The following is a 126,458-nucleotide window of genomic DNA, read 5'->3' on the forward strand; positions in this document are numbered from 1 at the left end:
AAGTATTATAAGTGGTGTGCATTCGTTGTAAAAAGCTTTTCCCACAGCTTTTACTTATTGCTACAACGTTTCTTCCTTCTAAACATTAAAGTTTCGATTTTTCTTAAAATTTAATTGTCGGTTTTTCTCTAAAATCTGAAAAATATTTCCTAAGGCCGCCATATTGTTAATTAAAAAAAAAAAAAAAAACTTCGATCAGGCACAAGATTATCTATTAAAAAACTGATTTCTGTTGTCCGATTGATTTTAGATGAATCTCCAATGACTTGTCACCGCAATTATTAATTTTTATTTTTTTTTATTTTGCTAAAATCCAGTGAAACATGATGTATTAATCCTATGTTTTTACTTTTGTAAAATAAAGCAATTGACTAGCAAAAACTGTTATTGAAAATCATAATTTTCGGGCCTCTGATTACCCCTAACCCCTTACTTCACATTCCGGCTATTAAAAAATAAACAAAAAGTTAGATATTTTTGAACAGCTAAATTCATTACATAGTATCTGTTTTGTTATTTTTATGCTGTCTCTCGAGCTCGGGAATTCGAAGGCTTTAAGTACCCGTTAAAGATACCTCTACCAGGAACATGCATCGTACACAAAATAAAAATAATGCGAACCAAAAACAATAAAAAACGAAAACATTAATAAAAATACTAGAAATATGTAGCGTGAAAACAATTTACCGACATCGAAGCACTAACAAACTCAAAACTCAAACTAAAATTCCACTTTGTAAAAGTATAGCACACGTTTCCCGAACCAAGCAGCTTAAATAGCTTGATCTCCCACATCAGTTTCCTGATTTTTCGACCGTCTGCCCGATTAGCTTCTGTTCCTGTTGTAAGCCTCTGTGTCTTCCATACTTATATGTACCTCGCTGACCACATCAATAAGTATTTTTCATTATACAAGGATTTGAAAGCGATGTTTTATAGTTGCGCAGAATGGAAATATGTAGGTATGATATTCGATTACGTGCACAGATAATAGCTAATGGCGTTCAAATGTAAAGGCAGTACCAAATTTGCGCTTTACCCGCCCACACATTAGCAATACCAGTGAAGCCCAAAAGATGATTGTTGTATTATAAAAAAGTGAGATATGGCATATTAAAGAAATAGCAGCAGTAGAGAAAAAACGAGTGTTTTCTTTTTGCTTTTGCTATTTATTATTTATTAATAATTTAAATATTTACATTTTTTTCTGAAACAATTTTTGGTCAGGGCATATTTTGCAAACGAATGGAAAGAAAGAGAAAGAGTGTTCGTTGAATCGACGAATATTGCCCATTAAGAGCTAAAAGTGCCAGCCTTACACCATTCTTTTTTTGTTCCTGATCGATGAACAAGCAGATCTCGACTTTTGGTATATAGGCTGGAAGTGCTCTTGCAAACGTTTTGGTGCCTTGAATACACCCTAATAGTCCTTTGTGGACATTGTAGTAGGTTGTGTACAGTTTGAAGACTTTTCCGATCCCATCACAAGCCCTTTTGTCATGTCCTTAACCAGAAAATATGACTAAGTTTATCAGTAAGATGAACTTAACCCTAGAGTACTAACACCATCCCACTTGGTTAACATAGTTTTTGTTTCGTGGCACACTTTTTTCTCACTTTGACGTACTAATCTCAGTTGCAGATATTATTTCGTTGTCAGTAGTCATAGCATTGCATAAAATGTTGTTTTGATATTTGTTTTGATGTATGCATATAAATACGTAATTGTGAAGACATTTTTTTAGTATTAGTGTTGAGCTGTCAAAATATTTTGACGGGTTGGATGTGTTGGAATTTAAGCATTATACCATTTAATGAACAACCGTTAGCTAAATAAGGAAATTTTGAGAGATGCATGTAAATGCACAACGTTAAAAACATGTCAGCATTTTTATTTTGATCCTCCATTAGTATTATACTGGATGATGCAATAGTACGTCCTATGGAAACAATAAATATCTAAAAACCGGTAAAATTGGTGTGTGCGTGTAATAACTGCAGTGTTTGATTAAAAAGCTTGGAATTACACACAGGAAGATATATATTTGCTTTCGCATACCTTATCTGTGTGCCATATACACAAACGTGATATACCGTTACATACCAACTGACTTAAATTAAAAGAAATCATAGGAGTTATATTAATAAGGCGTTTTTCAATAGGTGCGCTTCAACTTTTTTCTGATAGGAAGGGCGAACGACGCGATATTTTTTATTTTTCGCTTGTCATTTGTAAACTTCATTAGTATACATTTCATCATGGAACGCTACACACTTGAGCAACGATTGCAAATCGTGCAAATTTTTTATGAAAATAATCGTTCTGTTGCTGCTACTTTAATCCAGATTTTTTCCAAAAAATCATCTTCAGTGATGAAGCTCACTTTTGGCTCAATGGCTTTGTCAACAAGCAAAATATGCGTTACTGGGCAGAAAGCAATCCACACCTGATTCATGAGGCACCGTTGCATCCCGAAAAAATCACTGTTTGGTGCGGTTTACATGCCGACGGCGTAATGGGCCCATATTTTTTCGTTGACGAGAACGATCGCCACGTTACTGTGAATGGAAATCGATACCGCGACATGATAAAGGATTATTTTTGGCCGCAATTGAATAGTATGGACTTAGACGACATGTGGTTTCAACAGGACGGGGCCACAAGCCACACAGCACGCGCTACAATTGATTTGTTGAAGAGTAAGTTCGATGAGCGCATTATTTCCAGAAATGGACCGGTCGAATGGCCGCCGCGCTCGTGTGATTTGACGCCTCTAGACTATTTTCTTTGGGGTTATGTGAAGTCATTGGTCTCCAGTAACAAGCCGACGACGATTTGTGAGCTCAGAGCCAATATTGAACGCGAAATTGTTGGAATTTCGGCCGATTTATGCCAAAGAGTGGTCGAAAATTGGGTTCAACGATTGGACTTCGTAAAACGTGCACGCGGTGGTCATACAAAAGAAATCGAATTTCATACTTAAATGTATATAATAATGAAGTAAAACACGTCTTCTTCTGTCAAAGAACTTTATTTCACTCTGCTTTTTACAAAAACTCTTCTTAACTTAAAGCTTAACTAATATTTAACATTTAACCCTAGAAGGGTACGGTTAAATTGTAGGCGCTTATAGGTACCGATGAGTAAATTTTACTCACTTCAGAATTTTGTCGTTATTATCTAATTTATTTTGTAAAATAGTAGTTTTAAATGAAAAAAATTTAAAGCCAGCATATAATATAAATGTAATTTTTTATTATAATATGTAAAATAAGCAAAAATAATACTTTATTATTGATTTTTGACCATTATGAATACATAAAAATTGTTTTTCAAGCACATTCAGGACACTTTTTTTGTGCATGTTCACCGCAAATAGCTAAGCCTCTTGGCTTGCGCCTACAATATTCTGAATGGATTTTTTCAACGCGAGGTTCATGTTTGTATTAGTTGCTAATCTTTTATTTTGAAATTCTTCCGTTAACTCCTTGTGTAGAGATAACATAAAATTATAGTCGGGATTCTGGGGTTTTCCCACGGCTACACATGTTGTGCGCGTAAATGATGTATGCGTTTATTGCAGCTATGTTCATCATATTTTGGAAAAATGCTAGAGGCCACCTTCTGGTTTTCCTGACATGGTTAATGTTTTGGCACATCTGGTCAAAACTGTCAACTCCTCCTTTTGTTGAGTTGTACACATGCACTATTTCTGGTTTTCCAGTGGTCTCATGAATACTACCCGTACTGTGCATACTAGACGCCAATAATACAAGTTTATTATTATTGGGCTTGTATGATACAACTGTCAAATCCTCATGAAATATAAACAATGAAGTGGATGCGGCTCGTTTTTTGAAACTTTATATCTGTAGCTTCAATAGGCAATTGTGGTATATTTTTTTTTATTGTGCCAACAGTTGCTGTTTTGTATTCATGGCGGAGACGTTGAATGAAAGGTACACTCGTAAACCAATTGTCTATCGTGACATTTCGATTGGTGCCCTTTACATTTTTCAGCAGTTCAAGAACATAATATTCACCAGCAGCCATTGCAGGTGGAACACTTCCTTTTCCAAGGTAAACAATGGCATCCAACATATACTTTGTTCCGCTATCACAAGACATGACAATTTTGATGCCATACTTGTTGGGTTTAGAGGGAATATACAGCCTAAATGGGCATTTGCCTCTAAATCCAACTAGTTGCTCATCAATGGTTATATAGCTTCCAGCCTTATAGTTCGCTCTGCAAACTGGAGCTAGTTTGGTCATTTCTCTTCTATCAGTTCTTGTTTCTTTGTCATCGAACCTTAGACAATATAGGATAAATTTGAACCTTCTCTCAGGCATGGTTGCCTTGTACCTTTCCCCACAGTAGGTAGTGTCAAACATTATATGTGTTGCCAAGTGATTATCTTTGAGAGCAGCGGACAAGACTAACAAACCAAGAAATGCTTCAAGTTCGTCCATTTCCAAATTTGACAAAACCGCGTGAGATTTATCGTATAGTTCTCCCTTTGAATGTTTATTTCTTTATTTGTATAAACCAAAATCTCTTCCAATATGTCTGCGGTAAAAAACAGTTTGAAGCAGCTGGCAGGACACAACGAATTTTTAGCATTTGCTGTTGGGCCAGGGCGAATGTGAACAATATTTTTTGAGGGAGTTTTTTGACCTAGCGCAGCAACAGGTTCCTTACTCCAACTAAAATTTCCATCTTTTCCGATCAGATTGTTGTTACTAGGTGTAATAATTGTAATTACCTCTTCTGTTACACGAAATTCTTGGGCAGCTGATCTTTCATTTCTTCTCCCCTCAATAAGTTTCTGTTTTTTACGTTTGCTGCTTCCAGGTGTTTCCTCCCTTTCTTCCTTTTCAGCTTCTTCTGCATTTATGATTTCGTGTATCAAATTTTCTTCGACATCATTTAATTCTTCCGGTTCTGGTTGATATTCCGGATCTGCAACACTGTCTCAAGAATCCTCATCAAAGTTACAAAGCTCCAACTCCAAATTGTCTTCTTCCTCAGATTCTAGTTCAAGTATTGCATCCAAAATATTTTGTTCTGATAGCCCGCGACCTGCCATTTGTATGTAATAAATTTTACGTATTCGCTTATTATTTCAAAAATACGAAAATAGTACAAATTTAATTGGTTTAATGTCGAGGTGAGAAATGTGTTGTGTTTTGAGGTGAAAGATGTGTGGTGTTTCTAATTTTTGTGTGGGCAAAAGTCAGTGAGGTGTCTATAAACTCGGTGTGCTAAATGACCTTATTACAAATCTTTCAGATCTCAATTGTACTAAAAAAAGCTTACAGTAACATTTGCACCTTCTCATTGCATTAACATTCTCTGATACAACGATTCTCTTGCCAAAGCTTTTGCTCTGTAGAAATGAAATTCTTTTGTCACAAGTCAACTCAGCTCTGCTTACGTCAGAAAAAAAAAACAATAAGCCTTCCGCCATTCAACGCTGCGTTGAATTATACCAGCAATTGAGTATAATTTCAAAACCGAGGTTGATACCAATTCCAGCCTTTCCTCCTTTCCTTTAGTATGTATGTATAGTATATAGATACTTAAGTTTATATTATCATAAGCCGAAGGCCCTGGCAGCCAGCGCTTACTACTTACGTGTGACAGTTATTAAAAAAAAGAAATAACTCATTGAAGAAAATAAGATAAAAATGAATTAAAAATCTTTATTTTTAGATATAGTTTGTTTATTGCTGTCTGGGAACTTCTGTCGATAGTCAGTTACAACTTGGAGCACGTACTGCATTTGTCGCTCGTTTTTTGTATATAACTTATTAAAATCCTCTACTAGTTTAACACCTCTCTCCGCCGTATCATTTGTTACTTTAAGTTTATTAACTACTTTTAAAGCTTGGACGAAATCTTCATGTTTGTACCACCGGGCAGGATCTGTGCATAGGAATTCGTCATTTATGTTAAATCTTGCAAAGAATCGTTTTGTTTTGGTGGAGACAAATTGTTGAAGTCCTTGGATTAATAATTCAGGAACTTGGCTTGTTTCTTCGGTTATCCTTTTAATACTTTTTTCACATTCAGCATCAGTTTTACGATTCAACGCCTTTACCATTTTAATTTTTGATTCTGCCGTCACATTTGGGTCAAAGAAGGCCAAGGCGATGGATTCAGGTGATAAATAATATACCACAACTGGTTTTTGATTTTTTGTAAAGCCACACGAGAGATGTCTTCGTCAACTGTCCTGTATTTATAAATTTTGGAAAGAACACTGAAATCCAAAAATGGTGCTTTGGCTGCAGAAGTTGCACAAAACCACGCTTCGATATATATACTGATAAGGAAAATGCAAATATCACAAATTGCATTTTCCTCACGCGGTGATAATTTAAATTTATCGCGAAACATGAATATCTTAAAGCAATAAATAGCCTTAGCCATCCACCTTGCATGATGGATAGTTCCTGGAGCACGGAAGAATACTCCACGAGAGGGTATTTCGCCAAGAAAAATAGCAACCAATTGTAAAAATTCTCGATAATCCCCTCTCGGTTGTTGTTTTTTCAACGTGCTTCGTATAAAATCAAGAACTCGGGAAACATCGACCGGATCCAAATGTTTTCTGATCTTCTTATTCACGATTCCGGTTTTAAAATTATTTACATTTATTTTAGGCCAAGCAGTTTGGAACTTTTTTAAGATTGGTACGGTTGGGCCGGTAGTTTTACCCATCTTCTCCTTGAAAACGGCTTTTAAAATGATTTCGTATATGTGATGGCGGCAAGGCAAATATAAGAGATCTTTTTCTAGAAAGCTTTCAATCAAAACACACGCACCATTAAAAGCGCCCGTATTAAAGGCCGTAGTGTCAAAAACTAATGCTTTTACGTAGTCCTGAAGGCCCCATTCCGCAAGGGTTTCGCAAACAGCTGTTGCCTGTTCTTTTCCACTCCCTGATTGCAATGCAGGTACACCAAGAAGTTGATCAGCACCGCAATTTGAAAGAATAACAGGAAGTCGGTCTACTGTCTCTTTACCTGTTAGTGATGGCAGTAATTTACTATCCCAATGTATCGTAGCGGCAAGCAATTCCTTATCCTTAAAGATATTTTTGATTTCGGTAGCTTTCTTTTCGCTGAGTTTCTCACGAGAATTGTTAATAGACCACCTGTTGATCGCAAAAGTCTCCACATCTTGACCAAGGGCTTCAAGTGTAGCTATAAGAATATGAACTGCATTCCTGTCACTGATCTTGCACTTATCCAAAGCAGCAGCAAGCTTGGGAGTTATTATTATTTGTCGTCCTCTTTTTTGTTTTGCTGGTACAGACAAATGTTTTGAGCATTGCGGAATTTCCTCTGAAGCACGCGATTCTAAATCTTCTCCGCTGCTTGAACTCGACGTCATCAGTATATCAGATTGAGCTAGAAATAGTACTAACAATACACGATAAATACTTACTCAATTGAAGAACTTCATTATTGCTTCGTTCTTTTCTCTTCTCCTCTCGTAATTTTGGCTCAGAAACTCGAGTCTCTTTCCCACTTAGCTGGTAATCAATTCCATACATAAGCCCCGGGCGTCCTTTCATCCGCTGATTGTTTAAGAACTGCTTATCTTCTTCAATGGATATGATATTCAATGCATTGGCGTGTGCAATATCGAAGAGATCCTCGAGTTTTTCAACGAAATCTTTTTCTTTTTACTTATGATCCATCGACGTTCTTGCAGCATGCTTTTGAAGTTGCCGCCACTGCCGATAGAGACCTTCTAACAGTTCTTTAGTTCTTGCGTAGGAATTCGGGCTTTCTCCCAATATATCATCAGTTCCCGCACAGCTAGTGAAGCACTGCCTCATATTGTTAACTTATAAACCCGTAAATTGAAAAAAAAAACTTGTAACGTTTGTTTTACAGATGGAAGTTTGTTTCCAAAAATTTCATTTGAAAAATACCCGAGCAGATAAACTTTTTCTCGTAATAGAGGTCACTTCAAATGTTGTACGCAACTAATAATTTTTTTAAAAAACTTTAATACAAAACTTTTTTAGCCATAAAAATTTGAATTACCGTTGTTATAAATGTGATCAGTTGATAAGTTATCTCACATATTTTAACTTCCGTTTTGGTTTTGTAATTCAGAAATTGAAGAAAAATGAAAAATTTTTGACAGAGTTGTCAAAAAGCAAGGGTCGAACGACTTGGTAGATTCTGCATTGAATATATTTTTTTAAACGTAATAATTTGAATTATCATTGTAATGTGATAAACTAAGTGCTCGGCTACTTTACTTACTACTAGTACTTATACTACGAATTTTCGGGTTTTTTGAAACTTTGAAGGCCCAGGGGCACACTTTCCACTTACCAGATTTACTTCAAACTTTTTTTCCACCATTTTTATATATAAAGGAACCAATCTGGGGGGTAGCACCAATAAAAAAATTATCTTGTAAAATAACTGCCACCCTACTGCACAGTTTAAAAATATTTTTTTGTAGGGCCGTCGATTGGGAAAGTAATTTATTTAGAAGAACAAGAAATATGCCGCCTAGTTAAATTATATGTATATATAATGGGTGGAATGGAGGCTGAAACATTAAAAAGTAAGTTTGATTTTAGTAGGTAATTTGGATTTGAACTTAAGCTCGTTATAAGAAAGATGACACCAATGAGCCCCTAAATTAAATAAGGAAAAATATATATTTGATGCAAATAATAATAAGAAATTAAAATAAATACTTTTCGAGAGAAATGGTCCGTTCAGGAGGTGCCCAAATAGTACAAAATTAAAATTACCTTTACGTATGAGTTTTTAAAAAAAATTGAAGTAGTATTTAGTTAGTCAAGAAACTATTAATACTAAAATAACTATGATGCTATTAAGTCCTTATTTTACATTTCTTACTTTTCCTAAATTAAATAAGGAAAAAAATATATTTGATACAAATAATAATAAGAAATTAAAATAAATACTTTTCGAGAGAAATGGTCCGTTGAGGAGGTGCCCAAATAGTACAAAATTAAAATTACTTTTACGTATGAGTTTTTAATAAAAATTGAAGTAGTATTTAGTTAGTCAAGAAACTATTAATACTAAAACAACTATGATGCTATTAAGTCCTTATTTTACATTTCTTACTTGGGAGTTATTTATAAAATAAAGTTAGTTGTTTTCGTGTTGCAAGTTCGTAGCATTATTTTGGCAATCCTGTGGGAGATCAAGGCTTTCCATATAGACTATTCTTCCAGAGTTAGTTCCACGTCTAGTTTCGTCTTCAAAACTGAGGTTGAGAGATTTATGTTCGTCGTACTCATCCTAGGCAAGACGGTGCCTGCCTTAGCAATCTCGTTTTATTTATTTAAAAAAATCTTAAATTGCAATTTTCAAACTGCTCCGAAATGTGAAAACAATTAATGTCATTGCGAACGGGCTAGGCAAACTAGCATGGCATCCAGTCTTTCTTGCTCTTTTCTTTAAAAGTTTCATTATTTTTTATTCACAATAGTTATTAATTGTCATTTTTCGGAAATGTTGCCATCGAAAATTATGAAAATGAAGTCTAGTTGTCAATCCGCATTAGTTGCACTTAATTCCTGAGATAATTCCAAATTAAGTCGTTAATGTCGATTACCGCCTACGTCTGTCTGGGCCATTACCGTGTTATCTGTTACCCTCTTGCGCTATTTGGACGTGCTATACACGTCCAACGAAAGAATTATGTGCATTTCGCACACGCGATCTGCCTAAAGCTTTAACAGAAATTATTCCAAGTTGCACGGTTGGAAACATGTCTAGCTTGTAATGGAGGTAATGTCAAATACACCCTGGATTACCTTCTGTGTTACTGTCCAGCTTGTCAGACGGAATTGTCAAATATTGACCATCCAACTTTACAGATTTTACATATGTATGTAAAAGGTAATGTCGTACATACACAGGTAATGTCGTAATTATTGTTGGCATTCGGAAAGAGAATTTCCACATACTATTCGGGTTGCCTAACGAATTTAGCTTTTTTCGAGCGACATAATATCTTCACTTTCTCCCTACGACTGCAAATCTTTTCGGTTTTGATCCAAGTCCCAAAGCCTTGAACATTTTTTTTTACGAATGAGTTTATTAAATCATATTACATCTTATACTGTATGTACTTATTTTATTTTTTGTTAAATGCAGTGTAAAGAGTTTGACCATGCTTTTGTTACTATATTTTTTGATATTTATTGTATTGACATTTTTAGTGACCGTTCTAGTTATAGTTCATATAAGCATAAGCATTAAGATAAAATAAATATTAAGGATATTTGTTGCGACACACCTGTAAGTCGTACACCACCGGATATTAACGAAATTTTATGGTTTTATTAACACAAGGAAACGCGCATAATATCACCGAGCAAGCATTTTTTAATGCATATCAGTGTGCATGCCAAGGTGGCATTATAACCCCGTAACTACAGTTTTTAATCACTACAACAATTAAAATAGCTGGAAACTTACCTGCATGATAGCTCAATAATTATCAGCCGTACCATTGCATTGGTTCACCACCCGACCAACCAATTGACACCATGACACGAACCACAATTATTTAACATTTCATATTCTCTTCCCTTATATGTACATATTATGCTTGTTTGTAATTTGACCTCCCTTTTTTTAATCCTCTAAAGTATGTAGAAAACAACCGAATATCCAGACACTAGGCCACATTAAATTCCAAGCTGGTGCAGGTTTTTCGTAGTGTGAGGTACATTTAGGAAATTAGCAGAACATTAAATTACGTGATCAACCGTCCGATAGCGGCTGTTTGCATATGTACATACGTAAGTGGCACAACGATAAATTTATGGCAGTCGTTTTAATGGAGGTAGATATCTGCACGAACACATGCATAGGTAGGTGTGCCATGCTATAATACTACTAAATGAAAAACTCGTACACTGAATTCTGCTCATTGTCCTACTAAGTGGACATTCGAGGATAGATTTACTTACAAACGTGCATATCTATATCTTGAATGACTTTATATATACATATATATTTATTTATTTACAAGAAATATATATATATATATTATATATATAATTGGCGCGTACACCCTTTTTGGATGTTCGGCCGAGCTTCTCCTCCTATTTGTGGCGTGCACCTTGATGTTGTTCCACAAATGGAGAAACCTACAGTTTCAAGCCGACTCCGAACGGCAGATATTTTTTATCAGGAGCTTTTTCATGGCAAAAATACACTCGGAGTCGACCGCTATTAGAAAAATGTTTTTCTTAATTTTGGTGTTTCACCGAGATTCGAACCTACGTTCTTTCTGTGAATTCGGAATGGTAACTAGTCAAACACCAACCCATTCGGCTACGGCAGCCGCGAACAAGAAATACAATTACACAGGCCTGCGAAATCTCGCTTTTTTACAGTTTCTACAACCGCTATGGGTGTTTCTTGAAGGTTTTTTTATGCTGAAAACGAATATGACCTTGAAAATGCTCCAGCACGTCAGTATTTTTGGCAATTTGAGTTTAAATAGTCAAAAAATGCAGATTTTGGCCATTTTTTTAATTTTTTTTTTGAGCAAGGTAAAGTTTTTTTTTTAATTTTCCACAAAGGCATCGCAAAGTACTACTCTTTAGCTTTAAGGTCCTTTTTTTAAATATTTTTACGATTAATAAAAATTATTCTATTTTGAATTGGAGACTTTTAGATATGCAAATTCAACCTTTCTAACTCTTTAACGCCCCTGTAAAGGGCGAATTCAAAATAGTATAACTTTTTTTATATTAATCGCAAAAATATTTTTAAAAATGGATTTTAAAGCTGAAAACTAGTACTTTGCGATGCCGTTGTGGAAAATTAAAAAAAACTTTACCTTGCTCAAAAAAATTAAAAAAATGGCCAAAATCTCCATTTTTTGACTATTGTATTTAATCTCAAATTGCCAAAATTCCTGACGTGGGGGAGCATTTTCAAGGCCATATTCGTTTTCAGCATAAAAAAACCTTCAAGAAATACCCATAGCCGTTTTAGAAACTGTACCCCGCAGGACTGTGAAATATATCCGATACATTTTGGTACATAAACTTTATTTTTACTTAATTGTAAAATGTGAAAAATTGATGGGTGATATAACTTTTTAATAATTTTTTCGTAATTAGGACACCAAATTACAAAGTAATTAGTTAAAATTATCGAAAAAGTTTTTTGGTTGTTGGCCTGTGTTATTAATAACTACTTTACAGAACGTTATTAAACACAAATAAAGCCAACAAAAATTCAAACCATCTTCTCTGGATTTTGTAGGCTCTCCAATACAAAAAGAGCTAAGAGAGAATAATACAGGGTCCAACCAACTTCAGACTGCTTGTAACCAACTGTTGACCGCTTTGCCTTCGGAGTGCGTCCCTCAAAGAAGGTTTATACATAAATATGGAGATATTTGAAAAATTATTTCCATGTATTTAGGCAATAAATTCATTCTCAGTGGCTTCATCTGCGCACTGGCTTCACAACTATCTTTCGTGGTAATTGAACGTGAAACTCCACGCAATTCTGCACTTCTTATAATGTTGCAAGATTTTCGGATACCTGACGTATGTTTTGTGTATACAGATATGCAAGGGTCCAGAACTCGAAGTGTAACCAATTAAAAAGGCCATTCATTTAGTTTGGAAAATTACTTTTATTCAACTCAAAGTAAAAAATTTGTGAAAATAATACAAAATTAATCAATTTACTTTTGCTCGATATGACTATTGCCTTGAAGGCGGTCCAACAGCGAATCGCAAGCTTCCCGAATGTGGCTTGCAGGTATTCTGGCCCACTCACGGACAATGGCTTCCTTCAGCGCCTCGATACTGGTGAATCTTTTAGTCCGGACCTTGACCTACAAAATTCCCCAAAGAGAATAAACCATCGAATTCGCGTCTGGTAAATTTGAGAGCCATTGTGTGGACGTTTTGTCTGCCCACGGCTTCCATTACTGATTTTATTTTTTCGCCTTTACCCTCGGCAAAATGCTTCCCCGCGCTTGTAAACAATACTCTGGACTATCATTTAGCCAGCTATCAGACAGCTGACGCACGGGTTTTTATGTATAAACCTTCTTTGAGGGACGCACTCCGAAGGCAAATGTCTTTAGTGTATACTCTATCGAAAAGCAAAGTAGATCTTTTTCATATATTACATCACATGAAATATGTTAAATCTCTTGCTAGCAAATATTTTATTTAGAACTCGGAAAAATATCATTTCACATTTGCGCATTCTCATTTCCATTAACTCTATCTCATTTAGGAGTCTATAAGCTTCAAATAAACTTCCCCATTATACATACATATGTACATATCTAAGATCATAGGAAAGGAAAATAGTAGAGAACAGATTTTTCTTAAACTTTTTAGTTTGGTAGGGCTTAGAGTGTTAAATAACTGTACCAAACAGTGTTGCAAATTTGTTACCCTATCAAAGATTTTACAAACAATCTCTGGGGCACTGTGGTATATTAAAAATGGGGTAATTCACAAAGGCCTGCAAATTTCAACAGTGAAAGCAGAAATAGTGCGGCCAACGTCAAGATATGAAACTAAACTATCTACATACCCTAATCAACAGCAGAATCCTAAACAAATAAAAGCATCTACTAAGTAAATGCTGAGTAAGTATAACTAGATTGAGACTTGAAAAAGTATTGCTTTTCTCTAAATATAAAAAATATAAAAAATACTAGCTTTAACCCGCGGCCCCGCTCGCGTAGGAGTAGTTTTGAGAGATTTAGGATATGTATGTATGTATATAAAAGAATTACAAACAATAATTCCATAGAAAATAATTTTTTATTAATAACCATAATATGACAATACCCGGCATCCGTTGCTATGCCTCGTTGAATAAAATCAAAACAACCAATCAGAAAAATATCAAGCAAAATTAGTTTTATTAATTTTCTATCTCAAACCGTTTTTGAACTTTGCATTTGGGTCATAGTTGAACAGCTTATGCGGATTATGAAGTCTAGAGTGTGCTATAAATAGTGGGAAATAGGAAAAACTAAGATTTTTTAGATTAAATTTAAGCAAATATTCGATTATTAGTGACGAATGAGAGTGGTGGCGCGGCCTGGGGCTGTGGGAAGGGAGTTCCATCATAAAAACATGCCTATAATCTTCATTGGGTGAAAATATGAATGTATACAAATTTTTACGTCATTTGGTGTTGTCGTTTCGTAGTGATGCGCGGACAACGTACAGACATTTACCTTTATAGTATAGATGTTAATAAAAAAACAAGCAAAAGGAATAATAATATACAATAATGAAAATGTACTGCAATTGATTTTTGCGTTGTAAGACCTTCACATATATGTAAGTAGATGATCTACTTTTTCGTGCTCAAGCGCGATTTCCCATACAAAATTTCTCTCCCATAATCGGAGATTATAAAATAGTCCTAGATAATAACCATACTTTTTGACAAAGAGCCCTGTGTTTTCTGTGTAATAGATCATTATTTTTACGCGTGTAAAGAAAAACGTCGAAGTAAAAACTAAATAAATGGATGCCGGCAAAGAAAACAGGAACAAGACATAATTCTAATACAATGTTTGTTAGGTATTATTAACTATGCATTCATATAACAGAAAAAAAGCGTGTGTCCATAAACGTGTATCCTCTTATTACTTATTATAAAACGTAATATCGAATTTCGAAACGTTCAGTAAACGTCGTTTACGGATATCCTCCAACTGTTCATTATTAGTAGCCAATTGCGCAATTGTAATTAAACTAACATAAAACACCGAAATATAGCACCAAAATAATTTTTATGAAGAAAAAATTTCACAGCAATACAGCTGATTGTTAATTTTCCAGGTAATCTGCCATATGTGAACGGGTAGATTAATTTTGTGGATTTATTGGTAACACGGTGCTACAAAATAAAAAAAATCGAAAGAACTCTTCTAGTGATATAGTGCACGTTTTAGGTCAAGACCAGTACAACACAAAACTGTGTTTAGAAAATTCAAAACACCCTAAAATTTTTTATTTATTGTTAAAAAACCGATTTATGGTGTTTTTGATGAAGTAAAAATACATAACTAGCCCATTTTTCAACCGATTTTTTATTTCAATATGGTCTTGGGTGGGGGAGTGTATGTGCGCTATGAATGTATGTATATAATTCTAAGATTAAACGATTGACGTTTAAAAGAAATTTTCCACTTTTTTTTTTAATGTGATGCAATTTTTTGGCCACTATTCTCCAACGGGCACCACAAATATTATATATACATATTGTATTTTTAAACTCCAATAAAATATGCTCGAAATAAGTCATTTTTCATCTTCCTACATTGAAAACTGTAAAAGTTACGATTTAAAAAAAAAAAGCTTTTTTCCACATTTTAAAAATCCAGCTGAACCGAGACTGCGAGAGAATACCGCATGACCGATAGTGCTTTACTGCTCATTGTGGCTAATTTTGAAAGACAGCAATAAGTTTACATAACTATGAATGCATCTAACATATCAAAACTCATTATAACCCAAGCTTACCTAATCCAAACTGACCAACCGAAGCTTGCATGACACAGCAGAACCATTTGCAATTTGCTGGTAAGCATGTATAATTTAATGAAACGTAAAGCAATGAAATTAAGTGTGTTTCAGTGCCGAACGAAAATATGCAAATAAATTCACAGAGCTTGTAAATCTAGTCTATACAAACCAAACAAAAGATAACCTAACCTTATAGAGCCTTACCCTGGCAACAGCTTCCCGAAGGCGAAGCGTTCGGCGAGCATTCGGGACGTTCGCAGAGACTTCTCAGATACACCTACACTGGTGGTCACTCGTATGTGAAACAAATGATACGTCTTACAAACGTAGAAGATCAAGTGAACATTGAGATTGTAATTTAAGTTTTTGAATTAAAAAAGTAACTTTTAATAAAACATTTAATTCAAAAATGTTTAATTTTTTAAGAGTTTTTATGTTCAAATTAGCCACTCACTACACATAGAAGGGCAATGCAATCGGTTCAATTGTGTTACGTAGGGTTCTATTTAGTGAAGTGAGATTAGGATAAGTTATTCAAAGTTACGTCGAGTTTGGATAGGTTGGCATTGCAAACTAATCAAAATGACTTCCTTTTGCAATGCAGAAAAGCAGCACAATGGGTTCGATTGTCTCACATTGTGTACGGTTGGATTGATTTCGATAACGTTAGGTTAGCTGAGGTTTAGTTAGGTAATACTACGTCCGAGTAAGTCAGAAAATTGCAGAAGTAAGTCAGCAAATTGCGTTACTTTTTGCATTATTTTTTTTTCACGTTATAATATTTTTCTACGGTCTCTGTTCAACTCGAGAATGTTCTGTTTTTGTTTTATTTCTATAAAAACGTTCTTGACTTCGAAAATTTATTATCATCTTGATGAAATAATGCTTTCTAGATTCGGAATGGATATTATGAGTAAATATATTTAATTATACACGTATTTCGCGAATAATAACGAAGCACCGCATTAAATTTGCAAATATGAAAGTAGTGAACAAAACTTTCAGTTTACTGATTTTTTTTGTTTTACAAAAAACCCGATTTTCGACACATTTCGATCGATTTTTGAAATTAAAGGCTTTTAAAATTCGGAATAGACACAGCTATAAGACTTTCTACTAATAAATAAACCTTTCATTTCAATATTATCGACAACATCTCGTTAAACTCTCAAAAATGGGAAAAATTGAGTGCAATTTAAGTTTTGTCAATGGTTATTTTTGCTTAGCGTGAAAAATAGAAGACATACGTCAGAGGGACTAACATTTACCTCAACAAAACTGTTTCAAGATTGGAAATCGGATAAAATGCAGACGAGCTACGATTTTTTAAGTGTCGGAAAACACCCAAAATCGGTTTATTAACGATAAATAAAAAATTTTAGGGTGTTAAAAATTTATTGAACACGGTTCTGCGTCGTGCTCATCATGTTACTTTAAAAGTTCTGATTCACTGTAGCACCGTGTAATTAATGCGTATGTGAACGTACATTTATACATATATTTTATACACATTAAAACCATTTCAAAATGCATGATGTAAGGTTGTTTATAAATGAAAGTTTAGCAACCACAACGGAAGTTTTAAAATGCCGACATTTCAAAAATTGGAGCCAATCTATTCAAACGGAGGACGCCATCGACTTTATAGAAGGCATCAGTTAAGTAAGATAACCTTTGCCCAAATTACCTATCAAACCTTTGCCTAAATTTTTAACTTACACAGTGTTATTTAGGAATGGGATAATTTTAAACGAATAAGTAAATAGTTTCAAATAGTCAGTTAAATGGTATAATGAATTTATTCACATTTTGTAGTTCATTCGCCTTTTCTTTTATATTATTTTGGCATGCGCAGATGAGAACCTTAAATTGTTTAATGACGATGGCGATAACGATATCGCTTTATAGTCCTGTAGCGGTAACCATCAGATGCTAGACTGTGCGCTGGTGCTGAGGCAGCAACGTCATAGCTCAGATCGTTGTTTTGGACAGGAGAAGAGTAAACAGATGACGGGGCGGAATAAGCACCCACATTTTCGTAAGACGCTGGCGCCGAATAAGTTGGCTCAGGGGCAGAGGCTTGAGGAGGTAGGTAGCCACTTGCAAGTTCGCTAACATCGCGACGACGGCGTTGGCGAAGACGGTAACGTTTGACAGTTTTGTACCGATATCCATCAGCGGCGACGATGTGTGCTGGTTCTGACGCAGCAGAATCGTAGCTGGCATCATAAACTGGAGTTGGGGCTGTATAAACTGGATTTGGTGCCGAGTAAGCTCCTGAGTTTTCGTAAGACACTGGCGCCGAATATGTTGGCTCAGGGGCAGAGGCTTGAGGAGGTAGGTAGCCACTTGCAAGTTCGCTAACATCGCGACGACGGCGTTGGCGAAGACGGTAACGTTTGACAGTTTTGTACCGATATCCATCAGCGGCGACGATGTGTGCTGGTTCTGACGCAGCAGAATCGTAGCTGGCATCATAAACTGGAGTTGGGGCTGTATAAATTGGATTTGGTGCCGAGTAAGCTCCTGAGTTTTCGTAAAACACTGGTGCCGAATATGTTGGCTCAGGGGCAGAGGCTTGAGGAGGTAGGTAGCCACTTGCAAGTTCGCTAACATCGCGACGACGGCGTTGGCGAAGACGGTACCTTTTCACAGTTTTGTACCGATATCCATCAGCGGCGACGATGTGTGCTGGTTCTGACGCAGCAGCATCGTAGGTGGCATCATAAACTGGAGTTGGGGCTGTATAAATTGGATTTGGTGCCGAGTAAGCTCCTGAGTTTTCGTAAGACACTGGTGCGGAATATGTTGGTTCAGGAGCAGAGGCTTGAGGAGGTAGGTAGCCACTTGCAAGTTCGCTAACATCGCGACGACGGCGTTGGCGAAGACGGTAACGTTTCACAGTTTTGTACCGATATCCATCAGCAGCGACGATGTGCGCTGGTTCTGACGCAGCAGCAGCGTAGCTGGCATCATAAACTGTACTTGGCGCGGTATAAACTGGAGCTTGCACAGAGTAAGCTCCTGAGTTGTCATAAGGTGATGAAACAGAATATGCTGGTTCGGGCGCGGAAGCTTGAGGTGGCAAGTAGCCACTCGACAATTCATTAACATCTCGGCGGTGTCGCAATCGGAAACGTCGTACAGTCCTATAACGATAACCGTCGTCAGCTAAAGTATTGTACGGTTCACTGTCCAAGAAATTATTCTCGATGACATTGCTTGCAGAACCGCTATAATCTGCTCCTGGGGGGAGGTATTCTGCAGAAGGAGCTTGCGCGCAGACGCAAGCAAGAATGCTCAAGCCAATGCATATAAGTTTCTGAAATTTTAGCGTCTATAAATATTTATTGCTTTCAATGTCTATAGTATAGTTTTTAAATCTTGGACTTACCATCTTCGCAAAAGTATGATGGTCTAGTGGAGTGAAGCGAATGATACTTCCGATTGGATGGATACGATATTTATACTACTTTCTAATCCATATTTAAATTCAATTGGGTAAAAGTGAACGTTCTCATATCGAGTTATGCAAGTTAAGTTTGCAAGTTTTGTCATATTTTTGCATCCCATTCTTAGCAGTTGGTGAATTTTAGAATGAAAATAAGCAAAGCAATCACTTTAAGGCATAGACATACATATACATATGTACGTATGTATGGGTTTTTGTCATTTAGTAAAAGAGAACGTATTTGTGCCTGCAGTCCCCTTTTCGCGTTAGTTATTATGTAAATTGACGATAACAAAAACGAAATATGTATACTTATGTATCATGTAGAGACGTTGGCCCACTATTGGCGACGTATGGACTGGTTAGAGCAAGTGACACACGAAAATAATAACTAAGACTAGCACGTTTAAACATCCATCGCCTACCATGGCGGAAGAGTTTAATTTGTAGTTAATTTATTGTGCTTATATATTGGAGGCAACGGTCATGCCAAAAGAAAATGCACTCTCATTTTTAGAAGTTATTCATGTGATTCATTTCGCACGATCTCATGAACAGTGACGGAAAAGAACATTGACGGAAGATACACTTGTACATACATGGAAGCAATTCATCTACGATAAATGTTTGACTAAATACATTTATGTTATAAGCCTTTCGATTATATTGCAAGAAACACTTTCAGTAATTTATAGTGTTTTATTTTCTAAATAAAAAAAAATGTTCTAATAAAAAAGTGCCCTCATTATACGGCAACGATATGAAAATGTTGCCACACGCCCTTCGAAAATGTTGCATATTTCATATGCGAAAAGAACAAGAAAAATTCAACCTTTCCACAAATTATAAATATATACAGTCATACGCACCTTATTTGGTACAGATGCGATTTTTTTGGAAAGTGTTCTATATTATATAATAGTTCATAAATCAAAACCAAGCTCCAGGCTCCGAGAATATACAAACAAAAGGAATAACAATAGAAACTACCAAATAAAAGAAATTACATTGTACATACACACACACACACATTTTCTTGCCACGCGTCATCCGCATAAAAACGCAAAAAAGTGCCTTTGTTGGCTTTATTATTCATTTGTGCCTTCACAATTTAACACCCAGCACTTCGTTTTCATTAGTTACCAAGCCATCCACTAAATTTTTACAAAAATCTGATTTCTTCTCCTTTTGTTTGTTTTATATTGGAATGGTGCCTGGCGTCAGATTTGTCAAAATCGCGAAAAAGTAACTGTTTTGGGAAGAGTATTCAATTAGCCTTGGTATGTATATACAATTTGCCAATAATTAATAGCACTCTTTATTTATCTTTGACTACTTTTTGTACTGATTCATATTTATTCACAGGATTTAAAGGGAATTAATAAAAAAAACTATAAATTCGCTGGAAATAAAACTACAACGACACTGTCAATAAACTATTTTGACATTTGGCTTTTTCAATTTCTTTAGAAAGTTTTGCGCGATTAACTTTGATTTTTTTATTAATTCCCTTTAAATGAATCAGTACAAAAAAAGAAGACAAAGATAAATAAAGATATTTTTTACTAATGAAGTCAAAAAACTGAATTTATTTTCCATGTCAAACTGTATATAATATTCGCTCCTTCATTTTAGTTTTCGGAAGTTTTCCGAATATGAATATGTGGCCGCACTTTTAAAATATGCAAATTTGTTGGGACCGAATTTATTTATATGTACGAATATATATGCAAATAAATCGTATATGCTAATAAATCCGGATATGCGCGTGGCTCTTATCAGTTTTTTTTTATTTTTCTAAAGCAGAAATAAGATTTTAGTGACTTCAATACATATACACATGCATATATGTATGTATGTACATATGTATGTATGCACATGTTTGGGGTTGCAATCAAAATATTAATATCTAAAAAGTTATGTTCCTATTTGTATTTATTGAGTATAGCTTGAGCATTTAACAGGTCGCGTGATTAAGTGATGACTGACTTGTCCGCAACCATCTATTGAAATTGTTGAGAGGTCGTAGTTATAGACTTTATTTTAAAATATCATTGGTTCAAGTGAATTTTACAATAAATCTTAACAGCCATAATATTTGCATATATGTGTATGTATGTATCTGTATATCTGTATGTATACATATCTAGATATAGCAAAATATATTTTCCATAAAAAATTTAGATGTTTACAAATGTGGTAACAAGAATGACAAACAAAGGAATTATGCAAAACAGGCATCATCTTTATTCGAATATAAATTTTGGCGGATTTGTTATAGATTTTTTGTTCCGACAGTTTGCACATAAAGTCTTGTGTGCACTAGAGGATCTACGGAAGGGGCTTACGAGCATGAGGGTGCAAAATTCGTTCATCAATATTGAATACTTTAAAATTTAAAAGATTACTACCTATTATAGAATAATCAGGACCTTTTTGAAAGTACGACAACACTACTGTCTAGCGATTTTCACCAAAAGCTACCAGAAATTCAAAGATCAACAGCTTCTGATGAAAATTCGACTTGCTTGAGGTCATCGAATTTGATAAGATATGATAATCATGTTGCCCATCCTGAACCAGTCAAAACGGTGCATACGCAAAAGGCTTACTATTAAGAACCTAATGAACAACGTGATTGAAGCAAGGATAGTAGGAAAGCATAAAGGTGAGCATATTTTGATTCCGAGAATACCACTGCTTCCAACCAATTTGGCGTTTCAATTCAAACGTATTAAATTTTCGGTTCGCCTAGCATTCGTAATGACGATTATTAAGTAGCGAAGACAATCTTTAGAAGAGTGTGGATCAAATCTAGAGATATTAGTAAGCCATCGGCGATTTATGAATTCTCTCCTGATAGAAATACCCGAAATATATTATAGTTTAACACCATTACATTTTGAAAATAATTAAATTTGAATGAAATAATTTTAATTAAATCAAAATCGCACTGAAATAATGAAAACGAAACAGATACCCCCTGATTCCCATGTATGTATATAGACGTGAACGATGACAAACAGTTTTAGAGATATGAATTAAAAGTCAATCATGTCAGGGTCGTAGGAAATTCAGGTTGAAAACCATGTTTGTCGTCTGTACCTAAGCCGCCAAAAATGTGCAACTATCCTTTAAAAAAAAGTATCTCAATGTTATGCGCATGGGAACTTTTCACATCAACATTGCATTCACAACACAACATTGCTGTCAAAAAAGAAGTCGGGCATTTGGCATTATTGAGATTGTTAGGCACTTTAAAACGTGGAATCCCACAATTAATGTGCTCTCGGTAGAACAGCGCAAATAAAGAACCAAGCGTAATAAATTAAAATAAAATTCGTGTTTTGTTGAATAAAAGTCCAAATTATAAGCATGAATAGATAACGTGATAACTGTTTTCGGATGTAGATGTGCAACAAATTAAGAAAAAATCCAAGAACGCTCCTAAGCTCGCAACAAAAGTCGCCCAACACCTTTATACTAACTGCAACTCCAAAAGTATGCGTATAGTGTTGCGAAAGAATTATTATAGTGGAAGAGTTGCACGAAAAAACCTTTAATCAACACCTAACAATTCTGAAAGAAAATTTGGTCCAAAGGGCTAAAAAGTTGGGAATTAAGGAGAATTTCCAGTACTATCAATACAACGATCCCAAGCATAAGGCACTTGACACAGTCATAAACTACTTGAAACACCCCCACAATCTCCAGACATCAATGTAATTGAACATCTGTGCGCTCATTTGGAAAACTAACTGAAAAACCTTGTTATTGGAAACAAGAAAGATCTAGAAGATGCTATTAAAAAAGAGTGGGGGAAAATAGATCCATTAAGATGTAAGAAGCTGATCGAATCCATGCCAAGAAAATTGAATGCTGTGAGAAAAAATAAAGGCTTGACAGCTAAATATTAATTACATATATTGTTTTTTCTCTAATATTATTTGCCTAACTCTACTTTATATAAATGTTCGAGTTCTTGTTTCGTGTTTGTCATGTATTTTGTTAAGTTTTTATGTTAGTATTTTCTATGTACGAATGAGTTGTTTTTAGTAGTTTTGAAAAATAGGCTTGAAGAATGAAAATAAATGTGACACATAAACGCATTAGATTTGTATATATTTTAATATATTTTTTTTTAATGACACCCATATAACTTGAGTGTCTGAGTTCTTTATTGAGGTATATACACTGTACACTGTATATAAGATTCTTTTTGATTTTCATCCAACCGTTGATTTTTCGAAGACAATGCCCACGCACTGCCATGCCGACATATAAGTACTCCAATCGGTAATTGGTATACATTCCAACAATTCCGCTAATCTGGCAATGTAGCAAGGGCGTCATCTAGTGCTCAGTAGCTGGAACAAAAGAACTTTTTAAGAATGAGTTAGCAAAAATGATACATGGAGACATACATGTATTTCACTTTTCGGCAATTCATTATTTTTTTAAATTGCTTTATTTAACTCAATATCAGTTTGGATCTTTTATTTATTTTAATGTGATACTCTGATGTAAGTTTACGTGTTAACCGACATTTAATTTTATAATTTTCTATAGAGAACATTGATTTACCCTAGCATTTCTTCGTCGCTTTTAAATGTCTCGGTTACCATTAGGGGAGAAAACCCATAATAGAGATTTTCAGTTCAGTTAAAAACAATCCCGCAATAATGTCCATTTCGAATTTGCATCTTCTAATTTTTTAAGATCTTTACCTCACTTGCTTTTGATCAAATCTGGTAACTCACGGCTGTGGAAACCGGCTTAGTTGTGATAAGTGTTGTTTTACCACAAGTATTTCACGGTCTAAACAATCAAAGAGTGGATACTTTAGTTGTTTATTTAATACACTTAGTTTTCAAAAGTTTACCAACTTATATAAATTCCATAAATGTATTTCATTACGTATATAGACATTTATTTACGGAAAACACAAAATGATCTTTCAAAGTGGCGGAATGTGTACATAAACTCACTGTGTTATTAAGAAAACGTCATCAGCGGTGCTCCGTGGTACAGAGCAAGTACAGAGAAAGAAATTGAGAAAGCAACATAAAATTTAGAAGAAGGTACAAATTTAGTTCGCTGTGGCTGCTTTTGCAAACAACTCGGTGATAAATAATACGCGGAGATTCGAACAAGTCTTGCCAAGTTCAGTGAATAAATAAATAGTACATACAAATTCAAGTATATTAATTATATATTTTTTATAATATTTAACTCAGTGATAACACTTCTAATGTAAAACCTACTCAATAAAGATTCTACAAACGTAGTTCAAAGAAAGATAAAAGAGCGCTGGAGGAAATAAAAGCCAATAACCAATAACTCGAAGTGAGACAGAACACACTGGCGGCTGAAAATTGAACTGAACGCACTACCCCGAGCATTTGCCATTGACCTTTATTTGACATTTATAAAAACGGCAGCAGAACGTTTTGTAGAAAAGCAAGTCTGTGAGCCGCCTGTGGCCATCCATTTGTTCATTGTGGTGTATACACAGAGCTAAAAGCAGTCAAATTGCAACTTTCGGCCAGGTAAGTGTACACTAGAATAAGACCAAATTATTTCGAAAGAAAATGTGTTCGCCGAAATACAGATGCTAATTAATATTGTTTCTATTAAAAATACAAAGTTTAAACGTTGGTGATTGGGTTGTTACACCGTGTCATTGGGCCGAGTGGGTACATTTGTATCTTCCATATGTATGTATGTATCAACGCTTGTGTATATAAAATACTGCCTCTTAAAGTGTAAAAGAGCAATTTTTTTAAAGTACAGAGTAAATTAATTGCTTTGTTCGCGTATTTTTATAGCAAAATATAATCGGGAATGAAATTCCTGTAAATTCGGTCCCAAAAGAGAATATCGAAAATAGTACAACAATGTACAAATTTCAGTACCTTCACATTTCTATAACAGTTGCCTTTTCGCCATTGGCATTTTACATACAAATACTCCAAATCGTTTAAAAATACATACATATAATTAATTGTCCTGTATGATATACCCCCTAACACTAGTTATATTTGATTAATTGAATTGTAATTGATATTTTGTAACTTTTGATGCAAGTTATCTTTTAAAAGGTAATACTAAAAATGATTAGAATTCCGCTATTCGAGCCTTATTCTCCAAAGAAGTTGATTTGCACACACTCTAGTCAGCTGTTCATTCGCTACCATGTTTGCGCATAAATAAAAAGCACTGTGATAAGTAATTATATTACTCATTTAAAATACCAGTTTGTACAAATATGTTTATGTACCTATATTAGATTGTGCTTCCTAATCGAGCTCTGGGTGGTTTGGTTCGAGAACGACCTTAGAGTTCTGTAGATAAAGGAATGAATATTGGTCATCGACGTCAGAGGAATGTTTTGAGAATATTTCGTGTCTACCATCAAATTTAGCATACATATATATAGAATGTATGTATGTACCATGACGTACTTATGTAGATTAGAGTAGGTGATTTAAAACAATTTTTTTTGTTTGCTGAATCGTGTGATAAGGCTAAGAAAAACTGTAAAAGAAACCATTGGTTTGGAAATGAGTTTAAGCCTGTGCACTTCTAATTAAAAATATTTCCTTTTCACAAAATTAATTTATTTCTATTCCTTACCTGATTTACTACGTGTAATCTTTTGCATAGATTCTGAAATTTATTTTAAATAAACATTCCATTTGTATTTTTTGCAAAGAAGTGTATATGTTTAGGTTAAGTGCCAATGCGAGGAGTTTTATTTTACAACCTATGAAAAAATTTAAGCACTTATGAAAAAAACTAAAAAAAACATTGACTGTTTATATCAAACATTTTGCGTTCCAATGTATTTTATGTGAAATATTTTGATAGAAACTTGAGATATACGAGATATCATAAAATAACGCATTTTTTTACGTTTAATCTGTAAAAATTTTTAGCTTTTTATTGCTCAAAATTTTTGATAGTTGCTTTGATACAAAAGAAGAGCAACGGGCTAAGCAATTAAAAAATGCAGCAATTTTTTAAAAAAATATTTTTCTAGAAATGAAATCTATGTATTTTTTGGACGTGTTAGGAATGATATTAGAACAAAAAAAATATCTTTTAAAATCCACTTCCTGAAAACAGGGTATTTTTACAAAAGAGCCCCACTCGTGCCGAAAACAATTGCTCAGGGGCTTATCTAAACTTTAGTGTCCAATGATTTCATTGTACATAACCATGAAACTTAGTTGCATTTAACGCTGCACCATGCAGAGCAGCATAAATAAAGTTGGCAGTATCGTTGTTTTTCCACATCACAGCATGTGTCATTCGCAGATACTACCTTTTGGGGCGGGATTGATACAATCCATCGGAAATGGTAGAATTTATCGGCATTGCTAATGGTTTGTTTAACTTGTTCAATACAAAGTTTTCAAATTATCAATATATTCCCTCCAAAAAACATTTTGGACAAGATTTGTGTCAGTCAGTGTTGATGTTTTGTTTTTAACCATTTTAAATAAATGCCTTGTGAAATAAAAACAAATCAATCAAAGCAAAGCAATAATGGCCAAAACTTTCAGAACTAAAGCTGAAGTCCAGCAGGGTGAGGAGCCCACATTAATGTTAATCTGCTCTCAGCGATTTTAAAATTATTAACTGGTTTGGTGACGTAACAGGAGAAAAAATTAACGCAGCGATCGCTCATGTTACTTTTTTGCCGTCTGAACAACGACTGATTGGAAAAGCATAAGTATACCTGTAAATGAGCGGTCACAATTTTGCTGCCGAATCCCCTGTGACGTAGCAGCCGAAGTTACTCTCATAACTTTGATTCAGATGGCCAAACCTTTTAATTTGTAATCCTTGCAGGTTAAGTCAAAGTGAATTAAAGGCGGTATCCCAGGCGAAATGAATACTGGGTAAGGGACCGGGCGTCAGACTTGTCAAAATCCAGTCCAGTATTTAATTCACCTTGATGCAAATAAGCTTTTTTCATCAGGATGACGTAAATGATGTAGTATTTGATTCTAAAATATGTATGTACACGCGAAACAGGAATTTGCTTATACATACATACATATATGAATGTTTGTGTACATAATCGTTCAAATACTTAATTGTTCATACTAGATTCCTATTTGACCCAGTTATAAAAAATAACTTCAAAAATATATCCACATACATAAGCATATAAAAGGATGTGCAAAATTTTACGAACTGGTTAGCCATTACCATGAAATGAAATATAATAATTATAGAACCTTAGGATAAAAATAATAATAATAAATAAAAGCGCTAGGTTATGGGCGCATACTAGCTTGAAAAACTTATGGTTACAAAAAATTAAATGAGTGTCAACTGACTAAGATTTCAATGCTAAAGCATCCGCAGCATTCTGTATCACAATAAACTTGTTAAATTTGCAACTTGCATTTTATTCATGCTGTTACCATATAACTTCTCTGTCATTGGAATTCAGTATATACATATGTATGTGCATACATTTTTTTATGTTGATAATGTCATGGGAGTTTCAAAGAAATAAATTAAAGAAATAACCATTTCTTATTCTTAGGCTAAATTTAAAGTCTTAGGTTTAATTTAGGCTTACTGCTGGTGGAACGCAGAAATAGCATTTTCCACTAATTTAAATGTAATTGTGACTTTTCTAATATCTTATGTAACTCTTGTTTTGGCGAAGCGCTCATTTCAAAGGGAAATGAGTAACAATGCAAAAGTGCAAGTGCTTCTAAATATAGTGCCTATGTACATATGTATGCACAAGTACAAATATACACATGGTTTCAATTTATATTTGTGAAGGTAGCCGTGCAGCACATTCTTTATAGAAATGCGTACATAAAATCAAGTTATCACACAATTTTAAGAGAGGAAATATATACGGAAATACATTGATCTGATTTTTTTTTATTTAGCTTATAATGTATTCAACATCAGTCAGCATATACAGCTATTGGCAGAGAAATAGCGCACAGAATAACAAATAATGATGAATATTTTTTGCTGAATGACATAGTGAAACAGATATTTTTGCACAAATCTATTATTTTATATCTTAATAAACTTATAAATCTATATATATAAAAATGAAATGATGTTCGTTTGTACGCATTTTTTTGGGCCGATACGAGGCCAATTTTATTCGTTCTTTTTTCATATTATAGGGATCCACTAGGGGAAGGTTTTTAGCAAAACAAAATTTCTTTTAAATATTTTCTTCATATAAAAAAAAGAAAAAATCAAAATATTGTACAAAACAAAACTTGCTCGATTCTTAGATTAAAGTAAGTTTCGAATCGACATTCATTTTATGTGTACAACTTTTTTTGAATTTTTCGTTATTGTATACAGAAATTTCAAATGATTCGAATGAAATTTTTTTTTTTTTTTATTTCTTCCATAAAATATTACACCTGTCGTTAGACAATAAGTAATTTGATTTACAAAAAGATGGAATGAGAGTGATATTGAAAGGCCAATGCTCCCAAGCTCATTTAGAAGAAATATGTATATACATATTATTTAAAAACAAGTGGTTAACAAACAATGGCATATACGATTAGTTGACAATTGATTACAAGGATTTTGCAAGATCTGTTGGTGTTTGACGGTTAAGCCGACTTTGGGTAGATTTTTCTTTATTTGGTAGTCTTCTCATCATAGGATTTGTATGCGTTAATAGTCTATTTATGTGTCTTCTGCTAGCGCTTTGTATTGTTTCATCAATAGTATCAATGTCAAGGTCGCGATGAATATCTGCGTTAGGTATGTACCAAGGTGCATTAGTTAAGGTCCTAAGTATTTATGAAAATAATGTTTCAATTCAATTGAGCAATGCTTTCTTTGACCAATTCTATTATATATGGAAATGAATGCGTTTGCAAACGATGTTTTCGGCTATGAACAAATGTTGGAATCGAATGAAAAAGGAAAGAAACGCGAAATGATAAAAAAAATTCTTGGAAAATTTAAAATGAATGGTGCTTCATAGGAAAAATTCAAAGGTAATAAGAACATACACAAGATAAAGTTAGAATTCGAATTTTTAGATTTATTTTGTTTATTTCTCATTTTTTCAGAAGTACACCACACAACAACTCATTCCAACTCTGATTTTGAATTGGAATTGGTGATCGATAATTTTGTCACTATAATGGTCAATGGAAATTTGCGTGTATCAGACCCTGCATATTATTTACCATATCAACTTTTTATGGAACATATGGACCAAATGAACACAAAAAAATAATTTAGTTTTGTTTTGATTTTTTGCAACATTTTGGTTTTCAGTTAATACAATAAAAACAATACTGTTTTTTCGTGAACACAAAATTGTAAATTTATTACGTTGTTTGTTTAGAATTTTTTTAGAAAAAAAGTAAATTTTTTGGTTTTGAGGAAATTTGTTTATTGTTGCTATTTGTGAAAGCGTAGATATTTGTAAGTATTTGACTATAATCCTAAAAGTTAATGGAATACCACTATGACACATAGAAAACATTTTTTCAAAGGGGTGTTTTTCGAAAATTATAAAAAAAATTGCTTTCAAAAATTTTGAAGAAATAAAGTAAAATAAAAAAATTTCGAAAGCATGAAATTTTTTCAAAACCAACTTTTCCTCAAAAAGATAAAAGAAATTTCTTCGAAGAGGTGTTTTTCTAAAATTACAAAAAAAAAAATTTCAAAAATTTTAAACAAATAAAATAAAATAAAACTTTTTCAAGGGTATGAAATTTTTTCAAAACAAAATTTTCTGAAAACCAAACAAAATTAAAAAAAAAATGGTGTTTTCAAAGCATTTCATATTCCACTATTAATAAAGAATACATTTTTTCGAGGGGGTGTTTTTCAAAGCGGAAAAAAATCTTTTTTAACAAATCAATTTAAACTTTTACAAAAGTATGAAATTTTTTCAAGAACAAAATTTTCTCAAAAACGTTAAATTAAAAAAAATAGTTTTTTCAAAATATTTACAATAATTTTCAGCAATTAACTGAGAAGAAATTTGTTAGAGCGAAGTGTTTTTCAAAACTTCAAAAAACACTTTTTAACCAAAAAAAATTAACCTTTTTTCAAAAACAACAGGAATGATAACATTGCCTTACAATTTCTGCACTTTTGCATAGTCTAAAGAGGCATTGATACAGAGTGTATTTCCAAACATAGTTCAACATTACAAAAAACATGATTGACTCAGCGAAAGAGCAATTTTAGCTGGGAAAAATAAGGACGTCAATGATATAAATTCAGCTATTTTAGATCAAATACCTGGTGACATAGTTGCGTATAAGTCAATGGACACTATTACTGATCAAGATGAGGTCGTAAATTATCCAACTGAATTCTTAAACTCACTCGATTTGCCAGGCTTACCACCTCATAATTTACGATTAAAAATTGGAGCACCGATTATTATGCTGCGCAATAGTAATGTGCCCCGACTTTGCAACGGTACCAGACTCGCTGTGAAGAAGCTAATGGGTAACGTTATCGAAGCAACAATTTTGAAAGGTAAGTACAAAGGAGAAGACATTTTGATACCCTGAATTCCATTGATTCCGGCGGATTTACCATTCGATTTCAAACGTTTGCAGTTCCCTATTCGCCTTGCCTTCGCTATGAGAATTAATAAGGCGCAAGGACAGTCTCTACAAATGTGCGGTATTAATTTAGAATACCCAATTTTTTCTCATGGACAATTGTATGTAACTTGCTCACGAGTTGGCAAACCATCGTCATTATTCACGCGAAAGATGAAAAAACCAAAAACGTTGTCTACCAAAAAGTGTTACAATAAAGTTCGAATGAAATTGTATCAAAGAATTTGCTTATTTTCGTATTAATTTTATTCTCTTTCAGCAAATCATTGAATTTATCGTCTAGCGAAGCGGGCGAGGGTACGCTAGTATATGTATAGATACGTAACAATTCAATGTATACAATTGAAAAGAGTTCGAAAAATCGGAATTTACTTCTCATTACTATTATTTTTATTAAGTATTATTTTCCAGAATTTTACGTATTTGCTTCTATTGACATTTGCGAAATCCAAACGTACCTTGTTAGTTTTTTCGACAGTAGCGGTTTTTTCTGCACGTGCCCCTATAATTTATTTTGATTGAGGTGTCTTAGCACAAGTCTGTTTGATATGTTCAGGCTATATTCCTTATTTATTTCCGGCGTTATCGGTCGAGAGGACTTAAGAGAGGCACGCTTATTTTTCTCAACAATGGCCTTGTCCTGCGGAATTGTAGTGTTTCGCTTTCGCGCAGGCGTGCTTCGCACATTCTTTCTCTTCAGCATATTTCTGTCTGTACTAATCCATTTGATTGTAAACCATTTTACGTGAACAACTCATTATTTCCGCAGTTTTTGTTTGTTTTGAACCTTTTTCGAAAATGTCCTAAATAATGTTTTCCTTTTCAAGTGAGCAGTTAGATCCTCTTCCCAATAACGACTTTAAAGGTTACAATTGTATTCTTTTTGCAATTATGACAAATACGAATTACGAAATACGAAAATTAACTTGATTATCTTAACTAATAATTTAAATGTTACATTCCTACGCTATTTCGTTTTCCGACGCTATAATATAAATTTCAAAAGGTCGTAGCAAAAAGAAACATTAAAAAAGTTAACGGGACTTATTACCCGATATTAGAGAGAAGTGACTCACAGCATAAATTTTGCATAAAAATTTATACAAATATCAGTTAATCTTCTAAGAAATAACAATTCGTACGGAGAACACCATAAGTGCGCTATTTCTATGTCCATCATTGTACATATTTTAAGATAAGACAGAAAAAAATTCTTTCTGCTGTGCTAACTGGTTGGTCAATTAATTACCGAGGTTTTAAAAGATTGGGGTATTCGGGCCGAGTTCAGCAACAGCCGAAACTGATATTCCCTACCGAGAAAATTTCGCAAAATTTCCCATATTCTCAAATACTAATTGTAACTATATACCCCATGCAAATAAGTTGTATTAAGTATTAGGCTACGTCCCCCTGTACAGCCTTGCAAACGTTTGCCCTTTTAATGAACTTCATCATTCACCACGGGACGAGCACATTAAGCGTAGATGCAGTACATATGTAATAATCTGTTATGCTATGCGATCCCCATATACCAGGGTTTGCATTGCTGACTGTCAAATAGCAACAGCAATAGTAATTTGACTATTTCATTTTCAATGCATAGTCGTTTTTTGTGCAATAACCGTGACTATCGCTTTAGCTATGAAATAGCTGCATGTTAAATGGAAATGAAACATGCAAACACTCAAATGAACCGAACTGCTTAACTGACGACTATGAACGACGAATAAGTGTAAGCCGACAGCCACAGTTCTTCGTGTAACAGTTAACTATAACTATAACTATAACAGTTAACTAAAAGAACTATAGTTGTTTGAATGCATCATTGTAATAACTGCGACAATTGCTTATGCTGAAAACAGTGAAGCCAGCACGGAATTTCCTTACCGCATGCCCTTACCGTGCACAAAACTGAGCAAAACTATTTCCCGTAGATAACAGCTGTTTTAGTTGGTTACATACATACAAACAATATTTACAAAATACATCGGTGACAAAATGGATGAAGAAGACATCGAAATTTGCGACTTATTTCTTAATTTATTTCAACTATATATTTTATATAAAAAATACAAGGACCAAAAAAAGTGCAGAAGGTATAAAGTTCGGCTATTAAATAGGAGTTGGGGCACAAGTTGTTATCAAATCCAAGTGTTCCGCCGAATGAAAACATTGGAGCCTGATAAATTGTTTTCACACACAAGGATGTCCCCGCCTGTGTATGAGCTGCTTTTAAAATTAGTGAGCAGTTCCTTGAGGAAGCCAAAATAGCGGATTGGTCCTGAGGAAACACTATTTTTAGTTTTGCTGTATGCATATTGAGAAAGCGAGGCTTCAAGTCGATTAATATTTATTTCTTATTGGTTGTTTAGATATTTGTCACAAGATGTAGTAGTTCTTTTATTATTGCAAAATTCAGGTACAATATACATATACATATTTAAAAAACCACAGTATTCTCGTATACGCATAATTACAAAGTTTACATACTCAAAAAACCCAGCATTCAGGTATACGCATATGTACATATATTAACTAAATATGGGATATGTATCGATCATCGCTATCCAAGCTATTGTCGCAGTTATTACAATGATGCATTCAAACAACTATAGTTCTTTTAGTTAACTGTTATAGTTATAGTTATAGTTAACTGTTACACGAAGAACTGTGGCTGTCGGCTTACACTTATTCGTCGTTCATAGTCGTCAGTTAAGCAGTTCGGTTCATTTGAGTGTTTGCATGTTTCATTTCCATTTAACATGCAGCTATTTCATAGCTAAAGCGATAGTCACAGTTATTGCGCAAAAAACGACTATGCATTGAAAATGCCATAGTTGAAGTTCAGTCAGCAATTCGAACCCTGCCATATACACATGTACATATGTATATGCATTTATATATATTCAGATCTAGAATTAAACATAAACGCAATCAGTAAGTGATAGCGACCTCAAAAATGTCTATCGGCCCACATTCCGGCTGCCTTCGTGATAACGTTTTGAAAATCTCTGTTGCTGGCTTGGTGATTAGAAGAATTCATTTGGCATTCATTAGTATTGTAAATCGGAGCAAAATGTTACGAAGACAATTCTCCTTCCGTATAGAAGACCAGGAAAGTTTCTAGAGAGCTACAATTCCCATTCAAATTAGACCTCCAAAATATTTTTTAAAATTTGTATTTAAAAGGATTGATAATTTATTCTAGCTTTCTATTACAGATGAATAGGCGAATTTCTCGGGTTGAGTCCGGTGCGGACTTAAAGGATTATTTTGACCGCGGTGACGTTGCGTCGCGCGAGAATCGTTGGAACTTTGAAATAGCATGGGAGGTAGCTAACAAAGTTGGAGGTATCTATACGGTAATACGTTCGAAAGCGTATGTTTCCACTGAAGAGATGGGTGAGCAGCTTTGCTTAATGGGTCCTTACAAAGAGCACTGCGCACGCACGGAAATGGAGGAAATGGAGTTTCCTCGCGGTAATCCACTTCTGGAAGCAGTTAATACTATGCGATCGCGCGGTTACAAAATCCACACAGGACGTTGGTTGGTCGACGGTAACCCACAACTCATACTATTCGACATTGGATCTGGTGCATGGAAACTAGACCAATTCAAATCGGAATTGTGGGAGAAATGTCATATCGGTAAGAGAATTTCAGCATTTTCATGAATTATTGCATCAATATTTCATAAATTTCAATTAATTTTGTAGGCGTACCACATTTAGATGTTGAAACGAACGATGCAATCATATTAGGCTTTATGATTGCTGAATTTCTTGAAGAGGTTTGTTTATATCTATAAGCCTTAAAATGTATTTGAATACCTCCTTTTCAATACCCTTTTTTTATAGTTTCGAAACCGTGCTTTGGATTACTCCAGTGCCCATGACTTGCAGACCCCACGCATTGTGGCTCACTTTCACGAATGGCAGGCGGGTGTTGGTTTGATCGCTCTACGAACGAAACACATAGAAGTCGCCACAGTTTTCACTACCCACGCGACACTTTTGGGTCGTTACCTCTGTGCTGGCAAAACTGACTTCTATAATAACCTGGGCAAGTTTGCTGTAGATGAAGAAGCTGGAAAAAGACAAATTTACCACCGGTATTGTATTGAAAGAGCTGCCACTCATTTGTCTCATGTGTTCACAACAGTATCTGAGATTACGGGCTATGAAGCGGAGCATTTGCTAAAGCGAAAGCCTGATATCATTACACCTAATGGTCTTAATGTGAAAAAGTTTTCTGCCATACATGAATTCCAAAACCTGCACGCAGTTGCAAAGGAAAAGATTAACGAATTCGTTCGAGGACATTTTTATGGGTTAGTTAAATAACTTATCTCAGTTTAATAAAAAAAATTTTAATCATTTATAATTGAATAGACATATGGACTTCGATTTGGATAAGACACTTTACTTTTTTATTGCTGGTCGCTATGAATTTGGAAATAAAGGTGCTGATATCTTCATAGAATCATTGGCTCGGCTGAATGCAATGTTAAAACACGAAAAACCTGATACGACTGTTGTTGCATTCCTCATTTTTCCTACTAAAGTCAACAATTTTAATGTGGACTCGCTACGTGGGCACGCTGTTATTAAGCAGTTGCGCGATACCATCAATAATGTTCAAAATTCTATGGGAAAACGTATGTTTGACTCGTGTGTGAAAGGCCATATTCCAGGTCCGGACGAATTACTAACAAAGGAGGATTTAGTCAAAATTAAGCGGTGTATGTTTGCTATGCAAAGAGATTCAATGCCGCCAGTAACGACACACAATATTGTGAGACTTTGCTTAAACTTATTATTCCTGCTAATATTGTTTTGTGCATGTTTTTTTCGATTTCGTTAATTTAGGTTGACGACTGGAATGATCCTGTTTTAGGCTCTATTCGCCGGTGTAATCTATTCAACTCAGTGCATGATAGAGTGAAAATGGTTTTCCATCCAGAGTTTTTGACATCCACAAATCCGCTATTTGGTATTGATTATGAAGAATTCGTGCGTGGTTGCCATTTAGGAGTATTTCCTTCATATTACGAACCTTGGGGATACACTCCAGCGGAATGTACTGTTATGGGTATTCCCAGTATAACTACAAACTTGTCTGGTTTTGGTTGTTTTATGAACGAACATATATGTGACCCGAAGTCATATGGTATCTATATCGTGGACCGTCGATATATTGGCTTAGAGAACAGTGTCCAGCAGCTTTCTGGCTTTATGATGGAGTTTGCAAGGTTAAACCGACGACAACGTATAATTCAGAGGAACCGAACAGAGCGCCTCAGTGATCTTTTGGATTGGAGAACATTGGGAATTGTAAGTATATACAATATTTTGCTAAATGTAGAAACATAATTGTTCCTCTTTTGAAAGTATTACCGCCAAGCTAGAGTTAAGGCACTTCAGGCAGTATATCCAGACTATGTAGACGAGGGGTCTCTTTACAGCTCAAGAAGCACATTGAACTTTTCTAGGCCTTTCAGTGAACCGCCAAGCCCTACGTCTTCCAGTAAGTGTATAATCTATAAGTGCGTATTCAATTATTTTGATAAATAAAATGATTTTCTCAGGACACACAACACCCGCTCCATCAGTCCATGGTTCTGACGACGAAGATTCTGTAGACGATGAGAAAGAGTTGAAGGAATTAGGAATTAAGTAATGGCGTAAAAATGTTCCTGATAGAGAAATATTGCATTGTTTCAGACAGTAGAATTATAATTTACTCACATATTACTACTGCATACATTGCTAACTAACATTCATTTTTAGTAAGATTTTTAAAAGCAGTTATATGGTTAAATGTTATGTAGCAATTAGAGATCTAAATTATTTTATAAATGTTAAATTATTGTAACAATCTGTAATACAACAATACATAGCTGGATAAACTCAATCTCCAACGCATGTGAAAACATACAATTAAATTATTGTAATGGAAGAAAGAAGACTAGGAACAATCTGTAATACAAAAATAGCTGCAAGGAACACAATCTAGAACCTACGTACAAACACAATTGTAAAATTCAACTAACTACTTAGAAAACTTGTATATGAAATATAAACCGAAGCAATATACAATAATAATCAAATATTTACTCTTACACTTATCGTAAGCAAAACTGTTTGGCAGGGCATATTTGAAAAATATATAATATTTGGCAAATTTCTAATTAAAATTGAATGCATTGATTTAATTTAATAAGTTATGGAAGAGTATCATAACATTGAACATTTGAACAAATGCACAAACAAACAAATTGTTGTGTGTTTGATGCTGCTGAAGGGGCATCCTTTGACCAGAAATAAATCCTGGTAGGACCGATTATCGTGGGAAAGAGAACAATATGCTATATATATTTGTTCACATAAATATTGTTTGTAGCAGCTTACAAGTCTCGAGGTAAATGCGGAAATATACAACTGTAAATACCCTCAACACAACTGTTGATAGGAATCGAAACAACGTTTACAAGATAACTCTAGTGAAAGTTTAAGTCTCAATGAATTTTAAAAAATGTTAATGTTGGCAAAGAGTAGATTTTTATTCAGAATGGGCGAAATCAGTAAATAACAAACTGATGAAAAATGAAAAGAAAGAAACATCTCTCACAAGACGCGTCTATACCTTTTCAACTTCAAATTGGGACTAAACACATTCAAATTGGGACTAAACAATTTCAAATTGGGAATAAACACATTCAAATTGGGACTAAACACATTCAAATTGGGACTAAACAATTTCAAATTGGGACTAAACACATTCAAATTGGGACTAAACACATTCAAATTGGGACTAAACAATTTCAAATTGGGAATAAACAATTTCAACTTTAATAATAAGAATTTTAAGTTGGAATTTAGCATTTTAAGTAGAAATTAAGCATTTTTAAATTGATGCAAATTTGAAGTTATTTATTGTAACATACTAAACATTATAAATCATCATAACAAATAACACAACTAATAATTGAAAAGGTATATATATATAATAACACAACAAATTAAACATATTATTTTATTAACATATTTGGCACAAGTAGTTACATTTAATTTGGCGATGTTCGGTTGTATTATATTTTCTAGCCGTTGCAGGCGATACTCAGTTTGAGTCATATCTACTCTATTTTCGCCAGCCAAAATTTGTGGCAGTTCAATTGCCAGCTCACGTTTTACACCAGCTTTCAGGGTTGACCAGGCAAGCTCAATTGGGTTGAGCATTGGGCTGTATGGACTTAATCTCAGCAGGCGGTGATCAACAAATTCGTTTTCTGCAAAGACATCCTCAATGGAAGTATGGCAAGGTGCATTATCTATTACCAATATTACTGGTGATTGGTAAATATTTCGAGCATTACGAAGACAACGACGAATAAACTCATTATCTTCTGCTTTTTTAAATGCACCTCTTCTTACTTCATGATGAATTAAACCCAGATTTCCTATACATCCAATTAGGTGAATATTAGCTCCACGACTTCCAGCTGAAATAAACGTACAACGGCTTCCTTTTTTGGACCGGCCTCGTTTTCTGGATATAAATAAGTTAAAATTGGATTCATCCATATAAATAATAGGTTTATTCTCCGATTGATATTCTAAAAGTTTCTGAACATACACACATCTTTTTCTTTTATTTTCTTCATTATTTGCTCTTTCATGTTCGTTTAGAATCTCTTTCAATGTATAGATTAAATTATCTAAATGTTTGCGGAAACATTCTGTAGAGGCATTAACGTGATGATGGTGCTGGAATTTTTCTTTAAGTTGTTTTAGTGTTATTTTGGATTGGTTTTATGCACAGCATTCTTTATTTATTTAATTACAATCCTTATGACTCAAGTTTAAAAGACATTCAAATTGTTTATTCCCAATTTGAATGCGTTTATTCCCAATTTGAATGTGTTTATTCCCAATTTGAAATTGTTTATTCTTAATTTGAAGTTGTTTAGTCCCAATTTGAAGTTGTTTAGTCCCAATTTGAATGTGTTTAGTCCCAATTTGAAGTTGAAAAGGTATAGATGTTGTTTTTAAATAAAACATGAAAAAACTTATCTTCTTTCATGTTTCACTGTTTTTATTGAAAATATACGTGAAAAATGACATTATTTAAATGCCCAGCATGAGTACGTCTATAGGATGTCATAAATTAATGAATGTCTATTTGTTGTGGAACGGCGAGATGTCGATGTTGAAGGTTATTCAGCAATACCTTGCGCTACAGCAGAAATATTCTCAACAGAACATAATTTTTTGGTCTGCCAGTCCTTTCCCTGTCTTTGATAGTCTTTGTTTCTCCGCACATTCCCAAAAAAATGATGTACGCTAACAATGTTATTTAAAATGTTATTGAAAACATGAACATATTGACTTCTGCATATGGGAATATACAGATATGAATATTAAGGGACCAAAGAATTGCTTTTATTAAAACTTTGGTTTATTCCGATGGCTATAAGATGAACGATAAAATACTGGACGGTTGTGACGACGACGCCTCTCCATGCCATTATAATTTAAATTGTTATCCTCTATATCTTCAGTATTGGGGGTGATTATGCCAGAATCATTTTCATCGCCAAAACGTTGGGGCTCATTTTCTGAAGGCACATCATCCTTCAAGCAATCAACTATGGAACCATCAAACAAGCGACACTTCTTTTTCGTAATGCGCCAATCATTTTCGAGCCCATTGGGGCCAAATTCGTCGAAATTCGTGTTGGTAACATATCCATACATATTGCGGTCCAAACTGGCATAGGTATCGGGCTTTTGGAAGCACGGAATGCATTGGGGAGGAATTCCGTTATACAAAATGTAGCCGTACGGTAAGCGGAGGCATCGCAGACATACATCAAATGGTGTTTTGTAGCTACAGGATACAAAAGGCCAAGTTGGTTGATAGTGACAACGCGATGTTTGGTGATTGTCTGAGGGCTCGTAGTTAATACCTGTGAAGCAGTTGGTTCGTTTTCCATTATTACAGTGTCTCTTCAGCTTGGCATGCATTATTCGCGCCTTACATTGCTTCCCACAAACACGCATTCGTTTATGACGACAGGAAGCGACCGAAGAAGGCTGGCAGCGTTGCGTTGGCCGCATAACAATGCAACAAGCACCATTCTGATTGTAGCCCAGCCCGAATCTGCCACCGGTTGTGGAAGCATTGCTGCTGTCTATGTGAATGTTGTTTTCGTTTATGGCTGTTATATTGCTCATGTTTGTTTCGATAACGTTTCGAATTTCGTTAGTAAGCTTTATAACATTTGTGGAGTTGAGAGGAAAATGAGACTGCAGGCGATAATCGGTATCGTTTACACCTTGCACCACAATGTCGTGGTTAAGTAGCAAAGGACATACGGGACACTCTGTTATACACAAATGCGGAGCAACTGTCGTCTCACACACTTTGAGGCACTGGTCGCGGTTCGCATGGCACTGTTGGTACTCCTGCAATGTTGGCTGCTCATAAATCTTTTGTTGCGTATGTATCACGATAGGCTGTTCCTTAATTTTCTGCTCACTTGTCAAGGTTTCACGTTCTGCTGACAGCACTTTTTGTGTGACTAGTACCAAGATGTAAGCCAAGAGTATTACCTACGAAAAAGACTATTTTGGTATAATTGGAATATAATAGAACTTGATTAGGCTAGAAAATCCGCATTTTTTCATCACCACATGTTCGGTCACCGGTACAAATTTTTGCTCATTGTCTATTACCTTACTGGATAGCATTTCAGATTAATTTGGCCTCGCAATCGTTATTAGAAAATATGTGTTGTGTACACTGCACTGAACGAAAAAATAGCTAACAGTGTCTTCACTCGACTCCCCAATGAATACAAAATAACTTTATAGTATTAATCTTATCATACCTAGATTACAAGTTGGTCTGTTATTTTTTTATTCGGCGAAGTAATACCCACATCACCACTTGGCGCTTTCGCAATAACATTATGTTAAATTTATTTTAATTCCAAATAACAATTAGTAGATTTTGAGTTCCGCAGAGCACCAATAGTCGAGACATCCATCCTCTGCCTGGCATCCAGGTCCTCCTGAGGCAATTGAGCAAAACTCTTGTTGGTCGTAGAAAGAGCACGCACGTGCTTAACACGTTGTACGGTAGCAATAAGAAGAGCATGTTTTTTGGTATCCGGCAGAGCATCCCGAACAATCATAGGGGTCTATAAGATCCAGAGCATTAGACATTTAATTTTGAATAACTCGAAAATAACCATGCATCCAAGTCACTCGCCTGCACTATCACTGCAGTTTTTTAGCTGACGACAATATTCGAAGCCATTTCCTGGTGGCATTACCAGGTACGTATCACCCTGGCGCGGTCGCGATGGCTTTAAGTAAATTGTCGGCGCTATGCAAAATGCTCCGCAGCGTACGTAGCGCCGACTATAGCATTTCCAACGACCTCTAATATTGTCCTTTCGACAAATTCGCGGTGTGAATACATTGCAGCATTTGGCTGTCGCAGGCACAGTATTGTTACTACAGTTGGATATATCATCACATGAGGGAGTCAGTAAGTTATCTGCGGATGTTAACTGAAAAGCGTTGTTGAATGTAAAGTTGTTAACATTGTTAATTATAACGCCGTTATCTGAGTGGTTAAGATACACATGCACCGAGTTATGGAACTCCAAGGAATGAGTTACTGGTTCTGGAGGTTCACATTTTATGCCGGTCCAGACAGTGCCTGCAGGACACACCATTTGTATGCATCGTTTGTTTTGAAAAATTCCCTTGCCACAATACATGAGGCGACAAACTCCACCAACTTCAATGGTACCAGCTGGACAATTTTTAAGATGGGAGGGTGGTAATATATTCTCTTTTGGGGGTGTTGATGGTGTGGTATCTGTTTGAGGTTGTGGGGTATGATTGGATAATTGTGTTGTCGTGGACCCTGTTGACACGTTTGTAGAGGCTGGATAGCATGGCGGGATGGTGGGTACAATGGCGAAACTAGGATATAGAGGTAAAAATTTCATCTGGGGTGCGCATATCATCGGAGGACAGCATGCCACCTTGGCTTCTTCTAGTATCTTTGGAACAATCGTCAGCGAGACCTTACAACAATCACACGGTAGCCAACCTACACAACTTTCGATGCAATGACGAGTACAACATTTTCCATTTGCTAAAATTTCCCCTGTAAACTCAATCACTATGAATTCACTTAACTTTAAAGACTTTCACACTTTTACCTTCACCACATGAACCTTGAACATTTGGAAAGCACATCCCATTCATGAGAATAAAATTTTCCGGACATGACGTCACCTGAGGTACGCAAGACCCATTGAAGTCGTTAAACCCTTGAGGACAGATCTGTAGTTAATGAAAAACTTATAAGATTTCCCAGTTCTAACAAACTGGACCCAAATTAAAAACTCTTACAACTGAAACGACGCCAAGAATATGTCCAAACACGATTGAAATAATTACGGAAATCCTTAGTGATTGAGAAGTTGACATAGTGCTGGTCAGAACTTATGGCACAAACATTCAATTTGGAACTGGCACGCTTCCTTAGTACCCTATAATACGGATCTGTGATCGGCGTATAATCGCATCGAGTTGAGAGGCCTTGAACCTCAAGCTCTGATTGAGAGCCAGAAAATTTTGTATCTCCATAATTATATACATATGTAAAGGGTGATCAGATTGGAGGTACTTTTGCCAATAGAGATTTTTGGGCAGATTACGTGTGACTACTGTCAAACAAAGACTTACGCCTCAACAACGTTTACGAATCGTACGATTGTATTACGAAAATCGTTTCGGTGAACGATTTATCTCTCGTCTCGGACCAGCGAGTCATTCAAAAGTGGTGATTACGAAAAGCCGTATCACGACGCAGTTGCGGCCAACATTTAAAAGGGATGGTCTTTAAAAAATAAATGTCATTAATGGTTCTACACAAAAACATTAAAGATTACTCAATCAATTTGCATTTTCATTGTTTTATTTCAATTTAAAATCCGATACCTCTAAACTGATCACGCTTTACATACGAACTTCTACACATACATAGTATAGTTTAGGCGCTGTACCAACAAATATACGCATACTATTAAAAAGCGATCGACCAATCACAATACTCGTACATTCACACATATTGCAGTTATCAAAAACTATCAGCTTCGCGAACACAACTTATACATATTAATAGGGACATAACAACATTTTAATGTAAATAAAACACAGAATAACTGTGATATTTTTTCCAATTTAAAAATGTAATTCGATATCGTTCTCAGGCAAACGCGAGCACGTTTGCACTAGTTGAACCATTGGAGTTAATTTTCCATACATATCGGCCGATATCACATGCCTTATTGTTCCTGAGCTCCTTTAATCTTGTTGGCGTGTTGGCGTGAACCAATGGCTTAAGATAACTCATAAAAAGAAATCCAAGAGGTTACCATTCAACTAAGCCATTGTCGAGATTAAGCGATTGGCAAACTTCCTTTCAGTAAATCAATTGCTTGATAAACTATGTGGTGTGGGGCAAACCGCATAACATTGGTGTCACATCCAATTGTGGTCAAATATATTTTTTCAATATGGCGCGAAACCAACTTCATTGACCACTTACAGGTGCTATATTTCAGTACTTCTCGAATATCGATTTAATTATAGTTTCTATCGCCGACTCGTTTGTGAACTATTTTAATCTCATATTTTATTTTTGACCTGTTTTTGTAAATAGTCTTTACGAATATTGTTCATTGGCCAAACAATAAATAAATAAAATAAAAAGCTTAAGGGCTCATTTGTATATAAAGTAAATACGAAATGTTTATGCCCCTATTGAAAGCCCCATAATATACTCGTACAATCAGTTAGATTTCGTCTGAGCTTTAGTTGCCGTTTCTATTCTCAATATTCTCGAGTTTCGATGATAACCAAATGTCCCACTTTAAAGCAATAAATACTGGTACAGTTTGTATAATATTTCAGATAGTGACAGAACGTGCCAGTTAGAATTCAAAAACACTTGAATACATAGGATCCGGACAATTCATAGTGAGAAAGAGTTTTGTACAGACTTTTGGAAATCCTAACAAGGAACTTTATAAAGAAATGACTTTGAGGAATCGAACCGTAGTCCTTTTATACCTGTTGGTTGTGCACTCCGGCAACAAAGTGGGCCATGCCAATAATAATCACACATTGGTATGTGAACAACAAAAGAATAGAATTTAAACTCTTTTAGTAAAAATGGAGGGGCAGATAAGCAGTATCCGTTTTTTGTTGTACATAAACAGCAAACATTTTTTTGTTGTACATAAGACAAGGTAGTACTTGTGTGTACGTACAAGAGATTAAAAAGTGGGGTAACTTAACTGAAATAAACAAACAAACATATTTAAAGTGGCATCATTATTTGTATCGTCCTATATAGCCACTTCATGTCTGAAGTGGAATATTTTTGTTGTTCCTATTTGACCAAATATTAAATATTATGTACTGTTGCTTGTTTTTCGGTCCCTAAAGTTCGATTAGCCATGTTTTGCATAGTTTGACTGCGATTATATAATGTGCCCTTCAAGTAAGTTCTTTTAATTAAAATATGTGAATTATATTAGCATTATTGCTATTTTTTATACTGAAGCAATTGGATATTCTATAGAAGGCTATGTGCAGTGTGGATTTTCTGATTGAAGCTCCTAAAATATAACCGCAATACATCTTATTAGGATCAATTAATTTCTTAATTAATGTCTTTAACCTGCTTCTTCAATATCAATTTCACATATGCGGATAAATGTTCACGGACAAGTGTTCGCAATGTGTAGCCTGTACCGGGAAAAAGTACTTTCCGACATTTTCCCAGTTTGACAAGTTTGCTGGAAGCGCTTTATTTGTAAAACTTAGCTTCACCAACTGCTGCGATTTTATTACACTGTACATCTTGAATCTGCCCATAAATCTGCAACTGGCGGTATTTATACTTTTACCACACGATATGATTTGTCACGACTTCCTTAGCAAAGTTCCATATATTAATGTTGATTTTCTTCAATAAACAAAACACCCTCGTTTTTATAGTATTCTCAGATAAATGTTTATGGACGCAGTGTGGTGTACGTTAATGGTCAGTGCCGCAACACATGCGAAGGAGGATATATAGATGAGAACAACACGTGTGTGCCGTACGTTCTTCCACATTGTCCTGCTGGATATTTTTTAATGAATGGACTATGTTATATTCAAAATTCAAACAACTGTTTAACAGGTTTTTCAAACTAAGAAATGCTTTGATGTTTTCACTGAACTTGTCATTTTAGGGTATTATTTTTCTAGTGGGATTTGCTACCCCACAGTACCGCCACCATGCGAGCATTTCAGGATGGATCCTTCATTTGAGATAGAGCTTCAACCAAAACCAACAACGGAGAGATCGGACCCAACTCCAAATCCAATAACACGTTGTCCCTTAGGCTCAGTATTGACAGACAATGAATGTCGCAAAATACTATGTCCGATGGGTGAATACTACCAAGGTCAATGCTTGCAACCTGTATGTCCTGAAGGAACAGTTTGGCACAAACAGCGTTGCCAAGAGCCGGGTTATATTACCACGATTCTTGATATCGAAAATGTATTCATCAATGAAGCTCATGATAGGCCTGGCATAATAGCTCAGGAGAATATAAACAGCTATGTTACACAAAAGCCAGCAATTTCTGTCTCAACGACTACGTCTAAAATCATTAAACAGATTACAACAACACCACCACCGCAATCAAAGAATTCTCCGCAAGGTATTTGTTGCACGATTCTTACACCACGTATTTGTAAGTTATACGGCAAAAGGTGGGTTTGCTTCAACCACCAATTAAAGCGATGCGATGCGAAGTTATGTTCACACCCCAAGATCTATCTCCGGGTGCTGGAGCCAATATATGATCCACCAATTTTAGTAATGCCACCAAATCCACCACTGAAGGTCTGCTCAACATTCGAATGCGATAATACAAGTAAATATTCTTGAATGCACAGTATAGTGACATTTTGTAGGCAAACAAATCATTTTTTCGTATGCACACATTACATGCATTCATAAATATTTTTCGCATTTGTAGGTATACTCGACTGCTCTGGATGCAAAAGTAACCGCCGCGAAAAATGTTCCCCTTACTGCTATCGTTACCAGTGTCCCAACAGCCAATGTACTTTCGTGGACCTAAAGGAATACTGTATAAAGTATCCTCGTGAATTTGGATGTGTCAGAAGTGATGGATGCCTATGGGATTGGTGTACGCAAGAAATAGTTCAAAATAAGTTTGATTTTTTTAACTAATTAATTTAGTGTGGTTACTTTTAATTTCAAGTTTCTACAGTAGATAAGAACACAACCCAACAATTTGGTACAGCCCCAAAAAAGCTTAAGCTTAAGCAAAAGAGCTTTTTATTGTAGAAACTATCCAGCAACGAAGTTCATGAATAAAGCTGGCAACATCATGCGCTCTTCAATCTATCTCCATACGTACGTTACATACACACATGCAACCATTATACCGAAAGTTAGTGCTTATTTTTGTGGAGAGGTCTCCATTCTAGCGCAAACTTTGGAGCTGCTCGGCAATGCTGAATACTTGCGAGCTTGTGGGCATCAGAAACAGTTCAAACGCGAGAGTGGTTTGGTAAAGACATGGGCCTCAACAATCGGCGGATAATTTAGAAGAAATCAAGTAAATAAAAAATTAAAAAAAAAAAACAGAAAAGTGTATACAAATAAAACTGAATCTTTGTGTATTTGGGTGTGGGTCTGTGTGTGCGTGTATTTGTGGTCGTTCGGGCAATACATGTTTAAGGTGTACCCACTAAATACGGATACTTGACGCGCTCTCGTCCCCCTCCAGCAAACGTAACTCAACGAACTCGGTTAAAAATCGCAAAATACACTGCACCTATATATTCAAGATACGTATGTATGCATATGTGTGTAGATTGTCGGGAAGAGTGTGCGATGCAGTCGACTGCGGAACCTTTGATTGTGTAGCACGAGGTGAATGGGGCAGACGAGTGTAAATAAACGATAAAGCGGCAGCAAACCATTATTAAATGCTTATTCCTGCTATTTGTTTATGCAATTTGATTTAATTCCATTGTAGAAGTAAAAAAGACTCGGAGTATAACGATGACGGAACCGATGTGATACACAATGATGGAACGGTAGCGTCGTTGGTCACATCTGCGACGAATATGATGAATGTTAAAGTGTTGTGGCGGGCGCGGTTAAGATTTTGTGTTCATCGCTTTCGATTAGTGGTGTCTCATTCATGTCATGAATGAAACTATCTTAAGTGCAATAGTGTAATCGTTAACAATCCAGCAACCAAGTTACATACGTTGACGCTGCACGAAAGCATATTGTAGTCTTGTGTGTCCTCATACGAGTATTCATATATAGATCTGAATTGTTGAATACGCCCTGATTGTGCTTTGTTTTGATGTATACAGTGGCTGATATGTGCACATATGTATGTACATGTGTATGCATACTTCTAGGGGAGCAACAGCTAACTGCTGATAGGAGGTAGTTCTATTTCGGGTTGTATTGGGATTATCGATGTTGCTAGAATTTATAAACTCGAATGGGATTCAAATCTCGTACCTAAAGTTTAAGGAAGTTTGTAACGCCACAAAAGAAAACAAAAAACAATACTATATTCGTCCAATTTTACGTGTATGGCTTAACATAATGGAACTCAGATTTTTTAATTATACTCGTACAAGTATTTCTTTATGCTAGGCTCTTTGGGCAAGGCAATTTAGTGCCGCTGTATAACTCATAAGTTCAGGCATAAAAATAATACCAAATAATACGCAAACTTATGAATAGTACGATTGAGAAACCAAGTCATCCACTGAGAGGATTATATCCAGGAAACATCGAAACATCGTAAAAAGATTGTCTGGCATAATTATTGAATTGAAACTCGGATGTTCGTAAGCTCAATACAAAAGAAATTGGCATATGGTAATTTCGGCACGACGATACACCAACTCTTTGGTCAAGAGCTGTGAGTGCATTTCTGACAAAAAATACTAAATTATTTCGTTGCGGCGTTCTCACCCAATTTGGCACCTTGCGACTATTATCTGTGCTCGAAACTCTATTCGGCGATGAGAGGAAAACGATATGAGCCGCTTAAAGCCATTCAAGCTACTGTGACCACCATCGTAAACAACATTCCTAAAAAGACAACTAGTTTTGTTAGATAACTTGGAAAGGCGTGCAAAATTTTGTATTGAAGCAGTACCTTATCGGTTAATAAAAATTATAAATTAATTTTTAAATCTTCTTTTATGCCAAACCACGTTTATGCTACGGTCAAGCATATAATCGGTGCGTTTTTATATTAAAAATTATGAAAACTACATGTACAAAAACTTCTGTGAATTAGATCTGCCAAAAATACTTTTTATTTCACACCAATATTATATTTATTATTTCATTTTAATTTTACACATTTTGAAAATGGTGGAAACCCTTAAACGAGTAATTTCTGCAAGAAACTTAAGAAGAAGAACACTATCTTAACCAAGGTAATTTCATACAAGGTGATGTTCCTAACGTAGCTGATTTGTTTTTTTGCAACAACAAGCGGACATTCACTCAACAAGTGGACGCCTCCCATAGTCGGATATAAATATGAATTTTGTTTTTGTACTACAGCAATCACCTTATAAGAATTCTGGGGTTTCTGGTGTTTCCGTGGCGCCGCAATCTTATGGCAGATTCTTATAGAACTCGACAAAAGAAAACGAAATGAAGGAGTAAAATTTTTTGATTCTCGCTTTGGAGATATTGAATAAAAAAAAAGGCTGGAACTTAGAATAATGTATATTGAGCAATTTTTGGCAAACTATTATGTCTTTATTAATGAAACTTGATGGAGATGTTAGTGAGGTGTTAAGGAACGCTCTTTATAACTCCAAACTATTCGGGAAATAATAATTTCATAATTATTTGCCTTCAAAATGCCCTTTGGAACTTCACTATAATTTGGCACATTACACTATATATTTTTTAACACTTCACTAAAATTCACGAAATATACACTCCCACGCGTGTTTTTACTTATTTTTATCCTTATATTCGAATTATTTTTATTAAAATAAAATGCAAATGCATTTGTCCATACAGTCACTTTCCAATTTTTAACGCGAATAAGAAGAAGATTGGAATGACAACAGTATGGTGTTGCCGGATGCCTGCAAATGAAACAAAAATTAAGTATTTAAGTTTAGTGTTAATGTTGGGGATGGGGGTTATTGTTCCTCCTTACTACATACACGCATATGATGTTTTAATTTTGGGTTCAATGGTTTTAACACGGAAAGGAGTTGTACGCAAAAATACGGTGGATTGCGTAGCCGGAGTTGGACTGATGAGGGCTATTTTTTTGAAGCGCGGTCGAAAGCTAAACGAGATATCGAAAAATTTTACTCCTATATTTTGTCTTATCTCGGCGATTTCTACCGAAACTGAAGAAAAAATTATTATTACTAGTATGTAACCCCCGAAAATCGGGTGGGCTTTTTTCCCACGGAAAGTTAGCAGCATATGTGACACTTTTATATATTAAATCAGTAATTTTTTTTTTTTTTAATTACTTCATTATTAACTACATTCAACGTCAAGTTTTCGTTATTGCCCATTTGAACTCGTATATTTTCCCAGGATCTAACGCGGCTTAACGCAACATAAAGTTGGCCGTGGGCAAAGCAATCCTCCTTTAAATGAATCCCCACCCTTGATAATGTTTGCCCCTGGGCCTTATTTATTGTTATGGCGAAGGCTATTATAATGGGAAATTGGCGGCGCTTCAACGTAAAAGGAAGTGTGATTTCGCTCGGCTGCAAATTTATACGAGGCAATAGAAATCGCCTTCCCTGAGCCTCTCCGCATAACACTTCCGCGTGCAAACAATTCGGATGCATTTATTTTATGATAAGTCGTGTGCCATTCACCAATCCTTCTGCTGAGCTTAAATTGCGAATCAACATTATCACTGTTCCAATTTTCAATTGAAGCTTATGCGGCGGAGTTCCACTAAAATTGAGGGAGTGTAAAAATTCCTCAGGGAATCTTACCTGATCTTGTGAAACAATCGTATCAGCGCTGAGATATGTGCCCTCTTGACCAGGTAGCATATCGACTATACTCGAGTTTATGATGGCACATTGATCATTATTTGGACATAATATGGCTCGGTCTTTTAAATTATCGATTTCTAATATATTATTCCATTATTTGGTTGGAAACCCCAGTCAATGAGGTTTCCGTTTCCGCCGTGCCCTATTCGCAAAAGAAAATTACAATAGTCGGGTTCTTGACTACGCATATTGATTGTGAGCTTAAATGATTTAAAAAATTTCCACAAAGAGCAACGCTTTAAACAATTACCAACTATGCCAACTCGCGTGACGTTTCAAACATTTATCACTTACTTACCTGCTCTATTCCTCCACTTAAAGTAGGAACTCTTCTACGAACTTTTCTTGGTAGTCCTCTAGGCATATTTTAAAATTAAATATGGATGTACTTTTTTCTTAAAATAAATTCTATTTTGCCTCTGTCCAAAACTCTTTCTAATTTGCACTGTTACCGTTGTTTTAAGCGAATTGACAAATTTCAAGTCAATTGTCAATTCATACCAATTATTGCCATCACAACAAAATTTTGAAAAAAATTCGCAGCACCCGTTGGGACTATGTTCATGAATACATATTTATTAGTAAAGAGAACAAAACAAAACAATTATTGAGAATCCAAATCAGTGCTGTCCATCCCATACATCAATTGATCACACGTATTCTTACTCTCCATCGTTCAGTCGTTAGCAAATAGAGCTGGGAATCCATCGATGGTTGCTCCACTCGATATTTTTTCCATCGATGGAAAAAACCATCGATACTATCGATGGTTCCATCGAAAATTTAAACGAGTTATTCAACATATATATTTTGGTGTCGTTTTTCAATATTACAAAGTTTCAAATATTCAAAAAGGGTCAACCAAAAGTATCAGAACTCATGACCTTGTCTATAATCATCGATACGAATTATCTAGCGTATAATTTAACTACTATAAGTTAGCCCTTTATAAATTAATTCCATCGAAAATATATTAAAATGATTTTAGCTTGTAATTTGTGAATGTTCTTTAATATAAAAACAAAATTTATAGTTTCAAGTTAAACTTGAAGATAAAAAAAGGGTGACTTCTCGTCCTAAGTCCAAAAAACGAAAACAAAAATCTCTCTAAGCAAAAACAAAACAAAAGGCGATTTCCAAACTTAATGCTAATGAGAGGTCCTTATTTTACTATGCAGCGGATAGCTGCTACTCTTAAATACTACAAAACAAAAGGTGATTTCCAAACTTAATGCTAATGAGAGGTTCTTATTTAAAAAAAAAAAACAATTCGTTCCAATATCACAGTTATTTTAAAGTAGCCATTGATTTTTGTTAATAAAAGCCAATGCGTTCACTCCGTTCCGTCACAATAGCTCCTGTTTTACTAAATGTGCGCTCTGATTCAGCTGAACATGCTGGTATACACAAGAATTTTATTGCGCATTGTCCAAGTGCAAATAAATGTTCCTTGTTAATCTGTATTGTAGAAAGTACAATTATGAAAGTTGTTAAAAAAAACTACACTTAACTTACCTGCCAATATTGGAGCGGATCGCTGTCACGAAGAGCATTGCGCTGCTCCATATATTGGCAAATGGTAATAATTGAGTCCGCCCGTGAACTTTTGTTTTTTTCTTTTATTTTTCCTGCCATGCATTTAAATAAAAATGGAGTCTCCTCATTCCTTGGCAGTTCCTCTGTGGAATTTTTGGATCTCACGTCCTGTATTATATTATGAACCTCTCCCTCCAACATCAACATGGCCTGCTGGGCATTTGACGGATTTTGGAAACCCTCCTTTTTGAAGCGTGGGTCAAGAAGAGTTCCAAGGCGTGGTGCTGATCTATTCTCATATGAGAAGAGCCTTTTTTTACGTTGCTCTGTAAAAACTCGCAAGTTTCTCTCCCTACAGTTGTTAACATCTGCTCATGGAGCTCTTCCAAACTTTGCGATAAGGCGAAAATTGCAGGAGCAATTAATGAAATTGTAACGCCCTTTGCAGCAGACGCATGTTTTGTGGCTTTTTCGAACGGTTCCAAAAGCGAGCACAAGTCCTTCAAAATCCGAAATTGATCCTCTGACAGTGGAATCGGAGCATTATGGCATCTTAAAAGGGTGCCAGTTAGGGGCTCTCTTGTCCGCAACACTCTCTGAATCATTTGTAATGCGCTGTTCCAGCGAGTAGGGACCTCTTGCAATAGAGAGCAAGGATTTTCGGTGCCTTGGGCATCTTTGAACTTTGCATAAGCAATAGCGCTACTCTTAAAATAGGACACTATTCTTTTTGTGATTTTTAAAACGTTTTGCACATTTTCCAGATTTAAAGCATCTTGCACAACAAGATTAAGAGTGTGCGTAAAACACGGTAAGTGTTTCTTTTTCAATAATTCGCACGCTTTAATCATAGATGCTGCGTTGTCGGTCACAATGGTGTGCAGTTTGTCGAACACTTTCCACTCATCGCATATTTCACGCAATGTGTTGGCAATATTTAGACTTGAATGGTTTGTCTCATCCATTAGTGGCTTTGTAGATAGCACTGCCGTCTTAAGCTCGAAATTTAAAATAAAGTGACACGTTACAGTTAGATAACTAACATTTGCACGAGATGTCCATGCATCTGTTGTGATATCGCACGAGTCAACGGAGTCAAGAATGCCCTTCAATTTCTCCGTCATACTCTCGTTCATATTTTTAATATGCGTGCCCCGCAGAGTTTTCGACAGGGCATGACGTATCTAGGGTCCACCACCCTCATCAAGTTTCTAAGTCCAATATCTTCGACAACGCTAAATGGTTGCAAATCCGTTGCGACCATTGCAGCAATGGCTTTGTCAATTGCTTCCTTTTTGGAAGATGTTGGACCGTAAACGTCTGTCCGTGTAAAATATCGCTCTAACTGAGAAGACGTAGTTTCGTTATTAACTTGCTGGGCAAGAGGGTGGGCCCGTTTTAAGTGCTCTAACAAGTTGGACGTGTTTCCGCTTGTCTTATATTCTTTGCCACAATAATGACATTTTGCAAGTTGTTTGGTTTGCAATTTGTCAAAATGTGTCCACACTGCGGAAATACACTTTTTGCGCTTAGGCTCCGGTTCAGATTTTGAACAAGATGGTTCATTTGATGATGTTGGAGAGGTATCATGATCTTTTTCTAAAAAAAAAAAAATTCTTAAAAATTGTCCTGTAATTGTTTCTTTTTAAAATGCTTACGGGATGAGGTCAAAAACTTGTCCATTTTACCAGAGGAACTGCCAGGGTACTCTAATAGAATAAAAGTAGATCTCTATGTAAAGAAAGGCAGAAAAAATTAATAATAACAAAATCTTACTATATATTGCAATTTACTTACACACGTGTTGGAACCAAAAAGAAATTCGATATATCGACATCGAAAAATGTCCATCGATTTATCGCACTCCATCGGTTCCATCGATAATATCGATGGTGCCATCGATGGTTTTCCCAGCTCTATTAGCAAACCAGCAACGAATAAACACTGCGATTGTCTGCGACGCTTAATGTATGCAATACAATGCCCTGTGAAAACTTTTTTATGCTAGAAAATGCCTTTGGCGACTTGCAATGCCTTTTATGTTACAAGTCGTTCAAAGGAGGCTATAAATGTAATATCAAAAGGCATTTCGATTCCTCCCACAAAAATTTTCTACTCCAATCCAATATTTATTTATTTTGGTTTAAATTTCCTACTGGGCTGCTCCCATTCTCTCGTTCTCACTTATACACTCACATTTTTCATTCTGGACAGCACTGATCCAAATGTATACAATGCTGTGTTCATTAGAAAGAGAACTAAACAAAGCAAACGTACTCATATATGTATATGCGTATATTTGTGTGTCATCCCGCTTTGCATAGACATCGCTGTTATCAATATGAAAATTTTGATAACTTTACACGCAAATATTTCATGAACAAATTAACCAATTTTAATTTTTATAATTTTCCGGAAATATGCTCATGAAAACCTTACTTTTGATGTTTATTTCATATCTGTACATATTGTCGTTTAGTCAGAATAAGCGCCATGTTTTAAAATAATACTATAGAAGATTATTATTATAATTTTTTTTTAATATCTCGAAAACTAAGCGAGATATCAAAAAATTTTACTCGATCATTTCGTTTTCTTTTGTCGAGTTCTATAAGAATCCGCCATTAAATTGCGGCGCCACGGAAACAGCAGTATTGCCAGAATTCTCCTTGATCTTAACATAAAAATTTATCTTCATATGAAACATTCGAAACTAACGTTTCCGAGCAACCAATGAATATGTATATCTATATATGCTATAAATAAATACATACGAAAGAAAACTGGTGAACAAATAAACAATGTCTATCAAACTATATTAAGAAAAAAACAGAAATACGTAAACATCAGAAATTTATAAATACAACTAATTCTCTTTATTGAACGAATTTTTCACAAGAATTTGATTTAGTACGAAAAAAATTATTTTTTACACGAATTGTTTTTTTAACACGATTTTCAATATTTTATGGGTCTTGAATATAATAAAGCAAATATATGTATGTAGTGAGATTTGTCGACACATGTACGAAGCGTTTAAATTAGTCCCAGGAAAAGCCTCTTATACTCCTAAGATTTTGCTCTCGCCATTTAATAAATTATTTCTTAAAATAATATATATTTAATAAATCAAAATGTGCAGCACGAAATAAATTCTGAAAGGAACCCGAAAAAGACTTTTTTATTATTGTTCTCACCTACATAATTCTCTTTTTCCACTTTTAGAATAAATTTTTGTAACACTTTACTATATGTTATTCTACATACATCTGTGTTATTCAAACCGTGTGTGTTTCGCGTTTGTATTTGCTTTTCATTCAGAGTTGGTGCCAACAGAACTTCATTCTAGAGAGATTTTGGAACATATTCAGGCACGCTAATAACGACCATTGTAAAAATCCCGCGCATTAACATTATGTTTCTGGTATTTATGAATTCTCATGAAATCTGACGTGCCAATTTTGAAAGGGCATAATTTACTCAAATTTCTATCAGGCCTCTTTAAAATGTTCCACTTGTTGTTCTTTGTAACGTAGTTATAGACTTAAAAGCTGGAAATGATACCATGCTTTCGTTTTGCACAAAAACGTTTTCCAACAATTTTTTTAAAAACGTGTTTAAGTCCTAAAAATTGCTGTTGTCATTGTGAGCACATTGGTATATATACATATGTTCATATGTAGGTACATACGATGTCTACGTCTATGTAGAATTTGTTACGGCCAAAGTAAAGAATACCATAATGCGTTAGTGTGCACGGGTACACAATTCAAATAAAGTATAAAGTAACTCGATAATTTTAAGGAATTTTAATATACGAGTAAGCATTGCGTTTTTAGAAATTACTCAGTAAATTCTCTGCCGTCAAACCAACGTATTCTGAACTATGTTAGTTTAGGTTAGGTTGTCCACTATGGGGCACACTAAGGGTCATAGAGCATTGTGATGCAGCGTGCCGAACCTTCTTACTACCAATAGTAACAGGCGGCCGCCGTAGCTGAATGGGTTGGTGCGTGATTACCATTCAGGATTCAGAGAGAACGTAGGTTCGAATCTCGGTGAAACAACAAAATGAAGAAACGTTTTTTCTAATAACGAACGCCCCAATGGCCCCCAATAGCGAACGCAATGGCAAACCTCCGAATGTATTTCTGCCATGACAAAGCCCTTCATAAAAAATATCTGCCGTTTGGAGCCGGCTTTAAACTGTAGGCCCCTCCATTTGTGGAACAACATCAAGATGCACACCACAAATAGGGGATGGAGCTATATAACAGTTTGCTTTGCAGTTGAAGTACAAATGTGGGTTTTTTAACATAGCGATGTCAATTGTCGGCCTATACATCAGCATCTTACCATTTAACGAACTAGTCAACTCAAGAGAAACCAGAGTTATATTGTATAATCCTCATTTCATCCTAATTAGTCTGTTTGCAATTTTAGTTACTTAGTTCGAGAGTGAGTGAGTATGGCTTCTTCCATCAAATACCTGCTCACGAAATATCTCCAGAATGTTTGCCGAGTAGTTAGCTTTTTACTTCAGGATACTCTAGTAAAAGGCAGTGGTGGGAATATAAGCATTTATATATTTGTGCATACTAATGTATGTAATATCTGCAATACGCGGTTCTGAATTCCAATAAAACTAATGTGTTAATAAGCATCGCAGCCAATCGACGTCAATAACGAAATAACGATACCATTGTCACAAGAATAATTGAATTCAGCCCAGTGACGGTGCCGAGTAACAACTTGTGAGTTAAATACACATAAGTATTGTGCATACATATGTAATTATATTATATGTGTATAGGTATGAATGTGGGCACACTCTGTAGCAAAGTATTTGAGTTGAATGGTTATTAACACACTTTTATTAGGACGGGTTGTATGTATGTATGTATGTACATATGTATGTAACGGAATCTTTGAGCTTAATTTTCACTGGCTTCTAAACATCTGATCGACTTGAAATTTTGCACACCTATCAAGGACCGATGACAATGCAATAATTTGATAAAAAATGTCCATTATCCCTATTGGGATTGCCAGGATTAATATTTTCTTTTTTTACCTGTGGGCAAAAATTAAGGTGAATTTGGTTGTAAAATGAAAAATCGTAATTTATTCTTGCATTTTGCTTCACTTTCATAACCCTCTGTACATAGGTAGTTGCCAATAGAATGATTGTAATATTTACTATATCAAGCATCCCACGCTTTTAACTCTAATTTGAATTACTCTATTTGTATCTTAATTTTTGTTATAATTCTGTTCTGAGGTAGTTGACTATGACTGATCCTTCGATTTGCTATTACTTCATTATAGGTCCCTTTGTCATTAAAATTTATTTTCTACTTTTTAGTTCGATTAGCAATAAAAGCGTGTTTTTTTAGTTTTTTTAAGCTATATTTTATTTTTATTGATTGAATCTTAAGCCGCCTGGGCGACAAAAATTAAGAAGATGCCGCACCCGGTCTTGAACGATTCGTGAAAACGTCATATAACGCTAAGGGAGTTAGTTGAATTTTATAAAGTCCACCGCATGACTACTCGCCGAACTGATATGGCCAGCTTTACCATATATTCAAAAATAGCCAAAAAATAAATCGCCGCCTAGCTATCAAAATAATTAAGGTCCTACTTAAAGGATCCCTTGCCATAAATTCTGTGACAAATTTTTCAATGCATACGATGGGAACAAATTCGCAGAAAAAAGTTCTGGTATTTTTTCTTTTGTTCGTATGCATTGTCTACTCATAAATTATACTCAGTTTCGTGGCAAATTTCGCTTGTTAACAATGGAGTGAGAAGCTAAGGAAAATCGCATTGAAATGATTGCATTACATAAGTGTGGTAAAAGTGCAAGTGAGATTTCGCGGAAGTCCCCTTAGAAAGTAGGAAATCATGTCCTGTGAAATGAATGTATCGACCAGATCCATGCCGAGACTAATTAGAGATGATCTCTACATCTAGCACTCAACTGGTCATCTTTTGACAACACGCTTGAACAAAATTAGATTCGACAGATGCAAGCAGCTTATTCTTTTCACAGATGAGAAAATTTTCGCTGTTGAATAAGTTTTTAATAGACGGAACGACAAAATCTATGCTAAAACTTCTAAAGACGTAAAATATATTGTGCCAAGGCTTCAGCGAGGGCACTCCCAGCCTCCATAATGGTTTGGTGCGGAGTGTCTTGTGAAGGCGTCACATCTTTTCATTTTTGCGAAAAAGGGATTAAGACCGGGGCAAAAGTGTACCAGAGGGATGTCTTAGAAGGCGTAGTGAAGTAGTAGATTCCGCTCCAGCCCATAAGAGAAAACCACTCGGAAGTGGCTAAAAAACAATATTTCTGGGCTCATAGCCGCAGAAGATTGACCGTCTGGAAGTCCAGATCTGAGTCCATCGAAGACCTCAGAATTTTGGATAGTCTCAAACAATCTTTGGCTCGAGCTCGTGTGTGCTGCAATAGCTGAATAGCCTAATCGTTAGAAGGTTTGTGTAAAAGCAAATGACGACCATATCGAATGAAAATTAAATTTTTGTTCTTTGATATTTACATGATTAAATAAAACTAAGTTCATTAAAAAAGTATTATTTTGAATTGAATTTGAAGAGGTCGAGCCAAGGAGCACCAGGAGATTTGATGGCTCCTAAAACACTCAGGCTAAAAAGCCCATTGTATTTAAAGCTCTGGAAAGGGGGTAGATAGTCAAGGAGGGAGGGAGAAAAGTATCAGAGAAAGCGATAGGAAAGAATAGAGACAGAGATAGAGATAGTTAGTCCTGTGAGAATTTTCCAGATTCTTTGGCAAATCTGTAAATATCCTCCAGTTTTAGAGAACGAATATTACCCATTCCCATGACATCGGAACCCAATACCCGTAGTCGCGCTCTAGCAAAGGCAGGACACTCACAGAGAAAGTGCTCAGTGCTATCCGCCTCCTCCAAGCATGACAGGCATACCGGGTCCTCGATGATTCCAATGGTGGTCATATGCTGACCCCATGGGTTGTGTCCTGTAATGATGCCGACCATCAACCGAATGTCTTTCCTTCTAAGTTTTAGTAGAAAGTTTGACAGTTTTCTGTTCGGACTTATCACAAAACACTTTGCAGTTCTGCAGCGTTCTAGACCGGACCATCGCTCTTTATGTAGATTGCCTACATAATCGTTGATCCAATTCTTGATTCCTGCGGGACTGATTCCGATTATTGGTTCTGGCCCCTGTGGGGGCACCGCTGATCCACGGTTGGCCAATTCGTCGGCAATTTCGTTTCCTTGAACACCGGAGTGTCCCGGAACCCATATAAGTACAAGCCTGTTTTGTCTTGCGACAGAATTAAGCTTCTTCTTACATTCTTGAACAATCTTCGAGGTTTGCTTCGCGTTCTCCAGGGCCTTCAATGCAGCCTGACTGTCACTGAAGACTCCAGTCTGTTTCCCGCTCCATCTCCTCTCGATTATCCATTCGGCCACTTTTAGGATGGCAAAAACTTCTGTTTGGAAAACAGTTGCCATTCCCCCCATAGCATAGTGATACTTATTACTATCGTTTAAGTACCATCCGGCTCCAGACCCTATTTGAGTCTTGGACCCATCGGTAAAGAAAATATCCGTCAAACCTCCCTGCATGCATTCTGGATTGCTCCATTGCTCACGCAATGGAAATCTGACATTAAATTTCCTTCCGAATGAAACTGTGGGTATCAGGTCATCTTTAGGTGCCAAAAACAGTGGATACTGCTCCGACAGCAACTTAAAGATTTCTCTGTGTCCCGAAGTTCCATCTTCGTGCCAGAAACCATATTTATGGAGTCTACACATTGCTTTTATTGCTTCCTGTTGTATCTTAAGATCCACATAAACATACACTTCTTTGCAGCCTGTATAGTTCCCGGATTGTGGACTTAACCATGCTCCGTCGCCAGCAGACCACAGAAGCGTAAGTGATGATTGGTCTGATAAGTGCCGTGTATATCCATAGGACCACAGCAGGTTCCAGACCCCAAGTTTTGCCAAAGGCTCTACGGCATTGCTGAAAAATCTTCAATGCACGATTCACCTTCAGTGAAACGTGTGTCTCCCAGGTCAGCTTCTTATCCAAGATTACTCCAAGTGTCACACCTTTCAGTGTTGGTAGACTGAGTCCATCCAATTTCCGTTTTCTCGTAAACAAGACTATGGTTGTTTTGTTCGGATTAACGGAAAGACCTTGTCTCATGCACCAATCATCGATTTTGTCAAGAATCCTCTGCACTTTCGTGCAAAGCCTCCTTAAGGATTTATCCGATGCTAGCGCACAGACGTCGTCCGCATATGCTTGGACGTGAAAGCCGAGTTCCTGCATCTCCGCTAATAGGGAGTCGACGACGAAGCACCACAGCAGCGGAGAAAGAACACCCCCTTGGGGTCATCCTTGCTTGGCCCTGACTGCGATTTGCTCGTCGCCGCTCCCACCAGCGGTTAACAGCCTCTCAGAGAGCATGGAGTATATCCATTTTATAATGGCTTGATTAACTCCGTGTCGTTCGGCAGAAGAACATATCGAGCCGAAAGTGGCATTATCAAAAGCCCCCTCAATGTACACGAACACGCCCATTGTGTATTCGTCAGCTTCCAGCCCAGCTTCAATCTTGCTAACAAGATCGTGTAAGGCTGATTCACATGATTTTCCACTCTGGTAAGCGTGTTGATTTCTACTGAGTGGACTCCTCGGCAATACCCCCACTCGAATATGTTTCTCCACAACTCGTTCCTGACTTTTCAACATGAACGATGTCAAACTGATTGGTCTAAAACTTTTTGCTAGGGAATAGTCATCTTTTCCTGGTTTTGGAATAAATACTACTCTTACGCGTCGCCATTGGGATGGTATATAACCAAATGCAAGACAGACTGTGAAGATCCTTTTCAGGGCCTCGATCAGCCTGTCTCCTCCTTTTTTAAGCATTACTGGATATATTCCGTCAGGTCCAGGGGACTTAAAGTTCTCAAAGGAAGATAAGGAAAACCTTATCGATTCCCTTGTCACTATCCGACTATCAATATACCAGCTGTACCTAGAGGTTCCACCGTTGCCACCGTCATTGTTCATGCCACTCTCAGCTTCAGAGAGAGTTCTACTACCCGGAAAATGGGTTTCGAGTAGAGCATTAAACGTTTCCGATTTGGAAATGGTGTATGAACCATCAGGTTTTCGAATGGAATCCAGCCTTACTGAGCGGTCTAAATGAAGGACCTTACAGAGTCTCGCTGTTTCCCTCATTTCTTCGACGTTACTGCAGAAATTTCTATAGGATTCAAGTTTGGCTTGCCGTACTTTTTTCTTATATTCTCTCTGTGTAAGTCGATGATTGGCCCAGTCCTCTTCTGGTCTTCAAGGCCTTATTAAGAAGTGTCCTGGACCGTACACGAAGCTTCGACAGTTCAGGGTTCCACCAAGGAACCGCTTTCCCCTGTCTGCTTTGCCTGAGTGGACACAGTTCCTCAAAGCAATTGATTAAAGTACCTTCTAATTTCTTAGTAGCGTCTTCAATCATTTCTGCTGATTTGAGTTTTTTCAGGTTTGGTAATCGCTCTGTTACAAGCTCACCATACCTGTCCCAGTCCATATTTCGAGGATTCCTACCGGAAGGTATTGATATTGTGTCAATTCCCAGTCGGAATTCGATAAGACGATGATCAGAAAGAGAGTCCTCTTCCAAAACTCGCCATCGGTTGATTTTATTTCCAACTGACCTATTGGTAAGTGTTAAATCAATCACCTCTTGTCTCCTTCTGGTCACAAAAGTTGGTTTGTTACCAGTGTTTTGGATGACCAAATCGGATGACAGGATAAAATCCAGTAACTTGAGACCTCTGGGGTTGCATTTGCTGCTTCCCCACACAATGTTCTGTGAATTTGCGTCACAGCCCACTATTAGCCCCAGATTATTGGATTCTGCGTACTTGAACACTTCTCTTAGCTCCCTCGAAGGAGGTGGCTGTAAAGAGTCGTAGGGTAGGTAGGCCGAAACTATGATAGCTTCGACACTGTTCCCACTTTTCAAGTACTTTATTTTTGCAGCAACGATATCTCCGGAGCATAGCTCTTTTAACATCGTGTTTTCGATCAACCTCGGCATGATAATGCATGCTCGCGGTCTCACATTCCCTTCACAATGAAGTATTTGTCCCCACGACATAGCACTTAGACCACAGATACGCTTGTGACATACACATGGTTCTTGTATAAGTATTATGTGTGGGTTTGTTTGCAGTTTTGCATGCCTACGGCACAAGAGAGCCGTAGACGCTTTGCTATGCTGCAGATTAATCTGTGTAAATATTACTTCAGTCATGAGACTGAGTATATTTACGCTTTGTCCTCCACCTTGTCCTGGACACGGAACTGGATCCGCCCCAGATGTAGGTGAGGACGGCACCCGTACTTCGAGGGGCCCAAGATCGATGCCCAGTACCAGGTGGGAACCCGCCTCCGAAGTGGTAGCGGATTTCTGCCTGGTGCACGAGTATACTCTCCAGAGAGTCGTGTCAAGATCCTTATTCTGAACACGGATGCGTTTGAGGAGTTCTGCTGAATTACAGGAAGGACCCGGAATCCAGACACTCGCTCATACCAGCCTTTCTTTGCTACTCTCAACAAGAATAAACTTGCTGTTTTCGCAGGCTGGAATCTTTGCTATCGCTTTTTCTAGCCATTCTCGGGAAAAAGCATTGGAACAGTGCACCTTTACGATGCCGTCCACCACGCTTTTCCCCTCGAACGTCGGCGCGTCTTTCGACTCACCGATAGCTTTCCAAAGGTAGCTGTCAAGATAGTCTTGTTGCCCTTTGGACAGTAGACCATCTTGTTTGTCGGTATGTATCTCCACCGTCATTGCCTTTGCTGCCATTCTCGCGAATGATTCGCCAGACGTTGACGGAAGATTGTCATTCGACATTTGAGGTCCCTTAGCCTCTGCCTTGTCAGGCAAAGGTTTGTCTACCTTGGATTGGGTCGAGGATGCAGGCATTTCCGAATTCCAAAAACAAAAAAAGTATTATAGTTTCATATCTCGAACGGACTTAACTTGTAGCAGAACCTATGGAAGGGCTAAGTATATACATATATATATATATATATATATATATATATATATATATACTAGCAAACCCGGCCCCTTCGCTGGGCACACTAAAATAGAATAGATATGGTTTAGAACAGAAAATATATGGTTTTCATATTATTTATTTCTTTATTCTTTATTCAAGCGCTTTGGCATAAACAATATTTTTTGTTTTTCTTTTTGTTTTTGAGTAAATATAAAATATATATAAAATATAAATTGAAAATCAGGAAAAAAGAAGATTGTTTTTAAATTTCAAATCAACGCAATAACTAAGAAACAATCGTATTTTTTCCTGATCATCCATGAATTTTTCGTTTCAATTTATATGTTTTATTAAGCATTGGAGCTTTTTTAACCATTATCCATTTATATTTTTCAAAAAAAAAACGAAAAAAATTTCATTCACACATAATTTCATTAGGATTTCACATTAAATTCTCAAATTTCGTAAGAAGTTATTCATTGTTCCAAAATCCACTCCAAAAAAATTCACAAACAATTTTTACATATTGCACTTACGTTTTTTCCTTATGGCATCCAAATCAGAAAGAAATATTGACACATTGTAACTCACACTGTCAATTTGACAGTTCAGTTCCGCCCCAAGCGTTAAAAAAAGTAAGCGACATTATGACTGGATCAAAAGAACGTTGTACCCGTTGCCAGTGCTCCGAATTACAACCAAACTTTACGAAACCCATTTTCAATACTTACTTAACAATGTGCATAAGTTTGGTTTAATTCGGTGCAAAGACACGGCGGGTCCACGTTTTGGCATATATTTCGAGACCCTAGTCATCAATAGGTATGAAAATTAACCCGTATTAAAGCACTTATCCACAGCTTTCATTTGATACTCATATTGTACATACACAACCAAAGGTTACCCGGGTCCACGTTTTGACCTATATCTCGAGACCCCAGTCACGGAGCGGCATGAAAAATACTCTGAACTAAAGCATTCACCAACAGCTTCGATTTGATATCCATATTGTACAAACACATTCTAGGGTCCACGTTTTGGTCTCTACCTCGAGACCCTAGTCATGGAGCGGCATGAAAAATACTCTGAACTAAAGTATTCACCAACAGCTTCCATTTGATACCCATATTGTACATACACGTCCGAAGGTTACCCGGGTCCACGTTTTGACCTATATCTTTATTCGAATTTTTCTCACCTTTTAAACCTTCCCTAGACCTCCACGAATAATTCAAGACCAATATAAGATAAATCCGTTCAGCCGTTCTCGAGTTTTAGCGAGACTATCGAACAGCAATTCATTTTTATATATATAGATAATAGCGTACCCTCGCCCGCTTCGCTAGACGATAAATTCAATGATTTGCTGAAAGAGAATAAAATTAATACGAAAAAAAGCAAATTCTTTGATACAATTTCATTCGAACTTTATTGTAACACTTTTTGGTAGACAACGTTTTTGGTTTTTTCATCTTTCGCGTGAATAATGACGATGGTTTGCCAACTCGTGAGCAAGTTACATGCAATTGTCCATGAGAAAAAATTGGGTATTCTAAATTAATACCGCACATTTGTAGATACTGTCCTTGCGCCTTATTAATTCTCATAGCGAAGGCAAGGCGAATAGGGAACTGCAAACGTTTGAAATCGAATGGTAAATCCGCCGGAATCAGTGGAATTCAGGGTATCAAAATGTCTTCTCCTTTGTACTTCCCTTTCAAAATTGTTGCTTCGATAACGTTACCCATTAGCTTCTTCACAGCGAGTCTGGTACCGTTGCAAAGTCGGGGCACATTACTATTGCGCAGCATAATAATCGGTGCTCCAATTTTTAATCGTAAATTATGAGGTGGTAAGCCTGGCAAATCGAGTGAGTTTAAGAATTCAGTTGGATAATTTACGACCTCATCTTGATCAGTAATAGTGTCCATTGACTTATACGCAACTATGTCACCAGGTATTTGATCTAAAATAGCTGAATTTATATCATTGACGTCCTTATTTTTCCCAGCTAAAATTGCTCTTTCGCTGAGTCAATCATGTTTTTTGTAATGTTGAACTATGTTTGGAAATACACTCTGTATCAAGCCTCTTTAGACTGTGCAAAAGTGCAGAAATTGTAAGGCAATGTTATCATTCCTGTTGTTTTTGAAAAAAGGTTAATTTTTTTTGGTTAAAAAGTGTTTTTTGAAGTTTTGAAAAACACTTCGCTCTAACAAATTTCTTCTCAGTTAATTGCTGAAAATTATTGTAAATATTTTGAAAAAACTATTTTTTTTTAATTTAACGTTTTTGAGAAAATTTTGTTCTTGAAAAAATTTCATGCTTTTGTAAAAGTTTAAATTGATTTGTTAAAAAAGATTTTTTTCCGCTTTGAAAAACACCCCCTCGAAAAAATGTATTCTTTATTAATAGTGGAATATGAAATGCTTTGAAAACACCATTTTTTTTTTAATTTTGTTTGGTTTTCAGAAAATTTTGTTTTGAAAAAATTTCATACCCTTGAAAAAGTTTTATTTTATTTTATTTGTTTAAAATTTTTGAAATTTTTTTTTTTTGTAATTTTAGAAAAACACCTCTTCGAAGAAATTTCTTTTATCTTTTTGAGGAAAAGTTGGTTTTGAAAAAATTTCATGCTTTCGAAATTTTTTTATTTTACTTTATTTCTTCAAAATTTTTGAAAGCAATTTTTTTTATAATTTTCGAAAAACACCCCTTTGAAAAAATGTTTTCTATGTGTCATAGTGGTATTCCATTAACTTTTAGGATTATAGTCAAATACTTACAAATATCTACGCTTTCACAAATAGCAACAATAAACAAATTTCCTCAAAACCAAAAAATTTACTTTTTTTCTAAAAAAATTCTAAACAAACAACGTAATAAATTTACAATTTTGTGTTCACGAAAAAACAGTATTGTTTTTATTGTATTAACTGAAAACCAAAATGTTGCAAAAAATCAAAACAAAACTAAATTATTTTTTTGTGTTCATTTGGTCCATATGTTCCATAAAAAGTTGATATGGTAAATAATATGCAGGGTCTGATACACGCAAATTTCCATTGACCATTATAGTGACAAAATTATCGATCACCAATTCCAATTCAAAATCAGAGTTGGAATGAGTTGTTGTGTGGTGTACTTCTGAAAAAATTAGAAATAAACAAAATAAATCTAAAAATTCGAATTCTAACTTTATCTTGTGTATGTTCTTATTACCTTTGAATTTTTCCAATGAAGCACCATTCATTTTAAATTTTCCAAGAATTTTTTTTATCATTTCGCGTTTCATTCCTTTTTCATCCGATTCCAACATTTGTTCATAGGCGAAAACATCGTTTGCAAACGCATTCATTTCCATATAGAATTGGTCAAAGAAAGCATTGCTCAATTGAATTGAAACATTATTTTCATAAATACTTAGGACCTTAACTAATGCACCTTGGTACATACCTAACGCAGATATTCATCGCGACCTTGACATCGATACTATTGATGAAACAATACAAAGCGCTAGCAGAAGACACATAAATAGACTATTAACGCATACAAATCCTATGATGAGAAGACTACCAAATAAAGAAAAATCTACCCAAAGTCGGCTTAACCGTCAAACACCAACAGACCTTGCAAAATCCTTGTAATCAATTCTCAACTAATCGTATATATCATTGTTTGTTAACCACTTGTTTTTAAATAATATGTATATATTTCTTCTAAATGAGCTTGGGGGCATTGGCCCTTCAATATCACTCTCATTCCATCTTTTTGTAAATCAAATTACTTATTGTCTAACGACAGGTGTAATATTTTATGGAAGAAATAAAAATAAAAAAAAAATGTTTCATTCGAATCATTTGAAATTTCTGTATACAATACATTTCTGTATCACAATACAAATACAAAAAATTCAAAAAAAGTTGTACACATAAAATTACACATAAAATGAATGTCGATTCGAAACTTACTTTAATCTAACAATTGAGCAAGTTTTGTTTTGGACAATATTTTGATTTTTTCTTTTTTTTATATGAAGAAAATATTTAAAAGAAATTTTTTTTTGCTAAAAACCTTCCCCTAGTGGATCCCTATAATATGAAAAAAGAACGAATAAAATTGGCCTCGTATCGGCCCAAAAAAATGCGGACAAACGAACATCATTTCATTTTTATATATAAGGTTGTCAAAAAAGTCTTGCGGTATTTTTATTGAATTTTGAATTGTTCATGAAATTGGTTATAATAATGCGATTTAAGTCAAATATGCGCCGTTTTGTTCGATGATGAGTTCCCAACGAGATGCCAACTTCATAATGCCCCTCTTATAGAAGCTCGCTTCCCTATTGTCAAAAAACTCGGAGAGCCAATTTTCACAGGACTCTCTTTTGGACAACTTCCGACTACCAAACTCGTTCGCCACGGACAGAAATAGGTGGTAATCACTTGGTGCGAGATCCGGACTATACGGTGGATGCAAAAGAACCTCCCATCCGAGCTCCCGGAGCTTCTGGCGCGTCACCAAAGATGTGTGTGGCCTGGCGTTGTCCTGATGGAAGACAATTCGGCCTCTGTTGATCAAAGATGGCCTCTTCTGCATGAGTGCTGCATTCAAGCGGTCCAGTTGTTGGCAGTACAGGTCCGAATTGAGCGTTTGGCCATAGGGGAGCAGCTAATAGTGGATGATTCCCTGCCAATCCCACCAAACACACAGAAGAACCTTCCTGACCGTCAATCCAGGCTTGGCCACCGTCTGGGCAGCTTCCCCGCTTTTCGACCACGACCGTTTGCGCTTCACGTTGTCGTAAGTGACCCACTTTTCATCGCCAGTCACCATCCGCTTCAAAAACGGGTCGATTTTGTTGCGATTCAGAAGCGATTCGCATGCATCTATACGGGCAAAAATGTTTTCTTGCGTCAAGTCGTGTGGCACCCATTCTTTTTGAATCCAAGCTTCTTCAAATGGTTTATAACGGTTTGATGACTCATGCCCAGCTCTTGGCCGATGCTACGGCTGCTACTATGCCGGTCTCTTTCGATCAATTCAGCGATTTTATCGCAATTTTCGACGACAGACCTTCCGGACCGTGGCGCATCTTCGATCACCTCTGCACCAGAACGAAAACGTTGAAACCATCGTTGTGCGGTGGAAATGGAAACTGTATCGGGTCCATAAACTGCACAAATTTTATTGGCAGCATGAGATACATTTTTGCCTTTATCGTAGTAGTACTGTAAAATATGCCGTATTTTCTCTTTATTTTGCTCCATGTTTGCGACGCTATAACTCACGAACGACTAAAAGCAAACAACAATTAATCAAACACGTGTTAGCACGTGAAAAGAGCTTTCCAAAAAGCTCTAACGTGAACCGATGCGACGAATACAACTAGAACTACGCGCTTGCAAAGACAAGCTTGCAGAAATACCGCAAGACTTTTTTGACAACCTTATATATAGATTGGCTCTTACATTCTTTATTGGGTGTTTGGACGAGCTCCTTCTCTTATTTGTGGTTTGCGTCTTAATTTTATTGCACAAATAGAGGCACCTACAACTTTAAGCCGCATCCGAAAGGCAAATGGTATTTTATGAGGAACTTTTTCATAGCAGAAATACACTCAGGGGTTTGCCACTGCCTGCCGAGGGGCAACCGCTATTAGAAACTAACTTTTTCTATCAATAGGTGTTTCGTGCACGGAGTGCGTTAATTTCCATGAATAGAATTGAGCGCATTCAAAAAATATTTCTTAAGCAGGCATTCCGTTCCCCATGATTTCAGGCCCTTCTTCCATCTTATAATTTTCGGCTAAAGCTAATTAATTTAAAACCTCTAAAAAAAAGAAGGACAGTTAATGGTATCGACAGTCCAGTTCGACGTGGATTGCCACTTTTATGGGGAAACTATAAGACTAAATTTTCTACTGATGCGCTATTCACACACTTTGAGACTATAATTCACTATCCAATTACAGCCTGCTTGATTTCTCTATGACTATCCCATTTCGATAAAATGACCTCAATTATTACTTTTAAATTTCCGCTTCAATCTGCGAAAAATGTATCATATATAATAAGTCATGCACATTATAAGTATATATAATAAATATATATTGTAAATATATATCTTATATATAAAATAAAGTCAACTTTTTGTGTGTGTTCGCTAACCGGCCATGTCTTTGCACCGAATTAAACCAAACTTACACACATTGTTAAGTAGGTATTGAAGATGGTTTACGTATAGTTTGGATGCCTATTGGTGGATAGGGCTCGAGATATGGGTCAAAACGTGGACCCGGGTAACCTTCGGATGTGTATGTACAATATGGGTATCAAATGGAAGCTGTTGGTGAATGCTTTAGTACAGAGTATTTTTCATGCCGCTCCGTGACAAGGGCCTCGAGATAGAGACCAACACGTGGACCCTAGAATGTGTTTGTGCAATATGGATATCAATTGGAAGCTGTTAGTGAATGCTTTAGTACAGAGTATTTTTCATGCCGCTCCGTGACTAGGGTCTCGAGATATAGGTCAAAATGTTGACCCGGGTAACCTTCGGATGTGTATGTACAGTATGGGTATCAAATGGAAACTGTTGGTGAATGCTTTAGTTTAGAGTATTTTTCATGCCCCTCCGTGACTAGGGTCTCGAGATAGAGACCAAAACGTGGAGCCTAGAATGTGTTTGTACAATATGGATATCAAATCGAAGCTGTTGGTGAATGCTTTAGTTCAGAGTATTTTTCATGCCGCTCCGTGACTGGGGTCTCGAGATATAGGTCAAAACGTGGACCCGGGTAACCTTCGGATGTGTATGTACAATATGGGTATCAAATGGAAGCTGTTGGTGAATGCTTTAGTTCAGAGTATTTTTCATGCCGCTCCGTGACTAGGGTCTCGAGATATAGGTCAAAATGTTGACTCGGGTAACCTTCGGATGTGTATGTACAGTATGGGTATCAAATGGAAACTGTTGGTGAATGCTTTAGTTTAGAGTATTTTTCCTGCCCCTCCGTGACTAGGGTCTCGAGATAGAGACCAAAACGTGGAGCCTAGAATGTGTTTGTACAATATGGATATCAAATCGAAGCTGTTGGTGAATGCTTTAGTTCAGAGTATTTTTCAAGCCGCTCCGTGACTGGGGTCTCGAGATATAGGTCAAAACGTGGACCCGGGTAACCTTCGGATGTGTATGTACAATATGGGTATCAAATGGAAGCTGTTGGTGAATGCTTTAGTTCAGAGTATTTTTCATGCCGCTCCGTGACTAGGGTCTCGAGATAAAGACCAAAACGTAGAGCCTAGAATGTGTTTCTACAATATGGATATCAAATCGAAGCTGTTGGTGAATGCTTTAGTTCAGAGTATTTTTCATGCCGCTCCGTGACTAGGGTCTCGAGATAGAGACCAAAACGTGGTATTGAATAAAGAAATAAATAATATGAGAATACAGAAATAAATAATATGAAAACCATATCTTTTCTGTTCTAAACCATATCTATTCTATTTTAGTGTGCCCAGCGAAGCGGGCCGGGTTTGCTAGTCTTATATATAAAATAAAGTCAACTTTTTGTGTGTGTTCGCTAACCGGGCGTGTCTTTGCACCGAATTAAACCATGCCGCTCCGTGACTAGGGTCTCGAGATAGAGACCAAAACGTGGAACCTAGAATGTGTTTGTACAATATGGATCTCAAATTGAAGCTGTTGGTGAATGCTTTAGTACAGAGTATTTTTCGTGCCGCTCCGTGACTAGGGTCTCGAGATAGAGACCAAAACGTGGAACCTAGAATGTGTCTGTACAATATGGATCTCAAATTGAAGCTGTTGGTGAATGCTTTAGTACAGAGTATTTTTCATGCCGCTCCGTGACTAGGGTCTCGAGATATAGGTCAAAACGTGGAGCCGGGTAACCTTTGGTTGTTTATGTACAGTATGGGTATGTACTTATGATTTTCAATTTATATTTTATATTTACTCAAAAACAAATAGAAAAACAAAAAATATTTTTTATGCCAAAGCGCTTGAATAAATAATAAAGAAATAAATAATATGAAAACCATATCTTTTCTGTTCTAAACCATATCTATTCTATTTTAGTGTGCCCAGCGAAGCGGGCCGGGTTTGCTAGTAATATATAAAAATTCAGCCGTTTTTCGCGTCGTGATGAACTTTACGGAGAATGGCTCAACCGATTTTAACCAAATTTTTAGGCTTTGTTTGGACTATTCAGTAGATGGTTTGTGTTTTGAAATTTTAAGAATCGGATACCAGGGTCTCGAGAAATAGGCCAAAACGTGGACCCGGGTAACCCTAGGATGTGTTTGTACAATATGGGTAGCAAATGGAAGCTGTTGATGATTTCTATAGTATAGAGTATTTTTCATACCGTTCCGTGACTAGGGTCTCGGGATATAGGCCAAAACGTGGGCCCGGGTAACCCTAGGATGTGTTTGTACAATATGGGTAGCAAATGGAAGCTGCTGATGATTGCTATAGTATAGAGTATTTTTGATGCCGCTCCGTGACTAGGGTCTCGAGATATCGGCAAAATGTGGACCCCGATAACTTAAGGATGTGTTTGTACAATATGGGTAGCAAATGGGAGCTGTTGATGATTGCTATAGTATAAGTATTTTTAATGCCCCTCCGTAACTAGGGTCTCGAGATATAGACCAAAACGTGGACCTGGATAACCATAGGATATGTTTGAACCACATGACTATCCATTGTAAGTTGTTGATAAATGTTAATGAAAAACATAAAACTTCAGCCGGTTTTCGCGTTGTGATGAACTTTACGGAGAATGGCTCAACCGATTTTAACCAAACTTTGCCACATTGAAGATACACATGTGGAGAAGGTGTGTAACTATGTTTGGTTAAAATCTCCTTTACTTCTTCGTCAACACACAGTATACACGAGGCAGCGTTCTTTTTACGCGTGTGGTTGTTATTGTAAACGGTTGCATGGAGCGTACATTTTACACACATATGTACAAGTTAACGCAGCAGTATTTATGCCTAAATTTTCATTCCATTACATACATTTCAATGGAATGCAAACATACATACATATACTTACATATATACATACAGCAGTGGCTGCACGCCTGCATTCGCATAGAATAGAAACATACAAATTAGCAGGCACAGCTGTAGCTGACCGCCTGCAATAATTAATCGTAACACAATGCTGCTGTGACTAACTTAACACTTTGCTTAAATACTTCTTCTTTACACCCACACTTCGGGATAACCGAAGCAAAACCATTAGCTCAACGAACCTGAACAGGTCGTCGCTAAAAAAGTACTTAAGCAAGGTCGTTTTCTTAGAAGATTAACAAAGGTTATCAGTAATAGTGCATAGTGAAAGTAAGTGTTAAAACTAACAAGAAAGTGTTTTATTTGGTAAAGTGTTCAAGTGAAGCAGTTTCCAGGCATCAACCAAAGAGATAAAAAAAAGTGCGTCAGAAATATTTAAGAGAAGAAAAAATTGGCAAGAACAGAAATTGGCAAAAATAATTAATATTTTAGAAGTTTTTACTTAAGATATTTAAGAAAAGAGATTGTTTTCACACTTTCCGTAGATATTTTCAAGAAAAATTTCAAAAATATATATTATTTTTGCTGATCATTCCCCATTTCTTTTCTGTGTAATTTTCATTTCATTTCAATTATATTTTTAAAAGATGGCGCTAACAGTATGTTAATTTGAATTCCAGTTTAAAAACAAGAAAAGTAGCAATCAAGAGCTCAGAGTGACATAAAGAAGACCACTTTGATTCGGTAAAAGAAATGCCAAGAGGTAGAAGACATGCTAACATCGGACGTAAAACACGTCACAATAGAAATGTGCAAAATCACAGACAAAATGAAAGTGAGGAAAAGCATGCTGATAGATTAAGTCAACAAAGAGGTCGTACTAGGTCACGTTCTCAAAATCGGCCAATAAATATCAATTCTGTAAATTTGAATGGTGCAGCATTTCAATATAATCCACAACTTGATTATTCATCTCACAAATACGTTGTCATTGGAAGTATGGATAAAATTTGCGGATTTTGTCAAGCATTGAGATTCAAAACTGAAGCACCAGGCATGTGTTGCGCTGCAGGAAAAGTTCTTTTACCAGACACACAATATCCGCCCGAACCATTAGCTACATTATTATCGGGAACATCACCCGATTCCAAACATTTTCTTGAAAAAATTTCCACATATAATTCATGTTTTCGAATGACATCTTTTGGTGCTGGAAAAATTATAACCGATAACTTCATGCCAACGTTCAAGGTAATACATAAACTTCAACGTTAAACAACATTCGCTGACACATCTAATGAATCATTAGATTTTATGGACACAAATTATGGCTTAATAGGTTCATTACTACCACTACCCGATCAAGAGTCAACATTTTTGCAAATTTATTTCATTAATGACAACGATGATGAACTTGAAGCACGGTGTGCATTTTTCAGAAATATAAACAGAGTCATTATGAGAGAGTTACAAGATTTATTACACACACACAATGTTTTGGTGCAAAGTTTTAAAACAACAATCGAAAGATTGTCATCTGGTAATCATAAAATTAAAATTGATGCAAATAAAACGCCTGCCGGCGAACGTCGTGGAAGATAATATACAATCAACCAACTTCAAGCAACGAGGTTGCAATTGTTATATCTAGAGAAGAAGAAAAGATACACTGCAACGTGTTAATTAAACGCATCGAAAATATGATGCATTACAATTCCTCTTATGTTCTGTCGTGGGGAAGATGGTTATTCGATTGATATAAAACAAATAAATCCAGCAAATGGTCAAGAAACAAATAAAACTGTAAGCGCAATGAATTAATATGCATACAGAATCATGATAAGAGAAAATCAAGAGAATCACATTTTAAAATGTCGTAAATTATTTCATCAGTATATTGTTGATATGTATGCGAAAATAGAAACAGAACGATTGAATTACATTAGATTCAACCAAAGAAAATTACGCTGTGACGAATACATACATTTACGAGATGCAATTAACAGCCATACCAACGTTAATAACATTGGTCAAATGGTAACATTACCTTTGTATACAGGCATATGCATGAATACGCTCAAGATGCAATGTGTTATGTCAGAAATTATGTTCGACCCGACTTATTCATAACTTTCACATGCAATCCGACATGGGATGATATTAAGAATCATTTATATACTAGGCAATCAGCTACTGATAGGCATGACGTTACTGCAAGAGTGTTTAGACGAAAGCTACAGTCTCTAATGGATTTCATTGTAAAACATAAAGTTTACGGAGATGTACAATGTTTCATGTATTCTGTGGAATGGCAAAAAAGAGGCTTGCCTCATGCGCATATTTTGATTTGGTTAAAACAAAAACTAACCACAGATAAAATTGATCATATTATATGTGCTGAAATTCCAGATATAAATGAAGATCCGAAATTACAAACTACTGTAACCAAAAACATGATTCATGGACCGTGTGGTACGTTAAATCAAAATTCTCCATGTATAGTTGATAGTAAATGTTCAAAAAACTACCCAAGACAATTAATTGCTGAAACAATGACTGGAAATGATGAATATCCATTGTACCGTAGAAGATCACCAGAAGAGAATGGAAAATTAGTCACTGTGAAAATAAATAATCAAATGTGGAGATCGATAACCGTTGGATAGTTCCGTATTCCAAATTACTATCGAAAAAATTTAACGCACATATAAATGTTGAATATTGTAACTCCGTAAAATCCATCAAATACATATGCAAATATATCAATAAAGGAAGTGACATGGCAGTATTTGGAGTTGTAATTCGAAATGATGAAATTACTAATTACCAAATGGGAAGATACATTAGTAGCAACGAAGCAGTTTGGAGAATATTATCATTTCCGATTCATGATCGCCATCCAGCTGTTATTCATTTGCCAGTCCATTTAGAAAATGAACAAAGTGTTGATTTCACTGAAAATACTGCTCAACAAATGGCCAAACGACCGCCAGCAACAACACTAACTGCATTTTTCAACTTATGTGAAATAGATTCATTTGCAAGAACATTGCTTTATTCAAATGTTCCTAAATATTATACTTGGAATGCATCATCAAGGTCCTGGGTACGAAGGCAACGAGGAATACCTGTAGATGGATATCCAGGTGTTCATTTGGGTGATGCAATCGGACGACTTTACACTGTGCATCCAAGTAAAGTGGAATGTTTCTATTTACGTTTACTCTTAGTTGATATTCCCGGCCCAAGATCATTCGAAAGTTTGAAACGAGTTAATGGTCATCTTTGTTGCACTTATCAGCAAGCATGCAAAGAATTGAATTTGCTTGAAAATGATAATCAGTGGGATGCAACTCTTATGGATGCATGTGCAACAAGTTCTCCACACCAAATAAAGAGAACTTTATTTGCCATCATTATTGCTACATGTTTCCCAGCAAACCCAAAACAATTGTGGAGTACGTACCAAGAATACATGACAGAAGATATCCTACATCAAGTACGTCGCATTACTGCAAATCCAAATTTGAATTATACAGATGAATTATATAATGAGGCATTAATTAAAATCGAAGACTTTTGCCTGATGATTGCAAATAAAACTCTGAGTGAGTGAGGTATGATCGCACCACATCGTCCGATGCATGATGCATACAATGCAGAATTAAGACGTGAAAAAGAATATGATCGAAATGATCTGAACACATTTGTAACAACAAACCTACCAAAATTAAACACAGAACAAAGGCAGGCATATGACACAATTATAGACAATGTTGCAAATGAACGAGGAGGAATATTCTTCTTAGATTCACCAGGTGGGACTGGAAAAACGTTTTTGTTGTCGTTAATTTTGGCCACCATTCGATCACAGAATAATATTGCATTGGCTTTGGCATCATCTGGAATAGCGGCAACTTTATTGGACGGCGGTGGCACTGCACATTCTGCATTAAAATTACCATTAAATATGCAAGTAAATGAAGAACCAACTTGCTACATTTCTAAAAATTCTGGAATGGGAAAGGTTTTACAAACATGTAAAATTATTGTATGGGATGAATGTACGATGGCTCATAAAAAATCACTGGAAGCCTTAAATAGAACACTGAAAGATTTTCGAAATAACACAAACATATTTGGTGGTGGACTAATTCTATTGGCCGATGATTTTCGACAAACTTTGCCTCTTATTCCCAAATCAACAGCAGCTGATGAATTGAGAGCGTGCCTTAAATCTTCTAATCTGTGGAGATATGTTCAAAAACTCACATTAACTACTAATGTTCGTGCGCAGTTACAGAATGATCCAACAGCTGCTGAATTTTCCTAACATTTGTTTCAAATTGGAAATGGACGAAAGCCAATTGATAAGAATACAGGCATGATCACACTTCCAACTAATTTTTGTACCGTAATAGAATCAAGAGTAAAATTAGTGCAAAATGTATTCCCAAATATTGCACAAAACTATCGAAATCAAGAGTGGCTAAGCGAGAGAGATATATTAGCTGCCAAAAATGTCGATGTCAATGAAATCAATGCCAGTATTTTGACTCAAATTCCAGGTGAAGTTGTCACCTATAAATCAATTGATTCAATCACTAATCCCGACGATGTAGTGAATTATCCAATTGAATTTTTGAATTCACTTAATTTGCCTGGCTTGCCACCACATCGTTTGCAATTGAAAGTCGGCGCAGTGATCATAATGTTGCGAAATATTGTATCAATCAGTGGGCAACTGTATGTAGGATGTTCTCGAGTAGGGAAACCATCGTTACCTTATATTTATACACCGCATGAAAATAAAACCAAAAATTTTTTGTATCAGAAGGCTTTAGAATAAGTTGTTAGTTTACAATCATTAGAGTAAATCACTAAAATAAATAAAACATTGTTATTAGAATAAGTCACAAAATAATGGCCGAGCATGAATTACATTTTTTTTTTTTTTTTTTTTTTAACTTTTTATTTGTTTATTGAATCTGCCTTTTCAAAGGCCTCACAATAAGTATTCAAATCTTAGAACTAAAAAGAAAAATTTTATTTTATCTCATTTTCTACAATAAATAATTATCAAATGGCCCTCTACTCATCGGGGTGGTAGGTCATTTCTTCGAAGCCTGGTCGTATGTTGCGTACTCAGGAGTTGACGTGCGAACGGGTTCGGGTGATCTTGCAATTTCAACTGATAGTTACATCGGTACATCTAGGTCCCTATGGATGTTGTCGTTTCTTATATACCACGGCGCTCCAGTTATGGTTCTTAAAATTTTCGACTGTGCTCTCTGTATAAGATCGATACTGGAACTGCTGGCCGTTCCCCACAATTGGATTCCATAAGTCCAAATTGGTTTCAAAATTGCCTTGTACAAGAGGACTTTACAGTCAAGGCTCAATCTTGATTGCTCATTAATTAGCCAGTGAAGGTTTGAAGCTTTGATTCTCATACTAAGCCGCTTTGCCTCAATGTGGCGTCTCCATGTTAAACGCCTATCTAGGTGAACGCCAAGGTATGTGACGTGATCAGACTGTGGTATGCGTACGTTGTTAAGGGTAACCGAGGGACAGACTCCTCTGCTAAGCGAAAATGTGACATGTTTACTTTTCATTTCGTTCACTTTTATTCTCCATTTTTTCAGCCACTTTTCTAAAAGTCTGAGATATTTATTTAGCTCTCTAGATGCCAGAGACGGATCATTTTGAGAACTAAGCACAGCGGTGTCGTCAGCGAATGTAGATATAGTCAAACTATCGCACTCGGGCAGATCAGAAGTATAAATTAAATACAAAATTGGGCCTAGTACACTGCCTTGAGGGACACCAGCTTCAATTTCATATTCATGAGTCACATAATCGTTGCATTTTACTCTGAATTGTCTGTTTGTTAAGTACGATTCCAGAACTTTGTGTGTAATAGGTGGCAAACAGCGTTTTATTTTATGTATGAGACCCTCATGCCAAACTTTGTCAAATGCCTGTGCCACATCTATAAAAATTGCTGAACAGTATTTTTTAAGTTCAAAACATTTTCTTATTTCCGCAGTTAACCGATTTACTTGCTCGATTGTCCCATGTTGTTCTCGAAAACCAAACTGATGTGGAGGGATTATATTACGTTCGTTTAAAAACGGCATCATTTTGTTTCTCAAAATGTTTTCAAATAATTTTGACAAACACGGCAACAAACTGATTGGTCGATAGGAAGATGGCACATTTAAGTCTTTGCCCGGCTTAGGAATCATTATTATTAAAGACGTTTTCCAGCTCTTTGGAAAAATGCCTACCTCGATGATTGCATTAAATATTACAGACAGCACAATTATAGCGACTTGCGGTAGATTTTTTATCATTAATGGTGTTATTGCGTCATAACCTGGCGCCTTTTTCACCTTAAGATTCTTGTTAATAACTGCCTGAATATCTTCAGGAGCTATGTTGATTGGTTCTGAGTTTAACGATGCGTTGCCACTACTTTCTTCTAGTATTTGTTCATTTGCAAAAGAATTTGGTTGGAAAACATTACTCAGATGATCGGCGAATATCGACGCTTTATCTTCAGCGCTACGAGCCCATGTACCGTCAGGTTTTCTTAGGGGGCTTTGTACTTCTACTGGCGTCTTAATGGTCTTAGCTGCTTTCCATGTAGAAAAATTTGTGTGCTTTGTATTGGATAAGCTCTCAATATAGTTTTTGTTTTTACGATCTTCGTCCAAGTGAAGTGCACTTCGCAGTTTTCTATTTGCAGCAGACAGCCTTTGCTTAGCACCAGGGGATCTGTTTTGTTGCCATTCTCTTCTTAACCTTCTTTTTTCCAGTAGTAGTCCTTCAATTTCAGAGTTGGAGACATTTGTGGCAAATTTTGGACTTAATTGGTATTTAGAGTGCTCTAAAGCTGATGTCATCACAAACGTGAAGTCATCAACAGATTTTTCAATTTCAGCCTCGCTATGAACTACAGGGTTTGTGTTAATGTGGCTGCTAATAAATTTTTGAATTTTTTTGAATTAAATGATGAAACAAGAAAAAACAAAGAACACTTTTCATTTATATTTTTCCTTCACCCAGCGAAGCGGGTGAGGGTCCGCTAGTATGAAATAAAATCGTATTACAGAAAATGGAAAGAAACATAAGAATCAATCGAGAACATTACAGTAATAATAGTTTTGAAAAAAAACCTGTACTCCGCGCTCTTTAAACACGTGTTCAAAAAATTCCGAAAAAATAAAAAATATCCTCTGAAATTTCTTAAGATAACAAAAACAGATAAATGTAAATATGTTTGTGTGTATTTAGGTGCACGTCTTTCTTTAGCCCAAAGGCATCCAATTTCAGTAGCATACATACATTTTATTTACGATATCATTAAATGAGCCCGGAAAATAATAGATCCAACTTAACCACAAGTTCCACCGACACTGCCCACCATTTACTCGGCACACGCCTATGCTACTTTAAGTTACTTTCGAACTCAACCAATAGATATCGCCTTTCTACTATATGAAAAGAGAAAAAGGGAATTATCGGTATCTTCTTGGTAGAACGATAGCCAAAACACTCAACGTGCGAATATAAGAATTTCGAACAAATATTTATTTGGAAGTATGTATTAAATACTTATAAATTAGTCGATATGTCTACATGCATACATAAATAGTTACACCAAACATTTCCCAACTGTAAAATATTGATTTCATTAAATGCGAGTGAGCCCACTGGCGTGGGTGTGGGGATGTTTACAGTGACGTTGACTAAAGCTGTCTAGGCGAGGCTAACATATGTAAGTATGGGCTAACGGATTTGGCTTGGTTTGTCAGTTGTGATGTTTGTGCCATCTTTAGCAATGACGCAAAGGCTATGCAGAAACATTTTCAGCTGTGGCATGAAAAATTGGGTATTTTTAACACCCGCAGGTTAAATGACAGACTGGCGAGTTGGGTAACAAAAACGTACGTTTTGCAACGGCTGATACACCAAAACGGACGCTCCAAGGAAGAAAGGCTGTACAGCGTTGGAATATTTTAAAAAATTTTTTTTAGATATTGACTATTCTAAAAATATGATGTATTCAGTTGAGTTCTCTCCCTCTGATTTTCATAACTTCCCGATTGAATCTGCAATTCAGCAATATTTAAAGAAATATTTATCACTTGTACTTTTTGGAATAAGAGTTGGACATGGTTATTGACCGATTTCACCTATTTTCAATACCAACCTACGTCAGTTAATAATACCTACATATGTATGAGCGGTGGCCGCCGTAGCCGAATGGGTTTGTGCGTGACTGCCATTCGAATTTCGGAGATATACAAAACGAGGAAAAAGTTGTTTCTAATAACGGCCGCTCCTCGGCAGGCAAAAACCTCCGAGTGTATTTCTGCCATAAAAAAACTGCTCATAAAAAATATCTGCCGTTCGAAATCGGCTTAAAACTGCAAGTCCCTCCATTTGTGGAACAACATCAAGACGCACACCACAAATAGGAGGAGGAGCTCGGCCAAACCCCCAAAAAGGGTGTAAGCGCCAATTATATATAAATATATATGTATATGTATATACGAGCATATAATTTGTGCACTAAGTTTCATTTGAATGTTAAATTTTTCCTCGAGCTATATCGACTCCTCCCATCATTAAGAGCATTTTTATATTTATGTATGTTTATATCCATCTCGGTTCCTTCATGCTTATACATTCTACCCTACTACAGTATGTGAAAAAAATTATAGTAGCCTTGCTTATAATACGGTCACATATGCATAAATAGATTATCTAATTTTTCGAGCTTAACACCCAATCCTTAATTAAAAAGCGAAATTGCCCATACAAACTTTCTCTCCAGAAATCTGAGATTATAAAATAGTCTTCGAATATTACCATGCTTTTTTGACATACGACCCTGTATTTTCTGTGTTATAGATAATTATTTTTACGAGTGTAAAAAGAAACGTCAAACTAAAAACTAAATACAATGGACGCCGGCAAAGAAAATAAGTTTGTAGACATAATTCTAATAAAATTGTTGATAGATAATATTAATTATGCATTCATATAATAGAAAAAAGCGTATTTCCATACACGCTTTGTCCATTTATTACTTATTATAAAATGTAATATCGAAATTCGCATGCGTTTACGGATTTCCTCCAACTGTTTATTACTAGTAGCCAATTGCGCAATTAAATTAGCTATTCCTTCTTCTTGTCTTTTCTTCATATCATTAGTAATAGTTAGACAAACCAAAGACACCGAAATATTCCACCAAAATAATTTCTATGAAGAAAAACCTTTCAGAACAGTATTGACAGCTGATTGTCAATTTTGCAGGTAATCTGCCATATGTGAACGGGCAGATTAATTTTCTGGATTTATTGCTAGTTAGTTCATATGTGAACGTACTTTTAGCTTGTTTCATTTTATTGACATGCTTTCTAATAGTTTTCTTTTCTTAAGTTCTTGACGAGCTTGTGACACTTATGAACGATGTACAAAAATGAGCTGAACAAGGCTTATCCTCACAAAATGCCAAAAAATAATAGTTTGAGAAAAGAAAACGATAATTTCATAGGTCTGGCGCAGGGCGTGATGAATGCCCCATTATTGCGAGAAAAGAAAACACGCTCTTATTTGATCATTACCATTCATACATTCATTGTACATATACATATCTGTAATTACAAACATTCACCGCTTGTATGTTTCCCATTTTTAACAATTTTCTTAACTGATCATCTGTTTGATGTGTCACGTGTTAGCCGTTTGAAAATTATTCAGTCATTCTCAATGGTTGTTTTGTAAATATTATACTCCTTTGTCGTAGTGCGTTTTTGTTTTGGACATATGTAATACTAGTATACATATGTTTTACTGTTGAATACTTGTTCGCTAAATTCATATGCATGTATGCATGTGTGTATATAAGTACAATGTATTGTGATAACTTGCGAAAATTTTCTAGTTCAATACTAATATAAAATGCAAAGTGCGCTAGTAACTAGACCTTCATCAGTTCTAAGAGAGTCAATAATCAAAAAGTACCCAGAATTTCTCATTTAAGCCAACCTAGAAACATTGTCAAAATAACAAATCTGCAAATCTTTTAGATGTAACCTTTGAGCTAAACTTATTGTACATCGGAAAGCAAGCGCTGCGTTAGTTTTACTTTAAGTAATTATTTTATTGTTATGTAAGCTTTTATAAAACAAAAGTAAGCAACAATTTATCATATAGCGTGATCGTAATACATATTTACAAATGTAACGTATGTATGTATATGCCTCCATGTACATACATATATGTACGTATATGCATGCATGTAAATACATACATAATAATATGTACATATGTATATGTGTATAAGCACGTAAGCTTGATTTCGCAAACTTGAAACGTAGAGTATGTGGTTGCGCGTCCGTTATGAAATATCAAAATATTGTACACAGCGACGATGAAGATATTGCAGAAATGTTTGAACAGTTTTTTAAATCGAATTATTCTACTAACCCTCCCATAAACTTCCACATCTATCTATTCCAATTGATTCTGATTAATTTAGTTAATGCTCCAGTCACATGTGCTGAATTCCTTAACCAACCTTTAACGAATTTGTTCGTTTCGTCACTTAAGCAAGGAATTTTTTCTTTCGTTGCCTTTTATAAAATCGGATGTAGGCCATCTATTGAAAACTACTTGGGCGTTGCAAAGCTATCTGCTATTCCAAATTTTTTCGAGACGATTGTTACTAATCAATTAATCTTTTCAATCTTTCAATAAGTTTTCTTTTCCCGACAAGGGCTTTGTAAAGTTCTGGTTGCTGTTCACATAGCGCTGAATCCGGGAAGGTTGTCCAAAATCAGTAGTTGTGCGGTAAATATCGATGTTGTACGTGATATGATTGAGCAGAATCGTCATGTCACATACCGAGAGATTGAAAAATTCTTGGGCATTAATATGACGAGAATCAATAAGATTTTGTATGATCACTTTGTGGCGAGAAAAGCGTTAGATCCGACCCATTTTAGAAAACGCACTGAACAAAATGCTTCGCAAAGTGGTTCAAACAAATGCATAAGCATATTGATCATCATGGATAATATTAAAAAAACAATAAAACTTTTTCTTTTCGCCAATGTTCCTTTTCCAATTTTAGACCAAAAATATTAATAACAACCCTCGTAAACGCTGATTACAGTAAAGCATTTACCAAAGTTTTTCACTCATTGCTCGTTTATAAACTCGATCTTCTTGGTTTTCAACCTAATCTCCTGCGTTGGATGCCTACTTACCTCTACGATAGAAGTCAAAATTTAATTGTTTTCAGAAATTTTTCTCCTAGCGTAATTAAACTTTTTTCAGGAGCGCAGTCCCCTTAGACCGATTCTGTTCTTATTCTTATTTTACAGTCGACTAGGCACATTTGTTTTAATAGCGGTCGCCCCTCGGCAGACAATGGCAAACTTCCGAATGTGTTACTATCATTAAAAAGCGCCTCATAAAAAAGTCTGCCGTGCCCTCCATTTGTGGAATAACATCAAGACGCACACCACAAATAGGACGAAGAGCTTGTCCAAGAACCCAATAAAAGGTGTAAGAGCCAAATATAATTATACATATGTATATATGTATATGTACATATATAATATTAATATATGTATGTTTATGAAATAATACCACGTGCTCAAAGATAAGTTGCCATATGGAAATTATTCAAACGTAACATTGGTAGTATTTTGATTGATAAGAGTGAATCATTTGTTGAAACTGTGTAATTGAAATGCGAACTGAAACTATACAGTGCCAAAATAATCAGCCTTTGTACACAAAAATTAATAATTAGGGGAAGTCAATCTAACAAGGAAGATTAAAGAGAGAAAATAGTTATTTGTCAACCAAAGTCTACAATTACGTCATCTTACCAACTGATTTTGTGAAATTCATTGAAAATCGAGTAGCGGTATGAGGTGCATAAGTATACAGTAAGGTGCAAAAATGGAACATAAATAACATAAGTTATGTACTTCTAGTATGTACTTCTAGAGTCGTTAAAAGCACACTAGTTCGATACTAATGGTTTTTCCTAAAGGGTCAGGCAAACGAATTTTTCATATAGAAATACATATGTATGTATATGCATGCATGCTATTTAAATACACACATATGTATGTACATGCAATATATACATATGTATGTATGTAGATGTATTTGAATCATAAATTTCTGTGACTATAATTTACGTATTCCGACAACATCATATTCTGAAAACCGTCACAGCACTGCGCCGAACTCCTAATATAAATAAGCATGTGTGCCTATGTGTATATATGTATGTGCATACAATTGTGTATGTATGTACATAGCCCCAGACAATGCGCAACAAATTTTAATTTTGTTGATTTTTTACACATAACGGTTTGTGTAGAGTTTTCAAAAGTTGTTTCTTAGCGTTTTTGTGGGCGTTCATTTTCGACGTTTTTCTGTATATGTGTGTATGTACACATGTACATACATATACATATGTAATAATTAAGTAGACGGAATAACAAGAAGAGGTGTTGGCCTTCAACTCTGCTTCCAAAAAGCTTCCATTTGTCTGCCTTCTGCTTAGCGAAATCTAAATGCGTGTGCCCATGAAATAACTAACGCAAGCAAACATAACGCGTAGAGTTTATGTATCCATGTAGACACATACATACATACATATACTTATAAATATAGATGTAAGCAAGAGATATTTGCGTCGGAGCAATACCTCTTGCTTTAATAACTTAGTACCCTAGTGACGCTAATATCGGCACAGTTCGATTTCGGCCATGTACATACATATGTAGGTACATATCTACTATGGACGTACGTATGTACGAATTGAAGAATTCATTTAAAAAATGTGGCATGCTTGCCGACCGTCATTTAAGTGTGTACTGACTAGTCAATAGCGGAATATCATATCACTGAAAAAGGGATATTTACATTATACCGAACAGGATGTACACACATTCATCCCAAATAACTCTAGATGAAGAGATCTTTACAAACTGTTATGTACATACTTAGATATCTATGATTTTAAAGCCACGATGTGCAGAATGCAGAGGTGTGGCCAACATCAGACCATTAACCGGCTCTCAGTGATTTTGAAGAAATCAGCTGATTTTCTGACGCACCCGGGGTTTTGACAGCAATTCGCTTACGAAAGATCTGAGATTGTCTTGGCTATACGAGTATACGAAAAAATCAACACATCATTCATTCATTATGCTCGCTCGTTGCCATCTGAACAACGACTGATTGCACGAATACGAATACGTCTCAAACGATCCGACAGAATTCTGCTGCCGAGGTCCCAGTGTCCCGATGGATCTCTACAATGGACGTGGCAGCTGAAGTTACTCTCACAATTTTGCTTCGGATGGTCTAGCCTGGTAACCAATCCTTCTTTCAAAGCCCCTCTCGCTAGACGAAACAAAGCTACTACTTACGGCTGTGTAAAATCAAGCGACAGTCGAATTTTGTACGATAAGCTATATCAGATTTACGAGCGGATGAAATGAAGTTAATTGTTGCTGACCCCAGGTTGTATGTAAGAAAAAGCACCACCAAAAAATCCGAATTAAGGCACCAGTTTCTTTTTATACTCATATTGAATTGTGTATTTATTTAAATATTTTATTTTTTAAAATATCTGATTCCCACCATCAATCTTTTGGCTAATATTTTTTTCTGCTATAGAAGTGTTGTTAAGTTTTTACAAAGAAAATGTTGGAATAAAAAGATTAATTACAACTCAAAGAGTCGTTGGTGTGGGCAATGCGGACAAAGTTGCTCAATTTATACAAGTCTCACATTATTCAGTGTGGGACAATAGGATAGTGTGGAGCTCTGTTTTATATCTATTTTGAAACTAGATATGTAGGTTGCATTGATTGTTTCTGTCATTCACCATTGGCGACAACCATTCCGAATGCCACTGCTCACGTCAGATTTGATTAGACACTTGAGTACTATAAGTAATAGCGCAGCTTTTTTGACGCTTCACAATATTCGCACCTAAGTAACTGTTTTTGAGCAGTATAACCTTTTTAACTGATTTCATGATACAAGTAAGAAAGTGTAGGTACTCGTACACTTTCAATGAGCTTAGTTATGAGTCGTACAGGGCCGCCTCGATTTTCAATGCAAAAATATTCAAACTTTTTCAAGGATTCCCAAACAGCCCAATTTATACCAAATGTCTTTACATCATATTGTCATTAGCCGTCATTTCATTGATAAACATCTATAAAAAATTTGTGCAAAACTATCAGTTCATATGGTTTCTTTAAAACATAATCACCTGGCATACCTCTTATAAGGGTTTACTAAAACATTTTTGATCAGAAATCTTAATTTCGGCAAGAAATAAAGTTAATAAAGTATTTTATTTTATATTTCAAATAAATAAAATAAAATAGACATATTTAATATTTATAGCAATCATTTGCGTATTTTAAACTGAAACCGTCAGACCGCACGATTTTGTTGACAAATCCACTTGTTTTAATTCATATTTCCAAATGTTTTTGTAATACCCTCACCTGCATTTGGCTTTAAAACCGAACTTTTATCCGCATGTTCACATCCGTTGCATCGGAAGGAAAATTTGTAGATGACTAAAACGTGCGTTTGTTGCCACACATTTTAGACTAAAAATTAATTAGCAAAGATAAAGTGCATTTTATTTCTATTACTGTCGTATAAAATGAATCTACTGGTTAACAGTCCGATTAAATGCAACCTTGACAATAGGTTAGGTTAGGTTATGGTGGTAGTCGGTCTGCACGACCAACTCACTTAGACCTTACAGGTCCGTTGTGATACCACTGTGCTACACGGGAACCTCATTTATCTTCCTTCGTGGAACCATTTCGTGGCTCTTATGAAGCGTAGTATTGATACCAACCCCACGCCAGACAGTTCTGTAAGAGAATTAAAAAAGTATTTACCTAGACAACCTGCTCTGATTTTAGCTAGGGCTGGACAATTGCAGAGGAAGTGCTCAACTGTTCCTTCCTCTTCCTTATCCCTGCAACTTCTGCAATATTCATGGGAGAAAACTCCTAGTCTCGAGGAATGCCTGCCAAATAGCCAGTGACCGGTTAAACAAGCCACGACCTTCGAGATATTGTCTCTTGAGAGACTAAGCAATTCCTTTGTTCTTTTCTTGTTTATTTGCGGCCATAGTAGCCTAGCTTCATTTCTCCATGACCTATTGGCCTCTTGGATAAAGTGGTTTTTTATTATTAGTTTACTCGTGGCCATGGGTATTCCAATGGTACTTTTATCACTCAGCAGTTGGAGAGCGGTACCCTTTCTAGCTAGCTCATCTGCTTTACAGTTTCCCTCAATATCTCTATGTCCCGGAACCCAAATAAGGCTGACCTTGAATACGTCACTAATATCATTTAAAGCTGCCCGGCATTCCTGTGCAACCTTCGATCTTAGTAAAGCCGCATTCATTGATTTGATGGCCGCCTGGCTATCCGAGAATATATTCATAATCGTTTTTGTTAGGGCGTGCGTATTTAGGTATGTAGCCACTTCTTTTATAGCTAGTACCTCTGCCTGATAGACGCTGCAGTAGTCTGGTAGTCGAACGGATAGTTCCAGTCCTAATTCTTTCGAGAAAACTCCGTAGCCAACCTTATCGTTTAGCTTGGAGCCATCTGTATAAAAGTTTAATTCCCCCCTTTTCCATGGCCTTCTTGTATGCCACTCCCTTCTTGACGGTATACTCGTTTTGAAGAGTCTTTCAAAGGTGAGTCTAGGGATAGAGTAGTCTATTTCTTGTTTATGACTATTCAGAGAGTGCAAAATGGAAGCGTGGCCAAAGCACCGGTCTTTCCATAGCGCCATACTTTTTAATCTGAGCGCCGAGGCGGCGGCCACATGTTTTCCTACCAGATTTAGGGCAGGTAAGTTGATTAGCACTTCCAGCGCTTTGTTTGGAGTAGTCCTTAAAGCGCCAGAGATGCACAAAACAGCTGTTCTTTGGACCTTACTCATGGTTTTAGCATAAGTCGCCTTTTGAGCAGATGGCCACCATACAAGTATTCCGTACATTAAGATTGGCCTAACTACCGAAGTATAGAGCCAGTGCGTAATACGGGGTGTTAGTCCCCATTTGATACCGACCGCTTTTTTGCAAGTGTATAATGCAACGTTGGCCTTCTTTACTCTTTCCTCAATATTAGATTTCCACGTGAGTTTCCTGTCTAATATGAGTCCTAGGTACTTGACATTCTCTTTCAAAGGAATCTCCACACCCTTAAAAGTTAGCGGGGAGATTATAGGGAGCCTATGTTTCTTTGTAAAGAGAATTATTTGAGTTTTTGAGGGGTTTATATCGAGTCCCCTGCTCTCAGTCCAGCTTCTAAGCGTGGCCATGTTAGAGCGCAGAATATCCATAAGGGTGTTAGGATATTTGCCTTTAACGGCGATTGCTACGTCATCTGCGTAAGCTGTGGGGGCTTTCTTTGGCAGTAGAGCTCTTAATTTTTTATTGTAAACTCCCCAGTCAGTTTTCCGTATATTCCTAAACTGACTAACTTGGGGAGACCTAGTGTCGATTTCGAATTCAATATACCGATGGTCTGAGAACGAATTTTCGTTTGAAACTCGCCATCTTTTAATGTGATTAGAGAACATGTCGGAAGCCAGGGTGATGTCCAAAACTTCCTCTCTGTTCATAGTAACAAAAGTCGGCTCTGAGCCTATATTCAAAACACTAATTCTATTTTCTAAGATAAAGTCCAGTAGTGGCTGGACCTGTGCAACCTTCGATCTTAGTAAAGCCGCATTCATTGATTTGATGGCCGCCTGGCTATCCGAGAATATATTCATAATCGTTTTTGTTAGGGCGTGCGTATTTAGGTATGTAGCCACTTCTTTTATAGCTAGTACCTCTGCCTGATAGACGCTGCAGTAGTCTGGTAGTCGAACGGATAGTTCCAGTCCTAATTCTTTCGAGAAAACTCCGTAGCCAACCTTATCGTTTAGCTTGGAGCCATCTGTATAAAAGTTTAATTCCCCCCTTCTCCATGGCCTTCTTGTATGCCACTCCCTTCTTGACGGTATACTCGTTTTGAAGAGTCTTTCAAAGGTGAGTCTAGGGATAGAGTAGTCTATTTCTTGTTTATGACTATTCAGAGAGTGCAAAATGGAAGCGTGGCCAAAGCACCGGTCTTTCCATAGCGCCATACTTTTTAATCTGAGCGCCGAGGCGGCGGCCACATGTTTTCCTACCAGATTTAGGGCAGGTAAGTTGATTAGCACTTCCAGCGCTTTGTTTGGAGTAGTCCTTAAAGCGCCAGAGATGCACAAAAAAGCTGTTCTTTGGACCTTACTCATGGTTTTAGCATAAGTCGCCTTTTGAGCAGATGGCCACCATACAAGTATTCCGTACATTAAGATTGGCCTAACTACCGAAGTATAGAGCCAGTGCGTAATACGGGGTGTTAGTCCCCATTTGATACCGACCGCTTTTTTGCAAGTGTATAATGCAACGTTGGCCTTCTTTACTCTTTCCTCAATATTAGATTTCCACGTGAGTTTCCTGTCTAATATGAGTCCTAGGTACTTGACATTCTCTTTCAAAGGAATCTCCACACCCTTAAAAGTTAGCGGGGAGATTATAGGGAGCCTATGTTTCTTTGTAAAGAGAATTATTTGAGTTTTTGAGGGGTTTATATCGAGTCCCCTGCTCTCAGTCCAGCTTCTAAGCGTGGCCATGTTAGAACGCAGAATATCCATAAGGGTGTTAGGATATTTGCCTTTAACGGCGATTGCTACGTCATCTGCGTAAGCTGTGGGGGCTTTCTTTGGCAGTAGAGATCTTAATTTTTTATTGTAAACTCCCCAGTCAGTTTTCCGTATATTCCTAAACTGACTAACTTGGGGAGACCTAGTGTCGATTTCGAATTCAATATACCGATGGTCTGAGAACGAATTTTCGTTTGAAACTCGCCATCTTTTAATGTGATTAGAGAACATGTCGGAAGCCAGGGTGATGTCCAAAACTTCCTCTCTGTTCATAGTAACAAAAGTCGGCTCTGAGTCTATATTCAAAACACTAATTCTATTTTCTAAGATAAAGTCCAGTAGTGACTCACCTCTAGAGTTAGTGTCGCTGCTCCCCCACAGGATGTTGTGAGCATTTGCGTCGCAGAAGACAACCAAATGTTTGTTCTTCCGGTCTGCCTCTTGCACCAGAGTACGGACTTCGTCCGGCGGAGCATCCCTGTCATAGGCCATATAGGCGGAGGCTAGCCAAAAACCGGTTTTCCCGAGCTCGATGCTTGCCGCTACCATGTCGCCGCTTCTAAGCTGTGGGAGCAAGAAGATATTTATATTATTTTTAGCGAGGATGCAGCTACGGATCTTACCTCTGTGTTGTACAGCAATCAGTTTAAAGCCCTTCACTCCGAGGCCGCAGATTTTATTGCCGTATATCCACGGCTCTTGAATGAGGGCTATGTCAAGTCCATCGGCAGCCAAGCGGACGGAAAGATGCGCGGACGCAAGTTTGGAGTGGTGGAGATTAATTTGGATCAGCTTCATGAGAATCTGTCCGTTTCATCTCCACCATCGTGACCTCGACGTCCTCTTCCGAGATCTCCCCACCCTCAATGTCAGCGAGGAGATCATCTTCGTTAAACAGCGGCCCCACACCGGTCAGCCTCTCCGAGCCGGTTGAACATTGGCTGTTGGCCAACCCTTCTGCAGTATCGTTCCGCAAGCTGGCTTTGTCACTCTCCTCATCTGAGTTCAAAGCTGGCTCGTCGCTGCGATAGATTCGAATGGTTGCGTCAACGAACCCGAACCTCACGACATTGTTTTTCTGCGCCAGTGGGCCGAGCGATTCTCCATTGAGGATGAGCATCACCTGTCGCCTACCTTCTACTGGCTCATCTATTCTACCTACCTTCCAATTATGCGTTGGCAGGTCTCTGTTGCAGGATTTGAAAATTTCCTCAATTTTGTTTGGCTCTGCCGGCTTGGCCGGAATCCAAACTCGAGCTCGAGGCCTGCTTGGAATTTCATCCTTGCTGACCGCATCGAGTTTGGCACCCGGCCAAACCTCTCCTATCTTGTTTACGGCCAACCTGTAGAGCGTGGCTGACCTAGTGTCTTCGCAGGCGATGAGTTTAGCTCTACCTTGATACCAGCCTGCGTCATGACAAAGGGGAGGAGGTCCGGGGTGTTCCTCTAGGATCTGGAGGTACACTTCGGCGATAGCCTCCTCAATCCACCTCCATTTTTCCTTAGGAATCACTCCTTCCTCCTCTCCTTTGTCGATGACGGCCAGTATCTCACCGCCGCCTTTTACCACCTCACTAAAGGTTGGATGTTTTTGGCCACCTACCTTCTGTCTTTTGGCGGCCCTTTCCATTGTCTGCTCTGCAGACCGTTGTGTTTTGGGAGTAGCATCCGCCGGTTTTCCCAAGTCGGATATTACTCCCTTTGCCCACTCTAGCGATTTAGCCTGGTCTCCGGTTAGCTGGTCTGTTGCTACCTCTCCTAGTCTAAATAAGACCCTGCTGGCCGCCTTCTTTTCGTAATAATTTTGTTTGGAGGGACGGACATGTTTAGACCTCCTTGTGAAAAATGTTTTTCTTATTTGACATGTTCATTTTGGTCCCACGAGTGTCGGACAAGGGAGGTCCGCCTGTGCAGAGGTCCGTGTGCACAGGTAAGGCTAGATAGAACCAGAGGTCGCCAGGTATCCGGAGCACTCCGTTCAAGACTGGGCTATTTTTGGTCTGGGTCCCCAGCCACGCTGAACCTCGGCACGGGTCGTATAACACCTTGTTCCGACCCAGGGCAGAGCTTGGTCATCGTTCAAAAAGCAGCCCGAACCAAGGGAATGAAGTGCGTTCGCTCAATACTGGAAAGTATTTAAGTGACAACACTATCATCCATTGGTAAGGTCTGGTTAGTGATTCGACTAAGCCTCCGCACCACGGCAAGGTGTCTGCCATAGCTGTTATGGAAGAAGACCAAAGTAACCCGGTAATTAATTGATGACGAAATTGATCGTAAATAGTAAGCATTTGGCAGAAATCCGAAAATCTTATTAATTATTTTGACGTGATAACGTCTTATAATTCGATTTAGCCGGCTGCACGTACGAAAAAATGTGTCGTTATCTTGCTCAATCGTCGTTATCTTGCTCAATCGTCGTTATCTTGCTCATTCGTCGTTATCTTGCTCATGCGGCGTTACCTTTCTTGAAGTGCAAGCGAAAGCGCGGAACGAACGACAAAGAGCACAATCGGCTCCCACATTCGGCAACGTTCGACATCTGGCCCTCTCCTACTTGAATGAGCATATATATGTACATATGTATATGCGCATATGTATATAAATTCACATATTTGTATTTGCATATGCCTTCTTCCTGTGTGCATGCATGGTAATGAACCATTTCTCTGTTGAGAATAGGACGATGATAGGAAAAGTAGGAAATGAGTGTTTCGAGTGTAATTTGTCTTGAAAAAGTCAAATCGATGATGGTGCCTCTTAGTGTTGTTGACTTATTAACGTCTGATGCACAATCGAAATTGAACATATCTTTCATGAATTTTATAAATGTTTCGTCATTTTTTACGTTTGTGTAAATGTAACTTGATCAATTCCATTGCGATTCCATTTACCTCGTTCTCTATATCCATACAAAATATCTATCAAACAAATACAATTAAAATTTTCTTTTGAAAATTGCAACCATTACATCAGTATTTTCTTATGACGTTGTCAAGTTAAACTATCGTCAGAAAACCGACTTTACAGACAACCTCTTTTTTTACAATATCTTTATTTTATTATATATATTTTTACTAGCCTGTTTACCTTGTCGGCGGTCCACTGTTGTCTACTTTTTTTGTTGATGATTCTCCTTTACTTCACACAAATATTTGGGGTTAACGACTTAATTCGGAATTATCTCAGGAATTAAGTGCAACTAATCCACATCAAATACTACACTTACACTTAATCCCCATAATGTAAGGCAATTTTCGATGGCAACACTTCTAAAAAAGGCCAATTAAATTGAATGAAAAATAATGAAACTTTTAAAGAGAAGCACAAGAAAGACTGAAAGCAATCATTGCAGCATTAATATTTTGGAACAATGTGATGAGCACAACAGCGGTATTTAATTTATAGCATGAATATATAATATGAATTTCAGCCCTATAAATTATATAATATCAAATTTACAATTTTTCAGATTTCCCGTTCTCTTTTCTGAGATAGTATGGCTGCAATGCTAGTTAGCACTAACACGTTCGAAATAATATTAAATGTTTTAATATTTCGGGGCAGTTTGAGAAATAGCAATTTAAGATTTTTTTAAATAAATAATTATTTTTTGGTATAATGCTAGCTAACGTATTTTTTGATAATGTGCGCCAGTTGGAAACACAAGGTGAAGCCAAGTCCTTCTCCAACTGATGTTTACAACGCAGAAAAGGTCTTCCTCTTGCTCTGCTACCACCAGCTGGTACCGCATCAGAGCCGGAGCGTTTGTATCGATTCGAACGACATGACCCAGCCATCGTAGTCGCTGGATCTTTATTCGCTACGCTATGTCGTCGTAAAGCTCATACAGCTTATTGTTCCATCGCCTACGATACTCGGTAACGTGCAAAAGTCTTCCGCATAATCTTTTTGTCAAGCACTCCAACGAACGCCTCATCGGATATTGTCATCGTCTACGCGTCTGCGCCATACGTTAGGACGGCCATGGTGTCAGCGTTATATAGTGTTAGTTTTATTCCTCGAAAGAGGGAGGGGTTCCGTATGGAGAAGTTCTTGGAGGTGGGAAAGTCCCTCATTGCCATTCACTTCTAAGCGGACATACGGTCCAAGCAGCTCACAACGTCCAAGAATAAAACAATAGCTTGCTGACTTCAAACGTGGTCGTAGAGACATCGATGATGCACAACGCAGTGGACATCCAAATAAGGCGGTAACACCAGAAAATATGAAAAAAAATCTTAAACTCCTAAAAGTGAAGCTGCGTGAGTTAGCTGACATCGTGAAGACATCAAAAGAAGGTGGTGGCTCTGTTCAAAGTGGGTGCTGCGTTTGCTCATTGTTTTGTTTCATCAAGACAACGCACCGTGTCATGCTCCCACATTCACCGTATTCGTCAGATTTGGCTCCCAGCGACTACTGGCTGTTTGCACACCTAAAATAAATGCTCGCCAGTAAGAAATTTCGCTCGAATGAAGAAACTCGCTGAAGCTGAGGCCTAACTTTCAACCCTTGCGTTAGTAGTAAAAGTTGGCACTAAAAATATAATGTTGCCCTGCGAAATGTTGCATACTTCGTTTTAGAAAAGAACAAGAAAAATTGAATAATTGCACAAATAATATAATTAAACTATTCACTTGAATTTTTTTGTAACAATTAAAGTTTCCCATTGCTATCATACTTTAACTGACTTGTAAAATAAATAGTAGAAAAAATAAAAAATGTGGTTACTTCTAAGTCAAGGCCAAAGTAATTACACAAATAATTTTAGCTACTTTCCAAGCGAGATATCTCAGAAGGTATCACTTAACATTTTTAGCGGCTACATAGTAATTTATTGTCATTCCTCGCACTTTGAGTATTTACTAATTAACCTGGATATGATTGACACTTGGTGCTGAGCGAATGGACTATCGGCAAACCCCACCTAAACTGGTATTGTCATCTTTACCAGAAGGAGGAAACTTGATGGACTCGAGCTAAAAGGAGTCACAATCCAGCTATCCAAAGAAATCAAATATCTTGAAGTAATCCTCGACAGTAAGCTTGTTTGGAAGTCAACGTTAAACCAAAAACATCCAAAGCACTGACAGCCTTCTGGCAGTGCAAAGGTGTCTTTGGGAAAACGTGGGATCTTTCTCCTAGCAAGGTCTTATGGATCTACACGGCTATGGTTGGACCTATTATCACCTATGCATCAGTGGTCTGGATAAGTAGACTCTCTCTCTCTCGTGGGAGTCAGGAGGACCTTATCGAGACTACAACGCACTGTAGCATCTGCTGCACCAGAGCTTTTCTGACTACTTCAGGCCCGGCATTAGATGCTCTGATTGGTTTGCCACCACATGATGCTTTCATCCAAAGAGAGGCCTTGAAGGCCATCTGCAGGCTGAAACAAAATTGGAACTGGTACGGCCCCTGTCCGGCATTGGAAAACAGAGAAGGCATGGACCATCCAACGATTCTCTCCATGCCTCTTGACTCCATGCCATCAAGAGTCGTACTTGAGGCTCAGTTGTGGTCAAACTCTGAAAATGAGCCCGGCAAACACTGTTTTCGCATTTTCACGGATGGCTCCAGGACCGAGCATGGCTCCGGCTCTGGGGTCTATGTGGAATCCAACAGGATAAAACTGCACTTTGCTCTTGGAATGCATGCATCTGTGTTTCAAGCGAAGGTGTATGCAGTTCAAGAAGCGATGAACTATGTTGTGGAAAACCGATGGAGAGACTGATCTATATGTGTCTGCAGCGACAGCCAAGCTGCGCTCATGGCCTTAGACAGCCCCCCAACCACATCAGGGGTAGTCAGTGATGGTAAATGGTTTTTTGAAAAATCCCTACACAGCCCAAAAAAATTCCCTACTTTTCCCTACCCTTACAACAAATTTTCCCTACGAATTTCCCTACATTTTTTCTCCTGTGTTTACACTATAATGAAGCAATTGCAACGTCAAAATTGAATTGTTTGCTTAAGATTTTTTAAAAATTCCGTACAGAGCTTCTGCAGTGCAATCAGTTCTTATTGGAATTAGATCCAGCAGCTTAACCACAAGCCGCTCGCTTTCCTCGTCGAAAAATCTCACCATGAGACACCTATGCTTATTGCGTCCGACGTATCTCATCGATCATTATGGAAAATTTGTTTACTTTTAATTCTTTTAATTAAATTGTCTTTTTCCTCTTTTGCCAATTCATTTTTTATTATGCTGGTGCACTTCTTTCTTCCGTGCTCAGAGTTTTTTATTATTTCAGAATCGGGCACGATTTCTTTTAAGAGTGGGATTAAATGGTCCACCACTTGCAGCGCAACATTATGCTCAGCGAAGAACATGCTAAGTCTTATTTCGAAATTTCTGGAACCATTTGGTTTACTCGCTTTATTTTAGATGTCTTTTTAATTTCCTTCATATTTTTTGGTGCATTTTTGTTTCGGCGTGCTTCGGTAAATCAGACTTGCCACAGCTCAAAACTTTGTTACACGCAGTGCATTTGCATTTGAATGGATCGTTAGCCACAGCTTCAAACTAGCCACTAAAATTTTGTCGTCAAGCCACTTGTTATTGAACTTTTGTTTCCGATACTTGCATTGTTTTTCCTGGTGTTCCTCCGAAGAGTCAGTCGAAGAGGAGCTCATTTCTGTAAAATATATGCATTTTAAATATAAAAAAGCTAAAACTAAAATAATTGCAAACTTACTTCAAAAGTGAAAAGCACCAGAAAACGTGGGACAAATAACAATTTTCGAAGAAAAAAACAGGCAATGTTGCCGTATTAATGCTTTTAAAAGTATGCTGTCATAAGGAAAAGAAGTCTGGCATGAAATTTTACCGCAGATTTTTATTTTAAATGCACTTTTTTAATTTTATCCCGCTATTTTAAAATTTTTTTTGTCCTTCTTGAAAATTCCCTACATTTACAGAATTTTAAAAAATCTGTCCCTCTTTTCCCTACACCCACATTTTTCGACAAAAATCCCTTCATGTAGGGAATTTTCCCTACATTTACCATTGGGGGTAGTCGAGTCCTGTAAATTTAGAACTATGTCACGGGATACTTGGATATCGTGGGTAACGAGACCTCTGACTCCTTAACTAAGATGGGCTCTGGGGCCAGCTTCTTTGGCCCAGAGCCCGTTTTGCCACTCCCTTCTGCGGCCATCAAAGCCACGGTTAGCAAATGGGTTACTACAACCCACAAGCGAGCTTGGCAGGCTGAGAGAGGCAAAAGGGAGGGCAAACAGCTGGTTGGACTGATGACGGGCCACTTTCTGTGGGCGAAGCACATGGAAAGGGTGGGCATCTCAGACAGTGTACTCTGCCCAGCTTGTGAAGAGGAGGATTAGACGGCGGACCACTTCCTGTGCGTCTGCCCCGCCTCGCTGTTTATGGAATGAATGCCTCTTTTAGAAGGACACTCAATTTAAAGCTGATTCTTCTTCCTTAGTCTTTGATTTCTCGTACTCTAAGATTACTTTTAAGAAGTTACTTTTAAGACTCTTGTCATAAAGTCCTTGTTTGTATCTATCTTATAGTCTGTAAGGGTCTTATTTGTTGATTAAATAAATAAATAAATAAGTATATAGTCTTTTTTGGGTGTTTGTCCGAGCTCATCCTCCACTTTGAAGTGCAATATCTCGATGTTTTGCCTCCACCGAACGGCAACGGCGAAGTTTTGCCATTGCCGGTCGAGGTGCAACCTTCTGAATTACGGTCGGTATATTCAAAGTAAGTATGTATCTCTAAAACTACTTTCTTTAATGTTTATTCCATGACTATCAGTTAGCGCTACTTCAGACGTAGTCTTCAGTGTTATATTTTCTACTTATCCACGCGAAGTTCTTGGTGCAAAACCGTATGATCGTAATACCTTTGATATTTAAATATATTGTTAATACACAAAAGTGTGTAAACTGTATCGTTTTTACTACTTTTTTTGACTAATCTAGAAAGTTATAGATAAAATAAATGTAAATTCATACACATTCGAATGCATACATACATATGTATGTACTTATACGGATGTATGTATGTGTACTAATTCGTGCTAATTTGTTATTTATTTGATTTTTTCTGGTGTGTTTCTTAATTTTGTAGCGAGGGTTTGGCTGTTTTAAACATCATCGTTCAATACCTTTTAGAGTGTTTGGGTGTTAGCCAAAATCCGATACCAAATTCCGATTACCAAGTCTAAACACGTTGCTTACTTATATGAATGACACTTTGAAAATCACGTTCAATCAAACCAAATAAAATATGAACGTTTTCTTTTTTAGCTCCGAGGCACTTGATTCATTACGTTTTAATTTTTAATTTTACTACATTTGCATTCGATTTAGATGTGTAAATATCGCACACATATGCACATATGTATGTATGTATGTATACATTTGTACGTATGTATACAGGTAAGCCCATCAATGAGTAGGAAATGGAGTGCAAAATAAGGAATTGTTACCAACTTCAAAAGGCTCATACTAACATATGTATGTATGTATGTATGTATGTAAATACGAATGATCTTATATTCAATAATCATTACTTATTACACCACGTAACAGTAGATCAAAAGTAAAGTGAAATGCGTATATGTATACAAGGTGAAAACCTACACTTACACTTGACTAGGCCCACAATATGTTCAAGTGCGCCTACCAAATTACATTTTTACATATTAGTGTTATTGCCGAGCAAATGTTGCTCAGAATTAATATACTAACAGTAAGATGCGTCTTTTGTTTGTCGAGTGTCTACAAATGAGCACATTTAATGTACATACATATGTACTTCTATTTTGTTCCAATTTTGCTTGTTTAATCAAAAGGTTTTGTATATTTTTATTTGAACTCATTTCAACAAAAGTACAAAGAAATTGGCAGATATTCTTTTCTAGCACCTTTAGAGATGGTTTGTTATTAATTTTTGCTTCTTTAGTTCTGTACGTACTGCATATGCATATGTGTATGTATATGTACGTATGTATGTACATTCAAAAATGCCTCTTAGTTGACCAAAACGTATTTTGTATAACATTCAGGGCATTTTTTAGTACATATGTACATTTAATTTTTAGTTGTTATTTTACTTTTTCCCCACTTTCATCATATTCTTGGCCGATACTTGTACGCTTGCAATCCCACACAAAAATAGTATTACATATACATACATACATACACCCTATGGTAGCGAGTATACGAGTAATAATTAAAAAGCATAGAATGCTCAGTTGGCACAATTCAGCTCGAAATGTTGTCATGCTTTTGGAGTGCGCTACTTACCAATCGCAAAGCCATTGTTTGCTTTGGCGAACTGGAATACAATCACTGATTGAAATCATATATGTATGTATATATATATATATATATATATATATGCATGGGGGTGCTTCTCCAAAAATCCGAGCATAATAACAAAAATCTTAAAGAGTCTATATCAATATGTTTATACATATATTTTATCAACAGAATAAAAATAATGAGATTTTTGAAAATACTTTCAAACCCGTTCAGCTCTCGTAAATGTTGATATTTTTTCCAAAATAGTTGGACAGAATTTCATAATTGCGGAGAGTGATGCACCTTAATGCACATACATATGCATGTATGTATGTATGTAAATATGTAGGTAGAAATATCTGGCTTCAGTCGCGATTGGAAATGTGCTAAGTATGGAATCTTCCATGCAGCAATAATTGTAGCGAGCCTTCTTTGCCACTGGCCTTTTGATGAGATAGACGGACAAACGTCACTTCATATTCACACTGTAGTGGACAAGAAACAACTTTGAGTGTTCTAGTTCTGTGGCATATTCGAACTGCACACATGCATATGAATGTGTATACAAATGTGCACACGTGAGCGAGTATGTTTTTATACATTTGACAAATTTGGGAGCATAGAACTTGGTCGTCCCACTTACTCCTAATGGGACTCCAGACTATTGGTCTTATAGGACGTAACCGGAAAAATACCATTATAGATACTTACATTTCGCTAACGCAAATATCTTATATATAAAATAAAGTCAACTTTTTGTGTGTGTTCGCTAACCGGCTATGTCTTTGCACCGAATTAAACCAAACTTACACACATTGTTAAGTAGGTATTGAAGATGGTTTACGTATAGTTTGGATGCCTATTGGTGGATAGGGCTCGAGATATGGGTCAAAACGTGGACCCGGGTAACCTTCGGATGTGTATGTACAATATGGGTATCAAATGGAAGCTGTTGGTGAATGCTTTAGTACAGAGTATTTTTCATGCCGCTCCGTGACAAGGGCCTCGAGATAGAGACCAACACGTGGACCCTAGAATGTGTTTGTGCAATATGGATATCAATTGGAAGCTGTTGGTGAATGCTTTAGTACAGAGTATTTTTCATGCCGCTCCGTGACAAGGGCCTCGAGATAGAGACCAACACGTGGACCCTAGAATGTGTTTGTGCAATATGGATATCAATTGGAAGCTGTTGGTGAATGCTTTAGTACAGAGTATTTTTCATGCCGCTCCGTGACTGGGGTCTCGAGATATAGGTCAAAACGTGGACCCGGGTAACCTTCGGATGTGTATGTACAATATGGGTATCAAATGGAAGCTGTTGGTGAATGCTTTAGTTCAGAGTATTTTTCATGCCGCTCCGTGACTAGGGTCTCGAGATAAAGACCAAAACGTGGAGCCTAGAATGTGTTTCTACAATATGGATATCAAATAGAAGCTGTTGGTGAATGCTTTAGTTCAGAGTATTTTTCATGCCGCTCCGTGACTAGGGTCTCGAGATAGAGACCAAAACGTGGTATTGAATAAAGAAATAAATAATATGAGAATACAGAAATAAATAATATGAAAACCATATCTTTTCTGTTCTAAACCATATCTATTCTATTTTAGTGTGCCCAGCGAAGCGGGCCGGGTTTGCTAGTTTAATATATAAATAAAGATATTGATAGTGGGTTTAAAAAACTTTGCCGCTACTACGGACAGTGGCTCACAGCCAAAATGATACAGCAATCACGTGTGGCAATGTTAAGCTAAAATCCAGCAAAAATCCCCAACCATTTTTTTTTTGCCAACTTTATTTAATTTCATACTTATGTATTTCGGAGAAAAAAAATGTACATACATATATTATCCATTCGTGACAAGAGCAAACACGGATATACATACATACATATGTATGTATGTACATATGTAGTAACAGCCAAAATTATGCGTATGCGTTTTCCGTTAGTTGCGTCAACGCAAATCTGCGTAGCACATTCGAACACGGTGGAGGACAAGTAATGGGGATGCATGCCATCTGAAGGAACCGGAACCGAAACTTGCGGGAACATTTTAGCTCTTATGCATGTAACGACCCAAAGCATAAATCGGCGTTGGTACAGAATTTGTTTATTCGAATTGGCCGCATATCGTTAAAAAACCTGTGTAATCGCCAGAGTTGAATGTCATTGATAACCTGTGGGTTCCAAGAAAATATATTTAAAAACATGAAATTCGAAACCAACCTGAACTTAAAAAGGTGTTAAAATAGGAATAGCAAACAATTTCTAATGAAAATACTAAAAAGGAATAGATTCCAACGAAGCTCCAAGCATTTTGTGTTAAAAAATGTAATTACTATAATACTTAAAAGTAATGCATTTTGACTGTAAGTTATCTTGTTGGCTTGTGGTTTTTTTTGCTCTTCAATATACAAAATGATTTGTGTCATGTTTTAAATAAAAACATGTGTTACCATCTGGCTTATCAATTTCGTCAAAAATTTGCTTTATTTTCCGTTAATCTTTTTATTCCATATTACTTAGATCCATAGCCACACCCTCTAGGTGAGCAAACGTTCATCTCGCGCGTACTGCACACTCGCAGAGGGTGGACTCTGGTGTTTCATCGCCCGTCTCACAAAAACGACGGATGTTTGACTCTACTAACCCTCGTTTACTGAAATGTTAGAGAAGGGAATGTATCTTTATCCAGATTTAAGAGCCTACTTGACGCTCCTCTAGAAGGATGGATACATTGTTTTGGCACTGAGGCAGGCAGTCCTGGACTTTCCATCCACGTATAAATTACGTGTTCTCCATTTTTTCTTTTATGTGGCCTTTAGGAAGCTCTGTAAAGAGTCTGGTCCAATGAATTTTGTGTAACGCTTAATTTCGCTGTGCAATCCAACATTTCGCTACCGTCATTACCTCCTTGGTATCGTGCAGAATAAACCTATAGGTTAGTTTATTGGTTAAAGGGGTGATTTATCCAGAATCCAACTAGGAATCCAACATCCTCGCTGCCAACTTGTTTAACAGTTATTTGCAGCATACCTATATCCATTCTGTGTGGTTTCAGAACCTTCTTTGGTCGATGACGTCTAAGTCAGACAGTTGTTCGAGACTCGAACAGTGAGTTGCCAAGGATTAACATTCTCTCCTTCCATAAGGCAGGGTATTCACGGAGAAAATAAAAAACTGTTCCCATTTTCTCTGGTTGTTTACAACTGTGACAGAGTGTGTTATGCGGGATGCCCATTTTGCCTGCTTGCTCCCCGATAAACCAGAAGCCAGTTATCGCCGCCGTAACTCTGCAGGCATCCTTTCGTTTCAGGTTTGTCTGTATTGACGTTTGTTTGTGGTTATGCTTGTTGTCAGCTTTGTTCCACCACTTTAGAGGTTGTTGCAACTAAATCCAGTCCCTGGATTGCTTGACTATCCGAAAGAAAATCAATATTGCACTTAAAAGGGAAGTCTGCGACTATAAATCTACAAGATTCCCCTATTTTCAGTACTTCCACCTGGAAGACACTGCAAATGTTGGTTACTCAAATATATCCAAGCTACTATACGCTACCGAGACCGATAACTAAAACTTCAAAGAACTTAGCTGACTTAGCTTTTGATGTAGGATTCACTTTATAGAAATGGAATGATATATTTTTTAAAATCTTTCTAAAGCAATGATTTCTTCATCCGTTCACATATCTTAAACTAATTGCAGCGAATGATCTTCAACGATGTTATTGCCTTCGGGGCGCTCAAACAGCGATGTTCATCCTATACAAACCACACAAAAGCCGCAACTCTTAACAAGAATATCATCACCACAATTGACTATCAACGTCACAAATAAATTGGAAAGCGTTCACACAACAACCGCGGAAGGAACAAATAGTACTGAGCTAGCAACATCAAAAGCAGTGAAAACTGAAACGGGCGCACTTTCCTTATCGCCAGGTAGTCAAAGTGAAAATGCGACCAATTGCAGCGTACATCCCGCCGACATTCCCGGTTTCCCAACCTTGTTAGGCAGTACGGCTGTAGCGACGGCGGCAGCTGTGTCAGTTTTGGGCAGTGCCGAAAATTGGGAAGAAATCGATCGACATTTGAAAATACTGCAGGAAAAGCTAAAAAATGACTGGACTGTGCACGTGGCCAAAGAGGGACGACTATATTATTGCAAGTAAGAGTGTGTGTACATATAAACGTAAATACTTATTTGGTACTTTTAAATATATTTCTTATTTCATCCCTACTAATATTATAAATGTGAATGTAAGTTTGTTTGTTACGCTTTCACGCCAAAACTACTTAACCGATTATTACGAAACTTTGTACACATGTTTTTGGAGGTGATAGAAGTAACATAGGATACCTATTGATTTGTAGATAGGGTTCGAGATATAGGTCAAAACGTGGACCCAGGTAACCTTCGGATGTGTATGTACAATATGGGTATCAAATGGAAGCTGTTGGTGAATGCTTTAGTTCATGCCGCTCCGTGACTAGGGTCTCGAGATAGAGACCAAAACGTGGACCCTAGAATGTGTTTGTACAATATGGATATCAAATTGAAGCTGTTGGTGAATGCTTTAGTACAGAGTATTTTTCATGCCACTCCGTGACTGGGGTCTCGAGATATAGGTTAAAACGTGGACCCGGGTAACCTTTGGTTGTGTATGTACAATATGGGTTCAAATGAAAGCTGTTGATAAGTGCTTTAATACGGGGTAATTTTGATACCTATTGATGACTAAGGTCTCGAAATATATGCCAAAACGTGGACCCGCCGTGCCTTCGAACCGAATTAAACCAAACTTACACACATTGTTAAGTAGGTATTGAAGATGGCTTCCGTATAGTTTGGATACCTATTGGTAGATAGGGTCTCGAGATATAGGTCAAAACGTGGACCCGGGTAACTTTCGGAAGTGTATGTACAATATGGGTATCAAATGAAAGCTGTTAGTTAATGCTTTAGTTCAGAGGATTTTTCATGCCGCTCCGGGACTGGGGTATCGAGATAGAGACCAAAACGTGGACCCTAGAGTGTGTTTGTACAATATGGATATCAAATTGAAGCTGTTAGTGAATGCTTTAGTACAGAGTATTTTTCATGCCGCTCCGTGACTGGGGTCTCGAGATATAGGTCAAAACGTGGACCCGGGCAACCTTTGGTTGTGTATGTACAATATGGGTTCAAATGAAAGCTGTTGATAAGTGCTTTAATACGGTTATATTTACTCAAAAACAAATAGAAAAACAAAAAATATTGCTTATGCCAAAGCGCTTGAATAAAGAATAAAGAAATAAATAATATGAAAACCATATCTTTTCTGTTCTAAACCATATCTATTCTATTTTAGTGTGCTCAGCGAAGCGGGCCGGGTGTGCTAGTGTGTGTATAATATTGTATCTGTTGCGAAGAATTCAATTTTTATAAAAAAAAAATGTAACATGGTAAAATACTAAATGTAAAATATCATTAAAATTAATTGTAAAGCAGAAAAGAGTTCATAACTTAATGCCATGAATGGTTGAGTCACGGAAATAAAAATTAAAATAGTTGTCACAAATATCCGGAGGGAAGTTGTATGGGGCAGCTCAATGCGCCATAAATATACAATTAAGTGCAAAGGCTGTGAACTATAGAAGCAAATTATGCTCAACTATATTATCTAATTTTGTGATTGGCTGCACATGAATGGACTCATTCAAAGCAAACTGAATTGCAACTATAGTAAAATTGCTGCCTCAAGAGGAAATGCTGTCCACTTCATTAGGCTCAGAATTTTTACTTATGCTTCGAAAATTGTCTATATAGCATAAAAAAGGTGTAATTAAAATTAATTATGCTTAGCTGAGAAAAATATTTGTTTTATCTGCTGATTAAGTCAAATCAATTTTTGAAGCTTACGATTTTATTTGTTTATGCTAGTCATGTAACACAGACATCCGGTTGGTTGCCATCCTCTGAAGATTGGAGCATAAACGAGGAGCTCCCATATGGTTGGGAAAGAGCTGTAGACTCGAAAGGGCGAACATACTATATTAAGTGAGTAAACGAAATAAGACAATGTTTACTGTAATTGCTTTATTTTCCCTATTTTCTGAAGTCATTTAAATAAAACATCAACCTATGAGGCACCTGAAAGTATTCGGTGGGGCGAAAATCCACCAGAGCCAAGGATGGTTATTCTTCAGCGCAGTCCTACCCTAGGCTTCGGGTTTGTTGCTGGCAGTGAACGACCAGTGATAGTACGTTTCGTCACGGATGGTGGACCTAGCATGAACAAGGTAACCACAGATCCTCTTACTACTTCACTTTATAAATATGTCAATGTTGAAGGATAATCAATACTTCTTTTAAAACTGTTTGAAAAAGCTTCAACCAGGAGACCACATTCTCGTCGTAAACGGAGAGGACGTAAAAGAGGCTCCTCGTGATCATGTTATTCAGCTAGTACGAGCGTGTGAATCCCAAGTGACTTTAATGGTGTGTCAACCGGCGCATAACTTAGCACCCGGCCGTAAATCTACACTCCTCTCAGCGGGGAAGCGTGCGAAATTACGGACGCGGCCAAGTCGAGTACGCTTTGCCGAGAGCGTCTGTGTTAATGGATCTCCATTGTTTCCAGTAAGATGACTATAAGAAAATTTTTTTTTAATTAGTTACGACACCCAAGACAACACATAATGAGTAATTTTTATTATATTTCCAGGCATCTGCATTCTCTTTGGGCGACATTTGTGTGCCGCCTATGGCAAATGTGCTCAAAGTATTCCTGGAAAATGGCCAAACAAAGTCATTCAAGTATGATGCGACGACCTCTGTGCAGGTATTTACTTGTAATATTCTAAATGAAACTATGTATTGTACCCACATACAATACACATACTTATGTAGCAGTAACAATGAAATATTCGAAAATTGTTTACTTGAAGGATGTGGTAGGCTCCCTTCTGGACAAGCTGTGCCTCTCCACAGGCGAAATATTTAGCCTCGTACTGGAGCATGTGAAAAGTTTGAAGCGGAATAAACTCACACTACTCGATCCTGAGGAATCACTGGCCCGCGTAAATACATTTTATTCTCATTTCTTACCGACCTTGTTTTTTGGATGTTTCTATTTCGGCGTGATTGCAGATCGCTGCGCGCCCCGGTGCCCATAAGCTGCGATGCCTATTTCGGATAACTTTTGTGCCAATATCTGCTGCGGGTTTGGCTCAGAAGGATTTGAATGCACTGGATTATTTGTACATGCAGTGCTGTAATGATGTTACTCAAGAACGTTTTGCTCCAGAACTTCAGCCAGAAGTCGCATTGAGACTAGCCGCATTGCATATGCATCAACACGCATTGGCCAATAACGTTTCACCAACAAAATTGACTGTGAAGGTTGTCGAGTAAGTTGTGTACATATATAATCAATAGATATGCATATAAAACTAAACATTTTTAGACGTGAATTTGGCTTGGAAAGATTTGTGCCCATATCTCTATTCGAAGGAATGAAACGAAAAGAGCTTAGACGCTTGATATCCCACTTTTTAAAATTGAATGCGGAGATGACAGGCTCTTCAACCAAAGTTTTAACACAGCTCCAGGTGAAATATCTGCTGGCATGCACATTCCGTCCAAATTAAAATTCGTTTAAATATTTTATTTTTAGGCAAAATTACACTACTTAGACATTATTGCAAGCTTGCCAAGTTACGGCGCTAAATGCTTTAGTACAAACCAAAGAGAAGGTGTCGAGCGTGTTCTGCTTCTTAGCCCACGATTTGGCTTAAGCCAAATATCCAGCATAAGAAATTCGGTGGTAAGTAGTATTCTAATATAAATTAATTATTGCTCAGCGAATATTTTTGACGTCTTTTCTAAATTGTTTTGGCTTTCAAAATAGTACTTTAGGCATTGCATTATCTAGTAATAATATTACAATACAATACGTAGAGCCATTTTAGAAAACTGAGCATTGAAAATAAACTTGCTAATTATATTATATTTTTGGTGTAAAACCAAAGAAGAAGACGAAAAAATTTAACGAAATGCGGAGGAGGAAAACGGAAACACTACTTTTAGCTTATAAGTTTAACAGCGGAAAATCCGCTAAGACAACGAAATAAATATTAAAATATAAACTAATTAAAAATGGTCAATTAATAAATAAAAGTTACGTAAAATTATGTATTTTCAAACAAAATAAAACCCAATATGCATAATTCATAACTGTTGCCTTGATTTTTACTACCAATGCTTGTTTCTCACTTTCCTAATATCAAAATCGAAACTGATTATGCAAATTCATTCTTCATCAGATTCATCGGATTTTAAGCCTTACTCCATTTAAAAGGGAGGTAGTCCAAAACGTGATTTTGATACAAAACAAATGCAAATTAACATCCGATATAATGGCTTAAGGTTTGTTTGGGTAGATTGGGTAACTATTATTCACCAGCGACATTCTGACGTATTGTTAGTTCTGTTCATGAAGCAAATAGTTTGTAACAATTGTTACAATTTATCACGTTTTGGTGTACCCAAAACACTTGCAAAGTAGGGGAAAGTGAGAGAGCAAAATGACATGTTTACATTAGAAATGAAAAGTAAAATACATTAGCGAAATAAGAGGAAAGTCAAATTCAAAAAAGCTGGGCATAGTGTGTTATCCAGACACCTTCCGGAGAGTACAAAGTGTATTTACTTACTTCTTCCAAATCTAAATTCTTTATATTTACTTTTTTAAAGCTAAATAAAATTCTCTGATTTGCTTCAATGACAACTAAAAGCTATCTTCGTAAACACAGCGCTAATGTCAAAATTTAAATCCATTAAACAATGTAGAACGCGGAATAGGCAAATATAATATTTTATGCATGTACATATGTATGTGTAAATATATGTACATATGTAGTATACATCTTCCTGGGCAATAACTGAAATTCATACATATTGTATATATTCAAATAACCATATTTTCATTCCACAAAGCCTCAGCCCATATCCGCTATTGAGGACTTTAGTCATGTCGTTGTCAGCAGGGACGATGACGTGACATGCAATGTAGCGATTTTTATGCAAGGAGATAAGGTTGTAAGATTTTCGATGGAGGACCGCGATGCATGCGAATTCTCACTAGTTTTGGCCGGGTATCATCGTTTGCTAACAGGTATGATTTTCTAAGCATGGAATTTTTGTATATATCAATTTAATCCATTTTTTAATTTATTTATTTACATTAGGAAAGAAGCTCCCAGTAGAACGAGAAAGGGAACAATATAACGAAGACAATGCACCGTCGTATTTAGCACAACACACTGTGCTCCCGGCAAATTGGAGTTATTTATTGCCATTTCACAATAGAGCACATAGCATAAATTTCCTTATGGCTCCTCCCTATCATCCAATAAAGAAAAATCTAACTTTGTCAGCAATCGAAAATCAGGAGTTGGGTGGACCCATTGATACCAGCAACAACCATTGCGATCGCAATATGAACTCTTCAAACGTTGCCGATAGTAACCAAAAACCAAATAATATGCCATTTGTTAGTAATGCTGCAATGGATCTGGATATTCATAGTGTTATGGCGACGGAATTACTAGAGGAAGCGAAGGACTCCGGTATGAGCGACAGCAGTGGCGGTGGTAGCAATTATTGTGAGCGATCGAACTGCTCGAACACAAATGCTTTTATTGAGGCTAAAAATAAGGAGGTGCTAAGGCGCGTTCACGAAATGCAAAAGATGGTGGAAAGCTCTGAACAATATTTAAATGAGCAGGGTGAGTTGGTTCCAGAGTACGCTGCTCGGCATAAGTCCGCTGTTAATTGCAACTTTTATGGTAGCATAAATTCTTGGCAAAATGAGTTGTTGAACACGGAGCAAAACTCAAATAAAACAGGAGCTGCTATTGAGTTCGATAGCGATTGTGATAGCATTAACAGTAGTAAAGTGTCATCAACAGAGGATACCCCGCAGCCAGGAGCGCTTAAACATAGCGATTCCTTAGTACTTTTGGCAGAAGCGATAAACCAAGACTTAAATGGTATTACCCAGAGTTTGAACTCTATCGGTGGTAACCATCAGGAGCTAACAATAAACATTTCAAGTATCAGTGCAGCTTGTAGTCCACGTCCAGAACGAAAATTTAATAATTTCGGGCAATTATTAAGCAACCTGCAAGCAAATACCGATTTTTCACAAAGCGAAAGTGATTCTGAATCGGTTAACTCTCCGACAAATTCGCCCACAGCTCGTCGACCAATAAAATTGTGTTCTAGTGAAAGGAGAAACAGCCATAAACAGAATTTAGCATATCGTAGCAGTTTTGGCTTACACAGTCCCGACGGCAGCAATTTCGGTCCGGATACCAAAGACTATAATTTGAAAGAGTACTTGAAGCAACTGAAAGAGATAAGCAATGTTGAAGATGAAAATCACGATACAGATGTAGCTGCAAAACAACTCTCGGAAATATATGGTTTTGAAATACGTGGAGACACTTTTATTGAAACTGATGCCGACTTAATAGATTTACGCGCCATACCACCTCCACGTACTCCTGATGAATTAGATTCGATTTCCTTACTAAATGCAGCACCACAGGGATTTGATGATGGATCCAAAAGGATATCAATGGCCGATGTTGACGGCGATCTGGATAAATTTTTAGCGAAGGTGGTTGTTGCGCCGCCGACTCAGAGAGCAACGCCAGCAAAAGAATTAACACCAGAAGAAATAATGTCCTTTATTATTCCACCACCCCCTAACCTAGAGGAATTTGAAAACTTTAAGCAGAATAAGAGTGTGCCACAAGAACCAACTGAAAATCTTTACAGCAATTCTGTATTAGAAAAAAGAGAATTGTTTACAAAATCTTCCAAACGAGTTGATACAAACAGACCTCTAAAGCAGGGCAAATTAAGAGATATTAATATGGGTGGAGGAGGACATGTTATCGAGTATGCAACAGTTGAACGCAAAGGCAAGTTCTCATGTTGTCCAAAATCTGCAAAGGAAGGGAGTGCTGAAAATGTACCAGAATCTACGGAAATTGGCCTGAAGTTACCACCACGTTCGAAATCTGTAGATAAACCACCCGTGCGACCACCTAAAAGTGCAGAGTTAATTCAACGATTTTCCCCAAAGAAACAGCAAAGCACAACTGATTTCATACAACAACCAGTACAAAACTTTTCGAGACCAGAAGCAGCATCACTAGGGGAGAAACCACCCACACTACCGCCAAGAGTTTGTACTTCGAGTCGCGTTGAGGAAACTAGTTCCACTCCATCGGTGAGTGAAGCCCCGCAAAAACCACCATTGCCACCAATAGCCAACCGTCCCACTCCAAGAAATACGTCAGTTAATATAACCAATTCCATCAATGGAAATATTTCACCAGTTCCGCCACTTACACCATTACGGGTTCTTCCTAGCTCAAACCCCTCCAGCAAATTACATGAGCATTGCCCTAGTATCCCACCATCCAATGGCCATCAAAGATCCAACAGCGATTATCCCTCGGCCTATCTTCATAATCCAGCTACTGATAAACGTCCTCCACTCTCTTTGCTATATTCCCCACAAATGGCACGAAAAATGCAAAATCCTGGACCTGTCGCCGTACCATTGAATCCTAACATATCACACAAATTCAGTGAAAAATATATTATAAAAAACGGACACGTTATTGACAGCGAGGCATTATTGGCCAAAACCGACATAGCAATGGCAGGACTATTAGTGAGACTGGATCAAGTAGCCGCACAGTGTTCAGCAGCGCAACTCGCTGGTGGTGGCACTAGTATCGACGAGGACAAATTCCAGCGGGCGCGAAATGAACTGACCGAGCAAACGTTAGTGTTGGTGACTGCCTCAAAGTTTTTAGTGGTAGCTATGTCAGACATGACTTTATCAACGTTGCCAGAACACCTTACATCATGCCTAACAGCGATCCGACGTATTACTGAACTCACACAAGATATGACGCGCCACACCTCGTCACCTCTACAAACTCGAAACATTGTGCTGAAAGTGCATGATGTGGCATCCAGCTTCAGAGAATTAGTAGGCGTACAAATTGGTCCGCTGGGCGCCGGACAACTTGCGCTACAGGCTGAGTGCTTGGCGAACGTATTAGCCACATTACTAAGGAGCTTACGAGTATTCTCACCATGAACTCGTACATAAATAAATAAGCACACATGAATCCTCACATCTAAAATTGTTAAACTCCCAATGGGAAAGATGTAATGTATTACATATTTCATTTATGAAACCATATCCATATGAAAACTATCATAAGAAAACGACCAACCCAAAGCAGGCTTGCATGAAAGTCGCAATGTAATGAAGGACAATGCTTGCATGACTTTTTCCCAAGCGATGCACTTTGAATTGGTGCCCTACACCTCAAATTTTTATATTCATATATGTAGGTATGAGCCTACGTTTCATACGTGAAATCTCGAATACATCAGAAGAAAAGGATAATATTCCGAATATTTTTGACTTCCTAGGCTACAACAATTTATTTAATCTATCTACTGAGCCCGTACAATAACTGCACACATATACTTATATACATATTTCCGATATATCGAAGTCATAAACGTTTTGAAAATACATTAGGTATAAAATATGCACTTTAGATCAACTATTGAACTTGCTCTTTTTGCTACTCGTTTACAGGTACAAAATCTCGTCTGACTAGATTTAAAGCAGTTATTCTCGAATATTCAATCACATGTTATTATATAGGTATATAACTTACGAAAGTAATGCAATACGTGCATAGTAAAGCGTGTTAATACGATAGGCGTGTCCTCATTTGTATCGAATTCCAACCGATAAAATGAGGGTTTTCGAATCAACATACACAATTATTAAAATTTTGTTAATCGTTTTTCTTTTTTTTGCATTCATAGGTTCGTAAATATCTATACGTATAGTATACACGGTGTATATCTACAAAACCAGAATTCAACTTCCTATGTCCATAGCTCCTTATTTTAGTGTGTTTAAGCCCTACTAACAATATTCAATTCAAATTTCTATCAGCAACGCATTTTTCTCCTAGTTGTGCCGTGGTAAATGCCCTCAATTTGCAATGAGAATTTAAAAAAACTATGAACCAGGTGAAACTCTTACAAGTCAACACGTGCGGCTTATTCACCAACCGTAGCTCGCTCTGATTGCGACTTCTTTTCATCGATAGCGTAAATTGACGAAAATACCTGATGAAAAATGGCTCGATGGCAGGTTTCACCCACGAATTTCATGAAAAATGGAGACACTTTGCATCTAGCACCATCTGTACCTCAAATTACTAAAGGCTCCGGTTTCATAGATATGCACCTGGGAAGCCAAAAAAAATATATATGTATCAAACTCGTTAAACGCATTATTCTTTTGCAATACTTCTGCAATTGTTTACCCAAATTTATTCCACTTTCTTGCGAGTATAGAAGTTATCCGCACGGTGTATTACAGATTAATTTTTAATAATACATATTTTGAGTGCAGTTTACGTTTAAAGTTTTCAATACGGCCGTAGTTGGAATATTTGCTAGAAATCTGCGTTGGTACAATTGCGTTTTTCATCAGTAATATGTCTGTTATATTGATTCCTATCACGAAAGTAGTTCAAAAATCTGATATTTCGATTCACTGTAATTCTATAGAAATTATTTTCATTTATCGTATTAGCTCTGTTAGCTCAGCAGTTTAATATACTCAAGTAATATGACTTGAATACAGCTGCCGCCGCAAGGCTACAAGCAGTAATTTTTACAAATTAAGAATATATACACACATACATATATGTATAGTATGCTATGCATTCCTGTATACTCAAATATGTAAGTTCAGATGATGAAATATTAGTAACATTTAACTAAAAAGAAAACGGGGGAATATTATAGTTAACATTAGGAAACAAGATATGTACATATGTATGCGCATTTCCACCGTCAAAAATATCCCTTTCATGAACAATATACATATGTACGTATGTATATACATATTGCCGGATGGCGCGCAATAATATTTATTTTATATATCCATCTTGGATATAATACTAGAATACATATTTCATGAGCGGGTTAATATTATATGGACATAAATATATAAGTATTGACCAAACAATAATCAAAACTTTAACTTGTGATATCTAATTTTTGTGTATTTATTGGAATGTAGGATTTAAATTCAATGGCAATAAAATGTTTACACGATTAGAACAAAACCCCGCAAGAGCACATTTTTTGACATTTTCTTAAGTAATGATGTATTAAGTGTATACTGACATACATACATTTCTTTAAATGTATTTACATTAATACAAGAAAGAATAGGCTACCAACGTTAATTTCGTGGTAAAACTATGTAACATAAGATTCATACGTATATAGCTTTTTAATCTAAGTTTGTTGATTCGTTTTAAAATTTGTATTTAACAATTGTGTTTAATAAAATTAGAACTGCATACATTAGTTAGATTGTAAATAGGTAAAAGTACATAAATACGTACATATGTACAAAAAAATATAAATAAAATTTAAAAATCGATTGTACTCCCCAATATCATCCAGCAGACTCATAATGTATTAATGAGCTTATGAACGATGTTATTGTAATGAGACGGCGTAAGACTCATAACACACAGGTTCACACAAATTACTATTACGTATCAGCCAAGAAGATACGTGTTGTATTTACTTATACGATAAATAATAATCAGAAGTAAAAAATAATACTTATTATAATAAACATACATATTTACTGGTACTGTGCATGTATAATTGTTAGTACATTATATCACCTCTAATAAAAACCAGATATCGAAACCCCGAAAATGAATTTAACTAAAACAAAGAGCACCGTTTTAATATCTATGTACATACTTACGTCGCCAATCATATCAGCCAGGCATAAAAATCCTCAGCACCTTACAAATATGATAAATTGTATTACCGTCATTACTTAAAAATAATTGTTTTTGGAAAAACTATACACGGTAGGTGGAGCTGGAGTTTCGAGTTATTACGAAAAAGCATTGATGTGCACACATACGTACACATGTATTTGGTAGATTTGGTTCATACCCGGGATATGTGTAAAGGTGCTCACACTCACCAATGTAAACGTACGTTCCGGGTCAGCGACACGATAAAACTAATGAGAGCCCCATGTAAATGAAAAATCACCACCGTTCCGTTCCGTACTATCGTAGATCGTGTCGTGGGTAAATGAAAATTTTTGGATTATTCCGTGAAAACGTGTCAGCTGATTGCTCTCTCACCACACAGTCTTGCCAAATAGTACATTGCGAAATCATTTACAAAATAAACGTAGAAAAATTTAAAAAGAAAGTCTAAGCGAGCGAAGACTATGGCGGCTACCATATTATTTTTTGAGTTTTCTTCAAATTTCCAGGGTTTACTTTAAATTGTTGGCCCTTATTTGCCATTTATACGTTTTCAGTTTGCTTTAATGCATTTTGTAAAAATGCTAACCGCTAACCCGCTCTCAGTGAATTTGACAGAATCACATGATTTTATATACTTATGCATGTCAAGAATGATAGAAATAAGATTGCTCCCATCAGAGAGTGCGTGACGTCACATTAGCCGAGTTGTGCAGTGTTGCCAACCATTTGCTCTTCGCAATAAATTTAGCGCTTTTTCACACCCTAATTGCGAAAATTTTTAAGTTTGGTCTTTGTTTTTTTTAATATAAAGCTACCGAAAATGTAAGTTAAAAGCAAACTGTATTATTGAACAAAAGAAGGTTAAACAAGGTCCCTCTGAGAAGATTTTAGTGCTAATAAAAATTTGTTGATTCTTATAAAAATTTGATATTTGGAATGTGCAAATTTATTTTTTGCCCTTTTAAGGTTATGCAAGAATATTAAATCTTTTTCTCTCAAATCTCCTTAACATTGAATACCTTTTTACACATTATAAAAAGCGTTTGAATTTACTGAATACGAATTAAAACCATAGAAGTGTAATCGTTTCTTCCAGTCCTCAGTCCTTAGTGGGACATGGGGCAGCAAGACGTGTATTCATAGTAAAAATAAACCAAAAAATACGAGAAAATACTGAAGAAACCATAACGTCATTTTTACAAAAAGAGTACCTTGCTATATAGCCTCAAATATAGCAAACCAGTCTTTCTCTTAACAAAAAAGAGGTTGGTCCATATGTTTTTTGTATGCATCTTTACATATATTTAGATTTATTCTTTTTGTTTGAAATTGCGCGAAATTGAATATGTATATGCATGTTTATATGTTTTGGCATAGGACATTTGAATATTAGACTATGAAAATTGCACCAAAGTATATGTATGTATGCATGTTTATACATGTACATATATTGTTATACAACATATCTTATAAGGTATGTGGTAAATATTTCTATACATTTTTTCCTTCATATATAATAATAAAGTAATAATAAAAACATTAAAACAACAGGTATTATTAGCAACTAGTCGTCACTAATTATAAATTCGGTAAGGATGATGATGATACACTTGGTTTTATTTTAAATTCTTCAAGTAAATCAAATTAATAATAATTAATAAGAAGGCATATGCAAATACAAATATGTAAATTTATATACATATGCGCACATACATGCATATATATGCTCATTCAAGTAGGAGAGAGCCAGATGTCGAACGTTGCCGAATGCGGGAGCCGATTGTGCTCTTTGTCCTTCGTTTCGCTTGCAGTTCAAGCAAGGTAACGACCAATGAGCAAGGTAACGACGATTCAGCAAGATAAGGACGATTCAGCAAGATAACGACGATTGAGCAAGATAGCGACCATTGAGTAAGATAACGACACATTTTTTCGTGCGTGCAGCCGGCTAAATCGAATTATAAGACGTTATCACGTCAAAACTCATTAATTAAATTGAACATAACAATAACACCTTTATTTAAAAAAACGCACTTTCTAAAGACAATTTGTCACGCATACAAAGTTCTTTAAGTAATTCAATAAAAATTTGGTACTTTATTTTCTTTAAATGAGCATTTTAGTGCGTTTTTATATCCAAAGCTAGGCAACACTGCAGTAGCGAGAGAGAGATTTGACTGCTGGAAGAAGAAGTCCCGATTTACACGTGGAGACATCTGGAAGGGAGACACTGGAAATTCTCTTTTGATGTTTCATTCGCGTACACACGGACAAAAATTGACATTTAATACTTTAGCATCGTCTGGTTCGGATGTATTCTCGCACGCGCTTGCATGTAAAGCAGAGAGCGTTCGACAACAGTTTCTTAAATATATGAATGAAAAATGCAAACTGGTTAAATAATAAATAATTTGTTGTTTTTTTTATTGAAATATATTTATAAATTCTTATACTTGAATAAAAAAAATTAAATTAAAAATACTTCATATGTAAATAATTAACTTAAAATAACTTGAGTATCTAGAAATGCAGGGAAAAATTAGAAATCAACATAAACATGTCCCATAACTATTTTAAATTATGCCTACTTTACTAGCAAAAATAATCGTGCATTTCCCAAGCAGCGTTCGGATGTTTGTCATCGTTGTTATCTTCCGTTTGATTGAAAACCAACACATAACTTAGAACTTTCTTCCACAAAAGAAGAAAACGAATGAAGCAACTGTCAAAAATTGCTTTAAGATAAGAAATACGAATAAGAAGAGCAAAGCGTGTCGCCGAGTACGGGAGACAAAATCCCTTCTCTCTTCCCCGACCGTCCTTCGCCCTTGAACAAAATGTTTCCCTTCCAGATGTCTCCTCGTGTAAATCGAGTCGAACAGCAACAATAACCGCAATCGCGGGCAATGTGACCAGATGTTAAAAAGTAAAGCTAAATATAACTGAGTGAATTACTGAACTAATTTAAAAAAAATGTTTATTTTACAAAGTTATAAACATTACATTTTAATTAGAACAGGGGAGAAAAATGTCATGAAGAAAGAACTAAAACTCCGGGACTAAATAACAAAAAACAGCTAAATCAAGTCACGAAATGGTAATCTGGCCATACTGGTCACCTTGTGCTAATATGAAGTCACTCATTGTCAAATTTGCTGAGAGCAAAGTAACGATATCACGATAGGCGCCATCTCATTATTCTTTCCATCATGTATGCATGTGATTTAAGAGTTTTGTTTTCGTTTTTTGTTTACTGGGTAGTAAAATAGTTAGTTCTAGTTACTTGTCTTGGTTTGGATGTTATTTTGAAGATTACTTTTGTTTTGGCCGTTTGGAAAAAATACCTGATTTCCCGCCTTGCTTTATCCACGCTATCCCAATGCTATGATTTTTATTTTAAAAAATTTAGATACGAAAGTATATGCATATAAATGTGCGGAAATAAAAATTATACATTTTGTGTGCACCCAACATACAATCAAACATGTTATAAATCTTTAAACGACTAAGCAGTTTTACTAGTGCTACCAAGGATGATAGATTACCAAGTTTGGCCAGGGTGAACGATTTTTACAGGTGGGGCTAATATCAGATCGGCTGACGTAACCGGAGATGTGGTTACAAAAAAACTGAGAAAGTATTAATGATATAGGAGAAACAGTTTCGACTAGGGTGTTACCACAGGTTTCCCCCATGTAGACACCTCTTGAACCAGAGCCATTCACTCTCTGTGAATGAAAAAGCAAAATGATAGAGTTTTTTCTAAACCTCTAAGTGCATTTCTGCTATGGAAAAGCTTCTCATAAAAAACCATTTGCTGTTCGGAGTCGGCTTAAAACTGCAGGTGCCTTCTTTTGTGGAACAACAAAAAGATCCACGCAAATAGGAGGAGAAGCTGAGCTAAATACCTAACAGAAGTGCACGGGTCAATTATTTAATCATTTTGATAAAAACTTTAACTCTGTTTGTAGAAAAAAGTTCGTGAATTGGAGTGAAATTTATCCGTTTGTCGTTTACGTCAAAAAAATTGGGGTGCCTACCCACGGTTAACACTGATAACAACGTAAGCTTTGAAATACTTTACACAAAGTAGGTAATTGGGCGAACATGAGAGAAAGAAAGATAAAAAATAGCATAGTACAACGAATTAAGATCTAGCAGTCCCGCTGGCTAAGTCATGCAATCCAAATATTCCAGCTCTGAAAATATTCGATGCAGTACCAGAGGGAAAGGAAAGCCTCGTCTGCGTTATAAAGATCACGTGAAGAAAGACTTGGCTTCACCTTATGTGCACAGCTAACGCCGTTTTGCACGACTGGTATATTAGTTATCGGGCTAATCAAGTAGAAGAAATGATTCCATGTGCCTTAGATGTTTGGACGACCAAATTGTAGTAGGCCATGCACTATGATAGCTGAAAGCTTTGCCTGTCAAGGAGTTGGATGTCGGAACAGCTGCCGTATGAAGTATTTTTTTAGAAGTATAGCCGCAGACAGTCAGGCCGATCATTTTGCTCAACTGCATACAACGTACTAACCTCGAAATAAATGAGATTCCAATGAACAGAGGCCATGCATGCAGTAGTTTTACATATAACCATAATCATATGAACAGATTTAAATCGATAAAACCAAGGCATATCTATACAAGGTAGTATCATTAGAAGAGCTAATTAACTCGCCTTGAGCGAATTGGCATTGCTGTCAAAAATTTGTGCCAATGCGAATTTGCTTTGTTTACATATTTCTTTGTTTCTACATTGTTACTCAAAGTATTTGTAGCAGTTATATTGAAACACAAAAAATAAAGATAATCCGTACATAATATCATAGTAAATATTATTGCATTGTTGAATGCAAATATGGTGAAATGTGTATTGTGCGCAAAACGATGGTAAGCAAAATGGGTTCTTTTTGACGTGATAACGTCTTATAACTCGATTTAGCCGGCTGCACGCACGAAAAAATGTGTCGTTACCTTGCTCATTTGTCGTTACCTTGCTCATTGTCGGTACCTTGAATGAACTGCAAGCGAAAGCGCGGAACGAACGACAAAGCAAACGAACGGCAACGTTCGACATGTTGCTCTCTCCTACTTAAGTGAGCGTATATATGTATGTATATGCGCATATGTACATTTATATATAAATTCACGTATTTGTATTTGCATATGCCTTCTTATTGATTATTATTAATTTGATTTACTTGAAGAATTTAAAATAAAACCAAGTTTGTTAATAATACATGTTGTTTTAATGTTATTATTATTAATTTTTTTATTATATATGAAGGAAAAAATGTATGGTAATATTTACCACATACCTTATAAGATATGTTGTATACTAATATATGTATATAAACGTGCATACACATATACAATTTCGCACAATTTTCAAAAAGAACAAATCTATATGTAAAGATGCATACAAATCATATGGACATATCAAATATACGAATCTATTCCGTACGCAAGCAAATGTAAGCTAATGTGCTTGAACTGCAAGCGAGAGCGCGGAACGAACGACAAAGAGCACAATCGGCCCCCGCGTTCGGAAACGTTCGACATCTGGCTCTGTCCTACTTAAGTGAGCATATATATGTATGTATATGCGCATTTGTATATAAAATTAATATTTTTTATTATAAATTCACATACTTGTATTTGCATATGCCTTCTTCCTGTGTGCATAGTAATGAACCATTTCTCTGTTGAGAATATGACGATGATAGAAAAAGTAGGAAATGAAAGGGAGTGTTTCGAGTGTAAAGTGTCTTGAAAAAGGCAAATCGATGATGGTGCCTCTTAGTGTTGTTGACTTATTAACGTCTGATGCACAATCGAAATTGAAGATATCTTTCATGAATTTGATAAATGTTTCGTCACTTTTCACGTTTGTGTAAATGTAACTAGACCTATTCCATTGCAATTCCATTTACCCCCTCCTCTATATCCATACAAAATATCTATCAAACAAATAAAATTAAAATTTTGTTTTGAAAATTGCAACCCTTACATCAGAATTTTCTTATGACGTTGTCACGTTAAACTATCGTCAGTAAACCGACTTTACAGACAACCTCTTTTTCCTTTCCTTTCTTATGTGCTTCAATTTATGTTTCAGATCTCGGTATGGTAGACGCTTATGCTGCAAAAGGCGATGTGCTTGTTTTCCTATACTAAAATATGAACAGCAGGCTGAGCCTCTTGTCCAGTGATGGTTATGGATTTAATTAGCCCCAATGCGTTTGAATAAAACGCAAGTCCTTTGGTGTGTAGTGGCTTCAATTGGGGGTTACATTACAAATGAGTCAAGGGAATGAAGATGAACAATTTAAATGTCAATTTAAAACACTAATAATGGCTGGTATGCGGTAAATGGACACTGTTTCAAATAGATTGGTGCTTACGATGACGGAATGGAAAATTTGGTAGTAAAAATATTGAAATATCTTTTCGCAATGTTATGGTACTAAAGAATATATCCGCATTTGCGAGTAGGACACATTTTCTGCAAAAGACGGCCCCATTCAGTGCCCGATTGTAAGGATAGCATGAAGCGCAAATCATTACATCCAAAATCCAAATAGTTATTAGTTTGTAATAAACTAATTTTTTATATGCGAACAATTCCACTTTTAGTTCGTAAATTAGCAAACAGTTTTCCCTGCATGCAAACCAATTTATATACATATGTGTTCTCCTCATTAGTCCAGTCAAAAGAGACGAAAAAAATAGCCAACTTCATAATTTTAGGAGGATGCGAGTTTATGGTTTTATTATGTAAAGCCCATCACTGTGAACTTAAATTTGAGTTTTCGGGGTCGGGGGTTGTGTCCCGCGGCCGCCATCTTGGAAATAAGGGTGCAACTAGTTTTTGCGATTATCTCGTGAATTTCGAAAGTTACGAAAATTTTGTAAAATACTTTTTTGTAGATAATAATATTATCTACAACTTTCATTCAAAACTTTTTTTTGTAAAATTAATAATAAAAAAGTTATAAACAAAATTACGCGAAAAATTAAGGGATCAATTGTTTTAAAGCGTAATAACTTCTTTTTTATAGATTTTATGGAAAATATACTTTAGAGCTTTTTTATAGAGCATTCTTTTGTGAACATTTTTGTCTATAAGTTTTTTCCGCTATCTTTATTTAGTCGTATGATTTTGAGCTGCTAAGCGGAGCAACCAACACATTAGCGAAGCGCGTACATGATTACACAGGCCGACAAAATTTAACCAACATTCAGACCCAGAAACCAGACTATATATTTCCGAAGGTTTATGATGCGCTGAATCCAAATCTGGCCTCAGAATTGCTCTATCTGCTCTGGTTTTCGAGATATCCTAACCTAAAAGTGCAAAAAACTCCATTTTTGCCCATATTTGAGGTTATGTACCCTTGCAGATGTTTTCTTTTACCAAAATTAAAGGATGGCATCTTTAAATACAAGCCTTCTTTTTTCAAATGGCGTTTTGTTTGCTCAAATATCATTTTTTTTCGCAGAGATATCGCATTTTGAAATTTTCATGTTTCGAAATTTTCCTACACCTGAAAATCGATTAAGATAACATAGACATGATATAGTCGATTACTAATTTTCTTGGGCTTGAGGGCCTGATATATATGGATTAATAGTATGTAAATTTGGAGTTTGTGGGTAAGCCTGCTTGCGGTTAAGTGGGTTAGCCTGCTCGCGGTATGATAGGGGTGGTTTCTAGGGGTTAGGGCTGTGTGTGACACACTTATGGTGTGAGACAAAATTTTAAGAAAAATAAGACTCAATTCCAGGAGGTAAATTCAATCCATGTTTTAGCTGTGAAAAATTTATTTAATGTTCGTTTGACCCGATTTACACGAGGAGACATCTGGAAGGGAAACATTTTGTTCGGAGGTGAAGGACGGTCGGGGAAGAGAGAAGGGATTTTGTCTCCCGTACTCGGCGACACGCTTTGCTCTTCTTATTCGTATTTCTTATCTTAAGCAATTTTTGACAGTTGCTTCATTCGTTTTCTCCTTTTGTGGAAGAATGTTCTAAGTTAGTGCCCATTTACACGATGTCTCCACTGGAAGGGAAACATTTTGTTCGGGGGTGAAGGACGGCCGGGGAAGAGGGAAGGGAATTTGTCTCCTGTACTGGCGACACGCTTTGCTCTTCTTATTCGTATTTCCAATCTTAAAGCAATTTTTGACAGTTGCTTCATTCGTTTTCTGCTTTTGTGGAAGAAAGTTCTAAGTTATGTGTTGGTTTTCATACAAACGGAAGAAAACAACGATGACAAACATCCGAACGCTGCTTGGGAAATGCACGATTATTTTTGCTAGTAAATTAGGTATAATTTAAAATAGTTATGGGACATGTTTATGTTGATTTCTAATTTTTCCCTGCATTTCTAGATACTCAAGTTAATTTTAAGTTAATTATTTACATATGAAGTATTTTTAATTTAATTTTTTTTATTCAAGTACAGTAGGTTCTGTTTTTATGCGGCTTTTTTTTATGCGGTTTTGAAATAGTGCGGTTTTTTTTTAATTACAAAATGCATGTCGACCTATCGGGAATTGTACATATAAACAAGATTCTAAACCAGCTAAGCAAAAACTCATCACAGATTACATCAGAAATGCTAACCCTACAAGTATGGAAGATATATAAAGATATAATTTTTAAAGATACAATATTTTGTTTATGCGATTTTATTTAATTATTTCAGATTCATGCGGTCTATGGAACGTATCTATAGTAATAATATGGGACTAGTGCCCTTTTTTATGCGATTTGATTACATTATTTCAGATTTATGCGGTTTTAGCATTTGAAACGTATCTATAGTTTTACTATAGAACTAGTAGCTTTTTTTATGCTGTTTTTTTTTTATGCTGTTTCTTGCGGGACGTATCTACCGCATAAAAACAGAACCTACTGTATAAGAATTTATAAATATATTTCAATAAAAAAAACAACAAATTATTTATTATTTAACCAGTTTGCATTTTTCATTCATATATTTAAGAAATTGTTGACGAACGTTTTCCGCTTTACATGTAAGCGTGTGCGAGAATACATCCGAACCATACGATGCTAAAGTATTAAATGTCAAAATGTCGCCGAAAACAATTTTGCCCGTGTGCCCGCGAATGAGACATGAAAAGAAAATTTCCAGTGTCTCCCTTCCAGATGTCTCCGTGTGTAAATGGGGTGTAAATGGGGTGTTACACTGGAAATTTTCTTTTCATGTCTCATTCGCGGGCACACGGGCAAAATTGTTTTCGGCGACATTTTGACATTTAATACTTTAGCATCGTATGGTTCGGATGTATTCTCGCACACGCTTACATGTAAAGCGGAAAACGTTCGTCAACAATTTCTTAAATATATGAATGAAAAATGCAAACTGGTTAAATAATAAATAATTTGTTGTTTTTTTTATTGAAATATATTTATAAATTCTTATACTTGAATAAAAAAAATTAAATTAAAAATACTTCATATGTAAATAATTAACTTAAAATTAACTTGAGTATCTAGAAATGCAGGGAAAAATTAGAAATCAACATAAACATGTCCCATAACTATTTTAAATTATACCTAATTTACTAGCAAAAATAATCGTGCATTTCCCAAGCAGCGTTCGGATGTTTGTCATCGTTGTTTTCTTCCGTTTGTATGAAAACCAACACATAACTTAGAACTTTCTTCCACAAAAGCAGAAAACGAATGAAGCAACTGTCAAAAATTGCTTTAAGATTGGAAATACGAATAAGAAGAGCAAAGCGTGTCGCCAGTACAGGAGACAAATTCCCTTCCCTCTTCCCCGGCCGTCCTTCACCCCCGAACAAAATGTTTCCCTTCCAGTGGAGACATCGTGTAAATGGGCACTTACGTGTTGCACCCCATTTACACACGGAGACATCTGGAATGGAGACACTGGAAATTCTCTTTTCATGTCTCATTCGCGGGCACACGGGCAAAATTGTTTTCGGCGACATTTTGACATTTAATACTTTAGCATCGTATGGTTCGGAAGTATTCTCGCACGCGCTTACATGTAAAGCGGAAAACGTTCGTCAAAAATTTCTTAAATATATGAATGAAAAATGCAAACTGGTTAAATAATAAATAATTTGTTGTTTTTTTTATTGAAATATATTTATAAATTCTTATACTTGAATAAAAAAAATTAAATTAAAAATACTTCATATGTAAATAATTAACTTAAAATTAACTTGAGTATCTAGAAATGCAGGGAAAAATTAGAAATCAACATAAACATGTCCCATAACTATTTTAAATTATACCTAATTTACTACCAAAAATAATCGTGCATTTCCCAAGCAGCGTTCGGATGTTTGTCATCGTTGTTTTCTTCCGTTTGTATGAAAACCAACACATAACTTAGAACTTTCTTCCACAAAAGCAGAAAACGAATGAAGCAACTGTCAAAAATTGCTTTAAGATTGGAAATACGAATAAGAAGAGCAAAGCGTGTCGCCAGTACAGGAGACAAATTCCCTTCCCTCTTCCCCGGCCGTCCTTCACCCCCGAACAAAATGTTTCCCTTCCAGTGGAGACATCGTGTAAATGGGCACTTGGTTTTCAATCAAACGGAAGATAACAACGATGACAAACATCCGAACGCTGCTTGGGAAATGCACGATTATTTTTGCTAGTAAAGTAGGTATAATTTAAAATAGTTATGGGCCATGTTTATGTTGATTTCTAATTTTTCCCTGCATTTCTAGATACTCAAGTTAATTTTAAGTTAATTATTTACATATGAAGTATTTTTAATTTAATTTTTTTTATTCAAGTATAAGAATTTATAAATATATTTCAATAAAAAAAACAACAAATTATTTATTATTTAACCAGTTTGCATTTTTCATTCATATATTTAAGAAATTTTTGACGAACGTTTTCCGCTTTACATGTAAGCGCGTGCGAGAATACTTCCGAACCATACGATGCTAAAGTATTAAATGTCAAAATGTCGCCGAAAACAATTTTGCCCGTGTGCCCGCGAATGAGACATGAAAAGAGAATTTCCAGTGTCTCCATTCCAGATGTCTCCGTGTGTAAATGGGGTGAAACATCAAAAAAGAATTTCCAGTGTCTCCCTTCCAGATGTCTCCTCGTGTAAATCGGCACAATAGTGCTGCCAGACATTTAGAAAGTAATATAAGTCTGCTTTTACATAGCTCAACACATAATTTCAAGACTTATAATACGTTTACATATGCATTAATTACCAATAAATCCACAAAATTAATCTACTTTTCACATATGACAGATTACCTGCAAAATTGACAATCAGCTGTCAATACTGTTGTAAGAGGTTTTTCTTCAAAGAAATTATTTTGGGGAAATATTTGGTTTTTTTGTTTGTTTAATTATTATTAACGATATGAAAAAAATACAAGGAGAAGGAAAGCTAATTTAATTGCGCAATTGGCTGCTAATAATAAACAGTTGAAGGAAATCCGTAAACGACGTTTACTGAGGTTTCAAACGTTTTTTTCTGTTATATGAATGCATAGTTAATAATACCTAACAAACATTTTATTAGAATTATGTCTATAAACCTTTTTTCTTTGCCGGCATCCATTTTATTTCGTTTTTACTTTGATGTTTTTCTTTGCACGCGTAAAAATAATGATCTATTACATAGAAAAAGCAGGGTTGTGTGTCAAAAAATATGATTATCATCTAGGATTATTTTATAATCTCAGATTTTGGGAGAAAAAATGTGTATCGGAAATCTCGATTTTTAATTACAGATTGGGAGTTAAGCACGAATAAGTAGATCATCTACTTATATGTAAAGACATTATTAATGCACGTGTAAGAGGTTAAAATAAAGAATTGAATTTTTCAGAAGCTTATTCGACATTTGTGACAATTTCCACAATTTCTACCACTTTCTAAAATTCATGGTTACATTGATATCAGCGAGCATGACCAAACGAAATGCTAACCCGAAACCACGAAGCTGTTTCGTTCATTCACGTTCAAGTTACATCAACAAGGACGTTTTGCTACAAAAAATTAACTCATATTTAAAATGTAATAGAAATAGCGACCTAACTCCCAAAGCTGAGCCTAACATAAAGCAGACTGATAGTGTAGACTGGTCACTAGATATATGGACTTAAACGAAAATTTGTAGAATTCATACATTTTTTCATTTATGGTAATGTTTTTAGCCCTTTTTTGGGAAATATTCAGTATAATTCACGTTTTGAAAAAAAGGATGTAAATGGGGGATAGAGGCGTGTATTCCTATTTTAAAACTTAAAGGCAGTTCTTAAGTAATTTATTGTTACATTTGGGTAATTTAGCAAAATTTTAGTATTACCAGACACCTCAAAATAGCAAGATTTTCGTCTACAGGTAGGATTTCATGAAACTTTCGACTAAACAACTGTTTATAAATTTGTAAAATTTTTACGTAAAGCTCTTTACCGCGTGGGCGGCCCTCGTCAAAAATAACTCTCATCTGTCCAACTCCGGCTACGCTTTCAATAATATTTTTGCGTAGAACAATTTTCCGCCTAGGTGGCCTTCGTCCGCACTTTACAAAAAAGCTATCATAAATTAGAACGCAATATGTATGAGTGCAGATGGAGACACGATAACCCCATCCCCATCATCAACTCTGAATATTTAATTTTTGTTCGTATTTTTATTTTCATTTGCAAGCATCCGGCAACACAATATTCAGAGAACGTTCATTAACGTTCTCTGCAATATTGTTGCCAATTCCAATGAATGAATGCATTTTCATTTTATTTTCATTGAAATAATTTGAATACAAATTTACAAACAAAAAAACCCAAATAATTGGAAAACTATTATTTCCGGAATATTGGGAGTCGTAAAGGTTGTTCAGGAACCACTCCGTAATATCTCCACCAAGTTTCATTAAAGAAATCATCATACTCTGCCCAAAATTGC

General features: G+C 36.3%; 7 protein-coding genes across 17 annotated transcripts; 3 read left to right on the forward strand and 4 right to left on the reverse strand.

Moving 5' to 3' along the window:
* Window positions 1-17,338: 17,338 nt before the first annotated feature.
* Window positions 17,339-18,973, reverse strand: LOC129253419 (uncharacterized). The gene is made up of 2 exons (XM_054891784.1): window positions 18,953-18,973; window positions 17,339-18,880 (listed from the first exon to the last, which is right to left on the reverse strand). The coding sequence occupies exons 1-2, from the start codon at window positions 18,953-18,955 to the stop codon at window positions 17,432-17,434; spliced, it is 1,452 nt and encodes a 483-aa protein (XP_054747759.1). The 5' UTR covers window positions 18,956-18,973; the 3' UTR covers window positions 17,339-17,431.
* A 4,850-nt stretch (window positions 18,974-23,823) lies between these two features.
* Window positions 23,824-36,814, forward strand: LOC129245572 (glycogen [starch] synthase). 4 transcript variants are annotated; one of them, XM_054883828.1, is made up of 9 exons: window positions 23,824-24,172; window positions 24,247-24,558; window positions 33,840-34,266; window positions 34,335-34,408; window positions 34,476-34,948; window positions 35,010-35,412; window positions 35,487-35,951; window positions 36,009-36,144; window positions 36,206-36,814. In XM_054883828.1, exons 3-9 carry the CDS (start codon window positions 33,840-33,842, stop codon window positions 36,295-36,297), a joined length of 2,070 nt encoding a protein of 689 aa, XP_054739803.1. In that variant the 5' UTR covers window positions 23,824-24,172; window positions 24,247-24,558; the 3' UTR covers window positions 36,298-36,814. The 4 variants fall into 4 exon arrangements, with proteins under 4 accessions (XP_054739803.1, XP_054739827.1, XP_054739819.1 ...); XM_054883852.1 differs by having other exon boundaries at window positions 23,824-24,090; window positions 24,283-24,558; XM_054883844.1 differs by having other exon boundaries at window positions 24,076-24,172; window positions 24,283-24,558.
* A 1,821-nt stretch (window positions 36,815-38,635) lies between these two features.
* Window positions 38,636-40,606, reverse strand: LOC129245619 (uncharacterized). The gene is made up of 2 exons (XM_054883897.1): window positions 40,356-40,606; window positions 38,636-40,232 (listed from the first exon to the last, which is right to left on the reverse strand). Exons 1-2 carry the CDS (start codon window positions 40,368-40,370, stop codon window positions 39,063-39,065), a joined length of 1,185 nt encoding a protein of 394 aa, XP_054739872.1. The 5' UTR covers window positions 40,371-40,606; the 3' UTR covers window positions 38,636-39,062.
* A 12-nt stretch (window positions 40,607-40,618) lies between these two features.
* On the reverse strand, window positions 40,619-42,159 carry LOC129245609 (uncharacterized). The gene is made up of 4 exons (XM_054883884.1): window positions 42,054-42,159; window positions 41,861-41,984; window positions 40,894-41,805; window positions 40,619-40,822 (listed from the first exon to the last, which is right to left on the reverse strand). The coding sequence occupies exons 1-4, from the start codon at window positions 42,129-42,131 to the stop codon at window positions 40,746-40,748; spliced, it is 1,191 nt and encodes a 396-aa protein (XP_054739859.1). The 5' UTR covers window positions 42,132-42,159; the 3' UTR covers window positions 40,619-40,745.
* Window positions 42,160-43,634: 1,475 nt separating this feature from the next.
* LOC129245595 (uncharacterized) lies at window positions 43,635-46,165 on the forward strand. Of its 2 annotated transcripts, none has more exons than XM_054883865.1 (5): window positions 43,635-43,835; window positions 44,712-44,898; window positions 44,951-45,643; window positions 45,749-45,922; window positions 45,998-46,165. In XM_054883865.1, the coding sequence occupies exons 1-5, from the start codon at window positions 43,743-43,745 to the stop codon at window positions 46,081-46,083; spliced, it is 1,233 nt and encodes a 410-aa protein (XP_054739840.1). In that variant the 5' UTR covers window positions 43,635-43,742; the 3' UTR covers window positions 46,084-46,165. The 2 variants fall into 2 exon arrangements, with proteins under 2 accessions (XP_054739840.1, XP_054739847.1); XM_054883872.1 differs by having other exon boundaries at window positions 45,976-46,101.
* On the forward strand, window positions 46,165-111,684 carry LOC129245546 (uncharacterized). 7 transcript variants are annotated; one of them, XM_054883760.1, is made up of 12 exons: window positions 46,165-46,357; window positions 102,289-102,750; window positions 104,506-104,622; window positions 104,684-104,864; window positions 104,953-105,204; window positions 105,290-105,406; window positions 105,513-105,644; window positions 105,715-105,974; window positions 106,031-106,175; window positions 106,241-106,390; window positions 107,563-107,740; window positions 107,814-111,684. In XM_054883760.1, exons 2-12 carry the CDS (start codon window positions 102,305-102,307, stop codon window positions 110,750-110,752), a joined length of 4,917 nt encoding a protein of 1,638 aa, XP_054739735.1. In that variant the 5' UTR covers window positions 46,165-46,357; window positions 102,289-102,304; the 3' UTR covers window positions 110,753-111,684. The 7 variants fall into 7 exon arrangements, with proteins under 7 accessions (XP_054739735.1, XP_054739744.1, XP_054739751.1 ...); XM_054883769.1 differs by lacking the exon at window positions 46,165-46,357 and adding an exon at window positions 46,379-46,593; XM_054883776.1 differs by lacking the exon at window positions 46,165-46,357 and adding an exon at window positions 46,630-46,674.
* On the reverse strand, window positions 52,501-53,113 carry LOC129253414 (E3 SUMO-protein ligase ZBED1-like). The gene is made up of 2 exons (XM_054891776.1): window positions 53,027-53,113; window positions 52,501-52,967 (listed from the first exon to the last, which is right to left on the reverse strand). Exons 1-2 carry the CDS (start codon window positions 53,049-53,051, stop codon window positions 52,501-52,503), a joined length of 492 nt encoding a protein of 163 aa, XP_054747751.1. The 5' UTR covers window positions 53,052-53,113.
* Window positions 111,685-126,458: the final 14,774 nt, after the last annotated feature.

Source organism: Anastrepha obliqua, chromosome 1 (assembly GCF_027943255.1).
Source record: "Anastrepha obliqua isolate idAnaObli1 chromosome 1, idAnaObli1_1.0, whole genome shotgun sequence".
NCBI lineage: Eukaryota > Metazoa > Arthropoda > Insecta > Diptera > Tephritidae > Anastrepha > Anastrepha obliqua.

Coding starts and splice junctions, on each gene's coding strand:
- LOC129245609 (XM_054883884.1), bottom strand. CDS start 42,131: ATGTCAACTTCTCAATCACTAAGGATTTCCGTAATTATTTCAATCGTG. Junction 41,806..41,860: donor TCAAGGTTCATGTGGTGAAG/GTAAAAGTGTGA, acceptor TTGAGTTTACAG/GGGAAATTTTAGCAAATGGA. Junction 40,823..40,893: donor AAACTGCAGTGATAGTGCAG/GCGAGTGACTTG, acceptor TGGATCTTATAG/ACCCCTATGATTGTTCGGGA.
- LOC129245572 (XM_054883828.1), top strand. CDS start 33,840: ATGAATAGGCGAATTTCTCGGGTTGAGTCCGGTGCGGACTTAAAGGAT. Junction 34,267..34,334: donor GTGGGAGAAATGTCATATCG/GTAAGAGAATTT, acceptor TTAATTTTGTAG/GCGTACCACATTTAGATGTT. Junction 34,949..35,009: donor GTTCGAGGACATTTTTATGG/GTTAGTTAAATA, acceptor ATAATTGAATAG/ACATATGGACTTCGATTTGG.
- LOC129253414 (XM_054891776.1), bottom strand. CDS start 53,051: ATGGACAAGTTTTTGACCTCATCCC. Junction 52,968..53,026: donor CAAGTTTTTGACCTCATCCC/GTAAGCATTTTA, acceptor TTTTTTTTTTAG/AAAAAGATCATGATACCTCT.
- LOC129245595 (XM_054883865.1), top strand. CDS start 43,743: ATGACTTTGAGGAATCGAACCGTAGTCCTTTTATACCTGTTGGTTGTG. Junction 45,644..45,748: donor ATTCGAATGCGATAATACAA/GTAAATATTCTT, acceptor TCGCATTTGTAG/GTATACTCGACTGCTCTGGA. Junction 45,923..45,997: donor TGGATGCCTATGGGATTGGT/GTACGCAAGAAA, acceptor TTTAATTTCAAG/TTTCTACAGTAGATAAGAAC.
- LOC129245546 (XM_054883760.1), top strand. CDS start 102,305: ATGTTATTGCCTTCGGGGCGCTCAAACAGCGATGTTCATCCTATACAA. Junction 105,205..105,289: donor ATGGATCTCCATTGTTTCCA/GTAAGATGACTA, acceptor TTATATTTCCAG/GCATCTGCATTCTCTTTGGG. Junction 105,975..106,030: donor TTGACTGTGAAGGTTGTCGA/GTAAGTTGTGTA, acceptor AAACATTTTTAG/ACGTGAATTTGGCTTGGAAA.